Genomic DNA, 131,918 nt, shown 5'->3' with positions numbered 1-131,918 from the left:
TTAATATATTTGTACGCCACGCTCCTCTCTGGTCTCTGCTGTTTGGGGCCCAGCCGATGCCACTTCGACACACTCCAGATGCAGAGACTTAAAGATTGCACGTGGCGCAGAATGGCTTGATCAAATCTTCTTTGACCAATTTGGGTTTAACTCGTCTGGAGTGAACGCTGCAGAGAGACACTCAAGAGGGGGACTGCATCTCACCCCCCATCCCCCCTCTGTGTCAGCTCTGCTGCTCATGTTCCTTCTTATATAACCGTCCCAGCAGAGTAATTGAATCATCCGTGTACTGTACAAACGTCGCTGGCCAATAAGCTCTGACATGATTTCCAGTGTTAAGGGCCTGCTAAGTGTTTGGTCGTCCTTCTGTAACCACTGTCACTTATTGAGGTACAACTGATTACTCTTGAGTGTGTTGCTGGAACAAACGGTACTTCCCCCACCACACAATTAGTTTACAATATGTGGTGAATTGCTACCAGTGAGTGGTGGATATTCCCCTACAAGGTCACAGTAAAGAGGTGAATTCAAAGAGCTCAGTCTGATTGGTTTAAAGCATGAGAGCAGTTTAAAGGAAGCGAATGAAGAGGATGCAGTAAATCTCGTGGTTGCTACTGGAGATGATGGTTTAAAATAAAAAACACAGTCTGTCATAAGTCAGTTTTACTAACCAGTAAGTTGGGAAACATTTTTCAATTGAGATTAATGAGACTTAATTTTTCTCCATAGGATGTTAGGGGCCACAAAAGTGTATTTCATCATACTAATCAATCATACTCGGCTGTTACGGTTGCCATTTGTTTCCATTTTTGGGGGGATTTTTAGTATCTAACAACTGACAAGTATTTAAACTTTTTCGTCTTTCCATCTTGGAAGAGGGATCCCTTCGGTGTTGTTCTTCCAAAAGTGTTGTAGAGTTTTGTCTTACTTGTATCAAGGGTTTAATAGATAGTTTCATATATTTAACAGAGTAACTCCCTCTGAGGCAAATTTTCAGATTCTGTGCTATATAGATCAAACTAGCTTGACTTGTCTAAAACCAAATCTATGCAGGAAGGTTTATTGATGAAACTGTAGATCCCATTATACCCTGATGAAAAGCTCATATTAGTATCAATATTTGGGAGTTTTAAATATCTCTTAACAATGTATCGGCCAATGCTTTTTTTTCCTTAACACAAGCAGGTTCACTCACTAGTCACTCCCGGCCCTCTGCCTATCTTTATTGGATCATATCGAGTAAGGGGTTATTGACACTTCGGTTCTAAATGAGACCAAACTTTTCGATGGATGTCAGTTTTTGAGCCACGACAAAGGCCAACATGTTGTCAGATAGTCAGAAATTTATTTTGCGAGTGAAATGGTAATTGATCACTTGTGGCCAATAACCATAAAAAAAGTTTTTGGAAAATTGTCAATAACCTTGAGCATATATTCATAAATGAGCACACAAAAAAAAATCAGTGTCCAGAAGTATGTGAGATCAGCTGCGGACAGACAGACAGATACGCACACACGACGGAACACATCATCCTCCCCTGATTTATGGCTGGCGGGGATTACAATCCTGATACGATCATTTAGTTTAATTTTCTCTTTTAACTGTGACCAACTAACATCCTGATGGGGCCATTTCACTCATCAACCTATTTCAAATCCAATTTAGCTTGTTTCAAGAATCTTCGAGATTAAAGTGTAATTTTTGTAGCAGAGAAGTGCCCTCTTCTGTCCTCTTTCACTATTTGGCAGATTTTGGTTTTACTGAATAGAAAAGATTAAAGATATAAAGATTTTTTTCGTAACAGTGAACAAAACATGCCGGTGCTTCTGAAGGGTTGAATATTTAAAATAAATATGGGTCTGCAGGAAAGACAACTGTGGGAAAGTTTAAAGACATCTTGTTATAGAATATTCAGACACCTTGCCGGTGTCCCAACAAATGTTCTCAAATCTCCTCCTTCTTTCTCTCAGAGGAATGCCCTTGTTTATACGCCGACAATGGGCTTCTGCAACTCCTGCTTTCCCCAGCGCCCAGGGATTCCTCAGATAAGACAGTTGGTTATTCTTCTGAACAATGCCAAGTTTGTCCTGGCGTCCTCTGGGCCCCACACTGTTCGTCTGGCCACCGAGGGAGGAATTGTTCCACTGCGTGCATTCCCCGGAGAGAGCAGCTTTCTTCTAGTCTTGTTTTATAGACACAGGTGGAAGTGGGTCACCGCAGTGCGTGTGACAGTTTTTTATTATCGAGAAAATATTGATGCATCTGCAAGGGGGATGTTAATCCGCACGTGGCGGGTTAGTTTGACTGCAGCAAGTCAAAGAGAGTGTTTTGTATTTGGGCCAAGATGGTGCTCTGTTTTAGCTGAGTGCTTCTTATTTGGGTCACTGCCTTCTGGTTCTGACATGAATGCATAGTTTTGCATAAACAGAGACAACGCTGCCCCCAAGAGTTCCCGAAGCAAGAGTTCTCTTTGACGTCAAAGCATTATATGCCATTACCGCGCTGGGATCAACCCAACTGGTGCTTAATTTAATCCGGGCATTCCTCCACCCTCTCATTGACAGTGTCACAGCCTGTCAATGCCATTTAAAAATAGCACTGTGTCATCGGTTTTGACGCAGGAGGAGAAAACAGAGTCGATCATCGCGCCTCGCCCAGCTGGTTGTTGATGCTGCTGTGCAGAACAAAGGAAAAGCATGTGGGAGAAAGTAGTGGGCATGTTGTCACTGCTATAAAACTCCAGGCTTTATGCATAGATTCAAAATAACTGATCACATGCTTTTTAGGTCAGGCCTTAATATTCTCAGCCACTCTAAAGTTTATCTGCAGACCTGAGCTGAGCTGATTGAATCAAGTCACAATAATCTTTTTCCAGTTGGAACTCAACTCCTGCACAAAGACCACACTGGTAATATCAAATATCCTGTTTGTAGACAGGTGAGTGAAAGTGTACACAAGCAGAAGTTTTTTTCTGGAATCAGACCTAATGTTTATGGCCAGCATTTTGTTATTATCTCTCTATAGGAGTCCACCATTCTTTTGCTTGATTCAAATTGCCAACTTAAGTATGTATCCATCAATCTGTCCGTCTATATTTTAATTTACTTCTAATACAAAATGAATATTCCCTGGCAACTGGCAAAACGGCGGCGGCGGGCTGGCTGCTGCTGGAGGCCGTGCTGGAGCCTGAGCTGGAGGAGTTCCTGGTGAACCTGCATGATTTCATCTGATTCCTTGATTCTGATGGAAACCATTCAGAATAAACGGCAGAGAAGCAGCAAATCTTGTTGCTGATGGTCACTTTCCCTTATGGAGTGAATGTCACCATTAACAGCATAGAGAGGCATCAGTATTAAACTGTTTCATAACCCATTAAAAGTTTCTCACAGTAACTTGAACTCATACAAAATTGAAATAGGTTCTCACTTTTAAGTTTGCAATTAGGAGTAAAGTATGTAAAGTAGTATATACAATTTCTGAGCTAATGTCTCATTAAAATCACACAGCGCGGTGACAAACCCTCCAAACTAAATAAACTCAGCTGATTAATACACTTTTCTTGACTCATATATACTTTTCGAAGCGATCCTGCCTCCATCACCCTCACCCTGATAGTAGCAGCTATTCTCCTTCAACCTGAGAAGGAAATGTAGATGCAACTGGCTACTCCTTGTAGCTTGGTAGAAAGCAGCTGGTTAATTTAACCAGATCAGAGATCAAAGCGCTGTCCTCGGCTTTCACAGCCACCTCATGCTCCACAGCCTTTGAAGTTTTACTGTGTGCAGCCTCAGTTCGGGATAAAAGGGCATCCTGCATCTTTTACAAGTACTTCCATAATCACTGCTGCATCGCTAGTGGGTGTCCCTATGTCAGCCCGATACAAGAGTACAGGAGTGTGTTTATGCAAAAGAGGAAGATGAGAGGTTCATGTAACTGTCCTATATCCAAGGAGACTCCAAACATAGCTCAGCTTCTACAGGCAGCACATTACCCAGCGATGTGAACAGTGTGAAATACCAGAGCGCCGAAGGCACCTGTGCCACACAACCAACTTCAAAGTGTCAACATCATTGCAGACTCTCTGAGTGCATTGGAAATGTTTACCAGGACACTGTTATACCTGGAATAATTAGAGCAGATTCATGTCTGCTGTGAATCATGCAGTCATGAATGTTTAAATGGGAGGTAGAGCTTCTACTTCCAGACAAGCTTAACAAATACATTTTATAGGTGCTTTACAAGATTGGGAGCATTTCTATGAAGTGGTACAGGATTGTTTTAGCCAACCCTGGAAGTTAGCAATGGTTTCCCCTACAAAAATTGTAAATGTAATTTTCTTACATAAGATTTTGGATTATTGCAGAAATTAAGCTTTGTGGCAAACAAAAGTTAATGATACTCACATGTTTTGATTATCTTAACAAATAAACATCACCATTCATGATTTTTGAAGCGCGAATGCCATCATCGGTAGTAAAAAGCTAACGTTAGGCGATAAACGAGCAACACTACGGTCACATGAACGCCAGTCTACACAACGAGGCTGTGAAGGCTTGTTGTGTAGACTTTGATGTAACCAGCAGCAATGGTTTGTTTTAAGTTGTTATGGTTCCAGTTTGCAGTTATTATTGCCAAGTGGGAGACATTGTAGCGGTTGGAATTTCCCATAACTCTCCAACAAATAAAACTAGGTGGATGACGTCAGTTCTATTTTACTACTTGTATTTATGGCTCTTTTGAACGTGTGAACATGAACACAACATCACAGCAGTCTTTTCTGTGGCGTACCAGGGTGTACAGTATCTATCAACTCTCGCTCTGTGATTCGCTTTGACGAGATGGGTGTATTCCTATATAAAAAACAAAAACCTGTGACGTCTTATGATGAAAGTTTTTATTTAAATATTTAGTGTAAAACACGAGTGAACAATCACAGAAGCCTGCGTGCCTTTAAGCAGGCCGCTCAACAGTCTGATCATGAGAGTGGAGGATCGCTGAGCTGAATCATGGGAACCAGAGGCTGATCACTCGTGAACCGTCTCGGCTCCTTATCTCACAAAATCATATGACAGAAGCAGAGACACGAGAGGTTTACACTTTTACAGCATTCCTGACCTAGTGTATACACACACACACACACACACACACACACACACACACACACACACACACACACACACACACACACACACACACACACACACACACACACACACACATTTTTCAACTGATGTTTCTGCTCATAAGAACGTTTAATCGAGTGCATTCCTGCACAGAGCCACATGAGTGGAATTAGGGTAATATCCGATGGGGAGTTATATAATGCCGTTCTACAGTCGCCCGTTCTGTAACCTTTATTTGCTTTATTTACTCTCATGCAGACACAGGTAAACGTTAAGGGGACGGAAATGAAAGCTGTCTGTTTTCTTTAGATTGAATCCCCTCATGTTTTCAATGTCAAAGTGTGTTGTTTTCACATAGTTTCACAGACATCATTACAGGATGTTATTTAAAGCTTTGGTAAACCAACAGTTTGGTTCAGACTGAAATATCTCTACAGCTTCGGGATCAGTTTCCATTTGTTACTGATATGCATTGTCCTCAGAGGATGACTCCAACTGACTTTTGTGACCCTCTGACTTTGTCAAATGTGAAAACTTTCAAAACTAGTGATATTCTCATCTGCCTTAGTTGTACTTTGTTTAATATTAATAAGTTAGTGCGTAAAAGTGATATTAGGTACATTTTTCAGGGCTGACATGTTTAGAACAAGGTCAATGGTAGACAATATTATGTCTTATCTTTTTATTAGACTATTTGCATAAAGAAAAATAACAGATCTTCAGTATTTCCAAATCATTTCTGTCCTTGTCTCTGTGGAAAAAACCTTTGTAACAAAACTTCACAGGACACTAAAACCTAAGGTAAATCAAATGGAAAAATACATTTCACTGCACATTATGTACCTGTAGTCAGGGAGCAAAATCCTACATGACAACAACTACTTCTCTCTCAACAGCTGGGAGTTGGTGCTGGTTGGATTATACATCCTCCGTGTGCGTTATTGGGATTAGCTGGACCTCTATGCATAATTCTGCACTATAATCTCGATTAAAAAAAAAGTCATTCGGAAAAAAATGCTGCAACTCCTTTTAACCACAAGGATTAGATAGCAAATGCGGAGTGGGAATGTGAGGGGGACTTGTGAGAAAATGCACGGAGGGATTTCACTTAATCTGACTTCATGAATGAATAAGTGGATGAATGGGTGAAGCGGGGGATGGACAGGAGGAGCCAGCAGGTTTATTCACTGTGTGTGTGTGTTTGTGTGTGAGACAGAGTGTGTCATTATAAAAACATCCAATGTTCCAGACAGGTACAGGAAAATTGTTTATTAGGTTAGCACACTTGAATGACGGGAACCATTATTCAGTAAACTAGAGGGCATCAGCGACATACATACAAACACAACTACCCTTCATTATTCTTTCTTTCAGCAGATAATGACCAAGGGCACTTGAAAGATCTAGTTATAATGCAAAAATAAGTAAATAGATAAAAAATACAGCATTAGATATTTCAAATGAAAGTTAAAAAGAGAAATAATTAAATAGATGGAAACAGAGTGATGTAGGAGAGAGTTGAGGATGTAAAGCACTAGGTGGTTTTTCTTGGTGTTGTATTGAGTACAGTATCTTTAAATATGTGACCAACGCGTAAAGAATAGAGACTGAGGATGTAGTGGTCAGTATAGTACATGGTTCTGCAGTAAAGAGCCCTCTCCCAACATAATCTAGTTTCAAGTCTCAGTTGCAAGTTCTCTGAAAAAAAAATGTTTTACAGCCTGCTCTCCTCCCGACGAAGTAGTCTCATATCAGTGATGAGTGAGGCAGAGGTTGAGGCAGAAGTTGACGCAGCGATGCCGCTGGCCACCAGATCCATGTTGAACTCGTTTTTTTGCAACGAGTGTAGCATAAACGCATTTTGGAATTAGTAAGGTAGCTAGCAAACTAGCCATCTGTTAAATGAGTAAAGATTAACACCTTAATGCTTTGTTGTCACAGTGTAGGAAAGTTTATTGCTATCGCTGGATAAATGACAACGACTCCATGAGGAACTGTGGCAGCTGGGCAGCTCTTTCAGCCATCGGCTGATTCTACCAAAGAGCAGGACGGAGCGCTTCAGACGCTCATTTGTGCCCACTGCCATCAGACTGTATAACAACAGCGGAGACCACAGTCTGTCAACATGCTGACCAGCCCCCATGTGGATATACTGTACATTTTTATTTTTATTTTTATTCTTATTTCTGTTCTATCTTTATTTTGTTGTATAGTATGTGTATTTATTGTCTGTGTCTGTGTAGTTGAGCTGCTGCAACACTCGAATTTCCCCCATGGGGATCAATAACGAATAATTTGGACCTTTTTCTGTAATCAGTAATCCATAAAAGCATGGCGAAATTAGCAAACTGGCTAAAACGCAAGCCCTCCGCTAGTTAGCTTGCGAACTTCACCATGCTTTCATGCTACATTGGTCACAGAAAATAAGCTCATCAGCGTGCCATCTCTTCTTCTTTCTAATAGTTTAGACTATTAGCAATATTTCTCTCCATTTCTGTAATAATGCAGCCTAAGCTAAACTATTAGCAACATTTTCTTTCAATCTCTAAAATGCCTCTGCCAATATTGTAGCTCGCTAAAGCCTCGAATCACAGTTTATCCTCTCAAATGTATGTGATATCGATTCAGGCAACCAACAACCCAGCAAGAAGACATTTTACTCCGAGGTGATTATTTCCTTTGTTTTACCTCTAGCTATCACCTTGAGGTAAGCATGAAGCTGTAAAAGGGTCTACATTTATGTCATTTTATGCCTTTGTTGAAGAGCGGACTGTAGCGAGCTGACAGGAAATAACAAAGGAATAGTTTACAATTTTGTCTTTTATGTGACATAACAGCAACCTTTGTATGGATTGAACATCACAGGTTTAGCAAATGTACCTTTGAACAGAGCCAGGCTAGCTGCTAACCCCTGTTTTCTGTCTTGGTGCTAGGCTATCTAAGCTAACTGGCTGCTGCCAGTAGCTTCGTCTTTATCATACAAACATGAGTGAAATTGATGGTCTCATCTATCTTAAAGAAAGCGCATAAGGGTATTTTCTATAAAGTTGAAATGCTGCTTTGATAGTCGGTGCCCTGAACCCCTCAGTTAGCCTGTTGTTTGTCTGCCAACCAATGAGCATATTTGGTTATAAATGGTTTACCTAATTTACCTGTATTGCTGCTCTGCTCTTATTGCGTCTATTTATAAAGTTTAACCCCAATACATCTAATTTGCCAAAGTTTCTTAATTAAATGAAACATCTGTATTCTTGTTTCGCTGATGGCGTCTTACTGGCAAATAATAATTTTAGGCTTTTTAAGATGTAGTTTTAACTTCACTAAATACAGAATCAGGCACTGGATTCATAGTCAGTCTTTGTTTATGAAATACTAATTTACTTTTATCTCACAGATGACCTCAACCTCTAATAATATAATGGACTGCATCAACTTCTCTCCCACACGTTCATACCAGCTGTTGTCTATGTACAACTGAGTGAACTCTACACCATCACCACATCTCAACAGCAGCTGGAGGCCAGGGTACAAAAACAAGCTGAAATCAGGGAAAATAAAACCCAGAGATATAAAACTTAAAGAGATTAAAGCGCTGATTTGGACCACCTGTACTGAGAGAACTGACACAGTCTGTACTGATGGTGCAGAATATAAGCTCTTTGCAGCACAGAAAGGCTTAATGCAGAAAAAAAGAGCCACAATTGAGGTTGTCATTTAAAATTAGGCTGTTTTGGGGAGAGACTTTAGGGCCTGGGTGTGTTTTTATCAGTGGGTTACGGCCCCTGAGGGGCCCAGCGAGTGTTTTTATGTCACAAGTGTTTCCTGCATAAACATCCAAAGTGAGCCGAGGGCTTCCCATCAGCACTGTGGATGACTCTGAATTCGCCTCCTGCAGATATGCTCTTTCCCATACTCTGACTCAAGTATGTCCGGCTAATTATAGCAGCTCGCCGCCCAGGACTGCTTCACACATCTGGTGTTATGTGCTTTTGTCACTCCTCCGTTTCTGACGGGATCCCACTGAACAAAGTTCACGAAGAACTCCTTGTTTTTTGTTATTTAATCAGGGCTCTCTGCTGTTTTTGCAGTGGAATGTGGCAGAGGGTCAGGCAGCTTACACTCAATTTATTGCTGTGTAATGAAAAACCCATCATATCTCTAAGCTGTCGAAATTTGTAGGAGTGGATTGTGTGTTCTAGTGCTCAAACACCTTTCGTTTTTTTGATGATTGCTCCATTGTTTAGAGGAACACAGATTTTACAAATGAAGCTCAGCTTTTGAGTTGCATTATGGGAGATCCAGTGTTTTGGAGTTTAAAAGTCATGAAAGTTTGCTGTGTGTGGAGTGTGTTTTGCATTTACATTTACAACATTTTGCTGATGCTTGCAGGTGATCTGGGGCAATTAAATAAGAGTCAAACAGCAAAATAGGCTTAGATTTCCATATCAAAAGCAGAAGTTTACGCAAAAACAGATAGAAGGTTAGCATTTGGTCAGAGCCTATTGGGTAAAGACTAAAAAACACCAAAACTGTGCATATGAGGCTTGTAGCAGAGCAGGTTGGTGGTGTTCGATGACGAAGGGGGCTGCAGTTCAGCTCTGGCCAGCAGACAGATCCTGTTGGATTCTGGCTACAGATAATAGTCTTAAGGACAGATCCCTGCAGCCTTGCCACTCTTTTTTTCCTCAATGAGAGCTGTAATCACCAAACCCGCTGACGTGGCAACCTGCCAGGAGATCAGAGTTTGTTAGCGTGCCCGACTGTGATGGTCTCATTGAGCCGCTGCTGTCAGCTGATTAGTGCGTGGTGGAAAATTCTAGCCAGCGTTTCCACACAGCAGTTTGAAATACGACCCATACAATCACAACACCCAACATCACATGAAACACTTAATGTAATATTATAGTTTATTTGATTTACCTCATGATGACTGACGATGAGGAGGCCACACAATGACACGTTACCATGGTTACCGGCTGTTCACCTGGCCTTGGTCTCACACTGCTTTTGCCCTTTTGGTTAGAAGTCAAGAATAACAGGATTGACTCAGTGAAGAAAACAAAGGGATGGGGGAGAGTTCGCTGTCAGTAAGAGGTGTTTGTTTATCCTCAGTTGATCAATTACAACATTTCTCAGATTGTAGAGAAATAAACTGTGAAATGAAATCCATCAAGGTTAAAATGTGGGCAAACTACATTTCAGCCCTCCACCAACTGAGAAAATGATTAAGTAGTAAATCTCAAAAATGGCTCCTGCTTTTTGGCATGCAGTCTGAAGGCTCAGTCAAACCAGCATTTAGCTAATTTTTATACCATAATCAATTAATTTGAAAGTTAATTAAAGCAGTGCTTTCACAGAGTGTCTGACCGGGAACCTCATAAGTCTTGTACATATCTTTTATTGGGGGTTGGTGAGATAAATGAATGTGAATACCTATATTTACTATATATATATATATATAATACTAATAATATATGCTGAATGAAAGGCACCAAATGAAACTAGACACAATTAAATGGAAGCCACTGCAAAACCAACAAGTAGTCCCCATTTTTTCAACCTAATTCCTAATGACATGCGAATGAGTCAGCAGTATCCTCAGCAGCTCATTTACAGTAAGAAGGGCTCAGTCAGGACTTTTTTTCATCCGAGAGGTAGAAAAACGAGGTAAGATGATCTGGTAAAGTCACTGATGCATTCAGTCATGTAGAGAGCTGCTGGAAACATCCCTCCTCCCCACAACTCACTAAAACTTGTAAATGGATTAAATCCATCAGAGGAAGGAAAATAAAAATCTCTGTTGCCATTAGCCGCCGTTAATTGATTTTAACGGCGGCTATACAACATGTGGCCGAACCCACCCACAGGTAGGCCGGGAAACAAACCAGCAGTTATGAGCTGCAGATCAGAATGTTCTGTCTCCGGACCTCCTCCTCTCTAACCTGACGTGATCTCAAGCTGTTCATGCTCAACCCCCCCATCTGCCTCCTCGCATCTACTTCACAATTACTGGCTGTCTGGTGGAGCGATAATCACTGCAGCAATCAAATCAGGCTCCAGATATGCTCCTGTGTTTCTGCTCCAGTATCTGGAAGGGCTGCTGCTGCTCTGATGAGTGGCACGAGATCTGAACGGGATGTTAAAATGTGTTTAAAGGGGCTTCATCCCTCTCCTCCTCCCTCTGCTGCTCTGTCGCTCAGGACACAGCAGAAAAACACCACTGGAGAAGGTTCAAGGCCCGTCCACACTGCTGCGCAAATCTGCAGAAGTATTCAAATCAAAGAACAGAAATATTAAAGTACGTGTAAAATGTTACTTAATATCACTACATCACCATTATTATTGATGCATTAACATGATAGCAGAACTTTAATGCCGTAGCTGTTTCAGGCGAAGCTATTGAACTTCTTGGTAGTTATATCCATAACGCAGCATCATGTTTTTTAGAAACTGATCACATGTTTTGTTCATAAAATCATGATAGGATATAACAATAGTAGCGGAGTAGAAATATAAGTAGTGACATCAAATGAAAATACCACTCAGTAGGTGTGGCAAATAAAGAATTAGGTTTGATGAAGCCTTCTCCTTTCACACCAGCCGCAACTCCAATCGAGCCAGGGGAGTAACGTTAGGGGGCCAATTGCCCCTTCCCCACCTCCTATCCCCTACATCAGGCACCTTTGCTCAATAAAGTTTGGTAACTGCATCTTGCACCGTGTGGAAAATACTGCGATGACAAAATCTGTCCATTGTCAGAAATAAAAAAGGCCCACACTTAGACTCAAAAGGTGAAAACAATACCTGAGTATTAAACCTGTCCACATAAATACCAACCACAAACTGTACAAGTACAAGGCGAGGAAAAGCTCTTTTTCCAGCGTGTATCTAAGTAATTTTACATCAGCTGAGGTGCAATCTTAAAATGATTACTGTGAAGGAAAGAAAACCCATGAAATCTTATTTGTCCTGCAGAATAAACAGCTTGGCTCTCAAAGTGGGAAAAAAAACAAAGGTGATAACTAACACACATCATAAATTCTTCATGTGTGCTTCATGAGTTTGTACTTCACGGCTCAAACCGGAGTCGCAATAAAAATGTTACCACAAAACAATCATCTCCTTCCGTTTGGGGAAGGAGCCTGTTGCCAAACATGTTTGAGTAGGCCACAATATAACTCCTGTTGCCGATCATAAAAATGCTCTTATCGCTAATGCCGTTGCTGAAATACCTATTTCTTGCTTCGTTGGCTCAAGAACAAAACACTTTGATCCACTTGTGCTGAGAAGCGCTCATGAGTAATGCTGCTCGGAACACCAAGACTCTGAGATAAGAGTTGGTTTATCTAGACTCCCTAAAATAAGAACACTGGGTTTCATGTTATTCACTCATGATGTGGATTTTCCCCGGAGCTAACGTGGAGATGAGAGAGAGTGTTTTGCAAAGTCATGACACCGGGACACTGTGTCATGTGATAAGGCTATTAGAGAGGGATCTGGCCTCCCGGAATAATCTGGACGTAATCCCCGGTGCCACTGAGTGTGAAAGAGACATGCAAGGCCTGGGGGAGGGGGGGCAGGGGGACCTGAGGTCGCTCTGTTCAAGTGTCCATACGTGCCGTTGTTCTTAGTGTCCATTGTCATTCCAGGTTGCTGTTTCCGGTGGTGGAGGAAGTACTCACATGTACTTTTACTTAAGTAAAAGTTGTAAAACCGTTCTGTGAAAATATTCCGCTACCAGTAAGAGTCCTGAATTCAGAATCAAGAAGTATTTTCAGCAGAATGTACAACCGTTATCTTACACCGTTATCTTACAACACTATCCGCGTTGTACTGCAACTGCACAGCAGTTTTTCCTCTGGATAAATACAGTTTTATCAAAAGTAAAAGTCCTCATTATGCAGAATGACTCTTCCCTAGGAGTTATGTTAGCTAGATAGAATATTATATTATTCTGCTCTTATCAGGAACAAACATAGGTATGAACCATAATAATGTGAGTTCTCAATGTCGACCCACTTTAAGATATTTTTGTATACTACTGGGTAGATTAGTGGTATAGTAATGCTTCCTATCATATACATGTTTTTTATGTATATCGGAAGTATAATTGTCACATACGTTTTTCCTTCACTTTTTAGTAGAAAATGTTTTATTTGCAACTGACATGTATAAAGGAAATCATCAAGTATAGTACAACTATTTCACAATTGCGGTTAAGTGCAGTACTTTAGTAAATGTACTTACTTACTTATAGATTTTAACCTCCTAAACTCTAGTTATGTTCAAAATAGCATACTTTTTCTTTTTTTTTAGTACATACTGCAACTGCCCTTACAAAGTATGTGCTACTGCATTCAGTATGCATTTATTTTGGACATACTACTTCCTTGAACGTTGACCCCCATGCTCGTATAACTGCTGCACAAAGGATTGTGGGTCAGAAAATCCAGAAAAGCGTGTTGGTTAGCATACTGCAAAACGCCACGTATACAGTAGGACATCCTGGTATTTTTGGCGTACTTCATTAGACATATATGTATTGGGACGTACTAAATCTTTTTCAGCCATACTAAATAGTAAGGTAGTATAAGTATTGGAACGCACAGTATGTCAGAAGATCTGGTGGATCCAATGTTCACAAACAAATGTTCAGCAGATCTTCATCTTAGTTTGTAGCAGCTGCTTATTTACACAGAGGATCAGTATTATTCAAATTGGAGTCGTGAAGATATTTAGAGATGACATTTAAGTGGCAAGCATCAAAATGTAAAGAGATAACTTAAACTCTGACTGATACTGCATTTACTACAGGGCTGAAAGAAGTACTAATATTACGTAAAAATAGAAATACGTCCTACATTGTAGAAATACTCAAGTTACACTCCTGTAGTTAAGTTCTTACTCAAAAGAACCAAAAATATTCTGAAAGTAGAAGTACTTATTCTGCAGAATTAGAATCATTATTCAGAATCATGTATATTATATTAGTGGATTATAATTAGTGAAGCATTAATACAATTATTTTATTGTTGCAGCTGCTTCATGACTTTATTATCCTACTTTTCCTCTACCACGTGTATGAAGTATTTCACCTTTCGGGGATCAGGGATCAGGTGAAAAGGATTACGAGCTCATTAAAACCCCCAAAGTCCAAATCAAACCCTCAATTATCCTCAAACCGCGAACTGCACAAAGCCTCTCGGGCCGCCGCACGGTTTTGTAAGAGAGGCCGCCAGCTCCCGAACCAGCTGGAGCCTCAGCTGCACCTCAGCTCTGCTTGTGTTCCTGCAACCTGACGTGGCATCAGGATCAGACTGAACTGATGGGGTCCCCTTCAGACCGCCCCGGCACACAGACTCACACAGAAGGGGCCCTGCCAGATAACATTAACGTCAACACAGAGTCAGAGCCTGCACGTTATTACATTAGTAGACAAGGCATCAATTTGTATTTTTATAGTTCAACTTTTCTTACAAGTTAACAAATACATATTTTAATGAAATAGAAACACAAATTGTGTCTATGTTTGATGATTGTTTAATAGTTTAAGTAACTTATCAAGCAGATATAGCAAACATTTGCAAGTTCTAGCTTCTGAAATGTGAATTTTTTCTCTGTGTTTTCTCTATTGTAATTCAATGGTTTGTTGTTTTGGTTGGTAAATTGGACAAAAAAAAGCTAATTGAAAACTTCCTCCAGGGGGTCTGGGGACTTTCTTTCTATTTTCTCACATTTTCCCCCCTAAATAGTTAATCATTAATGAGAAAATAACTAACTATTAACTACAGCATCTCTTAGATGAGGTGGCATCTCCTGGAGCTCGGCAATGTCAGTCAGCTGAAACACACACACACACTCACAGACACACAAAGGCATTATTCACATGCCGACTCAGTGTGATCTAATGCTGCTTACATAACTAATGCTCTAAGTCTTAACCAACCCCTCTTGTTACACGGAATAAAAGTTAATTACATGAGGGTAAACTCTCTCTCTCTCTCCCTCTCAAGGCACCTTGATGCAGATCAGAGAGCAGTGATAATGCTTTCACCACGCCCTTTAGGTAGATCACAGATCTGGTTTGTCAATGTGGAGAAGCGTCAGCGATCATTGGGCCGATCCTCTGACGTCTGACACTCGTTTGATTCAGCCCGATATGATTGACCTCTGTGTCGCCCTTCAGTAATGCCTCTAGTTATGCTGCACTATTGTTCCAAATCGGACACACTTTCACATTGTGCAGCTATTTGATCAATTATTCATGTAAACACATTGATAGATGCAGCTTTTACTTAGTTGGCCTCGAGATTCAGAATTTTAAAATACTGAATTAGATCACGGTTTCACTCCTTGTGTTGTTTCTAAAAAAACTCAAATACCCTCCCATATTACAGATGGCATGATGTCAGTGTCCTCAGTAGGAGCTTCTTCAGCCCTGCCTTGTTATGACATAACTAATATGAAAGTCATCTAATTTTTGGAGAAGCTTTTTGGTCATTGAGCTATTGTAAGATTCTGCCCAGAGGTGAGATGTGATTGTGCGGTTGATATGAATGTTCAAGCTTGTTTTCTGTAGGCCACTGTTTCTATTGTTGTTGGTAGTGCACAGAGATGTCAGGATAAATCCAGCGACATGGTGGAAATAGTTATTGAAATAGATTAAATCATAATGGCACACTGTTTGCGTTAAAGAATACCCAGCCTTTTCTTATTTATAGCTTCAACAGAGCCGAGATCTGCGGTGGCGCCACTTTTCTTTTTATAAGATACACAGACTTTCCTGTAAAAGTCTGAGGAGAAGCAGCAGAAAACAAGGGGAGCAGCTGAAACGGTTCATGTTTGGGTCCAAACACAGATTCAGATTGTGCATTCTCTTCATCAGCATGCAAAACACACGTCAGCTGGGCATGACTGCAAGCAAACAAAGCTGAAATTCATCGGCGGATGTCTGCCGATGGTGTGGGCCACGACGGGCGGCCTTAGCAGGAGTCTGGTACTCTATGGTTTGTATTGTTGTACGGCAACGCGGTTTGAGTCATCCACCACGAGCACCCTCCTCGTGGACGCGACCCAGCCGCCGACTCCCACCAGCATCAGCTGTCCACCAGGTTATAGAAGCCCTCCTACGTTCAGCAGAGATGGTCTGTGTCGGTGGCTTCAAACCACTTTATATACACTATGTAGATAGTTTTATTTTAAAATACTGTTTAAACAATTATGGAAAATGTTGCTAAATTAAACCTGTAAACAAAATTTGAAAAACACAAGAACTTTGTCCCCCCATAAATCCATATTTTATAAGAAAATATCCTATAAATATGCTACAGTTTGCCAAAGCAGTCATGTTATCAGTCATCATGGGGAAATGGAAAGTCATATTTAAACCATGTGATCAGAATATATGGAACTTCCATTCTGTCTCTTATCTTGTACTTCGTGTTAAAGGTGAAGATTTATTTTTCCATTTGTTCTCAATGTGAAAAGTCCAGTATGAAGAAGTGAATTAGACTGTTTCAAATTATTTTGTTTTTAAGTTCAACTTTTCTTACTAGATTCTTAAACAAATCTGGCTCCTGCATTGAAAAAAGCAGACAACTATTATGTCTAGCCAAAGCTCAGACGGATCTTCTCCGCAACATCAAAGATGTAAAATTGAGACGCAGACACCCTACCGCCATCTTCAGTATTTTATTGCCCCCTGCTGGGAGACCCCGTGGACTGCCGTAAAACCTCAGAGAAAACGAAGAAGAAACCTCGCGCATAGACATGAAATACGTCACATCCGGATCTGTGCAGTCAGTTCAGTTGAGCATACAGCGACCGTAAGGAAAGGTAATATTCGTGAACATTATCTCTCTCCATCTAACCTTAATTTTAACATGTACAAAGTTTCTGACCTCTTGAAATGTTTTTTGATTCGTTAAGTTGTGATGAAATGGCAGTATTGTTGATGAAATTTAGTTTTTAACCGTATAACGTTGGGGAAATGTGGGCGCTGCAGTTCTGTTAGCTGTATCAGAAACGACCCTTTTTAACAGCCTTTATTCATTTTGTATTTTATTAACAGACTGGATACATGAGTGTAACGTCCAACATCAAGATGTCAAGGAAAACAAATGTATATATTTTCGACCACTTTGGCAGTAGAAATGCAGCCCATAGGAATGCGTTGAGTTTTGATAAGCTCTGCATGTTAGCTCACACAGGAAGCAACATGCAGACAGTTAAAGTTCTAAACTTTTTAGTTTTTTTTCTGTATAAAGTTAACTGCAGACCTATCCAGCGAGGCTCAGCCTGCAGTGGTTCCGTCCTTTCCTGTAGTGTCTGCTAGAGAGATATGAGGCTGTTTGAGGCCCTGCTGTGGCTCCTCATGGCAGGGTTATAGGTAAACCTCAGACATGCTGAAAAGTGTTTTATCAAAAAGCATAATTTATTGTTTAACGTGAACTATTACATGGTTGAGCCTGTTCTAATTCTGTTTACTGTCTTATTTTAGTTGTGAACACTTTGATGGGGAAAACTATGAACCAGCATGGAGACCATGTGCCACGAAGAGAAAAGTCTGCAGGTATTCACGTTTGCCAAGGATTGTATCAGCAGATTTCACTACTTTTATCTGTTTGCAGTTGCAACTTTATTGGGGCAAAATAAACTTATTTAGAAGGCATATTGACATTTGCAACCATCTGCTTTAGCATGGGAATACAATCTCCTCTTAAGAAATCACAATAAAGCTTTAATTTTCAATAATTACATTAATCAAGATCAGAATTTTAATGTACTTGCTGGATGTGAGTTTATTCTATATCTTGTCAAGTACACAATACATAATTTGAACAGCAAGACATTCCCAATGTTTGTCATTTGATAAATTTGCTTTTTTCCTTCAGTTTAACACAATTTTGTCAGCAACATAGATTGCTTTATACTATCAACACAAATTACAAGTTTGTGTACCACGTTATGCTCATTATTACCATACATAGGCCGTTAACGTCAAATCACTTCATGGCACAGAATGCTTGATGTGACCTTTTTTTTAAGTGTACATTTTGTAACAATGCCCAGTACTAAAATATTTTATTTTATTTTACAAGACTGCAGAGATGAAGCCCTGCCCCCACGCTCAGACCTCCTGACGTGACATCTGGTGCTCAAGTATGACTTGGAGCTTAAAAAAAGTAAGTTTAGTTTTTTATGATGTAAAGACAACACATGGCCTGGAAATAGCTGTTTTATCACATTGTGTACTCTCTATGCCGCTACATTGCCTTGGACGTGTGCAGACCTTTTCCAGCGAGGCTCAGCCTGCAGTGGCTCCGTTCTTTCCTTTAGTGTCTGCTAGAGAGATATGAGGTTGTTTGAGGCCCTGCTGTGGCTCCTCATGGCAGGGTTATAGGTAAACTTCAGACATGCTGCTAAATGTTTACAAAAAGCATAATTTATTGTTTAATGTGAACTTTTACTACACGTTTGAGCCTGTCCTAATTCTGTTTACTGGTTTCTTTTAGGTATGAAAGCTTGGATGTGGGAAACCATGAACCATCGAGGAGACCACGTGCCACAAAGACGAGTCTGCAGGTATTCACGTTTGCTAAGATTGTACCAGCAGATTTCACTACTTTACCTGTTCCAACTTTTGGTGGGGAAAAAATAAATGGCACAATATTTAGAAGGCATATTGACATTTGCAACCATTTGTTTTAGGATGAAAATCAATATCCTGTTAAGAAGTCAAAATAAAGCAGGGCATTTTCAGCTGCCTGGCACTGATTTATTAAATATCGATTGCATTTATCATGATCAGAATTTTAATAAAGTTTTACATTGGTATATTTCATAATGTTTATTTGTTAAATCGGCTTTGTTTGACAGTTTAACACAGTTCTATCAGCGACTGATGCTTTACACTTTCAAGACAAACTACAGATTTGTATCGCATTCTGCTCATTATTACCATACATAGGCTGTTAAAGTCTCATCACTTCATGGCACATAATGCTGGATTTGACCCTTTTTTAGTGTACATTTTGTAACGATACCAGTAAGATTATTTCTATTTTACAGGACTACAGAGATGAAGCCCTGCCCCCCTCAGACCTCCTGAGGAGGTGCTCAAGTATGACTGAGTTGAAAAGTAAGTTTTTTTTTTTATTTTTTTTTTTTTTTTTTATTTTTTATGTAAAGATAACGCATGGCCTGGAAATGGCTGTTTATCATGTTGCGTACCGGCAATGCCGCTCTATTGCCTTGGACGCAGACCTTCCAGCGAGGCTCAGCCTGCAGTGGCTCTGATCTTTCCTATAGTGTCTGCTAGAGAGACGTGAGGTTGTTTGAGGCCCTGCCGTGACTCTTCACGGCAGGGTTATAGGTAAACTTCCAACATTTGTCTTCTTTGGTTTCGAGTCAGACGACGTGCTTGGTGTGCTTCTCCTTTGTCCTCTATTGACTCTAATTAAATCCCTTTCTTTGCTTTACAGGAGTGGAAGATTCAGCGTGACTCTCCGAGGTGTTTGGCTGCAGATGAGTGCAAAAGTTAGTCAAGTGGTACGTTGACCTGAAATTCTGTTTTTTGTTTTTTCTACCAGTTGATGTGAAAATTGATCATAGAACATAAACCTGCTCTGTCAGAATCCAGTTTCTTTTGTCATTAAGTTTATTAACTAAAATCTATATTTTGATATTTAAACATATTTCATAGTTTCCCTTATTTACTCGTCCCTACTCATTATATACAGCTCAGTCAAGTTGTTGGATGACATCTCCTTGTATGAACATGCATGTGCCAAAAAACCTCTAAATGTATCATCTGAGACATTTGGTTTATTTATTTTGCTCATCTTTTCCAGAGCTTTACTGCTTCCAGTCGACCTCCATTGAGAAGCGTTTACCAGTAACCTTGTGGATCCTTGTTGTGGCTCCTCGAACCTGCAAACTAAAGAGCTTTCACAAACATGACAGCACTTTGAAGCAGGTGAGGATGCAGCATTCCTCCCAACAAGCTGATTGCTTTTGTTTTTTACAACGATGAATTTATTAGAATGTTTTCTTTATTTTGCAGATTTCATCTGAGAGTTGAAGAACCAGTTCATCTGCTGAAGAAAAACAAAAGTTAATTTCTGTACTACTAAAAAAAAATAAAGGAATATATTTTCAGAATGGTGCACCTGGTCTTTCATGAAAGTTGGATTTTTTTTTTTTTTTTCCCGATGGTATGAGAGCAAGACGACCAGGTAACAGGCCCTGTTCTCGCCACATAGCACAGTTTAACTTGGCACATGAACACCAGAACCAACTTGGTCTTGAAGGCGGGTACTCTCCACATACGAGAGCAGGTTTACGCTGATGTTGGGAGATCCCATGGAGGGCAGTGTGCTGGCTGAAACATTGTAGAAGCTGAAGGGTATAGTGGAGGTTCTGTCATAGTTTGGGCAGAAGTAATGTGGGGTGGTCCCACAGACCTACACGTGTTACAGAGGTCTGATAGAAGGGACAGCATTCTCCAGCTATATTCAGAACCGTACTAATGTCTGTGTTCTTTATGGGTTAAGTTTTGACTAGTTTCTTGACTACTGCCTCAAATACAACCATTCACTGTTATTTTGGCCATGCCATTTTTGATAATCAAAATGTATAGAATTTGTCTATTCTGTTTAATCAAATGAGATCAAATTCAATTATGAAACTGGAAAAAGGTTTAGTCACAAGACTGAAACGTCAAGAAAAGATGTTTGACAGTCAACAATTGCATTCATATTTTAATTTGTGGAATTAATATGTAATCGCATCAAATCGGATAATGTACTGACCCCTATAGATCCTGTAACTCAATTTAAAAACATAAACATTTTGTTTAAAATATCGAGTTTAGATCATACTGAAATTGAAGTTGTTCAGTTAGAAATCCACGTGAGGGCGATATTGCACCATGTGTGAACTGTAGACCAGATCACTTAAGGTAAACTGAGAATATTCTGTATATTCATAGTTTTGTTTTCGGCTTATTGGTTGTTACAAACCTCGAAGGGACGAAAATAAAGAAACATAACTATAAGCTCAATAATCAAAGTTGAATGAACAGCTTCATGACTGCCGATCAGAAACTTGTGCGTAAAGGTAAAAATGACAGCTGAGCTGCTGCGTTGAATCGCATTAGATTATACAGGTTCACTAAGTGAAGATCAAGTCTGGCCTTAATACATGGTTTCTTCAGGCAGCTTAAATATACATTAAATTAGTTGAAGAAATCTCTTAATTGGATTTAATTTATTACATTTGAACTAAAAAAGATGTCAACAAGGCATTTTATTTTATTTTGAAATGCCGAAACTAAACTACGGAGCGGAAATGACATGACTTTCAGTTTCATCCGCACTGATACAAAATATGGTGAAGTCATGGAAGTTGACAAGAATGAACTGTGAAGTAAGTTACGAATGTAACGGAGACCTTCAGTGTGTTGGTTCATTTAGCATTAACGGCATTATGTTCACCTGTAATGGAAATATTAGCCAGTGAAGTTCACTCTCTGGGTTTGTACTTTTGCTTTGCAAAGAATATGACTACTTATATTTTATCAAACGTTACTTTTATCTGCGTAGTCACCGTTTTTACAGGCAGTGAACTTTTTAAATGTACAGAAGTTTAGTTAGAAGCTGCAGCAGCCAACGAACCATAGTTGACCTGCAACAGAGTCACTTTCACTTTTGATGAAACGCCCCAACATGAAAGTTTCATGTAGCCTTGAAATATGATCCTGTAGCCTTTAGCTAGCATAAACAAACTTGACAATATGAAGAATAAAAGTGTTTAACCTTTGCTGTCACAGTGTGTCTTCCGTGTTTCCTAACGGCTGAATACAGACAAGGAGCCAGAGAGTAAAGTCATAGTGAGGCATATAAAGTGATTATAAGGGGGCCAAACAGCCATTTAAACAACAAGAGTATTCATGAAAATTTCAATCTACATACTAAATTAATGTATTCTTCAAAGTAGGCAAATATGTGGTGTTTAATGCCATCTACTGAGCATTAGTGGGAGTTGCAATAGTGTTAATAGTGGTACCATAGACTCTATATAGAGAGTCTTAGTGTACTGGCTCATTTTAGTAGGTAAGTAGTGCACCACAGTGAACTATAATTAATTCTTCTTGTTAATGTTTCATGTTTCCTCCAGCTTCATTCTACCAAGTAAAACCAAGATGTTTTTTGTTTTTTTCTGTTTTGTTTTTTTTACCAATCATTAAAATGAATTTCAGCATGAAACATGTTGAATAGAGTAAGTGAGCAGTTTCAAAGAAAAATTGTGTTGCTGTAATGCCTTTTATCATTATCATTGATAATATAACCAATGTAGTACTATATAGCTCCTGTACTCCAAAACAAACGCAACAAGGAGAAAATAAAACGTATAGTCAGTCTTAAGTTAAAAAACAAGGACAGATCCAATCATGTGTTTCTCTCCACAGTTGCGACTCGAGTCTTGCGAAAGAGCTCCCATGCGTTGGAGGTGAATCATCAACAATAGCATTTAAAAGCTCACAAGAGTGTTGAGGTAACTGAGCTCACACATCACGTCAGATTAATCCTTTGTTTATTCAGAATTGTTTGTCTGCAGACTCTTCATGCACCACCCTGTTGACATGTTTTTCTCCACCTCTTGTTTTCAGATGGATTTACCAGTGGAGGCAACGGTGCGTTTGGACGTTTTCTCCGATCAGGCACAGGCGAAAGAAATCCTCCAGTTGCATGGCTTTGCGTTGATGTATCTGAGTAGCGATCAGGTGAGAGTGAAGGGGTCCTTTTTGAAACTCAAGTCCGTGAAGACCCATTTGGAGCTGCTTCTTCGCCCACAAACCCAGACTGTGGTCCCTAAAGCTTCCTCTGGAGCCATTTCCAAACGCCACGCCGGCAACAGCTCAGTGTCAGATGGTAACAGAGGCCGAGACAAGCCTCCGCGTGCCTCTCCGTCTTCACCCAACGCCTCCTCGTCTTGGGCATCTTCACCCGACAAACATCCATCCTCTCCAGAGCACAATGCTTCGTTTTCTCCACCACCAGACCAGCGTGGCTCCTTCGGGCCTGAAAGAGAGTCCTTTGTAGTCGATGTAGAGGTGTTGATGTACGCAGAGCAGCTCCGGCAAAAGGACATCAAAGGCATTCTGGTCAGCCATGATGTGAATATGGACGTGTGTGACGTCGGTGAAAGCTGTGACATCACTTTGCAGGGGAAGAGCGCGAGAGTAGCTGCTGGTAAACTGCAGAGCCTCATGAATGAACTCAGCAAATCACTGCGCACACAGGAAGTTCCACTGAAGGACATGGGTCGGGAAGGCCATGACCTTTTAAAGAGGATTAATAAAGAGAGAAACGTTTCCCATTCAGTGGTTGTACGGCAGATGAACGACAAGCTTCTCCTAATAGGACCGTCCGCTGCCAGCTATGAGTTAAAGCAGAGGCTGCTAGGGAGGCCGTCGGAGAGAAACCCCAAGAGGAGGAGCAGGAACACCGACAGAGATAGCGGCACCATCGCCTCGCAGTCTCCTGTCGTGGCTGCAGGTTACTCGTCGTCGACGTACCAGGGCGATTATCTGGAAAATTCTGCTTGTTTTGTTCAAGGCGGAGCTGTGAGGGAAAGAAGCCGGTCCGAGTCCCGTGAAAACACCCGGGCAGAAGGCGCTAATATGCAAAAGATGAAAATAAAACGTCCGTCTCCTAAATCAACAAAGAACTTCTTCATGCAATTAGGAAAAAAGTTCAAATTTTGGAGGAAATGAAAAATGAGCAGTAAAGTTCTATTAATGAAGGTAGAGATAGCACTGAACACTCTCTTCTTTGGTCTCAGTTTATATTTTTAGTACTATTTTTTGACCATGACATGTATCTAAATACCTGTTATTAGTCTTATTGAGTATCAGGTCTGAGTATGCAGTCACATGGTTTTGAATAGTAGTGCCTGATTGATACTGGATCCTTGAGGACAACAGCAATAGTAATATTTGAGCGTCAAAGGAAAAATTTGACTTTTAGGAATTAGCAGTTTATTGCTCTCTTGCCAAGAGTTACAAGAGAAAATAGACACTACTCATACGTCTGTACAGTAAATATGTAGCTATTGTCAGCAGCTGGTTAGCTTAGCTTAGCACAAAGACTGGATCAGGGGGTAACAGCTGGTCTGGCTTTGTCCACACTTTGCCCCGCCAGCACCATCTAAAGCTTCACCATGTTATATCTTGAGGGCAAGGTTAGCTGTGTTTATTGGTTTATTGGTACACAGATACAGCACCCATATACTGTATCTGTGATAAACTAAAGTTAGCCGATGATATCAGCCATGCACATACATCGATTGGGCTGTGATGTTTAGCGTTGACGCTTTATAATCAGCTCTTTTAAATGATTATTGTGTAAAACTTTAATTGTTCAGTCAGATTGATGTTGTTATGCAGTGCAATATACTGATATAGACTCTGACAGATTGTATTCTTCTGATATCAAACTTTTTATTCTAATCGAGCAACAATAACCTGTGCACAACTTTATTCAACTTATTCTGTTCTGATAACAGTCAGTTATTTTGAGCCTTTGACTGACATCTCTCGTACAATTGTTTTTTATTATTGTTAGATACTTACACTGTAAATGTAAATTGAATGGCTAAAATTTAATTTACGTATATTGGAAAAACTGAAGAATAAATATGGCAATGAATTAAACAAATGGGAATAGAAAACACTAACGTAAACAATAAAGTAGCGTGGTTGATTTGAAAGGTCTTTGGGTGTTAATTACAGGTGATAATGACATTTATGTGTTGGAGCTCTACTATAGTTACATTGAGCATCAGGGGCTGTGGTCACAGTGTGCGTTTCTGTTAATGTTATTATCTCTGCCAGGAGCGTGTGTGCACCCTTCTTTGAGTGAATGCATGAGTGAGTCTGTGAATGAGTAAGTGGGCTGCATTCTTCTGCAGCAAACTGCATAATATTCTTTGGCTGGCCACTTACGGCTGCATGCTCAAGGACCCCTTGTGGTTGCGGTGACCAAATTTTCTGAAAAACACCTTTTATTGCACTTTTGATACTGCCATTAACTTCCTACTGACTTTTGACTCACTACACTATAATTGGTCCCCGTCAGGTAGGGTCCTCTAATGATAACACAGCTGAGTATATCTCCAACCCCCCTTTCAGTGTGCCAGTATACATATTGCTGAGTACCTCACTGCCACTGCTCTGCGGCTCACTTTTATTGTGTCGCCTCAATTCAGCGGCTGCTACGCGGGCAGACAGGTCGTTGCAGACCTGGCACCTGGCAGGAACCTGCACTCTTACTGAGTGCAACTTTCTAGTTTGTCACTGTAACACCTGAACGCATCATCTAGATGCAGACACAAACAGACGTGAAAGGGAAGCGTGACCAGGAAGTGAAACGGTCCCTGACAGACTACTGAACTCATGCAGAGAGAGGAAGTACTTATGGCAGACGAGGATCTAACACCCAAGTGTAATCACAGCAAGAAAAACTGCATGTTGGACTGGATATTGTTGCCTTTATTCAATATAAACAAAATTTTGGATTAGTGTCAGAATAACAACAGACTGTCAAGACATAGACGCTCTCCAGTAGGTAGGTGTTATGTATTTCTGACAAATCTAAATGTTTCAGTTTGATGGTAAAGTCCCTTTACTTTTTTACTTTTTTCCCCCAACTAATGCTTGTATCAAGTCTGCATTTAAGACACCATTCTAACGTGGCTGAACTGGTGACTGTAACTATGACTCAGAGGCCTTTCTGTTAACTGTAATAACTAAAACACAAATAGGTCTGATGAGAAATCTGTCCACCCCCATAGAGCTCAGTGCTGTGGGTTTCCCCTATTAGTGTTTGTTTGTCTGTTGCCATTGTATCTCAAAAACGTAACCTGTCCAGCATTTGATTTATTTATACAAGTTATTTGGACCTTGGATTTCAAAGTGTAATGTTGACTATAAATTGTAGATTTAAAAAACAACTCAGGTTCCAATTTCAAACTTTTTCTGCAGCATTTACCCTCATCACTGTATGGAGTTTGCTCAGTTGGCATGGAGATTGATCGCACGCAAGCTCAGTATGTACTTCTCATTTTTTTTCTTTACTTCCAATTGTCCAATTAATGAATCAGTTAAATGTACTAGTAGGTGACTGGCAAGCTTGGTTACCAGGTAACAAATAAACAATCACAAAACTCTAATTATAAAAACGGGATAGAGGAACAATGGCATTTGGGGAGAAGATTAAAGATGAATGTCAATATTGACAAAATGGTGGATGTAACAATTCTGTTTCCCTCCTCCCTTCCCATGTGTTTTTGGATAGATGCCTGAAATAAGGTCTGTCATTAACACGAGTTTAACAGATTTGGTTTAACCTTTTGTTCAACAGTATAAAATACGAATTTGAAGCTTTTATGTTTCTTAAAAAAACTAATAAGTGGCTAAATGAGACTTCAGGATGTCATAACGCCAAACGGTATTCAGGCCTTTTGCTTAGTGCTGGTGATGTGAAGTGATGTGACCACGGCAAGTTTGTTTATCGCCTTGCGCTTGCTTTTTACTTCTGCCGATTGCATTCATGCTTCTAAAACCATAAAAGTGGTGTTCATTTGTGAAGAAACAAAACGTGTTAACATCATACTTGTTTGCCACAGAGCATATTTTCTGCAATATTCCTAAATCCAATGGAAAAACCCCATTGGCATTTTGTTGAGAAATGCTAACTTTTGAGTTGGCCCACAAAAGATACGTCATCCCTGCAGCACTCACTCTATAGCAACAGAATGTTCAATGTTCAAACAACTGTTGGCGGCAGAATACAACCTCTATACCAGTGGTTCACAATCTTTTTAAACTTAGTGACCTCTTAATGTGAAGTAATGTCTACCTACAAACCTTAACCAAAGAATAGAATAACTTAACGTTGTCTTATTTCCCACCCCAGTAGTTGTCTTGTGACTCAGGTAGGCCTACTTGTCAGGAGCTCAGAATTTGAACAGTGTTCCTCGGGGGGGAAAAAGGAGATTCTTGTAAAGTTCAAGAAAGCATTAGTCAGCCTCTGAACTTAATCACACCCTCCTACACCCTAACATTGGTCTTACATGATAAACAATACAGCTTAACCATTTGGCTCCAACATCCCAAAGAAAAAAAAATGTTTCTCACGCTGCAGCTTGACTCTGGGAGTTGGGAACCCTAAGGGACACGTTGTTCTGCCAATGCAGTCAGGAAAGGAAATACCACGATCCCTCCCAGGAGATAAAGGTCATTTTCTACCCCCCAATTTTGCAAGGTTAACCGCTGCTTGTCTGGCAGTAAGCCTGTGTCAGATGCGGGTTCCTGTTTCCGGGGGGAGAAAAGATACACAAAATTCATCACAAAAGCAAGCGAGTGGAGCCTCGTAGTGAGAGCTGACGGTCTGTTTAGAAACTTGAAGGCCTTGTGGCAGGAAGAGAGAGAAGGATGCAGAAGTGGTATGAGCTCTTAAAGATAGCCTCCAGCTATTTATATAGATCTGCATGAGGGCAGGGGCTGACTGACAGGGTGACGTGCTACAGCTTGTAGACCACAGCTCTCTAGCACACCCTCAAACCCCAGAGAGCTTGCCACGCCCACAGTGCACACACACACACACACACACACACACACACACACACACACACACACACACACACACACACACACACACACTACCGGGGCCCCAGAAGTCGACCATACTTCTCTTTCTTCCTCCTTTAGCGGCTTTCTGTTCCTCTGCGTGTCGTCCGTCTTGTATTTTCATTTTATTTTGAGTGTGTTTGGTGAAGACGGACAGGGATGGCGGAGCTGGAGGGCCTGGAGTTTGGGAAGTCAGACTTTGTGCTGCTGGATGAGGTGACGATGGAGCAGTTCATGGAGAATCTGAAGCTGAGGTAAGAGGCCTGAGATACTGTTAGAGAGGAGGAAGGGAGGGGAAGCCGCCGGGTGTCAGAGGGAACGCTTCACACATACCTCATATATGAAGGAATAACGGTCTTTAAAATGAGATTAAACATAAGTATTATACATGTGTATATTTTTTTATACTTACTGTCTCTGACTTCAGCAAAATTTGTGGCAATAGCACTAAACTGCCAAGTTGAAATCATCTAGAAGACTACTAACAGAGAGGACATAAAGATGAGACATAAAGGGGAAAATGGACGAGCAAGAGTCCCTTCTAGCTTTCCCGCTCACCACCTTTAGGAGTTAAACTTGTGGTTAATGCGATCATCACCGCACTACACAGCAACTGGCTGTCATGTGAAGTCAATGGAGCACATGGGCAAACCTCACACAGCTACTCTCACCGAACCCGGTTCAGTAATGAGTAAATGTCACTTTTCGTCTGTCTTTTTTTGTGACCTTTCTATTCTCTCTTTCTCTGTGTAATGCTTCGGGGACTTTACACTTGTCTGTCTCTGAGTCCAGACAGTGTCCAGTCTCACTTCCTTCGTGTCTTTCTCAGGGGCATCATGTCCTCGATTCAACTGTCAGAAATCACACATCTGAGGATGAACTCCAACATGTCAAACTATATCAAATAAGCTCTAGTCTTAGAACAGTTGCCCTCGCTTGGTGTGTGTCTTCCAGTGTTGGCTGGCCAATAATGTATGAAGCTTAGTTTCATCACACAGCTTGATCAGACTTGTCAGCCGGCACTGAAATTTTCTGCTGATGTGTGTTGGCTTTAATGATTTACGCTGCGTTTCCATTTCTACCTGCAAGTTCAGGTGTATTTTTGCATTTGCGCTGTTTTACTTGTTAGTATAAAGCTGGTAATCACCACTACTATTTTTGTCCCATGTTGGACCCTCTGTCAGGAGGTTATCTCCAAAATTTGAGGCTTGGTTGACGGAGAATTCTCACTGGTGATTTGTTGCCTGAACTCACAGAGATCAAGACTTGATTGGTACACTTAAAATGTTTTTGTTTACAGGATTTAAGTGGTAGAATTGAAACTTATATGAAACAGTAAATTGTAAAAAGAAAAAGCAACAGAGGATTTGTGCTCTTTGATTTTGATCTAACTCATATCAGATGTAGTCTCACATGTAGTCAGCCACCTGTTACTCTATTGGTCAATAGATTACCAGGAAGGAGACGGGAGTGACTTCTCTATTTTTGTTTGGCACCAAACCCAATTATGACTTAGAGGAAAACATTTTTGTTGTGCCATCGGTAGAGCAATTTCTGCTTTCAGGGCTGATATTAACCATTTGTAAAAAAAAAATGTAGTACAGAGGTGATTTATATATAAGTTATATATAAGTACTCATTATGGAACCTGGTCTCTTACAGAGGGTTAATTCTAAGTTAACATACAAACACCAACTACTTAACATACTTTACGTTAAGTGTGAGCAACACCACGCATCCTATTTTCAGCCCTGTCTCCTAGAAATGATGCTCCCATTCAAAGACACAACTGTATTGTCAGTTACGCTATGAGTGAAACATTTTTTGTCGTGGATTACGTTTGCTTATGACAAAAAGTTTCAACTGAGTCCGCCAAAGGAGGTCAAGGTATAAAAACTATGGATGGGTCAAAAACGACTTTCATCCAGGAGACTGGTGAATGTCCCGTGGATAGCAAATACCTTGGTGGTCGAAACATAGCATGGTAGTTTTGTTTTGTTACAATTTAGTAGTAATTTTAAGCCAAACCTTGTTTTTCATTACTAAACCTAACCAAGTAGTTTGATAGCTTTTTTTCTCTCTAGATAACGATTCTGTGGTTGCTTCATATTTCTTAACTCTGCTGGCTAAGAACAACCACATAAATGATCCAGTAAATGTTGACCATTACACTGGTTGTGTTCTCTGAAGGTTCCAGCTTTGTTCCATTATGATGAATTGGGTCTATAAATCTTAACATTTAGAGGATTGGCCCCTGAACTGGGACAGAGCTCATATGTCCGGTCCCGGATCCCCATAACGCAAAAGTAAAACAGTATTTCATTTAGCTCCACTAGCCCATGTGACACGTCAGTTTTACCTCTCCCAGCTCAACAGAGCCACACGAGGTGACACAAGGCTGTGACGCCCTTTGAACCGCAAGTTCCATTTCCTGCTCTCGGTGTACAAACGCTTGTGTCACTTCCTGTCAGGAAGTTATGTGTCACATAAAGGTGCATGATCTCTTTTGGGACTCTTGGGTTTTTTTCATGGGTGGTGTGAAAATGTCATGAGGCTCTACGCCTCTTTCCCACTTCAATTAATGATTGAATAATGAAAATAGTTAAATACATACTATCCTACATATATAGAGATGTACTCTGTACTAACAGCATCTTGTTTATAAATCTAGTATATCTATATGATACCTCTACATGTATGTGAAGTATGTAACAGTATGTATTTTCTCTTGTTTTGACAGGTTTGAGAAGGGCCGTATCTACACCTACATTGGAGAAGTAGTCGTCTCTGTTAACCCGTATAGACAGATGGACATTTACGGCAAAGACAACATAGATGCGTACCGGGGCCGGGAGCTGTATGAAAACCCTCCTCACCTGTACGCTGTGTCTGATGCTGCCTACAAGGCCATGAAGAGACGGGCCAAAGATACCTGCATCGTCATATCAGGTCTGTCTCTTTCACACTCTTAAGCTTCCAATTTATGAGCCACAGGCCAAGTGTGAACTCTCTGCTGTGAAGGAGGCTGCTGGACAGTTTTCAACACAGGACCTCCCACACTTTCAATTCAAACATGATCGCATGCAATATAATCTTGGTTCTTTTGTTTGTGGAACGATTTCTTGTGGGTTTATGTTTGTTGTGATGTATTCGTCCTGTGAAATTGATGCTGATAACACAAGGGAAGAGAGATAACTCTTAGATGGTTAAAGAGTTACAATTATTCTTTTATCAGTAACTCTGTTGATCACCAGGTTTGGCCTGTGTGTGGCGCCAGATGAAAAGCTATGTTGTTACCTATAGACTTGTCTCAGCAACCATCTGTCTAGGGCTGCATTTAAAGGTTTTTTAAATTATCAATTTATCTATTTTCTTGATTTGCCAATAAATCGTGCATTCTGATACCTTGAGCCCAAGGTGACATCTTTAAATGTCATGTTTTTACTGTCAAAAACTCAAAGGGAATATTGAGTGTGCCTTTATAGAAGACAAACACACATTTTAGAAATTTTAGAAGCTGGAAGTTAAAGCATTTTTACTTCAAAATGTACACCTGCCTGAGGAACTGATGCTTGTAAAATCTTTTTAATAATTGATCAAAACATTTTATAAATATCTTTTTTTTTACATTTTTAATTCATTCATTTCATTAAATTATTGGTTTTAATCCTGATTCATTCATGTAAAGCACTTTGTAAATTCATTTTGAAATGTCAAGTATCTTTATTTTTATATTCAATCAATCAATCAATCAATCAATCTCTTGCCAGGCCTATATCAGTTTTAACTGTCCTCTCTTGGAGCCTGTAAATTAGTTAGTCTCCTATTAACCATTCATAACTGCTAACAGTGCTAATGCTTAGCAACATTGATAATGTTACGTTAGCGTTAGGCTAATCTCAAAGTTAGCGCGCATCCTTTTGTTGTTGAGCTGAGCTTTATTACAGTAGGAGTAATCTTCTGGGAAGCTGAATGTTTGTGACATTGCCAAACAACTGAGCCAAGCTAGTTGTCGACTAGCTTATTTTATATCCACAATAGCCATTAAGATTGATTAATGCTTAATGATTGATTAAAGATATTAGCATAATACCTCTTAAATACTGTACAGGTAACGTTAGCATTATCTATCTGAGTGCTCAGGTTGCTCTCTGAATGTTTAACATTAGCCATTTTGATGTATATGTGCTGTTTTTGACACGTTATTCGGGTTAGCAGTTCGCTCTTATCATTATTGGGCTTTTTTTAGCTAACCTAAATGTAGTTATTAAAGAACGTTACTGCTAACGTTGTGTGGAAAATGTTATTTCTTTGGATATTTTGTATATTCACCTAACATTACGTTCACTATCACATTTTCTGCTTTGCTTTTTGTAAATAAATAATTTAGTAGGGGTAATATTACTTTGGCTAATGCCTCCTAATCAATAACAGGTGTGGCACACTCACCATAAAACAACTGCTAACGCTAAAATACATTTTCAGTTTGAGTTTTTGGTTTCCATGATAGTCCAAATACTATTTCACCCTGCCAGGAATAAAATGTAGGGAAAAATACAAAATATTTTTACACTTAAATCATCAAATTGACATAATAACAAATGTCTTCTTAGTCACTAGTAACTAATAATTTTCTATGTTTAATCGGCATATATGGTAATTGGAGTCAGGTGCTCAAAGTTCAGATACTACCTTCACATTCTTGGCAAAATAAATAAAACCACAAGTTACTGCCCTGTCAAGCTACACAGACAAAGAGCATATAGACACGTCTTTAAATTAGAAAAGAATACAATGAAATAAAATAAAACTATATACAGTATATAGCTACTTATATACAAATCCTTACCTAGATAGACTTTGGTTTAGTAGTAATGAGGGTTGTTCAAGAGGTAGTGGCATGGTAATGTGCAAAAGCATCACAAGAGAAAGTTCCATGTAATTTATTTATGGTGGAGGATGAATCTGTTCTGTAGTCTGTTGGCACAGCTGCAGATACTTCTGTATCTCCTGCCAGGTAGAAGCAGGGTGAACAGGCCGTGGCTGAGAATGGCTTTTAATATCCTTTGGGCTGTTCGCAGGCACCTCTTGTCACCAATATCACTGATGCTCTGTAGATGGGTACCAATTATGTTCTAGGCGGTTTAAATCACCCGCTGCAGAGTCCCCCTGTCCTGGGCTGTTCAAATCTCTTGTCAGTTTGTAATGTTTCCAGTCGGGGTGCTTTCTATTGCTCCTCTATAAAAGTTAACAAGAACTTGTCACTGGAAGTTTGCTTTCTAACGTTTAATAAATAAATACAGCCATTTATGAGTAAAGAGATATTGAGCAAAATATTGTTACATTTTGCAGCTAAACTGATCTTTTCATCATTTTTGTGAAACCTGTGTGTGTTTTGTATTACAGGTGAAAGTGGGGCAGGAAAAACAGAAGCTAGTAAATATATCATGCAGTACATTGCAGCCATCACAAACCCGAGCCAGAGGGCGGAGGTTGAGAGGTGAGTGTTGCTTACAGGTTAAGAGAACTATAATATAAACTCATTAGGGCAGTGCTGTAATTGGACATGTTTATATCCAGACTGGTTTTATCCTTAAATCAAACTCAAATAAATAATTGGATCACAAGAATGTAATAATTCCCATTAATCATCTCCCTCTTTTCTTTTCCTCTGACTCAATTTTCACCTCCCTGATGGCTGTGTCGCATATGTTCCCCATCAACGGTTACCACTTTATGACAAATCAGTGTGAAGAACGTGCTGCTCAAATCCAACTGTGTGCTGGAGGCCTTCGGGAACGCCAAGACGAATCGCAACGACAACTCCAGCCGCTTCGGCAAGTACATGGACATCAACTTCAACTTCAATGGGGAACCCACTGGAGGACACATCAACAACTACCTGCTGGAGAAGGTGGGCGGGCAGGGTGATAGAGGGGCTTTGACTGCAGACAGGGGACCCTTCACAGGTCCAAGAAACACAAAAACAAACTAGTTATATGTTGTCGGGACATAATGATCCCACCTCTGAAGGCAAGTACAGAAAAGTTCTGCTCATTTAGTTTCTTAATTACGTCTTCTCTCCGGAACATGAAATTTTCATGAGGTGATGACAAAGAGGTGAGAGGGAACATCCACGAATAGATGTATCTGTGAAGCCGATGTGCTGCTGCTCTTCCGTGTTAATGAATGGTTGCCGGGGGGTACTGATGCTGCTGTATTTATCCGCTCTGTTAAAGAACCGTCTGGCACTCAGAGCTGGTGTGAATGATGGTGTGAATTGAGGTGCCATGCTTTATTTTCAGAGACACTGTTTTGATGCTGTGTTTCTGCAGAAGGTAGTCAAAGTGGTACTGCTGTGGTCACACAACTGGTTATAAATCTGGTTTTGAGTGTTTGTCCTGAAAAAAAACTATACTTGAAACGCTGATGGAAAGCCAATGGTAGTGATTTTTTGTCGCTTACACTGGGTGAGCCAGCCTTGACTGGGTGAAGTTAATTTCCGACATTTTGAGTGTTGTTATTGCGGAGATTGGATGCATTTTCAGCTGTCAAAAACACCAGCGCCATATGTAAGGTTTTGGTGTCAATTCCTCAAAATCGAAGACCTTTTTAGATGTAAGGTTGGTAAACAATGTTACTTCCACATTTTCATTTGGACAAGAAAACTTGCTTTCACCCTTTTAAGAGATCACATTATTTGTCTATATTTACCTCAGAAACTCACACATATGATTGCTGTCATCTGCTGCTTACTGGTATTATTCAACTTAATATAAATTCAGTTTCAGTTAGTAAATGATTTGCTCTACCTTTATATGTAAACTGAGAGAGTTCGTCTTGGGGTTGAGACAAAAACTAAAGTAAGAACAGACAACACAGAACCTGTTACAGCAAACAACACCTATGACAGTGTAACAGTGTGTAAGGAGGATGGATGTCTGGTTTACTGAAATAATCTGTTCTCCTGTTTAAGTCCAGGGTGGTCCATCAGCAAAACGGGGAAAGGAACTTCCACTCATTCTACCAGGTAAACTCTAATCTTTGCTGCAAAACATAACACTGATGATAAAAAAAAAAAAATCTAATCAAAGATATTGTGGATTGCCGCTCCAGAAGTTCCTGCACGATGAACTTTTATGAATTTGTTAAAGTGGATCTGAACTTGTCTGTTTGGTGGGTGTTTATCACAGTTACTGCGTGGAGGCTCAGATGAGATGCTGGAGTCGTTGCATCTACAGAATGATCCCGCTGCTTATATTTATACCAAAGAGGGAGCTGCAACTGCCGTGAGTTTGTCAGGTTTACACTTTTAGCTGCAGACTAAACGAGCTATTTGAGAAACGACACATTTGAAATAAGCCATTGGCAAAAATTGCTAAAATCCATCCTGATTGCCCCCTCTGAACTGAAGCTCATATTCTTTTGACTGATGATGATGATAATCTCAAATCCTTTTTTCTTGCTGAAGACCTCCAACAATGATCGCTCAAGCCACAAAGCGGTGATGAGTGCCCTGGAAGTGATCGGCTTCTCAGCAGAGGAGATTAACTCAATTTATCAGATCCTGGCCTCCATTCTTTTGTTGGTTAGTAACAGCATGGATTGTTAAAAATAGGATTAAAATTATATGAAAATATAATGTGTATATTTTAGATTTTGCCTTCCTGGTTCTTGAAATCACCAACAATAAAAGCATCCATTAGTGATAAGATCATGTCTCTATAATGAACTGTCATGGTCTGTTTCTCAGGGTGATGTGCAGTTTGAGAGCGATGGCGAGAGCGTTCAGATCCTGGGACTCGAAGCCATCAGCCACATCTCTGAGCTGACGGCCACGGAGGTGGACAGCGTCTGTAAGAGCCTGCTGTTCCGCACTGTGGCCACCGGGGGCGGCGAGGTCATCGAGAAGGGACACACGGAGAAGGACGCCTGCTTTGGACGGGACGCTTTCGTTAAGGTGCTGTGGTACAGATCATACAGCAGATTTTATTTTGACAAAGCAGCTAAAGAGGATGAGATTTCTGCTTGAACACAGATTAAAAGTTTTACAGCTTCTATAGGAATAGAAAATGATGTCAACATCATCTCTGTGACACGCTTTCCTTTTATCCAATTTTCACAGTTGTCACATTATTTCTAACTCTGTCTAACACTCTCTGATTCCCCCGCTCTAGGCTCTATACGAGAGACTCTTCGGCTGGATTGTGAGCCGCATCAACAGCGTCATTGAGGTCAAAGACTACGACCCAGTGCTTCATGGGAAGAACACAGTCATTGGTGTGCTGGATATCTACGGCTTTGAGATCTTTGACAACAACAGGTTGGTGCTGCTGCTGCATTGTGAAATCTGACGTATCTATTTGTCACTAAGTGGAAAGAAACTGCTGATGCTGTTGCTCAGGTGTTTGTTCCTCTGCTGTCGGCCAGTTTTGAACAGTTCTGCATCAACTACTGCAACGAGAAGCTGCAGCAGCTGTTCATCGAGCTGATCCTCAAACAGGAGCAAGGCGAATACCAGAGAGAGGGCATCACCTGGCAACACGTAAGAAGCACACACAAATGCACAGAAAAACACACAATTGCAGATTGGTTGATGCTCAGCTGTTATACATTTGCAGTTGACATTCAGCAGCTGTGCAGGACAAAGTCTTATGTTCATACAGTGTAGTGATACATAACTGTGTTAAGGTTAAGGTAGTGAATTAATGAAAGTTTTCCCTAACATCATTCAAGTGTTTTTAGTGTCCTCACACACTTGCATATAAGACAATAAATACCAAAAAAATCTTAAGAAAATTGCCAGGAACAATATACGCATTTGCCTCCTAAAATGTAGAGGGATTTGTCTCCTTGCCTCTAATTGACAAATTGTACATCATCAGTACAGTTTTATGTTATATGTATACATATGTCGTCATATTTTAACTTAAACATTTACATGTACATGACTTAAAAACACTCACAAGCCTTATATAAATTAGCTAATCGTCAACTTAACATTTTAAAATGGAAATGTGTTGCAAAAGAATCTCAGCTTATTTGTGTGAATCTTTTCAAGACTGTTCACTGCGCTGTTGAGTCTCCCATACTATTCACAGATAAAAAGGAAGGACCAGTGCTCTCCAGATGCTGGCGCTAATGCAACATTTATGTATGAAAACCACTGTTAAACTAAACAGAAGAAAGATAAGAGCATTTGCCACATACAAATGTGTCACTCTAATCCATGCATACTTCCTGATCCTATTAGGCCCACAGGGTTTTCCCTGTCTTCAAGCAACAAGTCACATGACACAATAACAAACAGAGCGGATGAAGCACTGTTTCTCTGTAGGGTTCTTTCCATAATGTCAGAAACTTATAACAACAATCTGAGCCTGTCTGCGGCAAAAACAAGCACTTTAAGTGGACGTACATTGATAGTAAGGCGTTGCTCAAAAGATCATACATCTCAGCCCGTTTAGCAGTCCCTAAATACTGGACCAAAATAATGTCCCCATTAGTCAATTAGACACAAAAACATGGTAAAATATGGTCCAGGTTGAAAAATACCAAAGTTACCCTTTCATTTCTGGTATTGTGTACATGTTTTTAGCACCTTACTGATAATATGAATTGTTCTTTGAGCGGTATTTATGTACTACATATATATATATATATGTATATATAGATGTGACACAAAAGTAACTTTGTAAGTGAACAAGCATGCACTTGGATTAAAACCGACACACGCAGCACATGCACTAGCATGACTCGTAAACATCACCACATTTCCCTCTTGCTTAAAAACCATTCCGTTTACACGCAGATCGACTACTTCAACAACCAGATCATTGTGGACCTGGTGGAGCAGCCCCACAAGGGCATCATCTCCATCCTGGACGAAGCATGCCTCACTGTTGGCAAAGTCACCGACACGGTCTGCCTGGAGAGCATGGACACCAAGCTGGCCCAGCACCCCCACTATACCTCCCGCAAGGTTAGAACAGATAAAAAACATGACACAAGTGCTTCAGGCTTCATCTCTCCCTCTCATGTGGACATTCAGAAGACTCCCTACCCACCTAGTTAGGCTGCTGCTCAACATGAAACTGAAACGCTGCTTAAAAAGGGATCTCTGAAAACGTGGTTGTAACTTAGTAAGTAGGAAGTGGGCGACATATTGTTGATATGTTCTCCTCAGACTTTACTCTGAAAAATAAAAAACTTTCCGCACAAGTTGCAAGATAGAAACAAAGTATTTTAGTATTTCTTGTGTGTTTTGTTTTGAGTTTTGATTTGAAAATAACAAGCAAGAACAAAGGGACTCCATACTACAGTGTGACTTTTAAATGTACAATAACGCAGGTGTGGTTCTGTGTTGCTGTCAGTAGGGAGTTTTGCCTTATGAGACATCATGAGATCATTTTTCAAACAGCCGGGGCCCAAAAAGCAGCAGTCATTCATCTGTAAACAGCAAATGTGTATAATATGTTTGTAATATTTGCACTCACAGCATCTCATTTTCATTTCCAGCTCAGCCCCACCGACAAAACCATGGACTTTCAGAAACATTTCCGTATCCTCCACTACGCTGGAGACGTCACGTGAGTCGCTGGCACATTTACGCGCTTTGTCAATAATAATGAATAAGTGACTGTGCAGAATTCAGAAGTGGAAGGCAAACAATCCTATTAAGAGAGGTCAGCAGTGGGTGAATTCATAGAGGCATTCCAGTCAGCTTTACGGATCAGAAGTTATCCACATTTAGTCCACATTTTTAAGTATTCAAACAGGAAGTGTAGTCACTGAATATTGGCCACCTATTCAAATAAGTGTCAGATGTCCTCCTCATGCGTACATGTGAGTTGTGAGCTACTGTATAAATCTATTCATGTGAAAACACAATAAAGAAAAATCCTCAGCCGCACACAAACAGTAAAGTGCATTCACTAACCTGCACATTCAGGCACGAAGACACAACCAAAGACACGTACAGGAGAGGAGATGCTCTTGACTGCACAGAATCAGAGGTCGCAAATGTTAAAAAAGAGCAGCCCTGATTTGTAACTTCTGGTGAAACCTTTGAGTATTTTCCAACAGGTGTCACAAATATTAAGTTGTGTTGCACATGCACGTTTTGCACCACATGCAATAAAATTAGAATAAGCACGTTGATGTATAGGAAAGATCTGATCTGGAATGCAAATAAAGGAATAGTTTCTGATGTTCTCAACAACAGCATGAACATGTGTTATGGTCACTTGTTAGGGCTTTAAATGTGTAGTTTAAACCATCTTATATTAGTCTTAATTTATTATGATCCTTCTGAATAATTATTTTGCCTTTGGAAAATTTGGTGACTTGCAAAAAGTCAACCGACCACATTCAAACACAAGATGATCCAAGCTTTTATAGGATTAATTCTCACATGTAAAGCTATAAAGCAGATATGTGCATATTAAGACTTTTTAGCCTTTATCCTATTCCAAGAGCACAGTTGTTTTTGTTTAAGTCAGTGGCCGTTTGGTCATTCACAGACTAGAGGGGGTTTGTTGGGTTTCCTTCTCCATCACTGCTCCACTTCTTTAATGTGCTCACCGGATTTAAACGTCATAGTGGTCAGATGAGGCCCCTGGCCAGCAAGTCACTCGACGGGGCTTTGGTTTCAGAAAGATCCCCGCTGCTCATGTGTACTGCCCTCAATCTAGAGAGGGGAAGGACATCAATATGTCAAGGGAGCAGCAAAGGAGGAGGAGGAGGAGGAGGAGGAGGAGGAGGAGGAGGAGGAAGAGGGCAGGGGGGACGGAGCCAGCTGATGAGACAATTTTGAGATGTGGCAGCAGCAGTAATCAAGGAGAAATGGAGGAGGGTTTATTGAAGGTCCTTGACACGGGGAAATCCAGGCTAACAGGATGTCAAACACACACCGAAACACAGAGCAATTTCATCTCTGGAGCTCAAGACAGCTCTCACAGACATTTACTGCACCGTGCCCTTTTCTCCCTAACCGCCCTCTTGTCAATGTTCAGCAGTAGTCAGAGCCTTCACTTAAGTAAAAGTACCAAGATAAGTACTTAATGTGGAAAATGACCTTCGTTAGGGTTATACTATTATACGTTATGTCATGACATTGCTGAGGTATTAATGTGGAAGCAGCATTTAACTGTTGTAGTTGGTTGAGGTGGAGTTGTTTATCTCTGCCAGGAGAGTATGATAATAATAATGATAATAATAATTTTATTTATGCAGCACTTTTTATAGCTTAAACACAAAGTGCTTTCCAGATTAAAAGATTTACAGAATAAAAATTACCCCCCGGATGACATACAAAAATGAGAGCACATCAAGCAGCACTGAGCCCAAACATAAACAGATGGAGGGGCATGTGCAAAATAAAAATCACTGATTCATGTAAGTAAGATGTGGATAAGGGGAAAAAGCTCATGTACAACAGGTAAAGTTTACAAAATAGGAACAACCACATATATGGACAAATAAGATGCAAATATCAGAGCAAATAAAAATTTAAATTTAAATATGTAATGACAATAAAAATAAAACACTATAAATGGTACTATAAATAGCGACTATGAAGTGATGTGATAATAGAAAACATTACTGGGGGTACGCCATCTTGTAAAAGTGCAGACACACCTGGCAGAGATCTGCACTCTTCTGAGTTCACTCTTCTTGTTTGTCACTAGTTTACATAGAGCTGTAACTGTAGTAATTTCATTATGGGTTATTCTGCTAATTTCTGTCCATTAATTGTTTGTAAATCAGAAATTAGTGAGAAATGCCCATCACAATTACCCTAACCTCAGAGGATCCAGATCCAACATTTTAAACCATGAAATAAATTATAGGATTGATGAATTATGAGTAACGTTAAACTGCAAGAGGAACTTTCATTTTGTGTTGATTTTGGCGCTCCCTGTGGACATAAGCAGTAGTGTTTCCGAGCAGCCCAGCAATTAGGCCTTTTCTCCCAGTGGAGCTGCCAGGAGAAGCTTCTGGAACTCCAACTACAGGGGAAAGGCGGCAGCAAAGATGAGTCAGGGTCTGTCTGCTGTGGGCCTGTCTCTGCTGGAGGCCCTGCTGGAGTCTGAGCTAAGGGATTTTCTGGTGAACCTGCAGGATTTCATCTGATTTCACTAGAATCTGACCCGATGGCACAGATGAGAAGCATTAAGAATAATTAAATAGAAATGGACAATCTACTCCTTCATGGTCTTGTTTACTTATGTAGGTCATATAGGGGCATCAGGATTAAACTTTGACTGTTTCAAAACCACTTAAAAATTCCTCACAGTCACTTTAGGTAAAGTTGATGAATTATTTTCCAATGATCAACTTACCACTTTAGCTCTTCATGTTTTTTTATATGTAAAATCAGTGTGTAAAAACACTTCTACCATGATTTAATGATGGACATTTAATGTGATAAAAAATACATACATATAAGTAAAGTCCTAGAGTAAATGCACTCTACTGCCGGCGTTAACAAGGCGGGCTGGATAAAGAGCCTGCGTGACAGACCTGCAGCGGTGATGACAGATGGCTGTCCCTGTCACTGCGTGTCCCCGTCACACCGCCTCATGCCGGGGCCGGGCTCGCTGAGCTGTCACCTCTGGTATATTGCTCCCTGGTGTCTCACTGGACCCCTCATCATCCCCTGTCCCACCCCACCACATCTGAGTCTAAATTGGCTAAATATACCCTCATCCTTGTCCCCCCCCCCCCCACCACCACAACCACTCTCAGCGCACCACCACTATCACAAGCTTTGACCTACTTCGCTCCCTCCTCCTCCTCCTCTTTCCTGTTTCCTCTTTTCTTTTTCTCCTCCCTCTGTACTGCAAAGCTCACCTGACTCTCTTTGCCATCCACATTTTTATTCCCTGCGGTATTTCCGCCTGCACATGCAGCACTTTGAGCAGCCATAAGATATATATCATATTCCCCACTGCATGACTTGACAGTGCAAGAAATCTCACATCTTTGTCGTCGTGGCGCTCTCAGCATGTGCTCCCTTAACCTTTTACATCACGGCCCTCTCCTTGCACCAGCCTTGACCTTCATACTTTGATATACTTCCCTCTAAATCATCCTCACGTCTCTGGAGGGATCGCTGCCTTTATCTCTGCATGTCCTCTCCTGTCCGTCCTCTCCCAGCACCGTCCTGTCCTGTCCTTGTAAATGAGTGTTTGTGGCCTGTTATTTTGTCCTGCTGACTGCTCGCTCTCTCTCTTTTTTCCTCTCGCACTCCCATCTCTCTCCGGTGAGCTTTCCCGGGATTTGGTCAGGTGGTTTTGGCGCCTGTGATCCAAGGGGACACATCTGTCATAGCCAGCCTCCGCTTCTTTGCCTCCAGATGTGACATTCTAGGACACAGTCGCGGACAGGGCCATGCAGGCGACATGTGACATGCTGTGTGTGTCCGTGGTTTTGTTTGTGTGTGTGTGTGGATGTGTGTGTTTGTTTGTTTGAGAGGGAGGGATGCAGGGAGAATGTGTGGGAAAAATGTGTGTGTGACAGAGGGTGTGAACTACTGCAGTGGTGGATGTCCTTTTACTCAAGTGCTGTAGGGGGATCGACCCCTAGATTATATTTAAAAAAGTAAAAACTAGCCTCACCTTGACCAGCTACAACAGTAACTACGCTACTTACAGGACAAATTACAAGTACCTTTACTGTAATATTTGTAGTACACTCTGCTGCTATACGTCTGTACGTTTTCTCAAGTAGAATTTGTCATGCAGGATGCATGCTTGGGATGGAGTACTTTTACAATGCTGTACTTTTACTTTAGTAAAGGATCTGAATACTTCATCCACTACTGATATAATGTAAGCTGTTTTGTTCTTCAGGCTTTTTGGCATATGATCTCTGTATGAGTGTTTCCTCCTTTAAACACATCCCATGGTTAAATAACTGTTTGAGCCCTAAAGAGGTTATATTTCACAAAAAGATTATAGAGAAGTCACAAAAAACAAAACTGTGTTGCAAAACTTTGTTTTTGCTTCTTTGCTCTACCATTAATCATCTCACCACTCCCAAATGTATCTTCACTCTAGTGGGGGCAGGACCCCAAGTTTGGGAACCACTGGATTAAACTACCTGACTGTATACACTAGTTAAAAGTAAAAATATTGAATAATACATCAATCACATTGGCAATTGTACATTTTAAGCACATTAAGCTGATAATACTTCAGTACAAAGTAGGGTTTTGAATGCAGGATGCATTTTTTTAGGAAAACATCCACACTGTGTAATTTATTGTTACATTATGAAGGAGAGAGGAGAGGGAGAGGTTTATTTGAGGCAACGCTTACACTACTCCCCTACCCCCGGGCTTGACGGCTTATGTAACTGTACAACCGTGACCTCCTGCTGATGCCTTACCAAACCCAACTGAGCAGTTTAAAAAAAAGGCAGACAGATTAGTTTGTAGACAGTTTTTTCTCTTCTTCTTTAAAACGTGAGCTGCGGGGATAATTGGACCACGTTCCTAACTTGTAAATCGTCTAATCCTCCAGCATGAAGACTGTGAATCAATGGAAGTAGAGTGGAGTCCGTTAACATAGTGATAGTTACCCTTTTAGTGACAGACACCTACTGTTTAAACTGTGACTTCCTTGTAATTTTAACATCTTTTTTTTGACACACCACTTCACTACAAGGGCTCTTTAGTGGGACAACCTTCCTTCTTTGGAGCTACTTCAATGATCTAATTTTCTCCTTCTACATCCATCACAGATATTCCGTCGAGGGCTTTTTGGACAAAAACAAGGACCTGCTTTTCCAAGATTTCAAGCGTCTCATGTACAACAGGTGCCAAATATCATGATGCTCTTGACAGTTCAGAAACTGGGTTAAGTGTTAAATTAGTTCTTTTCACATCACTCCTCTGCTAACCCAGTTAATTACATCCTCTATTGCGCCCCTCTCTCCCTTATAGTGCAAACCCAGCCATGAAGGAGATGTGGCCAGATGGTCAGCTGAGCATCACGGAGGTCACTAAGCGACCTCTGACTGCGGCCACCCTCTTCAAAAACTCCATTGTGGCCTTGGTGGATAAACTGGGGTGCAAGGTCTGTGGTTTCAGTTTAAGATTGACTTCCTGTTCCCTTTAACCCCTTCGGGGAAGCTGTGGTTTGCGGCTTAAAAACTGATTAAAGATAAATGATTCTGACAAATATATAGTAAAGCCAAGCTACAAAGGCAGAGAGCAGTTACTAAGGACACTCTGATATCTTCAGGCTGGCCAGAAAACTGTGTTACAGATGAAAAGGTTGCACTGCCTTCATTTTCTAACTTTTCACTAATTATTTTATTTGTATATATTTTTACATTATTTTTAACTCCAAAATCATTGCCATAGATCGCCCATAATAGATAAATAATCTAGTAAAAAATGGTGTTCTTTCTCCTTTTGTGTCCATTTAAACTACTTTATTTAAGAAACAATGTAGGCAATATAGTTCAGAGGAGTTAATTATATTTCTGTTTTGATAGGTGATTGTCTTCTGCCTATTATTAAATATCAAAATTAGTTAGTAAATTTGTATTAATTATTATAAGTTTACAATGAAAACATTTAGATATGTTATTCAAGATAGCTTGACCAAGCTAGCTGAGATGGTAGTGCACCAAGAGTGCTGCTAAGCTAGTTCGATACAGCTCTCTTGCTTTAGCTGTCTAGTTAGCTACACAGTTAGTGAGTGAGTTCTGCTAAGCTAGCTAACTTGAAAAGGAGTTTGTTTTTTATCTATCAGGAAATGATTTGCCTAGCTGCCTTATTTAGTTTTGTGGAATAAGAAAGTGAAGATTCAGCAAAATTTCTATTCTTTTGAATTACAGGAAAATCAATAAGTAAATGTTTTTAAGCTTTAGGCTAGCCGTGGCTATCACAGCTAAAGCTGTCTTGCTTTGAGTTGGCTACGCAACCAGTTAATGTGGTTTGACTAAATACCTTTCTATGGCATAATCATTTTCATATGGTAATACAGATGCCAAAATGTCAGTACATTTTGACCCCAAATTAGGTTCTGTGTGTGGGTTTGTAGGGCAGAAATTGTCTGATTTTGTGATCATATTTTCATGTTGGAGTTGGAGTATTTAGCACAGATGTAGATCTTCTCCCTAGTTTACGTTGCTGCCATCATCAGTAAGATGCTCTGCACCAGTTTGCCTGTTCTGGTCCCTGTAAAGCCTCAATGAGTCACAGGCTATTCTGAGGCTGCCAGTGTACGTGTGCGATGTCTCTTTTGGGAGGACGGCTCGTCACCATGCATGACAAAAACGTGGAACGAGATGCAGCATCCAGCAGGGAACAAACATACATAGCAATGTCCTGTTTTCGGTGTCAGAGAATAAAAAAATTTGTAGGTCGCTTGTCCTCATCCCGACTGACTGCGTGTGGAGTTGATAGGGGCGGTGAAGGGGGAGGTGGTGCTGGACCACTAAATGTGCTGCACACCTCTCCTGGCCTCATCTCGCCGACTGAAGTCTGACATTTCCTGCTGTTATTTTGGGACGGCCTGCTGTCAGGCCGTTGTAGCATCTTGTCTCGGTGTGGCTGAGGTAAAATGAAAGGCAGCTCCCCTGGCAACCTTCAGGTCACAATGAAAGAGCGAATGTTTTTCTTCTACTGCCGAACAGGAGCACCTGTGCCCATTCTGCCACTCTTGTTTGCTCCCAAACCCACCATTAACTGAACTTAAATTGAAACTGGGGGCTCACAGCGCACATGCATCATTGATATAATGGATGACAGTGTTGGGGAGCAGAAAGTGTTCACTTTGTTCCACCATCTCTCACAGACAGAGAGTGAGAGACAGTTAAAACACGGCCGTCCCTGTTCTGTGACAGGACAGCGCGTCCCCTCAGAGATCACTGTCAAGGTACGGGCGTCCAGCTGTTACTCCACACAGGAGGCTTTAACGCCTTCACAGATGTGATGTTCAGTTAAACGCGCTGTTAATAAGTAGATGTGTTAGGAGGATCAGCTGCTCACTGTAGCGTCTGTTGAAAGTGTGATTAAGGTCAGTGAACTTGTTTTTGTCAGCGTTGCGGCTTGGCTTTCATAGTTTACAATAGTAGTTTATTTACACGCACAGTGATGGACACAGCAGTGATGAAAACGATGATGAAAAACATGCAAAAATCAAAGACAAGCACAAGTTTGTGCAGGTGATAAAACAAGAGTGTTATGAAAAAACATCGCCTCAATCATACAAACACTAAAAAGTGTTGGAAGTATGTGTACACTGTGTCCTGCTATGGCAGCACTTTTATTGTGGTTCATCGTGTCCTTAATTTAATTCCTTCAGTATTGAAGTATATATTTCTGTAAAACTATACATTTTTATTATGATTAATTGATACACAATATAGTTGCAGCGATGTGACGATGTGATATTTCATGGAGCCCAGCTGGGAAATAACAAAAAATAGGCATTTGGTGTCCTCTTATTGAAAGATGATCTCTCTACTCGCCTCTCAGAGGATTAGCAGCATCTCTTTTGTCTTGTCTTTCAGGAGCCTTACTACGTGCGGTGCATAAAGCCCAACGAGATGAAGTCTCCTGTGCTGTTTGACGATGCTCGCTGCCAGCATCAGGTGGCCTACCTCGGCCTGATGGAGAATGTGATGGTGCGCAGAGCTGGCTTTGCCTACAGGCAGCATTACGCTCGGGTCCTGCAGCGGTAAGACAACACAATGCTCCGTCAAGCAAGGCTTCTGCAGCATCCTCCTTTGTGAGGAAATTGTCTTTTCGTATTACAGCAGCTCAGTATTACACGAGCGGTGTAAAATGTACCCACTCTGCAGTAAAACAACTACCATAACAGTTATCTTACTTAAAATTAATGGAAATCTCCAAACTACATTAAACAGTTGAGAACAATGATGCATGCTTTTTTCCCCCATTTAACTCTAAAACGCAGACCGAAAGAGTTCTAGAAAATTGACAAAATTAGGTAAAACCAGAGTATTTTTTTGTTCTCCATTTGAGACTGAAGCTGTCTTTGTGGATGGCTGAGGAAAATTCAAAATTTTCTGATAACTCCAGGGATTTTAGATGATTTGATGCAGTAGAGGCAGAGTTTTCCAGGCATTTAGTTCCTTACCTGAATTAAGACCCACTAGATCCTACACTTCCCATTGTGCAACTTGATAGCTTCTTTCTCCTTTTGTTCATCACCCACATCTTTAATAATCATCAGATGTCAATTTAATAATTTTCTTAGACTAAACAAATTTCCAAACCAAAGAAATTATACAAAAGTATACAAATACAGGCTGAGTAGTTATTCCCATGACTAGTACATGGGAATGTACTAGTGCCCCTTTAAATACAACCACTGACTAAAAACACTTTTCCAGTTAATCATTAGAGCACCTGTTTCCACTTTAGTAGATACTGAACAGCACTCTTGTTGTACATGAATGTCTGCAGGTATAAAATGACGTGTGAGTACACCTGGCCGAACCACCTGATGGGCTCGGACAGAGAGGCCGTGGAGGCCATCGTCACCCAGCACGGTTTCCAGGACGATGTGGCGTACGGACACACCAAACTGTTTGTCCGAACGCCGCGGTCTCTCTTCACCCTTGAGCAAGAGAGAGCCGCCCTCATCCCCATCCTGGTGCTCTTCCTGCAGAAGGTTAGCCATATTAGTATCACTATTGCTATATTATTTGTCATCATAGTTGTTTGTGTTATCCATCCACAGCCTCAGCAAGACTGGAAATTGGAAATGTCTGATCTCCACGGATGTTTTTAAAGGCTGTGATTGCACTTTTATAAGGATGTATTGATCCAACAGTACAACTAATTGACACAGAGAACTAATTTAATTTCACGAGCAGCTCCGATCATGCGATCTCAGTTAATCCCGGCAATGTTATCTTCCACGGTTCCAAACACGGGCCTCTGGGTTTCAGAGTGGAGATCGCAGTTTGCCTCAGCCTCATGAATACGTGGCTGCTGGTTATGTTTAACTGAAATTTATCTGCCAGCTTGAATCCTAATTTCCTGAAACAATAATTGGGATAATTAATGAGATCCAGAGCTACAGTTACATTTCAGTCAATTACTTCACTCGCTCAACGAAACACACTTCTCCCTTTCTCTCTCCCCTGACCTACTTTGATGACTCTGCAGAGAAGTCTGGTTCTTTAACTGGAGCACGAGTTCGTCTGCAGCTCAGTGGGACTCTCTCATCGATCTTTCTGTCTTCAACACGTCCCTCTTTTTCCCCAAAGGTGTGGCGCGGGGCTTTGGCTCGTAAGAGGTGCCGGCGAATGAGGGCCATCTACGCCATCATGGGCTGCTATAAGCGCTACAAGGTGAAGGCCCACTTCTGGGAGGTGGAGAGGAGGTTCGCTAATGTGCGAACCATGGCCGACTACGGAAAGAGTGTGGAGTGGCCGACCCCGCCTGCAGCTCTGTCCCAGTTTCACAACAACACAGTCATGCTGCATCGCAGGTCAGATCCCACAGAACGAAACTCATGCATCATAAAAAACTTTAAAAACACAATAAAATATTTCTGTACAATATTGAGTCTTAAACAAACGATATTTAACTTCCAACAAACGTCAGCGAAGTAAGTAGTCCACTTGTATCAAAAGTAAGCACTGAAGTAAATATATAGGTCCTAAATGCATTAAAGGAATAGTTTGACATGCAATACGATAAATACGAAACTGTTGACTACAGTCAGCAGCCGGTTAGCTTAGCTTAGCATAAAGACTGCAAACAATAATAACAGTTAGCCTCAATCTGTCCAAAGCTTAACCCTGAGACTCCAGGCGGTTACCACACTCGGCCATGAACAAGCTGTTTTTACACTTTGGTTTAAAAAAATGCTGTTTGTGCAGGTGATAAAACGAAAGTGTTATGAGTGTTTTGAAAAAATAGCCTCAATCATACAAACACTGAATCAGTCCAAGTGTTGGAAGTACATGTACATTGTGCCGTGCTAATGCAGTACTTTTATTGTTTTTCATTGCGTCCTTACTCTAATTTCCTTCAGTATTACTGTATATGTTTCACTGTAAAATTATGCACAAGCCAAACAAACCAACAAATATCCTCTCTTGGCTGTAGCTTCATATTGAACACACAGATGTTAGAGTGACATCAATCCTCTCATTTAGCTCTAAAAAACTAATTTGCATTGAGGTTTTTTTTCAGTTTTAAATAATTCTCATCAACTGCAGAATAACTTGAATGATTCTCTGGGTGTGTGAGTTTTGGGTCAGCACGGATATGTTTTGGTACTGCAGATAGAGTTTATTTTTATCCTTCACAGACCTAATCTTGAAGCCGTTCCTCCTACTGTATTGTTTTTTTGTTGTTGTTGTGCCTTTGATCTTTTATTTCGCCCACGTGACGTGCTGCCTTGTTCCCATCCCTTGTTGTCAGGTGGTGGGCGAGGCAGATCGTGAAGAACATCCCTCCGTCTGACATGCTGGAGGTTCGGGCCAAAGTGGCGGCTCTGACTGCTCTGAGCGGAGAGAGGAAGGACTGGGGAGTCAGCAGGGCCTGGGAGAGGGACTACCTGGCCAATGTAAGAAGATTCATATAAAACTAATTCCAGTTAACCATAAAGATTCATTCTGGACCTTGGGAAAACATATGCAGCATTTTTGATTTTTTTAGTTATTCAGGGCAACTATGATTTAGTGCTAACCAATGAATGGTATTTTTTTCATGATTATATCTTTTTTTTAATTGCAAGACAAAAGACAATACAAAAACAGAACAAGAGGAGGAGTCCTGTACCACCTGACCAAAGCAAAATACAAACATAACCTTCAAGGTAGAAGGAGGAGGATTTTCCTAAATACAGTATATAGACTCCTACAAAAATAATCCTTCTCAATCAAAACTTTTGACCCGAAGAAATGTGTTGCGGTGTCTATATCTTCAGAGACCCCACAAAACCGTAGCGACCACTTGTCAGATCTTAGGCATGCATCCAAGAGGATGCTACAAAAGTGGTAGACACACTGCCCAAAATACTCAAATATAGCAGGACGAAACAACAAGCAAAAAAAAGCTGTGCCTTCATAGTATTTAAAGGTTTATAATGAGGAAAAACAGCTTTTTACGTATGTACACATCCAGGGTTTCATTTGTAGTTGTTGCGGGAGATTTGTTTTGCTTTGAAGCGAGAGCAATAATAAATGAACTTTGCCGTGTTGACACTTCTATTTTGAATAGCTTTTACTTAGAAGTGTAGTGTTTTCTCCTTATTTACAGAAAACATTCTGCAAGCACTCGTCCTAAGAGGACCTCAACGGTTCACTGTGACACAAGAAAAAGCTTATTCCTTTTATGAAAATAACTGGAAAAAATCCATTGGATTTTTTTCACTTGAATTCATCACAGCAAACAAGACTTGAATGACCAGCAGTGTGTTGGATGAAATCATCTGTGGTTGTGGATGTATATGGCGCATGTGACAACGAGTATAACAGCATGACCAAAGGAGGATGGTGCTTGTGAACACAGCCCTCCTTTAATGAATCCCACAGTCAGCTCATTTAACGGCTAATCTGAGCCCATTTGGTGGCCGAAGGCTTGAGAGACGCCTTCAGGGAGCCGAGAGCATGACTGAGTCACTCCCCTCGTTAGTTTGTCAGACGGCCCGTGACTCGCCGCCCTCCTTCAGGGCTCCAGCTCCACGATCTTGTTGTTAATTCCACAAAGACCTATAGACAACGGCAGGAAATGCGGAATGCGGTCAGCATGAAACGTGACTTGTATGTTAGCTTTAGATCAAATGTCTGGGAACATGAAACGGCAAAGGCAGACCAACTAGTTTATGTTATGTACTCTCAGAAACCTTCAACGAGAGATCAACTTTCAGCAAGTTTGCTTCATTATTTGGATTTCAAGCTTTTCTGAGAAATCAAATTCGCTCATCAGGACAAAAGGGAAGAGAGAAAACATTAATTTCCATCACACGCAACCTATTTCCTGTAGCCATTTACACCCATCAACCATTATTTTATCCCCTTAATGTGTGCGGCGGGGAGCTAACAGAAAGTAGCATGGCTCCAGAGGAAGTCTCAAACGATCATGATCTGAACAAGCTCAGCAAGAGAAGGACTACTGGGCATGCTTAAACTCAGAAATGTGAGGGAACCAAACCTTTTTCAGAGGAGTAGCCCTAAGAGCAAGGCCATCTGTGAACGTTGTATAAAACTCCATAGCGGGGAAGTTGCAGATTGCAACAAATTGAATACCCCTGTCTCAATCCCCCCTTTCCAAGAACGTGAGCTGCCGAGTGAAAAACGTGGTTACGTTGTTCGCCTCACTTAGAAGACATCCGTTAGATATTAAAACTACTTTAGGAGCAACAGAACTCAGACAGCGGTTGGCAGTATCACAGTTTTTCACTCAATGTCTCACGTTTACGCAGTTTCACGATAGTGTTGCTGAACTACGGTTGCCTTCAGGTAACGTAAAAGCACAAAAGGATCTTGCCAGAGCTTAAGAAAACATAACAACTCTTAGTTTCACATTACTATACACTAATGAAAACATATATATTATATTTAATTTCTGCTAATAGATCCCCAAGAAATGCTACACACATACATCCATGATATTGGGTTTAACATCTAGTTCAAAAACCATTAACATTTGTCTTTAAAAACTTCCACTCCCTCCTCACAAGATTTGAGAAACTTCAGAGATTTGATCTCGTTCAGCCAAAAGAGCATTTATGGTGAAGAGGCCTGGCTTGTCCAAGTTCATTCTAATGGTGTTGGATATGGCTCAGCCAGTCCAGTTCTTCCACATCAAACTGGGAAATCTGTTTCTTTATGGAGCTGGTTTATGTTGCCCAAATTTAGAAGCACACTAAAATATCATCATATGCTCTAGCGTAAGATATCCCCTCACTGGCACTAGGGGACATATCAACACATCAAAGGGATGTTCTCATATGTTTGGCCACATGCTTTGGCTTAGTCAGTATGAACACATCCTTAGAAAATATTTCAAGGGAACATTGCAGTGCAATTTTGCGTAAAAACAAACATTAAGTCACTGCAATATGTTAGAAACAGAGCCGCAAAGTAAAGACATCATTGTGACGGCTCCACGCTATAGGAGGGAGACTGTGACACGGATCGAGATTAATGTCCCCCGACTGCATTTCTCATCAGGCAGTTTAGCTCCAGTATCAGCCTTGCTGCTCCCCCTCCAACGGCACGTCAAACACCGTGTCTGGTAACAGCGACCCGAGGCCACGAGCTTTGATCTGCTGCTTATGGAATTAAAGCGATAAAAAGAGGCTGAAAGAGGTCGCCCAGAGTTTTACGACTAAAGGGGAGATACACTCCCACACCGCCGCACTGTAGCTGTCGAATTCTTTGTGATAACACAGGGTCTTTCATTTCTGCAGGTGAGAGACTGTCCTCAGACCAGCTCCAGCTTCATCCGTGTTTCTAAGGAGCTGAGGAACAGAAACGAGTACAGTCAGGTCCTCTTCTCTGGCTTCTGTAGGAAGGTACGTAGGGGGAGAAAAACAAACACGCTGACATGAATATATCTGTTTTGTACAAGGAGTTTCTGTCTTTTGTTGCTTCCTTTTAGCCTTGGGAATTTTTTTTTTTTCTCACTTGCTGTGTTCTCTGTTCCACCCCCTCACAGTCTCTCTTCTTTTGGCTCATCTTTCGAGATTACAGAAAGGAATAAAAAGAAGTTAGATAAAAATAATCAGAGGATCAATCCTTAAAGATTTCCTTAACCTTTAAGATGTCTTTTTCATTTTTAAAGTTTGCCTGTTGTGTCTCCACTAAATGGGGTCAGCTGAGGCCCTGCTTATTATTTCACCTCATGATTAACTCTTATCATCTCCCTGTGGATAATAATGGCCACTTTTCCTTATCAGCCAATGCAGAGAGAGGGCTTCCACTAAATTCGTCAGCTTTAGCTAAAGTACATATGAAGATATGCAGGCTTTGATGAAGTGAAATAAAACAACCTCCAACACTGACAAACCCACCAGAGCCTTTGTCTTTTTACCTGAACTTGCCTTTTGTTTTGTTTTGTTTCATGAGTGTTGCTCACTCGCAGCTCCACAAGGGAAACCTGTTTTGAATTGAGAGTAGTGATAACCCAAAAGATCCTACAAGATGCACAAAAAGGGTTCTAAAGCAAAAGAAGTACGAACGTGGAGATTCATCCTTCTCTCTTTTCCCTCCTCTACTCTCTCAGGTGAATAGATTCAACAAAAGCACCGACCGAGGACTGCTCATCACAGACAAGTGCATCTACAAATTGGAGCCAAAGAAGCAGTACAAGGTTTTGAAGAAACTTCCCTTAGATACTGTAAGTACTCACATGGGAGATGCACGCACGCTCTGACAATTTGACACACAGATGCACAACGTTAACCTAAAACCATAGCGCTCCTCAGTCCTGGATAATCCTGGATAAGAAAACACATACAGTATACAACCTATGCTGTGAATTATGGTGACATTTTCCTTCAGGATTTCAAGATAATTACTTAACACTATAGTGCACATTTTGTATGTACCTGTGTTGCACAACGTGATTGGTTGAAAAATTGACCTAGTTCTGAAAAAAAAAGCTTTATCGTCACGTAAGGTTTGCGTTCTGCATGAACATTTTCAAGACAAAATCAACAGTCAGAAAAAGTATACTGATATGCAAATTCATCGCACAGACAACAAGCCACCGGTGTGTTAAGGCCTTAAAAGTGAATAAGTAAGATAAAGATAAAATAATGCCAGCTGTATCCATACTCCTTACACTAATATTAAAGGAATACTTCAAATTCTGCAAGTGACAAATAAAAAAAAAAGATAAAAAAATGGTCAGAGTCAAAACACCAGAGGCCGAGACATGTCTTTACTTTTGGTCTCTAATGTAGTTCAGCCCCCAAAGCAATGGATCTTACATTTCCCTCTTTTCATCTTATTTTGATTGTGTTTGTTGTCCTGCCTAATAAAAAAACATTTCTTTCAAACTCTATCACTTTCCACCTCATGAACTTCACCAGGGGACCAAGAACATTTTGAGGAACTTATGAACTAAACCTGCGTTTTCATTGGAGGAATGGAGGACAACATGTTGTTCTTGTAAGATAGTTCCAGGCTGCTCTGTGGAATGTTCAGGATATTTAAGGCCAGAGTTTGTGGGTCTAAAAGTTGCTGTTTGGTCAAATTTTGACCTTTGGTGACAGCACTTGTGTACTGCTTTATTCACGATACATAGCAAGACTTTTGGACTGATATAAGGAAGAGGGTCATACATTTGTTATTATTTCCTATAACTAAAATGTTTTCATTCTAAGAAAGATTGGAGAGAGATTGGAGAGAGTATGTTGAACCCCTCTACCGGCAACATGCCGAGGTGTCCTTGAGCAAGACACCTAACCCCAAGTTGCTCCCCGGGCGCTTCATTGCAGCCCACTGCTCCTCCGGGATGGGTTAAATGCAGAGAAATAATTTCCCCATTGTGGGACTAATAAAGGCTTAATTATTATTATTATTATTGGTCGGTCACTGTGTGTGTCTGTTAGGGGTTGTGTCTGCTGTGTGAGGCCGTGGTGGCGCTATGACATACAGCGGGTAAAATAAGTCACCATTTTTCTCAGTAAATATATTTCTAAAGGTGCTATTGACATGAAATTTTCACCAGATGTTGGTAACAACCCAAGTAATCCATACATACAAAAACCAAACAAATAAGTTCAGAAATTAAGTTTTGTGTAATAAAACGGAATGACATAGGGAAAAAGTATTAAACACGCTTACTGAAATTTATTTAATACTTCATACAAAAGCCTTTGTTGGTAATGACAGCTTCAAGACGCCTCCTGTATGGAGAAACTAGTCGCATGCATTGCTCAGGTGTGATTTTGGCCCATTCTTCCACATAAACGTGTTCAAATCTTGAAGGTTCCGTGGGCCTCTTCTATGAACTCTGATCTTTAGTTCTTTCCATAGATTTTCTATTGGATTCAAGTCAGGTGATTGGCTGGGCCATTCTAGCAGCTTTATTTTCTTTCTCTGAAACCAATTGAGAGTTTCCTTGGCTGTGTGTTGGGATCATTGTCTTGCTTAAATGTCCACCCTCGTTTCATCTTCATCATCCTGGTAGATGGCAGCAGATTTTTATCAAGAATGTCTCTGTACATTTTTCCATTCATCCTTCCTTCAATTATATGAAGTTTGCCAGTGCCGTATGCTGAAAAACAGCCCCACACCATGATGTTCCCACCTCCAAACTTCACTATTGGTTTGGTGTTTTTGGGGTGATGTTCAGTGCCATTTGACTTTCAAACATGGTGTGTATTATTGCATCCAAAGAGTTCAATTTTGGTCTCATCTGACCAGACTTTAGTCTCCCAGTGTTTCACAGGCTTGTCTAAATGTTGTGCAGCAAACTTTAAACGAGCTTCAACATGCTTTTTCTTCAGCAATGGAGTCTTGCATGGTGAGCGTGCATACAGGCCACGGCGGTTGAGTGCATTACTTATTGTTTTCTTTGAAACAATTGTACCTGCTAATTCCAGGTCTTTCTGAAGCTCTCCACAAGTGGTCCTTGGCTCTTGGACAACTAACTAACTTACTAACTTAATTTGCACTGACAAGGGGCAGGATTGCTTTCTAATTACTGATAGATTTCAGATGGTGTCTTGGCTTTCCATGCCTTTTTGCACCTCCCTTTCTTCATGCGTTCAATACTTTTTCCCTGTGTCATTCCATTTTATTACACAAAACTTAATTTCTGAACTTATTTGTTTGGTTTTCTTTGTATGTATGGATTACTTGTGTTGTTACCGACATCTGGTGAAAATGTCATGTCAATAGCACCTTTAGAAATATATTTACTGAGAAAAATGGTGACGTGTTCAATACTTATTTTACCCGCTGTATATGCTTAGCTTTAGAGTTTCCTCGTCTCGGGCAAACCTGGCTCATTTTGTCGCCTGATCTGAGAAAGTGGATCAGTGATCTCTCAGGGCCGTTAGCTCTAAAAGTGAAAAGAGAGGAGATGACAGCTTTATTTAATCTGATGCTCTGGGTTCCTTGAAATAGCTTTAAGAGCCGAATTTATTTTCCATGGTTTGATGTATTTCTGAATGAAATGAAATGTTGGACCTTATAGACAGCTGGGATTGGATTGAAGCGTGTAAGATCTGACCAGAATTTGATTTTGAAACTAATAACTTTAATAAACTTCATCAACAGAATGTGAAGAGGTTACAGTGTCGACATTGCGTCAAAGACGTCTATGTTTTCTGTTGCTGGGATCTACTGAAATGAGCATGCTAACCAGCTAGCCCCGCCCAGTCCTGTCTTGTTGAACCACTTTTACCTCTAGAAGCGATAGTGAGTCACTGCAGCCGTCTGTCCTCAGTCCAACATAAGAGGACAAGAAGTAGAGCTACCAGAGTGCTAAACGATCACGTTGGAGGTACAGGGTCCGTGTACGTTTGTTTATTCGATTCAATACAAAGTGGTTGAAACGAGACAAAGACTCGTATTTTAGTTTCGGCGCCGCCACACATTAGTGAGCTCCCTGATCTTGCATGGCATATATGAAGTTTACAATAAAGGTGGCGGACTTCAGTCTCGGTTCAAATTGCAAGATGTCAGAAACAGATTTTCTCATTATCTAATTACCTAATGCTAGCACTTTAGTTGGCTGAAAACTGTAGCTGGTCTTTGAATGTTTCTGGGTATACATATATGCAAAAACAAAAAATGTGATGGCTACATACACAATATAGTGCTAAAAGACTGATGCTAAATCGACATGATCCAGACAAAAAGTCAGCATCTTATGATCCATGTAGCAAACATGGAATTAGCATTGTTTGGGCATTGCAGGGTAGAGCCGGTTTATTCAGAATATTATATTTACTTAAGATAAAAGTGTAATTCAAATGTAATTTCTTATTGTGGGGTAAGGTTTTAGGGATAGTTTATGGATGTACTGTACACCATAACTAGACATGTGCTATTGTCTACTTTATGATATGCCCATGTCATTTGTTGTCATTTTTGTCATATTTAGATATCTATATCACGATACCTAGATGTCAAAATCCATTGTTGACTGCACTATGTACAATGTAAATTCACTGAAGGTTTGTGTAAAGACCAACAACATGTACTTAGCACACAGTGAGTCAGCACAGCTGGACGTCCAGAGGTGGTTTCAGATAGATAGAGAGAGAGAGAGAGAGAGAGAGAGAGAGAGCTCAAAACATGCCAGAGGGTTAAAAACCATCATTATGCAGCAGCGGAGCAGCTAAAGATAGCCGATGCCATTAAGCTCTGCTGCTCAGAGTAAAGGATATGAGTCTTATCCAGGTCAGGAACAGAGAGTAGTGAAGAAGCTGTGCAGCGCATTGTGTCACTAAACCCTTTGGAGTCCTCGAGTTTGACCTTCAGTGCTGAAAGGTCACAAACTAATGATTAAAATGTGACAAAGCAACAGTCTCATGCTTAACTCTGACAGTTTTTCAGTATTTTCCCTGAATCGATTGGACTTGCCACAAACAAAGTCACACTAATCAACTGAACTCAGTGACACTGTGCTTTTTACATGACGTCTGTGTAAGAAGCAACAAATACTAACAACAGCTATTGGGAAAGTATTTAGTTGTAAAATTGATCAATAGAAAGTGGATAAAATTAAATGAACTTACTTTCTGATTCCGAGACAGTTTGTTCCCAACTGCAACAAATTCCACTACCGCTTTTGTCTGCACATCTGACTGACATTCTAGAAACTAGTCTGGCTACATGGTGGTCCAACCTGAAACAACACTTAAGGCCTTCACACACTGGGGGCATGACGAATAAACGACGACAAAAATGTAAAATACACACCTCCCAAAATTAGTTGTGTACATTCTGAACATGTCCGTTCCACACAACTTGATTGGTTGATGAAAAATCATTCTGTTCATCACATGTTTACAATAAATGGCTGAACACTGAAGGGACAGGTTGTACCAGAGTCTGGCCTCAATGGTGTCGGGAAACACTGTCGTCTCCGCTAACCTGTGTGCGTGTGTGTGTGCGGTGTGTGTGTGTGTGTGTGTGTGTGTGTGTGTGTGTGTGTGTGTGTGTGTGCTGGGGTCTCTAAGAGGCTTAATCCCCTCCGTCTCAAACCTCACTTTCTCTTTCTCTCTGTCTTTATACATCTAAAACAGACTAGTCTTCTGTTTCTTCTATATTTACTGAAGTAATGTGCTTAGAAACAATTACAAGGTACTTTACTTGACTATCTCCATTTTATGCTACTTTATACTTCTATTCCACTACGTTTTGAAGGCAAATATTTTTTTTATACTTTTTACTCCACTTTATTTATTTGACAGCTTTAGATACTTTGCAGATTCAGTTTCTTAAAACAAAAATATAAATGAACTAGATAAAGCTACCTAGCAGTATGTTAAATAATTAAAACTAGCTCCACCTTTTACCAATAATTTATGATTTATTCAAATCTAATACATCTATATAGATCTTGAATGCAGGACTTCTATTTGCAACAGAATATTTTCTATTGATTACTACTTTTCCTCCAGTGAAATATCTGAATACTCACACAGTAAGTCTTTACATTATTCCAACTGGGTCACACCTCATGACTTTGCCTTCACTGCACCTACATCACACGTGCACCGCGGGCAGATTTTCTCTCACCGTACGAGCTGAGCAGAAATAATCCGCTGGGTTCATTCACGGTGTCATTTTTGATCCTGGATATACTGTGCCACACTGTATTAAATTGACAGGTATTGTACATTGATGTTATAATCCTGACATTTTTATACAAATGAATTCCCAGTGCTCTTGTGTGTGACATTGAACGTCACGGTCAGTCACCTCAGCAGCATTCAGGTTCCTTATTATTTCCTAAAGTAGAAACGCAAGATTTAAACAACACTTTCTTCTCGGCATGAAGTAAAAGTATAGATGTATTATTAGTAGAATGTACTTAACTTATCACAAGTAAATATATTTGTTTTGCATATAATGTTATGTTGATATTATATTTTATTAGAATTGTTACTGATGGACTAATGTGCAAGCAGCATTTTACTGATTTAGATGAATCAAGGTGTTAGAAATATAAGAAGCCCTCAAACTGAATGTAGTTTTACCTGCATGCAGACTGGAGGATGGTAAACAGTGCCTCTCTGATCACATCCTTTACTGTGGCCCTACACCTAGGTTGTCGTCGTGTCTCAGTCTGACTTTGTGGTGTTTGTGTCTCTCTACAGTTGACGGGGCTGAGCGTGACCAGCGGGGTCGACCAGATGGTGGCGCTGCACACGTCCTCCCAGGACGACGTCCTGCTGTGTCTGCAGCGTGGGGAGCTGTGCACCAACCAGGATCGAGTGGGCGAGCTGGTGGGCGCGTTGGTGGACCACTTCACACGGTCAGTTCACACAGTCAGACCTTTTTTGCAATGGGCAAACCTCGCCGACGTTATCCCGCTGCGTCCGCAAACAGAGAAGAAAACGAGTACTTTTAGTGGCTGTACATTGGAGTGGCCCCCCACAATTACATTACAGCCGGTTTAGCCGCTGCAGTCTGCAGCTTTCTCTATCAATACTGGCCAATATCATGTTCCCATTAGTCATATAGGCACAATCATGGGAAAATAAAGTCCAGGTTAAAAAAATCCGTAAGTTACCCTTTAAGTTACAAGACTATAAATGAATATTCAACTTTCATTTATTCTATTTCTCACTCAAGCTCATTAACAAACAATTCTTCCAAATCCTATCAAGAGATATTAGTAGCAATTTGATTTGGCACAATCTATATTGAAACAAGTTTAAACTGTAACATGAATGTAGTCATACGAACGTATTCAAGTTGTGCATGCACTGTAATGCCACCTGTTTTTATTAGGCGTTGTGTCATGAGTAAAAATATTTGAAGAACACACATGTGGATGGAAGGAATGATGTGCTTTGAGACATGTTTTGGGTTCTGGGCACACAGCTTGGTATCCAAAAATACTTGTTGGATTGTTAAAAAAATGAAACTAAAAAGATACTAAATTATAACTCCTAATATTACAATTTATATAACATTTTTTCATTACCATTTCTAATAGAAAGAACCAAACAAATTGCTACACACTCTTGACCACTTGTACTAACTCGTCAGGTTAAGTTTGACCTGTTAATTATTCAAAGCTGTTTAATTGATATTGGAAAGAAAACAGAACAGAAATAAACAATGCAACATTAAATTGAACTTGCACATTTTGCACCTTACCCATGTCAAAAAGTAACAGCACACAAAACTTCAAACTATTTCTACAAAACATTTGTCCATTACACATTTTCTTAAATTAACAAAGCGCTCTACACTAGTTACAAAATCTCACCCCTTAACTAAAATACAACAGATTATTGTACGTTCGCCCTGAACCTTTGTTTCTTAAACATACATATTCCTTTGAAATCCTCATGACTTTCTTTAATTTTTGATAACTATTGGATGTATACAAGTTGTATTAGATTCTTGGTAGTTCATTAAGGCACATGGCAGGATTTTTTTATACGGACCAAGCAAACATCAATTAATTTTATTTAATTAATATATTTCATTAGAACCAAACACTACAGCAGCGGATTACTCTCATTAGAAAACGTTCAACAATGAGGATGAATGAATAAGTTATTGTGTGTAGAGACAAACATGCAGCCTTTTTGGGTCTCGGATTGGCACGAATAAACAGCTCAGCATCAGACTGACGAAGTCGCTGGTCAAAGACCCCCGGCTAAAGCGAAGTCTATTAATGCAGCATAACAATTACGCAAATCATACTCTTGGCATTTATCACTGTCATAGTTGTCGGTGTCGGCGCCCCGCTCTGAATGACTGCTGCGAAATGAATCAGTCACACTGACATTTATCACATTTATCACTCGGACCCTGATTTGTCATCTCTGTTTATAAACCTGATTCACATCCACCCACATTCATCTCTGCCAGACTTCATTTGAATGGCACAAGTTTTCACACAGAGCAGACTGTTTTGGTTGTATAGTGTGTGTGTGTGTGTGTGTGTGTGTGTGTGTGTGTGTGTGTGTGTGTGTGTGTGTGTGTGTGTGTGTGTGTGTGTGTGTGTGTGTGTGTGTGTGTGTGTGTGTGCATTTGTGTGTTTTTATTAGTACGGCCTGCTGAGACAGCACCCAGTCTGCGGTGATTGGTCTCCCTAAGTATTAATCCTGCCAGTACCACAGTGATGACGTACATATACTAACAAACACACACTGGAGCTCATCTGGTGATGGAGATGATGCCAAAATCCACCAAAGACTTCGACCTCTTTATAGTTCAGACTGATTATTTTTGAGGTTTTATCCTTGAAAAAGTAGTTTGAAGGTTCATCCTATAAAACAAGGTCCAATGACTTGGGGTTTTCTATGATTTCTGCTACCATTACAAAGTATTATTAGTATTATTATAACATAGAATTACAGGGTAAGGTCAGATGATAACAAAAATCTTTATTTGTTTCTTCGGATCTCCTTTGACTCAAGGCCTGTCTCCCAGGAGTCCATATTAAGATCAGTAAAGCAAACATACAAATACAAACTGACTGCAATCATACACATTGACTGAGCTGATGAAGACCATTAGCTGTGGCTGAAAGCTTTGGAAACCCCAAGAGATTGGGAAGGATAGTCTGGGTAGACTAAGTGATAAGAGATAACATGTCAAATGAGCTGTCAGCTCACTCATATCACTGTGGCGTTTCTCATGAGGCCGGGCAGACGGCAGTACCACCTGGTGTGTTTCCACTTTTATGAGTCTTTTTGTGTGTTTGTTCAGCTAGCTGATCCCAGATCCACAGTGAGGCTTTTGTTGGTTTGAGTTTTTACGAGTCTTTGGCAAGGGTTGGATCAACAAGGATTTTTTAAATCTACGATTACGTTCTAATCAGAGTTTAGCAAAACTAGGTTTAAAATGAGCAAACTCAGGTTTTAAATAAAGCAGAGCTCTGTTGCACAGTTAAAAAAACAAATCTCAGTTTAGTAAATCCAAGTTGAATGGATTTGAATCAATTTGAATATAATTGATTGAATCAATATGGATATAATTGCTTACGTAAATTAGAATAATTTAATTAGCTTGCAGTCAGGACCCAGTTAGTTGTCTATAAAAGAGGGGGGCAGCTTTGTATTCATTAACTAAATGTTACATTGTTTGCTAGCTAGCTAAAAGTCAATAAGTTAGCCTAACGTTACTCATGATGCCTAGGCAGAGAAGCTTTGCTTTCTCCTCCTCTGAGAAAAACCTGTCGGCCGAATTAATGGAGCAGTAGGCCTATAGCCAAAAAAGAAAAGCTAAAAAAGAAAACGGACAACAGTGCAGTAAGGAGAGAAATTCAGCAGCAGCATCATTAAACTCAACTGGGTCTGTCCCTTAACTTCCTTTGAGGAAGTTGAGTTAATCTTGGATCACAGTTTAAATTGAAATTTTAAGTTTTGATACAACAGAATTAAATTTAATCTAGGTCAACAGTGAAACTGACGTTTAAAGAGAGGTGTAGATTGTGTCTTACTTTTAAGCTAGTTTTAAAGGTTGCATCATTATTTAAAATAAACCATGATTCAATTAGGTCTATAGCCTTAGACGTTTGGTGGGGGTTTAGTGGGGGTTTGGTGGGGGGCGGGGGCTCCTTGCAGCAGCTGGATGTCTCTGTTTGGGGTGCGGCGGGCATCACAGAGGAAAGTCGACCATGGGGAGTCAGCTCCAGCTCTCCGCCTGTCTTTATGCCACCATCTGCGGTGAATGGAGGGGTCGCGACCTCTACTCGTGAGACAGAGTCAGGGGTGAGCTGCGTAAGTGTGTGAGCATGTGCGAGGGGGGAGAGGAGGAAAGAGGAGGAGGAGGAGGATGACAACACACGAACACACTCCTCTTGTGCTTCCTTCTGTCAGGAAATGAGATCCAAAACTTTGGGAGTCACGTGCACGTCATTTTTAGTTTGTGAGGTTTGGAGATTGGTCAGGGGAGGAAACAGTCAATGGAGCGATTGTGTTCTGTTTTTTTGTCTCATCTCTGGAAATCAAACATGAGAGAGTGAGTTTGTGAGTCTGTGAGTGCTGGGTGGCACAGCGAGTTGTACAAAAACTGGGTCAGCGAAGGTAGCGTTAGAGGCACAAGGTAAAATCAGACTTCAAAGCCGCGCTGCGTCGTCGGCGACGATGAGCCAAGACAAGCTGTCTGGTTTTCTGTCATGTCACATCCGTCTCTTGTTCCCGCGGCGGTGCACGTTCCTCCACCCTCCCTCGCTTTCCTGTATGTATTCCCCCGTCCCTCTCCCGCTTTCCCTTCCTGTTACCTGAGTCTGAGATGTCTGCTTGATCATGGCGCGTGTGCTGGTATGTCTCTGTGTACTGTGTAAGTGTGTGTGTGTGTGTTTTGGAAGGGGGGTTGGACTCGTGGACCATCTGCTGGGACAGCTGGGGGGGAGTATGAGTGGACTAAAGGCAGGATTTAGGGTGTGATCCGCCCCGGCCTTAAAAGATTGAGGAGGATTCTTTACTTAAAAGGCAATTTGGGGATTTTATTATCTTTATTGACCACGGCCAAAGACTGTTTTCTGGATAGAAGTTTCGGTAACAGCTGTGAGGATGCGGAACCAAAATCGGCAGCAGTTTTATATTAACAAAACAAATGCATCTCTTTTCTGCTGTCCCTGTATTCAGTGCTTAGATATTTCTTTGCCAAGTCAGATACATGTAAAAAAAAAAAAAAAGGCATTTTTGAGTATTTCTTCGCTTCATCAAATCGTATTACTCTTCTATGCAGCCCACATAACCCGTTACTAACTTATATTGTAGACCGATGTTGTTGTGTTTAATTTGTAGTGTCTCCGCTGCACTACAGAAGCTAACAAAGTCAACAAACAACCTCATCTTTATTTACAATTCTGCCATCTGTCGAATCCATCTTTAATCACAAGGTTGGCGGTTTGCTCCTCGGCTCTTACTGTCCTCATGTCAAAGTGTCCTCGATTGAGACACTGAAACCCATGTAGCTCCTTCAGCATTTCACAGCAGCCCGCTGCTCCTAAAATGCTAATGATGGGTGAAATGCAGAGGTGAAATATCACCAGGTTGTGCATTTTTTGTGTTTAAAAAAAGCTTTCTGATATCACTTCTCAGAGAGTTTTGTGCTTATGATTGTTTGTTCAGCACAGCTGCTATATTTGCTCCATTTTACATTAGTGAAGACGACAACAACAACAGCCTAGTTTACTAACAGGGCTTCAAGGCATGCAGTGGGTCAGACGGTGCATTTCACAAATGTTCTCTCCATGCTCCCACAATAATAGATTAAAAGTGACGCCTCAATTATATGTATCAAAACTCTTATTTTCTCTTCCTGTTAAGTATTTTGGTTGAATCACCCGGCCCTTGAGGCTGCATACATGAACTCATCCAAACAAATGTGATTCTGGGTGACCAGCTCACACATCACATTTTATGAAATGACACTTCATTAGCTCTTGGGCAAATTATCCCCTCCTCTATGCCTTTATTCATTTTCTCTCATCTCGTCCTCTCCCAGCTTCTCTCTCCCTCTCCAGCATCGTTTAAATCAGCACTTTCTTGTTATGAATATGGAAAGACCTGGGACGGTGTTGCATTAATAGCAATCTTCTGGGTCACCCCCCACCTCCCTTTTCCCAGGGAAGTAGCCAGAAAACAGCCTGATTTCATTAACCTCAAAGCGTATGCGCGTGGTCTTGTGATGTGACTTTAAAGGCCTGTTACGGATGTCGAAAAGGACTTGTTGACTTTCTCGTTTGACCTCGTTGGACGTCAACAGTTTGTCGGTTAGTGAAGGCTGTCTCTATACTAAATGCACTATTTAGGTCGTAAAAGGCGTCATCTGAAGCCTGAAATAGTTTCCTCTGCTTCTCTGCCTCCCCTCTTCCTTTCTCTCCCTCAGTGGCTGTCCTCAATGTGTTCGTCTCTCGGCCGGAGCAACAGGAGAGGCAGCTTGTGCTCCGAACTCTCCTCGGTCAGCTCGTCCTCTCCTCTCACTTCCTGTCCCACTGTTTGTCTTCTTTTTTAAAAAGTTTTTATTTTTCCCCTCCTCACAGCTTATTATTAGTTCTAGTTTTGGTTTCATACACGGCTCAGGATCGGTGCTCACGCAGTGTTTAGTGTTGATCATATGGAGAGTAACAAGTGGTGGAATGTAACACTCAGGTACCATAGGCTAGTTAATACTTAGATATTCTCTTAATCCTACTACATTTCAGAAGGACATATTGTCATTTTTTTTTTACTTCACTACAGTCATCTGATAGCTTTAGTGACTAGTTACGTTAGAAAATTTACATTTTCTCACATGAAACATATGAAAATGTACATCTGAAACGATGACCAACTCGTTTCTCACGCAAAAACATTTCACGGTTCCATCTTCACAAATGTGAACGTTTGCAGCTTCGCCTTTTGATGATTGTAATAGTTTTGAGCTTTGTGCTGTTGGTTGATCAAAACAAACATTGTGAAGGTGTTACTTTGGTCTGTAAAGAAATCAGAAAATAGTTACCCAGAGCCTAAACAGTCGATCAATTAATGGAGAAACCAACTACAACAGTATTATTGTATAGGTATAATAATATAATATTGTAGGAGTGCAGGGATGACAAAGTCAGCAAAGTCTGTTTGGCTGCACACCTCTGTCGCCATTTAATACACACACTATCAACCAGCCATTACTGTGAACTCACCTCACCTTTAACCCCCAAATGACCCTGCATCACCATGGTTACCTTAGTTCACTTAAAGGGAACATGTCACCTTTACCTTTGTTATATCCCAGTGCTTCTACCTTGACATTACACATGGTGAATTATGTGCTTGCCCACATGACAAGTCCACTACAATATTATAATATAATAGTATAACAGTCACAGGGGACAATTCTTATAATAGTGTTAATTACAGTGCCGTATTAGTACTTTGATTAAGTAAATTATCTGAAAACTTCCTCCACCACTGAGAGTAACTATGGCAACAGCTTTTAAGCCAGGTGGACGTCAATGGTGTATATTATCACTGACCCATTTCCTTTCTCAGCTCTCATACAGCTGGCAGGTCATGTGGCTCAGTGATTTTAGCCTCACAGTGTATTCGGAATCAGTTGATTACAGCCAGTCTTTAGCAGGAATTTCCATGACATAAAAGCACATTAGGAGTTCAGTATCTATCAGTAGAGCTGGCACCAAATTTAATTTCAGTGTTTAAATGTCTGCTTCTTTCATGTCGTGACCAAATGCTCTTATTAATGTAAGATTATGCACAGTTTTTCGTGTCTACATGAATAATGCTTTGGTCACATAAGGTCTGACATATTAAAGAAGCTTTATATTTATGTAAATAAGTAAGTAGTTCAACTAAAATACTATGTATCTCAATGCAATCAACTTGAGTTAAATTTTTACCACATGAATCTAAATAATTCATTTAATATTATTCTTCTATATTTATGAGCCTCCAAAACCTGTAAGTTTTCTAGTCTCAAACGCAGTAGTTAAGTGGAAACAAAATACCTTTTATAGTCACATGATCAATATAATGTCTAGTCAAAAATGTCCACATCATGTCTAACACTAGACGGTCCAAATAAGCTTTTATTTCTTGTTCATTCTTCAAATACCAACACAAAGTGCTGCTACACTGCTGCCTGTGGATGTATAAGCGATTTACAAAAGCCTCATTCTCACGGGATTAATATTAGAGAGGGAAGTGGGTAGTGAGATAATAAAAGACGTCCTTCAAGATGTCATTTTATCCGCTGGCAAATTACTGTGCTGGAAAACCATGTGACCTTCATAAGAGTACAATACTTATCATTGTATTTAATAATTAGTTTTATAATTCGGTAATTGTTTAGCTGTAATTTTATCCTCAACACAAACAGTTAAAATCAACTAAAATATCTTACTGAATGTGGATTTAATCTTAATACAATCAATGAATACTAGTACAATTTATTCATTGAAAACATTGTCCTTCATATAGTATCCTGTACTAGTACTAGTCGTTCATTCAAACATCATCCTCTTCAGCTCCTGCAGAAGGCTAAACTATCAGAGGGATGGAGAGAAAACATTGCTAACAGTTTAGCATTCATCTAAAGCCCCAGCCGTGACCAGAGGGCTTCATTTTAAGCAACATTTTTCTCTCCATCTCAAAAACACTATGCTGATATTGTCACACTTTCTTTTCTTGGTGCTTCCTCATTTATGTTGCTTTGCAGCGCAAGCAGTTGTTGGAATATAAACTTTTGCAGTAGGATATTCAGCTGTCAAATCGGGCTTTACCATCTAAAGGGACGTACACACACATCTGAATTTGTAGAACAGCCAATAGGAACGGTCTCTCTCTCTGAAATGACCTCTGATTGGCCAAAGTCTTCTGTCACGTGCTAGAATTCTAAATCCTAAAACCGGAGCCAATAGGAGGTTCAAAAATCTAGTTTTCACTTCTACCACTTGAATTATAATATGCTATAAGGTTGTTATGGAATTTTTGCCCGATGACGCAATAAACATCAATAAAGCGCCTACACTGGCTTGAACAAGAAATCTGTCGGGTTAGCAAGTGTAGCGAGTTGATGAAACTCACAAACAGTAGATGCAGCTCTTTGTATAATGATTCAATGACAACACTTTTAAATACAAAGTGACTCTGTGGATTGGATTTAAGTTTCAGGAGGACAACTGAGTTAGTTTCAAAGATGTATCAATAATAGTCAAGTCAAATTCACCTGCTCCCACTGTCCTGTTGAGGGATTATTGTGAAGCTACATAATGCTCAGCTGCAATTTGAACTTGTATTCGAGCAAAAAAGCCATCACACTACATGTTTTTATACACATAATGCAACTTTAACAGGAATGATGATGTTTTTCCAGAAAGAAACCTTTTAAATATGCCAGTGAACATGATTTTCTGTATTTTCTGTTTAACCACACGTTTGAAGTAGAGCAAAAAAGATGATTGGATGGGTGATGTGAAGCGCACAACTACACAGACAGTGAAGACTTCACATCCTATTCTCCCGATGAGCTCATTCCCACACGTTTTACATCAAAGACACTCCGGAGAAGCAGATTTCATAAAGACATCCTGACTGGTGCCTCGCTTGTTAAATCTCGGGGACTTTCTTGTTGGAGCGTCTCTAAAGCCTCCTGGGCGCACTCACGGAGTCGGCAACTGACCTCGAAACGGCACCGGCATCAAAAGGCAGTCTCACCATAATGTTGAGCACTACACAGCTATTCACCAGTAAAAAAGGATCGTATCTCTATCTCTCTGGCGTTGGAACTCAGCTGGTGTTTGGGCTGATGTGATGAGTTCAAAAGCCGTCACTAACGACATGTCCAATGCTCCTGCTGCATAAAACCACCCTGACAGCCATCGATCGTCCCCCCTCATTGATAATCAATTTGTTGAGACGCTCTATCTCCCTCTGTGAGCTCCCTCACTGGTAAACTGATTTTGCTGTTATCTCAGAAACATGTTGGCGGTCCATGAATCAGCGCTGAGGAAATGATTGAAGCCAGTGCTATTAGTACATCACACTTGATGACAAACATCTATGATTCAAATCATGTGCGTGTACAGGACTACAGTGTTGCATCTTAAAGCATATTTGCACTGTTAATAGAATTCTCTCTTGATGCGTTAGCTCTGCTGTTGTTACAGTATGACTAATTTTTTTCCCAGAATGCCCCCCTGAGGAGAATCAAGGCGCAGGGTGTAGCTGGTTGAGATAGGCTCACTGTCTTTGATGATGGTGATGGTAATTTTAATGGATGTTGAATGCTATGATGCAAAAGCAGACCCCTGTGATGGTCCAATCGCCCCGAAAACTTGAGTGGCCTCAGCCCACGTTGCCCCCGCTGGCCGGCGCAACGCAGAGATGGTTGCCAGGCAGCTGGGAAAAGTGCTAATTAAGATTGCGAGGGGGAAATTGCAGGCTTGTGTTGAGGAGTGGGTGTCTAGTCGGATGGGATGGAAGAATATGGGGGGCTGGGGGATGGAGGGGAGGGGCTCCGATGGATGGAAAGCTGCTGGTGTGAAACGTCCTTTTTTTTTGCTAAATGTATTTATGTATTTACATTGTAGGAAATATGCTTATTAGATGAGAAAATGTATACCACTTTTGTTTCTGTTCTTTCAATATAAAACTCCAGTAAGCAGCTGATTAGCTTAGCTTAGCATAAAGGTCTTTAGCTAGCCTGGTTCTGTCAGAGACTGTAAGAAAATCCGTTCCGGGGTCATGTTCGGACAACAAAATAGAGTGTGAGCCTTGAATAACATGCTATGTTTCTGGGGAAAAAAGCACTATATGAACAGTTTTTAGTTTACACATCTTGTGATAGCCTAGAACTACTTTTGCAACCAAATGTGTGAATTGAAACACAAAGAAACCTTATATACTGACAATTAGCTTTAAAGCAAAGCAGTCAGTATTCAGATCCTTTATTTAAAAGGTTTGTATACTTCAGACCAAGATCCATTTTTTAGAGAAATACCTGACAAAACAGAACTTGTGAAAAGTGACAATTTAAAATCCCCCAATGTAAATAAAAGAATCACGCTTTATAATTGCTTGCAGTTCAACCAGAGAAAAATTAAAAAATGCTGTTAAAAGCTGTGAAGAAAAGACAGTGATTTATTATAAAAGGTTAAAATTACCAATTTCTCTCATCTTTTCTCTGAAGACTGGTCTCCTACAGGAAATAGAAGAACCAACAAGTCCTCTTACCTAAATGAAAAACACATGTCAGTTGTGAGTGCCGTGTTTACGTGATCCACCTCAAAGGTCAATGTTCGTAGTAGTTTGTAGCACTTATTATATTCGTATTAGTCTGTTGCAATTATTGTTCTCGTAGTAATTTGCCTCTGCACTATACTTTTGCTCTGGCTTATGCTTTAAGATGCTTGTTTAAGAAAGGAGATGCACTTATGACTTCTGGTGACTAGTAGTTCTCTTGAATACCTATGTTGAATACACTTCCTGTAAGTCGCTTTGGATAAAAGCGTCTGCTAAATGACTGTAATGTAATGTAATGTAATGTAATGTTGGGTTACTGTAAGTTTAGTCTACTAAAAGGACTTGGTTCAGGTCAGGGAACGATGGTTGCATAGCTAAAAGAAACCATGGTGTTGGTGGTTGGTGATGGGATTCAACCCTCCCCTCCTCCCCGAGAGGTTTGGCAGAACTTCAACATCAAGCTTCCATCCTTGTCTCTGAGATTTGCACCATCAGTATGTCAGTATTTAACCGTTGCCTTGGACGATCTCCACGTTCACCGTCCTTGGGGCACAGCCGGAGGCCTTACTCGGCACACTCTGCCGGTGTCGGGTTCCTCTTGTGGTAGCCGGTATGATGAGCTCCGTATCCCACACAAAATCAAAACACAGCAGAGGTCAGTGGGTTTCTGTGTTGGGACTTGTCCCTGCTGCAGGAGGGCAGGACAGCTGGTTTAGGGGGGTTCAGCCAGGCGGTGTTTGAGGCTGACGGGGGGCCAAGCGGAAAATGAACAAGGCCACACCTGTTGGAGTGACAATGATGAACAGTGACACGGATTTGGAAACCTGCAGCGACTTGAGTTCAAGTTCTTTTTGCACCAGGAAAGAACTTGAACTTCCTAAACACAAACTGATGTTTTGGTAATTTGTCAAGAATATTGTTATTAAACCCATCGGATGTTTTATCACACAGACTTACTGTGTCTCTTTCTGAACCAGCCGGGTCCTGACAAACTTTCCTGCAAAGATTCATTCGGATTTACCGACATGGCAAACGAGAGAGACGTTGAGAGGGACCTCCCTTCCTTTTGAAGAGGTCAAAAATTCTGAATGTGTCCATTCCTCGCTTTATTTCTAATTTTTGTCCATAAGGGTCCCTGATCCAAAGAATCTGAATATTATTTCTGAGAAATGATTGTGATTATGTCAAGTAAAGTCCACTGTTAACTGTAGGCTAATTTTATTCGTCAAACGTAGACCACATCTACTGACATAAACCATATTCTCTGTTCCTCCTGCACCTTGTTGTTGGGTACGCTTGTTTTTGTTACCCCGCTGGCTACAAAAACAAGGTGTCCCCACCTTTCTCTGTTTAGCTTTCACCCTTTTCACCTGTTGCTGACGGGCAGGTGGGTTTAAAGAGAATATAAGGGATGTGTTCGGGGGGCCATAAAAACAGCGTTAACTGTCACATTCATACTGGTTTAAATAATCAATTTGTTTCATTTCCCAAGTTTGTTGAGCAATAGTTTTGTGTAAAAGGAATTAAGGGCCGGTCCAAAGCCAAAAAAATCCCGGGATATTAATTGCAGTTTTATGGTATTAGCTGTTTTCATTATTCAGAATATATTCAATATGTTTAAAATGTTAGTCCTGTCTCTTTTTTCAGACTTGCGTCCTTCCGATGCTCTCATCCGGTGTAGGTCTCTACCTCATAATCATATTGCCAGCAATGTTGCATAACAGTGAAAACATATGTAATCTGCTTAAATGAAGTTCACCTTTCAAAAGTGGGACATCGTGTGATCTTCATCCATTGTTTTTGAAGATGACCAGTCTGTCTGAGGAAAATTGGCCACTAGCAGTTTGAAGCGGTACACTTGGTCGTTCTTACCAAAGGAGGCGGACGGTTGCCAAAGGTGGTCCTGTATGCATGAGCCAGCTCTGCTGTCACATCATCAACATTCAGAAGTGTCCTCAAATAGCTGCTTGGCAAATATTGTTCTGCGTCTGCTTTTGTAAAGCCGCCAAATTGAGTTAAAACAAAGTGCCTCCACGGAGAGACAATCAACAAATTTGAGTACATCCACAAAAGAATTGGGAACATCAAACCACTCAAAGTCTCCTGGGCCTCCTGTGACGTAGATGGATCCGGTATAAGGCTCTTTGTATGCAGACTGCAGAGACTGAGCCTTGTGCCGGGGCCAGCCTGTGTTTGTGGGGTCACCAAGGCTGAGGCTGAGGCTGAGGCTGCAGGATCCCAGAGGGCCGAGGGGAAGCAGCGACTTCACAGTGGATCATCTTCAGCTGACTGTGCAGAGACCGGCCTGTCGAGCAAGCAGAGCAACGCTTCCCTGTCCCAGCTGTCAGCAGAGGGGTGGGGGGGCAAGCACCTTCACTCTGGACGTGACTGTGGTCAGTCGAAATCATCACACAGCACGGGTGAAGCGTGAAGTGATCAATAACAAACTCACTGACATCTATGATTCAAATCATGTGCGTGTACAGGACTACAGTGTTGCATCTTAAAGCATATTTGCACTGTTTATAGAATTCTCTCTTGATGCGTTAGCTCTGCTGTTGTTACAGTATGACTCAAAAAAATTGACCAGTTAAATAGCTCCATGGGGAAATGTTTCAAGGTTAAAGACGGGTGAAGGCATTCAAACACCCCTGTCAGATTTAATTGATAATATGTTTTGAACCTTGATACTGTGGATACGCAACACAACATATGATTGAAGCAGTGAACCATACAACTTCTTGTTGGGATATCGAGTAGATATTGGGAAATTTGGTTGCCTGAGGAAACACAACTGTTCCAGTTTGGCAGCACTTTGGTTCAGTGTTAAGCTTCTCTGTAAACAGCTGCATTAGGGAAATAAAACACTTTTTTTTCATTTTTAGACCTACAGATGAGTATATATGTTGTAATGTTTTTTTGTTATATATATCCATATCTAACTGTAATATATATTATTTTGCCTGAAAACACCTACATGAAATGCTTAGTTTTGCATAAAATACTCAATATTCTTCTATGGTTCTAATATTAATTTAAAAGTAGGAAACACGGTTTTATCCTTTATTTCTTAGTGGGTGAATTTCCCCAAAAATGTTCATAACATATCACAAATTCTCTTGAATGGGGCCTTTAGTGTTGATTCAGGATTAGGAAACAAGGTTAGGATCACTGTACAAGGAAAGGAAAGGCATGCAGTTCAGAGGTTGTGGGAATACACTTTTTTTTAATCATGATTAGTAATATAAAAATGTGTGTTTTGTCTTTCTATCTTTCAGAGTACGAAAAGTCGACTTTCCAGTGAAGGTTAGCCGTTTAGCCGTGCAGCTTCACATGCGGGGAAAACCAAAGAGCGTCACCGTAGAAACCAAACCGGGCCAGACCAGCGCCGACTTCAAGAAGAGTCGAGATGGTTTCGTCCTGCTTGTCCCCGCTAACTAACAGCTTGACCTCGGCACCTCGACTAGACTATTGCAGCTCTGCGTTTGGGGACGTTGCTTTGAAAAGCAACAGTTTATCAACAAAGATTGTTTTAATATTTTATGTCAACGCAGAACAGAGGCTGTTTTCTTACTCCTGAGCTGCAGGAGGACAATGTTCACTGGACAGTTACAAAAGTGTTGAATAGAGAAATGATGTTGCTGTAAAGAATTGGGACGAAGCTCTCGTTGCTTTTAATGTTGCAAAACATATTTGAAGGTATTTTTTTGTCCAAGACAAGATAGAAAGAAAACAGATGTAAATGCACTTTTTGAATGACAAATTGTACATCACAAGGCATAAAAACAATCAAGAGAAAACCTTCTAGATATATATTTGTATATTGAGTTGAACGTCAATGAAACAAGAACAGTTTTTTGTGTGCCTTGTCTCATGCTGTTGCCTTAAAAAAAAGACTGTGACAATTATTTCACGTCAGAAGTAGTAAAAAGGGAAATGAGAAACAAGAGGAAAGAAAATAAATTATTCAAGATTTACTTAAGCAAGCTCTCTGTGTGTTAATTTCTCCCTAATGCTTTGCCACACGAATAGACAACATGCTGCAAGTCTACATTATACACACTGATTTAATTTAGTTTTTCTCAAATGTGCTTTGGGCCTTTAAATGAAAACTAAAGACATGAAAATATGAATGAAAGAGGTCAGGAGCCTTTGTGTTCTGCTAAAGCTCCTGTGATTGTATGATTGTATGTTACGTCTCTCCACCCTGCAGGAGGGGCTGTCCAATCCAAAGCCGTCCTCTAAGCAGCAACTGGACTCAGTGACGTAAAAAAGCTGTTTCCTCTCGTGTCCCTTTGGTGTCCTCTGGATCAGATCAGCTGAGTTGATAAACACACACAGACGCCGCAGACATCATTTTACAGGATTTACGGGGACTTAAGTCGCTGTCATTAGGACAGGGTGATGTCAAATGTGGTTTTAGTCTAACAGAATGCCAAAGAAATGTTGAAGTGTTAACATTTGCTTAATTATCTATTGTGGTGTCTAGCATGCAGATAGATTAGTTTTTGGTTTTTTTCCTTGGTTTTTGAGACATCTGTCTGTAAGATTTCAGCCTCAACACAAATGAGGTGGTAACAATGTTGGTTGTGTTCAAAACATTGAAAGATTATATTAAGACCAGAGCCACATATCAGTTTATACGTGTGAACTTTTTTTGTTAGAAAGTGTTAGCTAGCATGCTTACTGACAGCTAGCTTGGATAGCTGTTTCAGTAGTGTTTGGAGGCTAATGTTAGCAAACTAAAAGGTGAATATTGTTGTATAATGGATAATTGTCAGTCCCCGACTTATTTACCTTTTTCCAGTTGTTACTGCTTTTAATATAGCAAAAGTGCTAAACAGTTTAGCAATTAGCACTATCCCATAATTGTCCACTGTTCACACAAGGTCCTTGAATTTTGAGGAAAAAAAGATGGCAAACCTAGTTTTGCAAAAACTCTCACTTTCTTTTAATTGCGAGACTCACTGCTATATGACCTACAGCAACTTTGACCATTTGAGGTCAATGCCTAACCTCAAACATCTTGCGAGAGTTTTGCAAATTGAGAGTCTCTTCCAAGACATGACCGAGATTCAAGTGTGTTATGCTAGTAAAAGCTAATGTAGCCTCGATGCTGCTAGCGGGCTACAGAGGTCTGGTAAACCTCCAATTTTTATTTTATTTTACAAACTTGTAGTCTTCAACTGACAATGACGCTAATGACATCACTTCAGGCAATTTATCTAACTTTAAAGAGCTCCCTCGAGACGTCATATGCAGTCGGACACCTGTAAACACACTTCAATGTGTAAACCGATGGAGAGCCCCTGTTTCAAGGCAAAAGCTTGATTTTAAACGCAGACAATATCCACCATTATGTATCGATGAAGCTATTGGTATAGTTAATGAGCACCAGCAATATGTTTTTTTTTAAATGGTTGATATTCCAGTTTGGACTGAAACTCTTCTTATCTAAATTAACAGTTCAGTCTGACAGCTTAATTCTGTCGTCCCCTGCCAGTTTTCATCCCATCTCTCTGCACGGTGACCTGTTAGTGCGACTTAGCGACGGCTGGCCCTCACTGGGACTTGGCTCTCTGACACACTGTGATTCCCCAAACCTCTGTGGGACTGCGTGGGCAGATGTGTGTCTTAATTTTTGATGTGTGTGATTAGCATAACGGGTAAACAGACCGTAGTGTTGTGAATGTAACTCTGAGAGACAGTGCTATGTTTACGAACAGTGCATTCACACCTATGAGCGTCAATTTAACACTTCCAAACAGCCCTGCACCTCTTCAATCAACACTCTGAAACCTAAAATAACTGTACCTGCAAGAAATAAATGTGCATCGTGTTATCACAGCGTGGTATGCGAGTATGGATACGTGCAAATGTTGAAACTGGTTTCTGTCTTGGAGTTATTGGCTTGGTTTTCTGTCTGCATATATGCAAATATTCTGTGTCAAAATCATGTTTTGGGACAATGTACTGGCACTGGCTCAGTTTGATCTGTTTTAAATTTGTGATCAATGTATGAACTTAAAACGTTAGATTTTGCTCCTAATTTACCAGTTGAAAAATACAACATTAAGAACTGTTTAAAACCAGCTAAAACTATTCATATGCAAATTTAAACACAGCTTCCTTTCTGTCCTTTGAAGTGGCCGTGGTACTGTCTGAGCACAATGATACGCTCAATTTAGCGTGTGAGCGTCACCCAGATTGGGGGCCCGAATGAGGTTCTCACACCAATCCACACCTTTTTATTCCTGTAACTCTTAACGATTCTCACATGGCTGCAATGTGACCGTGGTCGCTAACAGGTGACATCGACATGTGAACAACCTGGAGGAAGTTAAAGGGCCTGGTTGTGTGAACAGGGAACCTGTCTTCTAATCAAGTTGAAGTTGGACATAGTACTTGGAGAAACTGTGAAGCAGCTGTCCCATTTGGAAGCAAAATAAAGAAGGGATATAAAACTGAACCCAAACCCCTTAAACCTGGATTGCATTTTATCAATGATAGACATTACTGGGGAAACTCGAAACAAAAGTTTAGAGAATTACATACATAGTCAAGAAGAGTTAACTACATGATTGGAGCTAAAGACACACCTGTGCACATGGCAAAGAATGATCAGAAATCGAAATACACACAGTGTTTCCATGGCAAATAATGTTTTGTATTGAAACATTCCAGTTCCCAATTTGGAGGAAAAGACCTGATCGAAGCTTCTGAAACAAAAATTTAAATGGACAATCCAAAACAATGTCAATGAAAAGTGCCCTGCATTACCCACAATGCCCTTTGCCTTCAGGTCCTAGTAACTAGGTGACCCAAGTCAGCGGCTGTTCAGCAACACATTCATTCTCCAGCACTTTTTTGTGGTTTTCCCACTTATTTTGAGCTCTCATTAGTCAGGGCAAAGTGCAAGTAAACATCCAGCAGAAATAACCGTCATCGGCCCCTTTTGCTCTCGTGCCCCATTTTGACAACGAGTCGTGTTTAGTGGCAAAAAGTTTAAAGTCGTGGGGGTGGGGGGGCTGGAATCGCCACGGCTGCAGAGGGAACTCATGCTCAACCAAATGACTGGGATTTGTTTATTTAAATGCCACGGACAATGTCTGATCCTCGGCCTCTTTATCTGTCCCCTGTGGAGGCTCTGCAGAGACCTTCAGCTGCTCCATGATAAACTGGACTCCAAAGCTCCATTCCCACTTACAGCTCCGCCAATGTGGTCTGATGGCTCGACATATATCAATCAGAAATGGAGAGTTTTTCTGTAATCCTTTAATCGCTGATGTAAAAGATATGATTTAAAATTCAGTGCGAGATGGATGCAAATTCAAGCATATCCTCTCCATCCTTGATCATTTGATACACACACATGCTAGTCGGATCAAAAGAGGACATTTGGATTCGCCAAAGCAGAATCTTTTTCAAAGACAAGATGTATTCATCATTCTCTTTTTTTTTCTCTGATGGGTTTAGTTTGATGGCAGTTTATGCAACAATTATTCCCCCAATTGTTTCCTCGTCACATCCACAGCAGCTTCCCCACTGCCAGGTTTTTTCTCCCACATAATGCTTCCCAATCATTTTGTTCTCTGACAGTTCTGATCACATCCCCTCCTCACTGCGAGAGGCCTGTGAATAAAAGAGCCGACTGACATGCAGACGTAAATATTGCAATCAGTCGAGTAGTCAGAATGTAGACGCATGTGAATCAGTTCTTTTCATCCGACGTCTGTTATTGTGATGAAGTTTCTCTGTTTCTCCTCACAGCACTGTATAAGCAGGATTCTTCTACTTCTAATCTGATTCGGCTAGGCCGGCAATTGTTGATGCAATCACTTAAAGCGGCGCGCAATTCCATTACAAAAAACGACTGGCACCTGGTCGGCCTCTCATTGGGATTAGCAACCCTGCAGCGAAGATTTGGTAATGAGTTGGAGAGGATTTACCAGTGGGAATATAATATGTGTCCCAGAGCTGCTGTGTTGTTTTTCCCTCTAAATCCTTTCAGGGGCAAACCGGCCACTGGTTTGGTGAGCGCCGCAGGTTTTCCCAGCATCCCTCCGTCATCAGGCCGTGGGGAGGTCACATGCTGGAGATTACAGTAACATGAGGGGGGAGATTGGTTTTTGCTTTGGCTTGCTCTGAATCAACATGCCATCAGTCCTGAATGCTTACTAATCTAGAAATATTTGAGAAACCAGAGCACTCACACTTGAAATTTTTTGTGCATGGTAAACTACTTTCAAGCATTCAAACGATGCATGTTTTATATTGTGTTAGTTGGCAGTGGTGGAACAAGTACTCAGACTATTTACTTGAGTAGCAATACCACAATCTAAAAGTATGCTATTACAAGTAAACGTCCTCCACTCAAAGTGTAACTTTACATCAATAGTTCAACATTTTGGAAAGTACACTTCTTCACTTTCTTGCTGACAGTTATATGAGAAGATTGATACCACTATTAAACAAACAGACTCATGTCTGTATGCTAAATATGAAGCCACAGCTCGCAGATGGTTAGCTTAGCTTATCATGAAAATTGGAAACAGCTAGCCAGGCCCTTTCCAAAGCTAAATAAATTAGCACCTCTAAAGCTCACTGATTAACATATATTCTTTTTTAAATTTGTACAAAAAATGAAGGGTAAAAAGGGCATGTTGTTGTTTTTCAACTGTTTCCAGTTTGTGTGCTAAACTAAGCTAACGTCTCATGGCTGTAGCTTCATTTTCAGCATACAGGGACAGGTGTCAACCTTCGTATGTATCTTTGTGCAATAAATAAATAAAACATAACCCAAAATGTTTCCTTTTAGTGGAGGAACAACATCACTGAAGTTGCAAGTTGCAACAGAAGGTTTGCATTCTTAGGTTTCTCTGTATGAGTGTTGTAGCCCTGAGTGTCTACCCCTATTTATTGTAAAAGCCTTACAGTATTGTTAATGTGAAAATACATATGAAACCTGATGTAACGTTGTTAAGTACTGGCAATTTTAGTACTGGCAATTTTATGTACTATGTAATAAGTACTTTAATATTGTTGCTGGTCAACACTTTTGGGTACTTACTTTTTATAACAATGCATTATTTACTTGTCATATGATTGTATCTAAAATCCACTCTGGATAGTTGTAGAAGACATATTGGAGGGGTAAAGGAGAAAAGAAGTAGAAGTATAAAGTGAGATAAAATGGAAATCCTCAAGTAGCCTAAAGTCCAAGTGGCTCAACATTTTACTTAAGTAGCCGACAGTAATTTCTAAAGTACTGCATTAATAACATTGACTATCGGTGTCACTTTATGAGGCTCTAATGGGACCTCTGATTGCCCTTCTCAGAATTCGTCATCCCTGTAGAGTCTTTGGAGTCCCCTCCGGCGGTGTCCTTCGCCCAGTACTTATGGGTGCATGGCTGAGTGAACCATCTGCTCACTCAGTCAGGATGTGCCAGCAGGCTACTGCTCTCCATGGTCCTAAAACTGTACCATCGATCTGTAAAGAATCTCACAGTGCAGCCTTACCCCGATATCCAATGATTTTAATCCTTTCAAAGAAACAGAAAAGTGGAGTAATGTCTACCTGAGCAGAGAATGAAATCAATCTTAGACTTTTTGTGTGTTGTTATCCAACCTTCTTTGTGCTTTGTTGACATAGTCGGGCCCGCCATGAGTGCTCATTAGTGCATTTATTATTAGCACCCAACTTTTGATGCCCACTCAGGTATACACTGTTAGTTCTTACAGTACTGTTGCATTTTTTGCATTGTTAGCATTGTTAGCTGCATGCCGCCAACTAAAGCTTTGTTTATAGATTCACTTGGAGTCGTAGCATGAGCCTCTGCAGACGGCGCGCGAGCTCAGACGTCGTGTGGAGGCAATAGATATGCTCTGAATTTTACTTTTAGCATGAAAATTTTAAGATTTTGCTGCCAAATATCATTGTTTTTAATATGTTTTTAAACGTATAGCTGACATACACAGTAAATGGTGAGATTGAATAGTTCTATCTAACCAGAAAAGTGATTTTCGACAGCTTGAATTGAAAATGTCTCTGGATGCCAGGAAGCATTGACAGAGATTTTGTTTTTTTGAAGCTCCCAGAGGGCTGATAAAAGGCAGCGAACAGCAGCCGAGGCTTTCAGAAAGCCACTGGGAACACTCTGAACCAGTATAAAAGTGTGACACTGGGAGGCAGAGAGTCGGGTGATTTGTGTCCTCAGAGGACAGGAGAAAAGCTGGAGAGAGCTAAGTCAGGCCGCGGCAGCCATCTGCAGCGATGCATCTTCCTCTCATTTAATCAAAGCATCCCGAGGCCTCACCTCCCTCACCTCTCTGCCCTCTGAGGAGTCCCCAGCCACCACCACTGACCCCGGCTCCGACCAGCGCCATATGTTTTTTACCCGGCTGTCCTCTCGCTCCGGCATTGTGAACAGATTATAAATGGCATTTAAATAATCATTTTCCAATGCCATCAGACAGAGAGACCAGACAGACGCATTGCGCCTCGCCAAATAAGCTGCTTTGACTGAAAAGTCCTTTTTGAGTCTAAGTTTTATGGCAGACATCTGTTATATGATAAAAGCTAAATGTGTCTGTTAAAACTGAAAAGCCCCGTGTTTTTATTCTAGGGCGTTTGTGGTATTTTACAGGCTTGTGACCTGTATATTAGACTATTCATGTGCAGCCTACGGCTTTTTTCATTTGCTTTAGCACATTTTCCCTTAAAACCTTCTGAAAACATGAATATAATCACCATTTCAGTCAGAGCAGCACAACCAGCATTTGTTCTGCAAAAGACTCAAAATACGAAAAACTTTTATGAAAAGTAAATAAATGCATCGGGTCTGTGTTTAAAGACATTCTTGCTGAAATTACATACATATTGTTACTTAAGGTCAAATATACTTTAGTACTCATTATACAGACTTTCGAAATAGTACACATTACAATACTGGATTGGAATTAGTCATGCCTTAATGTGTTCATCACTTTAATGTTGCAGCTGGTAAAGTTGGGGGTCAGTTTAATTCATTTATATGCAACTGGGTAGCTTAATACATAATAATACATCATGATTTATTAGTTGATTCATATGTTATATAAGCATTCTGAATCTGCGAAGCAATGTCAAATAAATGTAGTGTATAAAAAGTACAATATTGCCAAAATGTAGTAAAGTATATCTATAAAGTAGCAAAACGAAAAACTTGAGTACATGTACTTTGTTGCATTCCACCACTGGCAGTGTGAAAACTGTTGTGAAAAAAGAGCTTAGCTTAAGCAAGTGAGAAAAACCAGGAGCACAGTTGAGATACACAACTGTTTATGGGTATAAATGTGATAACAGTCAGTGACAGCCGGAGGCAGACGCCACTAAATGTGCACATAAAACCAGCTTACCTCTCAGAGAGACTGTTGCTGAGCAGAAGGCAGCATCACAGTATTTCCACCTGTGGTCGGGGCAGAGAGAGGGTGGTGATTGACTGCAGAGACATGCTCAGATGGAGCGCAACCCCCCCCTCTGACAGGAAGCCAAAGGGCCATCTGCAGTGCCCGGGCTATTGTGTGGCTGTGCATTAAGCTATTTTATGTCCCACATGGATTTACTGCCAGTCTTAAATTAGCGGGATTGCAGGCGGAGAGTAATTCAAGTGTTGAAAACAAAGGCAGTTTTCGTTAAGCGTGCGAGAGCTCACAGATGACAAAGACAAAAGCTGCGCGTGTTTGAAAAGAGAGAACCGCTAGATCTGAATTTCAACTCAATACTTTATTAAATAATCAACATAGTAAACAACATCATGATGAAAAAGGAAAACAAACAAAAACAAAATAAATGAAACAGTCACATTTGTTTTTCTTCAAGTTTTGCCCATCAAAGGTAATTAACTTGTAGCTACACACACACACACACACACATTTTAGTGGCTTTACAAAAGTCACTCGAGCTGATGTGCTTCTTCATTTTGGTGTGACAGTTACAATGATGGCTGAGGAAGGTAACTATGGAAACTCGGGCGGAGGAGGTGATGATGGACACCAGACAGTTATATATTTATCTCTGTATTAACATCGGTCCCATGTTGACGCAACACGGACGAGGCGTTGTGATGAATGCGGAGTTGTGAAATTTTGAAAAGCTTTTTGCAATGAGAGGCGAAGCTACAATCAGAGAGGACGCAGGCTGAACTGGAGCTGCCTGCGGCGAACGCTACAAGAAACAATGGCTGCCTCTGTGTCACCAGCTGGTGCATTGATGAGAAAGGCCATTGATAGCCACTAGCATGATCGGTTCTATATCTATACTGTACTCTGGGCGGTGATATTCTGGTTTGCGGTGGATGACACACCACGGCCGCATCTTATTTAGCAAATTAGCAAATGAAGTCATGTGTAAGACAGAGTCTAAAATAAAAGAATGTTTAGTTATAACTTCATGTCATAGCTCGTATGAATTCACATGCTTTGCTATTTCAGGACCGGGCCTGAGAAAAATGAGAGGCGACCATTTACTTAGTTTTCTGTCTCTATTGTTTCTAAACATGAACAGACCACCATAATAATGTCATAGTTACACCTGCTGTCATAAGAGAGACTTTAATACTGTTGACATGTTTCCTATAAAGGAACACTCGAATGAGATTCAGTTTTAAGTTACCGAATAAATAATCGTTCATTTAAAACATCACATTATAAAAATGAATCAAAAGCAGACTTAGAAAAAAAGAAAAGAAAACATTTCTAAACTACCTGGCTTGCATGCATGCTACTACACAGAAAGACTATTTCCATTTTGTTCATTTTCCATTCTTAACAGCTCTTTTTGATACACACCCACATATTTACATCATCAGCTGACGGTGTGCCATTGAAATTAATCTCACACCAACCTCCAGCAGCAGCAGCATACTGATATAACTTAACACAACTCACAGAGCTGTGGCGACCTAAAGGAAAAGTATTGTGATATTTCTTATTTCTTATCGTCAGCAGAACAAATGAGAAGAACACAACTTACATTATCAGTGTGTTCAAAGCCTGATAAATCTTAATTCTCTGTGCCATACAACTGGATTTTTGTCCTAAATGTATTCAAAACACATCAAAGAGCCACACTGTTGTGCTGACACGTTCCTTTGCTACGATGAATGTGGGCACTTTGGCTTTTTTTTCTCAAAAATACAGTGCCCACCTTTTTTAGGAAAGCACTTGGCCCTTTTTAAAAAGTATACATTCAGGATTTGTTTTTAAAACGTTTGTCTTCAGTGAGAACAAATGGGTTTGTGGCCGAAAACACTACACGTGGGCAGAGAAGTCTGAAAGTACAAAAATACCGTCTAATGCATGTTGACAATAAGAAAAATAAAATAACACCATACTTATCCATTAAATCTTTTATCACATTGTTCACACAAACCTAAAAGTCCTAAAACAGAGCCGGTCGAAGGCCCATCTGACATATTCTGTAAAGCAGAGTTGAAGTCCAAAATGAAGGTCCCATCTACTGAGAAAGGTTCAGTTTGCACTAAAAGTCTTGTTTGATCTTATTCAAATAGGTCGAGTCAGTCAGTAACAAGAGGCATATATCATCCACAGAGATGTCACAGGCATCATGTGTCTGTCAGTCAGGTAGATAGAGCTCGGGATTCAAGCCGAGGGGTTTGATTGGGTGAACAGAATTAGAGCTCCAGTTGGAACACAAGTTAATTGACTTGGAAGCCGCTCCGGTATCTGTGTGAAACGATTGGAGGAACAGCTTTCGTGATTGGACAGAAGTACCGAACTGAGGGGACAGTCGCATTCTTTGTGAAGACCAGATTACGTCTCATTTGATAAATGGCGTTACAGCTCAATCAGGCCTTAATGAACATGGTTCCTCGGAGTCTGTGCCATTAAGGAGCATGAAGAATGAGCCACAAGAGTTGTTTTTCATTAGAAGGGTCACAGCATGCTGCTGAAGGAAACCTGCTGTGGATTTATTGATCACCGATGTGAGGGCAGAATTTAATATGAGCAGCGCTTGAACAAGCCGTACTGTATCTTCTGATTCAATTAAACGTCCAGGTCTACAGGAGGCACGTGGTGGAGGCAGATGTTGCCCTTAACTTTGACCCACACTCTCACGCAAACACAACCGACACAGTGCCAACAAATGATCCCATTCTGCCCTTCCTCGTCCTGACAATGGCCGGCGGGTGTGGGGTGTCAAATCTAATGAAACAGGCCAGGAACAACAGCTGAGTGTGTGTGTGGAGACGGGGGGTGGAAAGAGGACGGAGGGAGGGAGGGAGGGGGGTGAGTCAAGACACAAGTGTCCTTGTCAAAGCTGGGGCCAGAGAGAGAGAGAGAGAGAGAGAGAGAGAGAGAGAGAGCGCCGCACAGACCACAACAACCAACCCAAAATGGCTGCCAGTCAAAGCTCCAGAAAAGGAGACTCTCTGAGCGTAAATCACCACCATCACTCCTCTCTGGTTGACTGACTGGAGCTAATGCCAGATCCCTCAGGAGTGAGGGAGGCAGGCCAGCTGAAGTGGGGCAGCGGGGTTGAGCTTTGGGGTTTCCGAAGGCCTTCAGTTTGGTTGAGCAGGAATTGAAGGGCTGCTGTGGAAGTGTGACACTTAAATCTCATCGGATCCCGAACCGTTTACTTATTTCCTCATGTTTTCATGCCTCGCTCCCTCTCTCTATTTGATTGGGTCGGAGGATTAGGACTGGATTACCCATGGAAGGGGATGTGGAGCGGAGAGCGGTCGTTTGCACACATGTGTAAAGGTCGGATTTTATGGGTATGTTCGTCCATCATATGACCTTGTGGGGGAGTGTGTACTGTAGCATTGTGTGCGAGTGACACAATGAGATTAGGGCTTTGCCACATCCTATTGTGGGCACGAAGCAGCTTCCTCAACCAACAGCTTCCTACTGTAAACCAGTGGTTCCTAAACTGGGTGTAGGAATATGCAACAGGGGTCACAGGGAATAATCTGAGGGGTTTGACGTTTTTTTTGTCTTTAATTGACTGGTTAATTTAAACTTTTCCATTGGAAGCAATCAATCTTTGGATAAACCAGTAACTTCTAGTAGAAGTATGCAGCCATCAATTAGGGGTTGCAGGTGGTCATAGTTTCATTTTAAGGGGCCACAAGCCAAAATGGTTGGCACCGACTGGTAGGGCTCTCTTTCTTTGTATACAATCTATACGTTTATTCATGTTTAATTAAAATAACAAGGTAAAAATAAACGACAGCACATTCCCCTTGCAGTTTAGCTGTTTATCATCTTTTAAGGCCGATCTGGCCCATAATTAGCTGCTTATAAGTGTTTTTCTTTCTACTCTCTCCGAGCTCATAGCCTCATAAGATGAACTGTAAACTTTGGTGACCTCTGGCAGAAGGAATCAACTTTTGGACGGCTGGGCCCATAAAATCCAGCTGAAAATCTGCTCAAAAGAAAAGAAAATCCATAAAGATGAAGCACAGGCTCAACTGTGACCACCTCTGACAACGCACATTAAAAACACACGGGAAATGGATCATTAAAGGCATTCAGGCACAAATGCCAATGGTTCATTCAAGGGAGTAATTCAGCATGAGGCAGGAGTTGAGGGAGGGATGAGAGAGAAAACGGGTCTCTTGATGGCAGATGAGGAAACGCAGCTGCTTCATGAGAAAGTGGGACAAACTCAGAAGTGACAACGACAAAACCCCCATCGACCAAGCAACTCGGACCCTGAGCTACACACGTTTGTCACACGCCGTTTTATTCATGCACCAAGGAGAATAAAGCACACGCGACAAGGTATTTAAATGTGTGAGTGTTTGTGTGTTTACGGTCCAGCACGGTCCAGCCTGGCCTGGATTAGCTCGGCAGGGCTGCCGAGTGGAGAAGAAGGGGGGGGCAGAGGTTGAGGGAGGGGAGGGGCCGCGGTAATCTGCTAATCTCATTAATACCACAGCCTGTGGGTGCCCTGTCAACAAGACGCAGGGGAACAAAGGATGGAGTAAACAGCTGATGACCCTGGCTGCCGTCCACTGCACAATGCCTTCACACACATACACACACACACACAAACCACGTCAATCAGAAATTCTGCTTCCACCAGGAAACACTCCTGAGATAAAATAGTGAGACATAGAGGCAGATTTAAGTGAGTCAAGATAAAAAAAAACAGCAACTGTCCCCTCAGGCCAGACGACCCCCTAAAAAAGGCTCCACAAAGCACTGCCTGTTCGTTTTGCTTTACTGATTACACAGCGCACAGCAGGACCAGCAGGACCTAACATGGACCTCTCAGCTGTCCCCATCAGTCTGAGTCACTTTTCACTGCTGGCACATGGGGAGGGGGGGCTTAGCCAGCAGCGGATGTCAACATGTCTCCTTGTGTCGTCCTGGAAAATGTAACTTGGCCTTGGTGGATTATATTGTCTGCTTTATTCTCCTGTGCTTCCGCTCGGACGCTTTAGAACAAAAAAAACAGTTGTCGGAGCGACAATGGCGTCTTATTGTCCCGTGCACAAGGATTGATCACAATCCATAGGGGTGGGTGAGGATGCTGGGAGGCCTGGATCCAGAGGGGGCAAATGGGACGACTGGGACCAGACACAGAAGGGGGTCAGAAGGGACAGGTGGACCAAATGGTTCCTCAATTCAAGTAAATTCAGGTGGATATTCCAGGGCAAAGAAAAACACAGCTGTGAGCTTCTGTTAGTCAATTATCTTGGGGTGAAATAAAACTCCTTATTTCTCTCTGTTGATGGACGGGACAATGGCAACAAAACACAGGAATGATTCAATATGTCTACATAACTCGGTCAAAATAGGCCTTCATTGCTCCTGCAGAATAACGGGTCTGAAATCTGTATGAGACAAGTGTACCTGCAAGTATTCGTGTGCATCAATGAACAAAAAGGCATGCGGTCAGCCAAACACCCTCTCACCGATCCAGCACCCGGCTGTAGTCCTGAGGGCCGCAGCCGCCCTCGCTCTTCAGTTCGGCAAATATTTGTGTGAAAAAGTGCGGGTCGGCGTTGATGCGCAGCATCTTGGCGCTGGTGGCGTCGATGATGGCGAGGCAGCGGTCCCAGAAGGCCTCCTTGCCCGCCTCCACCAGGAAGGGCTTGAGCGGGTACGAGATCTCGTTGCCCATGTAGGAGTAGGACAGGTAGAGGCAGGTGAGCAGGATGGCCTGCAGCTCGTGTTCCGACGCCACCAGGTCGCCGTCGACGACATCGCGGCACAGCATGTAGACGAAGACCACGTTAGCCGGTGTGACGAAGGCCTGGTCCTGCCAGCCCTGCAGCAGCAGCGAGCGGTCCACGGCCCGCAGCCACAGCACCGGGTCTGCCGGAGACAGGTGCTTCAGCCGATAGCACCGGCAGCACAGGAACTCCCCCAGGCAGCGCAGAAGCTCGCTGGTGGAGGCCTGGACGATGACGCGCTTTGGGGATGATGAGGTCAACATCCCTTGAGGGACCTTTTTCACAGAGGAGAGCTGTTGGGGCTTGCCGTAGCCACACCCATGGCCCTGGCCCATGCCCATGCCGTAGCCGAGCCCCAGACCCAGGCCCAGTCCCGCCGGGCCCTCGTAGCTGGACAGGTTGGCGCACGACAGCGACTTCTTCACATTCTCGTGGTTGAGGTGCAACAGGGGGTCCTTCTGGTAGATGTTGATGTTGTTGTTGTTGTTAAGAGGGTCCCCAAGGCCTGCTGGAACACCTTTCTTGGAGTTGCCCTTCTTCTTCGTCGAGGCTACCAGCCGCTTCCACGTGAGCGCCGGGAGGAAGATGGACTGGCCCCTCTTCAGCCCGCGGTCCTTCTGGCTGTTGAGGGAGCGGCTGCTGATGCTCGGGTAGTGGCTGAGCGAGCCCGGCCGGTTGTCATAGTAGCCCGACTTCCGAGAGCCGGGGGACAGCGATAGTACAGTGCCCATGGTGAAACGGAGCTCCGTAGATTATACCGCCTTACTGCTGCTGTGTGGAGAAGGGACGCCGTTGAAGCAAAGCTCTGTTTTTATTTCTTAATATCCAGCAGATGTGAACTCTCGAACGAGGAAACAGCGTGAAGAAAATATGAGTGCCGACATGTCAACGAGACCTGCAACGTTAAAAAACACAGGAGGAGATCATTTAAATGGGCAGCAAAATAATAACATGTAATCTAATTTTAAATGCAAATGGATCACATATTAACCCCTCCACTGCCGCACCCAGCCTTTACAAGCTCATGCTGTCCAGCCAAACATGATTAAAAACCCACTTAACTTTATTTCAAATTCTAGAGGAGATCCCAGCAATTCCAAAGATACCAAACACATCAGACTGAATATTTGGGCATATGTGTATAAATAAAATGATGTAAAAGCAACTCCATTTAAATGCAGTCTGGTGTTTGAGACAGAATACATGTGTGATACTGTCAGACAGTGGGGTAAGACGATTTGTTTAGACCTTTAAGGGGAAATAAACACGTAAAGCTGGGTTTTAAGAGGTTGATCAACAGCCCGATTTAATCTAGGCGCTGCTATTCTCTGAAACCTGTGGTCCAGATTCCTGGATTTAAAACTATTAAAAGGACTCTTTCGACTAAATACAGTCTGAGCCAAGGTGGTAAATAGTGCGCAAACAACACATTTTTACGCATTTTACGCACATTATTCCTTGTTAGATGTCACACAAAAAAACAGACAACAAACATCCTTATTTTATCTTACAACACTTAATCTCCATCACAGTCCTCCTCGGAGCTGCCCTGATGCTCACCTGTGTGTACGAGATATCCGGGAACGAAATTATTTATTTTTTTACCGCAGTCCACGGTGGTGCAAAGATATAAGGGAGCGCAAAAAGAAACGCGCTGTTCCTGCAGCCACAGCCGTTATACCCAGAGGTGACAGCGAGCAGGATGGTGATCTGTTATTGCAGAATTAGAGGCAAAAAAAAGTCACGCTTGCAGAAGATCTGACCTACTCTTCTTCAAAGAGATGTGGAAGTGTGGAACGACGCGTCGGTCCTCGCGCGGCGGGGTGCAGGTGTCATCCTCCGCTGCACCACGAACCCTCAGGCGAGACTAATGGCTGTTGTTGCGATTAGTTGGCTTTTTGTTTGTGTCCCCATGTCCGAGGTGCAAACTTTCACTGCGTCGGAGTCCTTTCAATGCATTCCATCGTCTCAAGATCCGAGCGTTAGGTCTCCATAACTTCCCCCGGGTTTGTTCTCGGTCTCCGGTTCTGCTGTGTGTGCCCGCACGCTGAGCTCTACAGTCGCCAACTGACCGGTAATCGGTCTCGGCAGTCCGACCTCTGAACGGGCTCTCCTCACGTTAGAAGCTGAGCAGCCAGTGAGCGCGCAGAGCGGCTCCACACACACACACACACACACACACACACACACACACACACACACACACACACACACACACACACACACACACACACACACACACACACACACACCGCCTCCCCGCGACACTGACTCCTCCTAACGGGGGCTCAGCTGCCTGCTGACACACACACACACACACACACACACACACACACACACACACACACACACACACACACACAAACTCACACGCTAACACGCACATAAACATAAACAAACAGTACACTGAACTCTAACCAACAGATAAGACATTATTTGCATTCGTCATCATCTTTAACAACATTGTTTTTACACATCATTAACATTGCAATAGGTACAGCAGCAGTATTAGCAGTATTACTTGGAGTATTGATATTACTACTAGCAGTTGTTTTAGCTTTTTAGCTTATAATACATTTTATCTTAAAACATACATATATATATATATGTAAAGAGAGAGAGAAGAGAGAGAGAGAGAGAGAGAAAAAATAATTTAGGGTAAGATGTAAGACCTTCGATCACATCACATTATCTTCAACAGCCCGGTTGTCATTGAACTGAAATTTAAATTTCTTTTTCAGCACCTCAAGGACTCCAGTGTGAAACATCTTCTCATCTGCTGAGACAAGCTACTAAACACTGTTTCCTCAACTGCGGTCTCTAAGCTCTTGATTGAACTTTTAACCTTAAAATAAAAGAAAACAAATAACCTTTTTTCACAAATGTTGACAGAGACATTAGCACACTGCTAGTGTTACTAGCAATCATTGAAACTATCGGTCTAACAGCTCTTAATTGAGAGGTAGAGACTCTTTTTAAAAATAGTCTTAACAACATTTCTATCATAAACATGAAGAGTTAACACTTGCCTGGTAGCCCGTCCTCCAGAGGTCTGCACACACTGTACTATCAATGTGTAAAAATGCAGACATTACTCTTATCCTCCCCGGAAAAAAACCCTGCTCTAAAGAATATAATGATTGCAGAGTGGTTGCTTTGACCCATGTGGTGATGAAATGTATGGAAAGAACTATGGTGAGCAGACTGAGGAAGGCCCACAGTTAGACCAGTACCGATTTGCATACAGACACCACAGAGGCAGTGATGATGCAATAAATAGTATAGAGCACTAAGACTGTGATTTGTTCATTTCAGTCCTGCATTTAACACCTAGCAGCCCGACATGTTACTTAACACACCGAATCAACTCAACGTCACCTTATTTATCATTAAGTGTTGCTAATAGTGAACAGAACCGTGTAACACCACATAGGCACGCATATGTGAAGCCCTATCGGTCCTTTTGTCACAGATCACTATTATATATCCTACATCATGTGCACTTTTTCCTAATGAAGATGGACATGTGTATTGATGGATGACATGTTGACGTTTTGTAGTGATTTTTGCAAACACTGTGATTATCAAGGCAAACTTCCCACTGGGACAATAACATCTACCTTATCTTATCTCAGTACTGGCTGTAGGTGTCTTAGTAGCAACAGCAGAAGTGCAGCGGCAGCAGTTTAGTATTTTGTTGTTTAGTAGGTAAAATGTTGCACAAATTTTTACGCTAGCTCTGCACAAAGTAGCACTTGTCTGATAAACGCTCTCAGCTACAGAAACTGCACATTGTGCAGAATGCATGCGGCACAATGACGGCGTGATGGCCTGAAAGAAGCTGTGCAATATTGTCGAAGAAGCACACGGGGGTGGAACCAAGCTTCACGTTGATTTATAGGAACATTAACACACAAGTGTTACATTAAATGTCCTGTAAGACTCACAAGCTGCACATACACCTCCCTGAGATCTTTATTATACTCACTGTGGCTTAGCTGTTGTATGGTAAAGTAAGCAGCATGCTTTTGTGTCTGTAACACCAGTAAGGGACTAATAAAACTTAATGAATCAAATCCAATTGAAAAGGGAATATCTGATCATGAGGAAGTGATGGTGAGTGACCCACACCTGGGAGGGTTTCACTGGAGCGTGGCGTGAGTGAGCCTCCGTCACGTGGGTCTTATTATACAACTGCCATTACAGCTTAATAAAGAGTCAGTGATTGATTTTGTAATGCTTCATAGATAATTAATAGGACACCTAATAATAAGAAGAACTTTTGAGTTCCCAGATGAAAAATCCCATTGATTGGTTGGACTGCTACTTGGACCAAAATTCAATTATGTCCAACTTTGCGACAACTTTACTTCATACTTACATTTATTGCTGAATTATTGCCAAATAGAAAGAACCAACCTCATAACTGATCATTACAAAGACTCCATGGTCTTCACTGGCACTTGGACTGTCTGGGAAAAGAGGAAGACCTGTTAGATTGCATCTCAAGAATTCCCCAAAGATGGGAAATTGTGGGGAAACCAGAGAATAAACACAGAGAACAGACGGATGAGATAAAAAAGGGTGGTGGTGCGCAGTAAATGGCAAACAAAAGACATAAACATATGGAAATAAATAACTAAATATGTAGTGTAAATAAGTGTGTGAATTTCATTTTTTACAAAGTAAGTATTTCCAAAAACACTAGCATATTGTCTTGAGCAGAGCACGTCAATTGATGGGTCCAGTCAATACTGACTCACCTTTGACTCTTGATTTGGTTCTTCTTTCAGGAAACAAGATAATCAGAGTAGTCTTTTCGTTGCACTCACAGGTCAAAAAGAACTCCAGTTAATTTAGCCACAGAGATCGTGGTATCATCCATCTAAAGGCAAACAGACTGTAAACCTGTGCAAATACACCAGAAACTGTTTATCTTGTTTGTGAAAGATCAGCCAGCAGAGTCCAGAAGAAACCTTACAAAAGATCTCAGACATTCAAACCTGTCATAGAGTCTAAGTGTGACTCTGTGTTATACACTTCACATAGAAACGTGAAGGACAGAAACCCCCCTGAGACAGAAAAGGATGGAAGATGTACTCAACATGCCTTTCTGGATCTCTCTATGCAGTAAACTCCAAAAGAGTTCAACAAGTGAATGATTTCCAAAATGAAATAATTGATAAGAATCACAACAAAGGACTTCTCAAGACTGTCTTCATCAGGAGCCTTTTGAATTAAAACCAATCATCTGGTTGATTTTAAATCACTATAGCCTTACAGAACATGTCTAAAAGCTTGATTGGCTGCCTCACAGCAAAGCTGTCCCCTTCATTCGTTATCACAGAGTCATCCTCCAGCAAAGACAATGGGAGGGGAGCATAATAACAACAACAACAACAACAACAACAACAACAACAACAACAACAACCATAAGCAATAAGCAATAAGTATGACAAATAAATTCAGGGAGTTGAGAGAATCTAAGTAGTAAAAATGATGAGATATCATTAAAGGCCATATCACTAAAACTCACAAACGAAAGGGAAAAATGAACCAACTACTAAAATCGAAGTTCATCAATGAAGAAGAAGAAAACCACAAAAAACTCTATTAGGAAGCATAGCGTTATATACATAATTACAAGCTTTGCTCAACTATAAGTTCTTAACCTTAATTTAAAGTTTGTGTTGTGATGAGGAAAATTGTGTTTGTATGACAGTTGCTCTAAATCTTGTGAAATGCAATTGATTTGTCGGTCTGGTGTGGATTACTCCAGTGACATGCAATCAGATGTTTAAACTCTCTTGTTTGAACCCAAATAAAACACAGAATGACTAGTTTCAGTCTGAGTTGAGAAGATGCAGACGTAACAAGCTGAGGCAGTCTTCTTCTTTAAATAAACCCATCTTTGTTTCTCTCCTCTGTTTAGGTTTTTTTACGCCAGTGTGAGCTAGCCGATTGGCCGGTCGAGCTGTATAGGGGAGATCTCCTCATTCAACACACACACACACACACACACACACACACACACACACACACACACACACACACACACACACACACACACACACACACACACACACACACACACACACACACACACACACACTTCTATTTGGCCTCCATCCTCATTTTCTCTGCTGGTCTTCCCACCAACAGCTGCAGGACTCCCAGCATCTCCTGCACAGCTGACCCGGATCCACTGACGGCTATGAAAAGAGCTGTTGTAGTCCACTTGAGTCAACTGATATTTAAAGCTGCTTTTGTCAAAAAATTCTGGACTGATGGACAGACACAGAGAGCAACTCTAACTCATGCACACACGACAAATCTCATTATCTCCCAGCGGACATAAGAATAATAATAATCCAATGATACTATATGATATATAATAGTCACTTTACTTTAGTAACGCATCTGAATACTTTGGCCACAACTTCTGGTCTGTAGTTCCTAATTTTTGGTCATAAATCTTTTTTCTGGTATTGTTTGCTGTTGTTTGACCTAGTTGCATTATGTAATTGCAATTTGTACCGTCATGTCCCAAATTCAGCAGCAGAGGAGATGAGTGGTGCAGTCGATAAAACAAATTGTTTCCTGCTTGTTTTTGTTTGTTTTCTAACCAGGGCTTACAAATGAGGCCCGGCAGCTGTATTTCCTTTTTTTTTCTCTCTTTCTGCTCTCATCACTGATACTTTTATCAAACGCACAGCGGATCCGTCTTGCCTCTCTGTCACACACCCACGGCTCTTATTTCATTTCTTATTTTCTTTTATATTTTTTTAAACAGAGCAGCATGAAGCACTGAAATGAAAGAAGGAGCTCCTGATTCCTCAGTTGATTCATTTTGTTTTTTTCTATGGTGTAATCATGGCTTCTATTTTTAATGCCTTTTTATGAATATGCAGTAGCTGCTGTCATGGAGCTGTACTTGTCTTGCTTACCTTAAATTAAACAGTTTATAAAGTCATACAGTGTCGGTAGCCCTGTAACTGGCTCTGGCTCCATTCCTCTTCTCCATCTACACATCGGACTTCACATACAACTCTGCAAACTGCCACCTGCAAAAGTTCTCTGATGACTCTGCAATAGTCGGCCTCATCTCCGCCGATGACGACAGGGAATACAGAGAACTGAACCAGGACTTCATAGGATGGTGCCAGCGGAACCGCCTCCAGATCAACTCTGGTAAAACCAAAGAGCTGGTGGTGGACTTCCGCCGGGGTAAACACTGTCCTCCGGAACCAGTGAACATCCAGGGACTGGACATTGAGATTGTGAAATCTTACAAGTACCTGGGTGTTCACTTAAACAATAAACTGGACTGGACTGATCACACTAACGCACTTTACAAAAAGGGTCAGAGCAGACTGTATCTGCTGAGGAGACTGAGGTCCTTTGGAGTGCAGGGAGCACTCCTGAAGACCTTCTTTGACTCTGTGGTGGCATCAGCCATTTTTTATGCAGTGGTCTGCTGGAGCAGCAGCATCTCGACAGCCGACAGGAAGAGAATAAATAAACTTGTCAAGAAAGCCAGTAGTGTGCTGGGGTGTCCACTGGATACGGTGGAGGTGGTGGGAGACAGGAGGATGATGGCCAAGCTGTCATCCCTGATGAACAATACCTCCCACCCCATGCGGGACACCCTGGCAGCTCTGTACAGCTCCTTCAGCCACCGGCTGCTTCACCCCCGGTGTGTGAAGGAGAGGTACTGCAGGTCCTTCCTTCCTGCTGCTGTCAGGCTGCACAACCAGCTCTGCTCCCAGCAGACCACATGACACTAATACTCTAATACACTAATACATTAATACACTGTGCAATACAACATTTATAATAATTTCTGTCTGTTTATATATTTTTACTGTGGATCTCTACTGTTCTTACTGTTTTTTACTGCTCATTTGCTTATTTATAATACTTATTTTGATCTTGTTTTTTATTTTTATTTACTATGTCTCTTGTTTTGCACTATCCTCTTTGCTGTTGTAATCCTGTAAATTTCCCCGCTGCGGGATTAATAAAGGATTATCTTATTTTATTTTAACACTGAAACATCCACAAATTTTAGATTATATATTTACAGTTTAGAATAATTCAGAATGTTTCTGACATTTTTAACATGTACCTATCATCCTGACATGTGTACACGCTTATACTGTTCATGACCAGCTTCATATATCCATTCAATACTTGTTTCTTTGAACTATTTGTTCACAATTTATAGAATCACTTGACTAGCATATGGACATTGTTGCTTTATGTACATATATATTATATATAAGATGAGCCTTCATTGATCCTCAGTGGGGATATTCAGATGCTGCAGCAGCCCAATGAGAGACATAGATAGATATATTTTTAGATAGATATTTTTTTATTTCCGTGCCTAACCCTCATGGGTTTACAAGACACCAACAGTACAGCTGCAGTGGATCCACATCTCATCAGGTCACATTTGATTACAAAATAACATGTTGCTTCACCGCTCCATCTTAAACAAAACATTCTGCCTTCTCCCCCTACATACGTACAGATAGACAGAACAAATAAATAAATACAAAATACAAATAAACAAATAAGAAGTATATACAACCCGTATGCGAAAAGACAAAATATGAATCAGACAAGAGCCATTTACATTAATGTTATGCACCATTCACCAAGCCAAATTCCTTGTATGTGTAACTTACTTGGCAATAAACCATTTTTTGATTCTGATTCTGAAAACAAAATAACCAGGTAAAGTGACAGTGGTGTGGTTAATTGAAGCATCAAAACAAAAATGATGAACAGCATCAAGAAGATGGCAAGAAAAGAGAGCAAGAAACAGGATGTCAGACATCAGAGATGAGAGACAACCAGGGCAGAGACTTCACAGGAATAAAAAAAGAGAGGCCTTGGTGAAACGAGGACTCAGACAGAGAGGGGAATAGAGATGCAGGGAGGAGAGAAATGGCGAGGAAAAGGGGAACAAGAGAGATGAGAGACAATATCGAGGCCACAGGACGGGGCGGGGTGGGGAGGGACAATAAGCTCAGCTGTGGCTGCTGCTGGAGTCAGACAGGTTCACCTGATGACACATCTGTCTGTCTGACTCACCCAGACTCTCTAATCTCACTCTCAAAGACCTGCAGAGACGACACAGAGGGGAAAGACAACGCATGCCACCATGGGATTACATGGCAATAATTCAGGCCAGTTTCAGGTTTTTATTAGATATGGAATAATTACAGATTTATTGTCCACTGCTGACATGACAATCTTTCCTGATGCACTGACCATCACTGTTGCAGGGATTGGTGACTCATTTGACTATCAGATGTTTGTCCAGACAATTACATTTGAATGGGTAATACAGTTTAAAAGCACAGACATAGAAGTATACATACATAGAAGTATACAATTTACAAAAATGAGATCACAAGTGCACACATTTATGAATGATTGAAGACTGGCTGTTTCTATTTGAATGAATTAGAACTGCTGGCCTAATATTGTTCTGCATACATGTGGCAATACTGCCCTCTAGTGGACAAGTGGACAGTCTGAAAGAATTACTATAACTTCACCATATTGCGATTATTATTTACCTTTTCGGGGATGGTCGTGTACAGCATTGCATTGAACAATAAGACGTTCGACAATACGTAGGCTACTGAAAAATAAAAACAAATATTTGTATGTATATGTGTGACATTGCAGAACCTCGTTGATGAAACAATACTAAAAACGAAGCGTAGTAATGCAGGTCCACCTTCGCTGGACGGATGCGCGCTCCACGGCTAGGCGTGCATACAGAGGGAAATTCATTTAGCGCGAGACCCGTGTGTTTAGCAAGGTGCAACGTGCTAACTGACAAACAAACATGGCGGAATAAAAACATAACCGCTTCGTTGCAAAGTTAGTTAATTAAAGCAACCCACAGCAAAACGGAAGAGCTTGAAGACGTGATATTGAGTTAATTAATCATTCGTCGGGCCCCACCTGTTGCTCGCAGGAGGAAGGAGTGCCATCCAGGTAGCATTGCTTTTAGCTAGCCTTGCTAACTGTTAATGCTAGATTAATTGGTTTACTTATTTCACTTGACCATTAAAAACATTTAAATGTGTGTATATATATATGTATATGTATGTATGTATATATATGTATGTATATATGTATATATATATATATATATATGTATATATATATATTTATGTCAATATACGTTGTATATATATGCTATATATATATATATGTACGTATGTATATTTTATATATAGTATATATAATATATATATGTATATATATATATATAGTAGAAACATCTCTGTGTATATTATATTTGAAAGAAGGCGATTGATGTAGGTATACTTACCCTTCTTGAAAATGTTATATATATGTCAAATTTGGCACTATATACAAAGACGCTATGATTGTTTACAAACTGTCAAACGTATCGCAAATATAACCACTCGAAGCCGCGAGGACCAAAGCTTATTATAGAGTAATGAATGGGGAAATAAGCGTGAGAAATGGCAATATGGGTATTGCGTGACTGTACTCAAAGCGTGTATGTACGTATATATATATGTATATATATGTACGTATGTATATGTATATATATGTGTATGTATATATATATATATATATGTACGTATGTATGTATATATATATGTGTATATATATATGTATATCGTATGTATATATATATATGTATGTATGTATATATATATATATATATATATATGTACGTATGTATATATATATGTATGTACGTATGTATATATATATGTATGTATATATGTATATATATATGTATATATATATAAAGTTTAGTCACATGTCTTAAACTTTAAAATGCGTTTCAGTAAACTACTCGAACATTTGTCTGTTCTGGTTAAAAGTCGCCACTCGGACTTTTCAAAACACTAAATTTAAGTCATTACAATGTTTAATATGGGTGATTTTGGTGTGTAGGATACATTTAAATTCAACTCGTGCACCCCTAATAGTCCAACTGTGAACTGCAGCCATCTAACTACCTGTTGTTACTTTATGGTATTGTAGCCTATTATACTAATGACCAGAAACTAAATGTATATATGTGTTATATCCTTGCTCAAGATCATAACAGGAATGTGCTGTTTTGATAGTACATAAAAGATCAGAGACAGAGTAGCTACCATTGAGGTTGCGCTGCAGCTGGAACTTAATTAATTGATTAATTGAACGACTCAAGCTCAATGGGCAACTTTTTTGCCATGTTATAATGGCATAATTTATTTTTCGAACATTTGATGGTTCCAGCTTCTCAAATTTAACAATTTGCCACTTTCTAGTGTCTTAACACTAAATTAAACTGGATGTCTTTGGTTGTTGAACTGTTGGTCAGTCAAAACAAGACACTTACATTTTGATGTGCATTTCCCACTTTTTTCTGATGATTTATAGATCAAAAAATTATTTGATGAATCCAGATATTAATCCGCAGATTAACGAATTGTGAAAGTAATGGTCCTGGTGTTTTTACCGTACTTTGGAGGTTTCTGCAACATTCTGCAATTGTAAACTAACATCACTTGATGGATAATATATAGATTGATTGCTGTATTCCAGGTGGTGCTGGCTGAGGAGGTAGAGCGTGTCTTCCTCAAATTGGAAAATCATCAGATTGGTTCCCAGCTCCTCCAGTCGGCATGTCGAAGTGTCTTAGGGCAAGATGCTGATCCCCAAATTGCTCTCGAAGGCTTTGCATAGATATGTGAGTGAGCATTAGATAAGATCATCCTGATGGTGCAGTTTGAACCTTGTATGAATGTCCGTTCGATTTTGGACGGGCTTTAAAGCAGCATATTATTACATTGTTTTAATTAAAGTTAAAAATAACAGTTAACTTATTAGGATGTAGAATTTTCTTAAAGGCTTTATAAAGCTGAAATGTGGAGAATTTGGCTGCATGGCTCACTCTGAACACCTGATGTCTTTGACAGTCCCCTCCAATAGAGGGCAGTAGATACACGTGATTGTGTTGTATTCCCGTGGCTGCAATCCTTTGCTTCTCTGCATATTGACTAATGTTAAATTCTTGACTGACAGTTTAGTTAGGACCTAACCTGTATTGGCACGGTGCTAAATGCCTTTTTGACTTGGCAGCAGTAGTAAAACTCAATTGAATGTCCCTAATTGGGACATTAGTGTCGGCCTATCATTACGGGCTTCACTGTAAAGGTCAACACTGGATGAGCTGGTTGTAAATACATTTTACAGTTGGGATCAGAAATGAGCAAGAGTAGAGGCCACATACATTCCCACAAATCACGGGAAGTGATTGGCCAGTTATTTGAGTCATATATTTGTCTGCAGTGTATCTATACTGTGAACTGTTTTATTTAAGTTCACAATAAGTCAGATAAACAGTTTTATCAAAGGACGGTCCTTCCTCAAGCTCAAACAATTAGTTGATTCATCGATTGACGGAAACAAATCAGCAACTTTTTGGATAATGCATTACTAATTAAAGTTATTTTTTGGCAATTATGCCTTAACTTTTATTACTCTAGCCCAAACCAATTGCTCTTTTCTTATATGTCATTAATGTCAATACATTTGACTTTTGGACTGTTAGTGGGACAAACTGAATATGTCACCTTTGGTTCTGGGAAATTGTAATTAACATTTTCACTTATTCTGACATTTTAAAGACCAACCATTTAATAAATAATTAAGAAAATAACCGTTAGAATAACACTGACATGCTAATGTGGTGGAATATGTTTGCCTGCATCGTTGTCTTTCCATCTGTTAGCTTTTTTTATGATTTCACTACAAATCACTCTGGATTACCCAAACTGACATTTTTGGTACATTTTGTTCCAGATTAAACAATTGAGATATATCATGTTAAGAATTTAAGAGGTGCTGGTAGACAGATTTATATGTTTTTTTACCTTTGAAAGAGCCAGGCTAGCTGTTTCCCCATGCTTTTTTTGATAAGCTAGCTGGCTGCTGGCTGTCTCTTCATAGTTACTGCTTTTTCAACCCATTGTAAATAGAATATTTGTTGAATTGTGGACTTTTGGCAATGAAAAACATGTGAATATTTCGCTTTGGGTTCTAGGAAAGTGTGATGGACATTTGACACTATTTCAGAGATTTTATAGACTTTCCAAGATTATTTATCAAAATATTCAAATACAAAAATCATCGTTTGTTGTTTTCATGGTCATAAGGGTGACCCAAAAACTCTGAATACATTGTACAACGGGGGTCTTTCGCCCAACATTTCTCTTTGTAGTACAGCTAAATTTTCTTCCCTCCTGGCATCTTGTATGTTTGTGTGTTGGCCAACCTGTCTGTCTTTGACCATCATGCCTTGGAGGGGAGGGGAGAGGGGCGGGGGGTGCGGGGTCAAACCTGTTAACCTCTCCATTGAGGAACACATCATCAGCGGGGGACGATGTGCAGCAACTACACCTTTAGGCACACAAACAGACACCCTGATCCCACAGGCAGAACGTAGCTTTCAGCACCGAGCAAACATTTGATCCGACAGCGGATCAGCACACTAACCCTCACCCCCCCATTAGCTCGGTGTGTTTCACTCCATTGCTTGTTTTTTATGGTGTGCAGATTGAGCAGTTGCAATAGAGTAGATACCAACATGGAAGTGAGATTTATCTTCTGAAAGATGACACACACACACAGCCACAACAACACCGCTTCAGAAGAGACATTCATGGTGCTGACTTCGGTGTTGAAATTGAGATATTAGCTGTGTGTTTAGGGTGCGACGGGATTTATAGGACCAGAAAGTGAAGCCTTTCAGCCCCTGGTTTGGGATTTTGGGACTACTTGTTTGTTGTCGGAGCGCAGCCTGTGGTGTTAACCCATGACCTCACTGACCTCTGACCTTTGGGACGACAGCTCCATCCACGCGTCTGGGAGAGGGGCTGTCACAACGGAAACATCCAGGGCACGGGCAGGGCTGACGGGGAGAGGGGGGACAATTAGGGGTTGATGTGGCTCACGCAGGATCAAAACCGCCGCGCAAGCTACAAGTGTCAGGCTTCCGGATACATAATCTGTCCGCAGGAAAAAGTGTAAAAAGATGCCACAGGCCGGAAAGGAGAGTCAGGATTAAGAGCTCAGCTTTGTTTAAAGGTTTCTCCCACCAAGTGATGTGTGCAGTGAGCGGAATGAATGACTGATTCAATTCGAAGTGCAGAGCAAAGGTAGTTATGTACACATCCACAGAAGCTCACTGGGTCAAGTGCTGAATAAAAAAATGAATAAAGCTTGCAGTTTTGTTTTATGCCACCTGCAATATGTCTAAAAGTTGGCATTAATAGTCTTAAGTCAAGTTTATTTATATGGCACATTTAAAACAGGGGCTGCACGGTGGTGTAGTGGTTAGCACTGTCGCCTCACAGCAAGAGGGGCCCGGGTTCAATTCCCGGGCTGGACAACCTTCTGTGTGGAGTTTGCATGTTCTCCCCGTGTCAGCGTGGGTTCTCTCCGGGTTCTCCGGCTTCCTCCCACAGTCCAAAGACATGCAACTAAGGTTCATTGAAGACTCTAAATTGCCCGTAGGTGTGGATGTGAGTGTGAGTGGTTGTTTGTCTCTATATGTCAGCCCTGCGACAGACTGGCGACCTGTCCAGGGTGTACCCTGCCTTCACCCATTGACAGCTGAGATCGGCTCCAGCACCCTGCGACCCTTAACTGGATAAGCAGGTTACGGAAAATGGATGGATGGATTTAAAACAGGAGTTGACCCAAAGTGCTTTCCAGTCGTGGCTGATGGGTAAGGATTCAATAAAATAAAAGCCCTAAATCTTGGGAGCCAAGTAATGGCCCCTTTTTCATATTTTTGTAAGCAGAACATCTTTTGATTTGGAGCATTTCAAGACATCACCTCGGACTGTTGCAAATATTTCACATTTCAAGTTTTGTAAACCAAGCAATATTTTTTAGCTTTTTGGACTACCGTTTTGAAGGCCTGAGTTTTTTCATTTTGGCTGTCGCCTGCATTGTGTACTTTTTGATTCTAAATGGGACCATCATTCACTAAATGAACATCATGCCGTATTGAAGAAGACTTGTACCTAGCCAATGAGACCATAAACTCATGTTTACAATTTTGACTGAGGTAATAAATCATGTCAGAAGTAGGTTCATTTTCTCAGACTTCTGCAACCAGAAGATTCGCCCCCTGATGGCCAGCAGAGAGAATGCAATTGTAAGGGCCCTTTAGCATTGGCTTCACTCTTTAGACCTTTTCTCAACCTAAAGCTTAACAGTACACTAAAATCTAAGATATTCATATTGCAGACTTTCTAGAGATGCCAAATATATTGCACTGAATTACTGAAAATATTTATGAAATAATGCACAATACAGTCATAAAAAATGGTGTCTTGGATGGAATGTTTTAAGCAGTTTAAGCTTGCAGTACATTTAATTCAAGTTCAAGACATGAGGTGATTATTTTGCTATTTTTCCTGGATCTGTTTTGGAGAAACATTGCATGTTAAATGTTTCCTTTGAGCGTATAAAACATATATGGAAAGAACGTTCCGGCCAAAGCTCACGCTGCTTCAGGGGAACATTGGGGTTCAAGTGGTCAAGGTTCCTGCTTTACATTGCTGTTTATTTTATCTGGAACTCTGCATCCACCAGCTTTTGATGGCTCACTGAATTTATCACTGTGTTTGCTGATAACCACCTTCCATGGAGGTTATAAGGTCCACATTTGTCATCTAATTTTTTTTCAGGTAACAAGCTTCCCATATACCTTGCTGATGTGACCAAACGTCTCCAGTCCACCGCCTGAATAACTGCTGAGGGCGTCTTTTTCTTCCCGTCTGTGAGACCTTCAGGCCGCCGGAGGAGAAAGTCGAGGTGGGTGACCACAAACATCCGTGTGCCAGCACAGTGCCACACATGTATCACACAGGGTCACGTTATCTTCAAAGCCTGTCTCCTCCAACATGTGATACGGCTCAGACCTCAAAAAGAAAAATAGAAAAATAAATAAAAAGGCAGACATCTTGCATTCCTGAGCCCATTCCACAAAGTACAATAACTTCCTTGAATTCTTCAACCCTCGACGGCGGAGCCAGGGCACATCCTGTTGTCCTCGCGGCACTTCCTGCTCACGCGGCTTAATCAGTCATTCCGCGTTGCCATGGCCACTGGAAAACACTGCTCGTGCTTAGCTGGCACGCTAGCAGGTAATGCTTTGATAATTGTCGAGTAAAGAGATGTGGCATCAGTTGGGTCATGTTGGCATTAGTTTGCAATTTGGTTGTAATGTGGGTAATTTAAAGTATGGTACATATTTGCATGATAATTTCAGTCTTTGTGAATGTGAGTCAGAGCACTAATAGATGTTCTAGTTTGTGTTTTTTCGAACTCCCTAAAATCTGTTTTCTTTGTTTGATTCCCTTTACTATTTTACAGTTGTTAAATTAATATATATATATATATATCTCAACTGAGTTTATAAGAGTCAGGTTTGTCTGCATGGATACAGAGAAATAGAAAAGCGCCATTCCCCAGTTTTCGTTACAGTTTTTGGGAAAATAAGTTTTTCAGTATAATTGTAAATCGTCTTTAGCATATGTGTGCTGTGCCTGTGAATACTGTACACAATACGATTGTGTATCCGTGGACTCTCTGTATAGTACCTTTGCGTAGTGTTTGGTTGTGATGTGAACTTCCAAGAACATCTTTGTCGTGCTGCTTAGCTGTAAACACTGAACTCAGAGGAGGAAAAATACAGTAGTAGACCTATACCTGGCAAATTTGACAAAAATTCTGCATGCCTGCAATAACACAGAAGCATTTTGCCCCTAGCAGCCTTAATGAGGGCTCATGTTCACTATTATAAAGCATGTAAAAGCTGCTTACTGTATGTTTAATTTTTGCATGAGAGCTTGGTTTGTTTCATAACCACATTCTTGCTGCCAGAAAGGCATTCATTTGTCAGCTTCCAGCACGACAGTCCTGGCCAGACTTTCATCCTGCTTTGTTAGAAAGAGAGAGAAAGAAGGAAAGCCAGCAGGCTCTCCTGGGTATAGACTGACCCTGAAGGGATGCATTCAATTCTGCTTCCTGTACTCCCTCCAAATCACACTGGCTATAGTCCTTTAAAGGGAAGTTTAGCAGGTCAAAGGACTTGTTTTGTTTAGGCTAGAATTTGTGTTTTTCCATCATATTTAGATGATTGCTTTGCCTTTTTTTTTTTTTAAATCGTCTCTTCACATAAACCCCAGCTGTAAATATCTTGACACCTAACTTTAGCTTTGAAAGCAGAGGAGGGATGTTACAAGCCCTCATACCCTGATGGGATGAGGATGAGCGGCCGGTTAGAGACGACAGAGACAGCGGACTGAAATGGCGGTCCATGACATCATGCGTCAGGAGACCTCACCCGCCCGTATGCCTCACCCGCCCGTATGCCAGCCTTCTAAACGCCACCCCTCGGTCTGCTGCCTGTAAACATGGTGGCTGACGCCGGCTCTCTGTGCATTAGTACAGGGATGTGCAGAATGTATTTTATCAAGCAGATAGCTGGGATTAAGGAATTAACTTTTACTTCTTACAGTTCATTTTTTGCTCCCTCGTGTCACACAGTTGATTCTTCTGTTATGTCACCAAACTGCTGATGTTTTAGTGGAGCAGATCTTGATATTTGGCGGACAAAGCTTTAACATTCCGGCGACAATGAGGGTATTCGTGACTGTGTACTTTCCTCATGATTCATCCCCGTATCTCGTCATGCCGAGGAGTTTTCACGCCTTTTGGATTAGCCGTATCAGATGACATACCGGATGCGCGCCTCTTGACGAGGGCGAAGTTACGCTCGGATATTCTCGGGATCAGGTTGTTATCTGAAATGCCCCTACACAACGGATGCCAAACATTCACAAACAACATTTTAATGCAGCAAAAGGAATGTATCGATGTCCCGCTCTCTGCCGATATGCTCGAGTACCAAACAACAAAAACAAACATAGCAATTAGGATTTTAGACAACTGTCATTACAAATTCCAAGTAAACTTTTGATATAAATGAGTTCTCTATTTTGGAAAAATCAACGCAATTATACATAAAGTTAGTACAAACACCAAATCACATACAGCATCACTTTCAATGGTTCCCACATCCTTGTTTAACTCATAAGCTTTCTTCATGCATGCTTCAGTGTATTGAAGAATACTATATATACTGTTGATAGAATGAATCAGGACAAGGTGTGCATCGGGCTGCACTTTTGATGTGAAGCAGGCTTGACCCATCACCTTTGCAGGCTCTCTATTGGCTGCTTCAGTGTATGAGTTTTTTTTTAGCAGACATAATTGTAGTCCAGTCATGAGTCACTTTGCTAAAAGTTATTACTAAGCTATTGAAGAATCAGAATCAGAAAGGGATCAGTTTATAGCTAGGTATGTTCACAAATACAAAGGATAAGACTTAATGATTTGTCCAGAACAATAAACACAGAACATAATTTAAAATGAAATTATGAACATTTTCCATAGAGTTCAAAGCTATTAAAGAGTATTTAAATTGTACTAGCTACAAGTACCTTTTGATAGGAATCTTTTGAGTGCGGGGCCATTCTCACAATGAAAAACATGTCTGGCACGCCTCCATTGTAGTCAGAAGTATTATTACCTTGACATACCTTTTAATTTCAGCAATTAGACATGAGTCAAGCTGCTGTAAAATTAGATGGAATAATGCCAGAGGAGGAAAACTAACTGAAAACCAGGTTGACATGTTGTAACAGATGAAAAATATGAATGTTTTTGATGTTAAAGCATTATATATATTTATGTTATTTAATGTGCTCCACACTGGAGCGAACCGATCACTGTTTATTGGCTCTAACATGATAAGTAAAATCCCCTCTAAACCTCTTCCCCCTCAGTGCTGCACGCTCATCAAACTTCACACAAATATGTTATGATCTTCTAACTGCTTTCCACCAACAGGGCAGCATGTAAGGAATGCTGCTTAATGTCACCGTCTGTCAGTCCGACTTAACGCCAGCCGCTCTGTAACACTGCGATATGTTAAACCCTGTGATGTCATGGCGTGAGAGTTGGGGAAAGGAAAACTGCCGGCACGCGATGTTGTTAATAGAGCGACGTGCGTGTGCATGTGTACTGCATGTGAGATGTGAGGAGGAGACATGGAACAGATTTGTCTGAGAGCTCCCAAAGGTGTTTTATTGGAGGTGCAGATGTGTGTTAGAGATCAATGCAGATTTAGAAGCGTATGTAAGAACTCATGAAGGAATCTTCTCTTGTTGCTGTCGGTACTGATTTTTTAAATGTGCTTTGGTTTGTGGCCAGTTTGGTTTTCAAATGATCCTGAACTTAAAATCAATGTGAGATTCAGAGTTTATTCTTGACTTCCAGCAATTTACAAAATAATCTTCTCACAAGGTCCCTTTTGTACCTTTTTTCTGGAGCTGTCAGTCATATCACACAATCTTAGTCAGAAAAATATTTTTATTTTATCAGATTATTTTGCCAGCACCTGTTTCCAAAATGAGGAATGAAATTTGAAACTCAACTTTTAAGCCTATGTGGACGAAAAGTCCTTAAAGTGCACATTGGAACATCTGCCATTCCATTAGCAAGCTCGGTCTGCTCATGAAGATCATGTAATATGATTGAAAGATTCATAACAACTACTAAATGGACCTTGTGGTGAGATGTTTTTTTGTCGAATAAAATGAAGTTGAATTATCAACGATTACTGTAACGTCACATCTCAAGCGTCATTCCCAATCATAACTACATGCTCTACAATTCTTTCTAGAAAGTCAAAGTCTATAAAGTAAGATAAGAGATAAGCATTAATTAATTAGGCTGTTAATTCTGGTTGTTGCACTTGGAACAGAAAAACTTGATGAGGCACTTATGTAGTTAGCAATGATACATTATTATATACAGTATTAGGACTTTAACACACTGCAAACTTTGAATTAAGGAGTCAGTTTACACCAGGCTACTATCGCTGTTTTAAATGTGCACATACTTTGTCATCTGGTCAGTAAACAGCATAGGCCTACATGTGGACATGGAGTTACGAGGGGATATCTGATAACAGCTGCTCATTGGGTGATCACCTCGATGAAGATGGCTCCACCAGGTATTGTGGGCTTTGTCTTTATGGATTTTACATGATCTGCAAGCTTCTTCAGGTCAAAGATGCAACAAAATATGCAAAAAGTCGATTAGAGAAGAAGACTTGTAAGAGATGGACTAATATTGTTATCAAGGTTCAAAAACTTTATCAGTTAACATTTAAAATAAAACTGCATATATTTGTAGTGCATGTTTTATAAAGTATATACGACATATCAATATAGGTAAGGTTAATGTATAGTTTTCCACAGGAGTGATCTCCAGATATTAAATGTAGGGTTTTCTATTTACAACTTTATATGAATTAATAATAATCAAAATTAATTTAAACAGTTAAATTCAGATGTATTTACTGCTGTTAGTAGGATTGGGGTTTAAAAGCATTTTATCAAATCAAAAATTAAATGTTGAGTCTGCTTGACAAATACAAATACCACTCTCAGTATTGAGTTTTAGCTTTCAATATTTGAAGCCGCAAAACAATCAGTAAACTGTAATATATATAAATATTGATGTTTAGAGAACTAAAGCTAAAGTTTCAGCAGATAAAATACTTATTTGCTATTTAGCAAAATGATTACCTGCATGATTTGGACATCTGCATTTGCTAATAAAAAAGAAATGGGCACTTTCATTGCACTCAAGCTTATACATATGTATTTTTAAAGCATTGTAAAGCAAACTGGCAAGATGAAATACATGCAGTATTGCAGGGAAAAATGTATCAAAGTCTAACCTTTTTGTGGGAAAATTCCTTAGGTTCAAAGCATTTAGACAACCGATGGACCACCAAGTCTACATTCTCGCTTTGAGGTTGATCTTAAGCGACGAGTTAACCGTTGAATCGCACCTGAGCTTAGACTGGGACGGAACTTGAACGAGACCATAGTTACTCAGCTACAGCATTAAGAGGGAGTGTTTTGTTGTGAAAACCTTTTCGCCCATACCAACACATTTTCACCCAATCCAAATGAGAAATACGGTAGCAGTCAGATCAAAGGCTGTATAATTATAAACTTCAAACATAACAGAACCTGTCTGCCAATCATAATAACCCGGCCTCCTTATTGCAGAGTCCACGATGAGGAACTCGTGCGAGTGTTCCAGTCGAACCTGAATAACCATTGAACGGCAAAACGGCAGCAAAGCCAGAGAGTGAGAGCAGGGCAGCAGGAAAGTGGTGGAAATGCTCATTGTTTTTGAGTGTTCGGAAGAGCTTTGTGTTTCTCTGAGTCATTGAATGGTTGGGTCTTTCGTGCCTACATTTATATATTTTTTTAACCTTATTTCTTCTAAGACCCTTGATTTGAAGCCCTCTTTCTTCTGAGCACATTAGCTTGTTTTGCATGGTTGGGAACTCCTCCATGAGGAGTGGTGAGAATGTGGCTCCGGCTTGAATGCCAAACTCCTCAGGGCATCCATAGTTCAGAGAAATTCTCACCAACTTAATGATTGACTGGCTTTGTTCAGTATCAAAATGGAGGCCTCGGTGGAATCTCATGGAGGAGTTTAAATTACAGTCAGTCACATTCTTTTATTCCACATCTCCACAACCTTTTATATATAGGCCACAACACTCAAATTAAGATGTACTGAATTAACATGTTGCAACATGCTGACCAACATTGTTCAGGACAAAAAGTCTCCTCTTTGGATACTGTTCAAGAGGAAATTACATTAAAGTTGCCACAGTTTTGTGGCAGTTTAGTCTCAACCCTGTTTCCTAGAAATGATGTTTATACTTACACAGATCATTTGCAGCAAATATGTTTTGAGGGAAATGTAATGCTGCCAGGATTAAGGAAGAGATAGTAAAGACGCATCAATCAATCGGCCAGTGTTCATTTTCACCTGTGTTCTGCGTGATAGTTTTACGTAGGTACCGTATTTTCCGCACTATAGGGCGCACTGGATTATAAGGCGCACTGTCAATGAATGGTCTATTTTCGATCTTTTTTCATATATAAGGCGCACCGGACTATAAGGCGCATTAAGCGAAACAAAACAGTCAGTCAGTCAAACTTCCTCCACTTCCGTACCATTGATTCATTAATGTTGAATTCTCTCGCAGCTGCTCTATTCCCATGTTCTACTGCGTGACTGACAGCCTTGAGTTTGAAGTCCGCGTCGTAAGCGTGTCTCTTGACAGGAGCCATGTTGGGTCCTTATACACACACACACTGTAATATTATGGTGAAGCACAGTATGTATTACTCCGCGACGCTCCTGACTACGGTGGCCGTGATGCTGCTGCGGTGCGGCTTTGTACTTTACTAAGTCGTACTAAAACATTTTGACAGAGCGCCGTGTACCACACAAAATCGCTTCGAGGTCAGTAATCACAACCAGAATTAATCCATATATAAGGCGCTCCGGATTATAAGGCGCACTGTCGTTTTTTGAGAAAATTAAAGGCTTTTAAGTGCGCCTTATAGTGCGGAAAATACGGTACTCAACGGCACAGACACAGACGCACACAAAAACATGTCTTTGGAGACAAAGTTCTTCAGGGTTAAGTGAAAAAGACATTAGTTTTGCAAATTGTAGCACCAGCATGTCCAAAATAAGCCGTGGAGGAACAACCTTAAAACATTTGGAACAACTAACATAAACAGACACTTGCATTCATTCCCACGCATGCTGCTCAAAGTAATCACAGAAACCGTCTCGTCCGCTGGTTGTTTGTAGAACAAAACATGATTCAAGTTCTTATAGTCGTTGATGGAATTATTCAACGTGATGGAAATAATGCTTATTCACTTTTTTTCCCCAGGAATGAGATGACAAAATTGAAACCACTCCCGGGTTTGTGCGCTAGTGCAGTTTCTATGCAAATCCAGGGGGCTGTTAGCCTAGCTTAGCATTAAGACTGGTTTCTGATGTTAAAAAAAATATGGCTACTAACACCTTCAAAGCTCATTAATATTTACATTGTATCTTGTTTGTTTAATCGGTACACAAACTGAAACCAAAACGACAAGTTGTTTTTAGTCACATGATTTCTTGGTGAACAGTGGCCGGTTGCAGCATGCAGACTGTGGATTAGATAAATACAACATTTTGATAAATTAAGAGGACATAGGTGGCGACTTTTAGGCGTTTATGCGTTTAGACAAGGCTAGGCTTGCCAATTCCCCCTGCTTCCCGTTTTATACTAAGCTAACAGGCACTGCACTGTGGCACCCAGAAACTCAGTTTATTTGCACGTTTTGTCTTGACGTCTTTCTGTTTTGTCTTCTATTATTGTTCACCGCTGACACTTTGTTCAAGCATCAGACTACAAATGGAACACGTGCGTACATGGGGATTAGTGTTATTGTTTCGAGTAATTACGAGCTGCAACAGCAATGCTGGCATTGTTTTCACATTGTGTCTGGGTCATCATGGGAGAATGTGGTCCTGGAGACACCTACTGTAGCAGGAACTACTGTTCTCTAACGATCTGTAAAACTGGGTTTCTTCACAAAGATTTACACAAAAGCACAACTTTAAATGTTTTGTTTACCTACCATAAGTTTCTTGGAAATAAATCATTCAGCATGAAATAACAGCATGAAAAATCTTCGTCATCTACGACCAAAACAACCGAATAGTCGACTAATCGACTAAGAGGGGTAGCACCATTGTTCTTTCCTTTGGAGTCTCTGTGTGTGTCCGTCTCTCGAGGTTGAGTTTGAAGATGGATGTGGTCTGAGAAAAGCCCCCCTACATGCTTTATTCCCCTTGCCCGATTTGCAATCACAGGTGGTGTGATCGCATCGCGAGATTCTCTCCATTTATTGCTTGTGCCCAATGTTGCAAGTGTACCAGCTTGCAAATCAGATTCATGCTTACATTACAGACCTCCTGCAACACAACAACTGTTATTCTAGATATCAGAATCAGACCGACGCAAACATCTCCGCGGAGATTACAAGTACGATATTTATATGATGGTTATTGAATATTTCTATTTCTAAATGTTCTGCACCAGTCGTGAGAGAGTCAGGGAGGACAATTGGCTTAACCAAAGGGTCCATCAATCAGCTGTTCATTAAAAATCAGAGTGCCTTCAAACAGCACTGTGACAGCGCTTGTCTCATAGCTTAAAGGGGTTTACAACGTGACAAAAAACAACAACTTTCCAAAGCCGTCAATTTGCTGGATTAACAGATTTACAGAATTCTCTAAAAGCCCCTAATTTGAACTGTGCTGTACCACATATAACCCCTTTGGGGTCATTTCAGTTTTCAAAATCTAAGATAACTGCTTTAATGCACACACATGAGAGTGGTTAATCCTATAATCTCACTCTTTGCAAATAAAAAAATGTAAAAGAATATTTCCAAAAAATGTCAAAAGTATAACTTTTGGGAATAAAGCGGCAACAGGTCATATTTATCTTTTTAAAATACGTAACCAAAAACACAGTAGTTTCCTATTTCCCCATACAGTTTGGGGTGTGCATTAACAGAGATTTTGTTTTAGCCTAATGCATGAAATTAAAGGATTATTTTTGGAAAACGGTAAATAACTTCTGTTGAATTAAACAGTATAGACTGTGACTCAGTTGAGAGTGTATTAAACAATGTAACTAACTCAAGAGTGTATTTAACCACAACAGGGCAACCTGACATTGCAAAAGACTGGTGAAAATGTTGTCAGTCAACATAATCCAGGGAGCAATTACATTTCCTTCAAAATGTTTAAAGCAAAATCATTTAGTAACATATAATTGTAATTTCCAGCAGAGAAGGCTTTTTAGTCCATATCTCCACAATTTTAGCATGTAGACCACAAATCTCAAACTCAGCTGCGATGATGTGTTAATTGATGTTTACATTTAATTTCCAGCAATTTCCAGATATACCTGCTGTATACTCATTTTTTTTTCTGTCATGTTATTTTTATTCAGCAAGAAGAGGCTTTTATGCAAGAGCCTATATCTGTATTTAAGATGATTAATCTTAAGCGCCAGATGATTGCGAGGCCTTGCAACGCAAGTCGGTGCAAACCGCAGGCTTGTTTATGACAAGTATATCCTTCAAAGGAACAGGTTCATTTTGCTTCCCATAATCACAGTGTGTGGTGTCTACATGCAGCTCTGCAGTTTGTGAGCAGGAGCACGCCCAGAGCATACCAACTTGTATAATCTGGTAAACAAGATATTCAATAAATGCGACGCCATGACCTCGTTTCAACAACAAACAAAAAAAGTTTCTTTATTAGAATTACATAACACAGCGGGAGGCTCTTTCCTCGGGCCTCCTCCGCTCGCTGATGATATAAGATGATAAGAGTGTTTGTTTTTGAGATACTGGTTAGTATTTTCATAATATTTTTTTCCCGGAGAGACCAAACGCCAAGACATTTGACATTCATTAGAAGTCGTCCTGGATTCCCGTCCTAAACAGCGTACACAGCCAAATCGACGTGGCTTTTTTACATTTATAACGACTTCCTGTTGCGAGTTTGAGAGGGCGTAGAGGCAAGAAAAGGATTTAAAGTGAGCAGCATTCCAGGAGTGGCTTTACATTTTCCATTACATCAGAGCCGACTAAAGGGCATAAAGGGCTTAGCACTTAGCATGACAAATGCATCTCAGTAATCATCAGCCCTGACATTGTCTTTCAAAGAACAAGCAGTGATTCCATGATGCACACAGAACGGCGGTAGAGGCCGGCATACCGATGTGACATGTAACATTTTGTCGTCCGGGCAGCATATAGTCTCAAATGGCTGAATATTTTCCACATAAATCGTTTAATTAGTGGAACCTATTTTAACGAGGCAGCTCTAGTGGCCTCAGACCCTCCGTCGGCGTGGCTCTTATCTGCAGCGCTGCAGGAGCCACTCTGTGGTTCCTGTTATTGCGATCCCGCGGTGTGCAGGCAGACACTTGCACCCAAATCTGGCTGCGGCCGGAGAGCGTTCGCCTTTTCCACCGCCCGACAATTCGGATTGTACAAAAGCAGAAAATAAGGATTGTTTGTTATCACAATGCCAGTCTACAGTGGCTTGAGCGTGCGTTGTTTTGACTCTGAGAACAATCAACTGTTGCAATAAAAGAGCCTCCCTCCCTCCCCGCGCAGCTCACCTCCTCCCCTCTAACCCCCCCTTCCCGTCCCTGTTTATTTACAGCATGGATTGCTCTAAAAATGTCACCGTCCTTATTCTTTACCCTTCTTTGGAATGAAACAGAGAAGGAGTTCCATCTTGTGTTGACAGCTGTCAACAGTAGGTCTTAATTCATTAGATAATGATTTAAAGGTGTTTTATGTAAGCCTGGAATGAAGGCATCATAAAACCACAAGTGTGTTAAGTAGGAATGTCCTGGAAGTTTATCATGCAGATGGAACTCTCAACACGTCATTCATTTGATGTAATTGTATTGTAGTTGACTGTCCACATTCGGTGCCCACTTCTTAAATCTCCCTTCAACGACGGTTGTCTAAGCTCTGCCCCTTTTGGTTGCTGTACCACACTTTGCAAGCTTTGTATTGTGCATGGACAGCACGTATGCATCATCCAAAGATAGCTGTGGCAGATTATCCATGCAAATTCATGGTGGTTTTCTAAACAATGATTCTTTGATTTCAGACAGAAGTAAACAGGAGACGACTGCTTATTTGTAGCCGTTGGCCGTTAATTTGCTGGCTGAAATGACAGCTGTTGCTGGCAAATGTAGCTCTAGCTAGCTTTTACTTTTTAATAATTGATATAAATGAGGGTAGGCTAAATTACAGGGAAGTCTCAAACTGCAGCCTCTAAAATGGTCATACAGTTGAATCACAACCTCAACTGCAGATTATAACCCTCCTGAAGGTAGAGTGTTTAGCTGTACTGTTGAACTAGACCGCATCAGTCACGGCTAAACATTGGTGTGCGTGTGAAACTGCGCCCTGTGTTCTTCCTCGAGACTCACACTCTTTTTACATTCCGGTAATTCAAAATGAAGAGAACTATTGAAGTGTCTTTGTCAAGAAAAATGCTATGGTGCCTGTTTCCCCTGTCCCTAAAAGGCCCAGTCAAGCCCAGACATCATGATCCCTGTCCCCGGTAAGATGCCTTATCCTGACCAGAGGTCCCGGATTCAATTCAAGACAACTTTACCGCCAATTTCCTCCCTGCTTCGATCGATCGATCGCCAAACAGCTGATCTGCTCTCAAAGTAATATGTAAACATGTGATGTGCACTTAAACCTGACCTTTGACATTTTTCACAGTCGTATTGCGAGCATCAAAGCTTGAGCATGGCGTGGCAATTATAATTATTTTGTTTCCTTCGTCTACTCTCGTTCTCAATGCTGAGCAGGGTTGTAAAATGGGGGGGCAATGGCCCCATGGACCCACCAGTTCCAGCACCCTTTTAACTCAACATCTTCGGCGGAGAAGGCCTCTTCTTACTCAAGATACATTTAAGTGCATCTTCATTCCAGTTTACGACCATTTACATATGTGTTAAGAAATTACCAATGTGTTTTGGAACTGACAGAAAGATATCCCTTACATTGTATTATTGCGGCGGCAAAAGACGTAGTGAAACATTTTGGGTGCAACTAAATGATGTACTGGGGCAGCTACACTTCTAGAAACGATATGTGTAAGCTCTAAAAATACATAAAACTGCGGTTGATATAACTGTTGGGGTGCATGGTATGAAAACATTGATACCATCACCTCACAATGTACTGTACCTTTAAAAACTAACTGTTTCATTGGGGTTAACACCACTTGATCGTAGGAAAGTCTGGAGCGAACAACAGGAAGCTGAGCTGCATGTTTATGGAACAGGTAGCTTACAGATGTAACAGAGCTTTTTTGTCACACAAAAGCTGTGAACTCAATCACTCCGCAGAGAAACAGTCTAAAATGGAAAACTACTTACTGATGCAGACTTTGAAAGCTTTTCAGCTTTCCTCTCCAGACTTTCCATCCTTTTCTTATGAAACTGAAGTGTGTGTGTGTGTGTGTGTGTGTGTGTGTGTGTGTGTGTGTGTGTGTGTGTGTGTGTGTGTGTGTGTGTGTGTGTGTGTGTGTGTGTGTGTGTGTGTGTGTGTGTGTGTGATGGATGGGGGGCTGTAGGTGGACGGTGGAAAGATGGGAGTCTCCCCTTTCAAAAGGGCCGAGAACAAAACAGGAAACCATCCCGTTGTTTTGGCTCGTGGTCGCTACAAGTGTTTGGAATTTCGCGGAGGTGAATTCACATGTTGTGTTCACGTCCCTGCTCAGGTCAGAGCATGCACACACGCAAACACAAACACATCCACGATCGCACACAGTGGAGGGGAATGTCTGGCATGCCTCAATAAGCAAGACCCACAAAGACTATGACCCCCCCCCCAACCACCGACGCCCCCCTTCCATGGATGTTATGAAGAGCGGTTGCTGAATAGACTAAATACCCGCTGAGATGGTTCTGTGACCTTGGTTCGAATCTGGACTCGTGTTCTTTGAGAGCCAAAGTGCTGCCTGCGTCTTCATGATTTTGGCTAACAAAGAAAAAAGAAAACATCATGACCTCTACCATAAACTTAACACAAGTCCTGGAGTTGTGTTAAGTTTATGCAGTTATGTGTGTTAATCGGGAAGTTTCTACCACCGAGGTTAGCTGGCATCCTCCACACCCTGACAACAGAGCGACCAAACAAAGTGACACCTATTCTTCTCTGCTCATGTGAGGGGGGAACCTCCCCTGCAGATGCCTTCCTGTAGCTGTCAGCTTCTTTTCTCCTGCCCTCGTGATAAACAACGTCTGAAGAGATGACTCTCCTGATATTCAAGCTTTTTAATGCTTCCTATTATTGTGTCAAAGAATTCAGTTACATCAAGGTCAAAGCTACAAAAATAAAAAAGAAGGTAATTGATACATCGATTGTTTCGGTTCATGTAAAAGCCATCAATCAAGCTTCTTATTTTCTCTGTCACAATATTCCAACTGCAAGGTTTGAATGGAACGTATCATGTTGTTTTTAAAAGCGGCAAATGTATCAATTTATATATCCCATGACACCTGGCTACTGTGAAAAATGTTGGCCTTAATCATAATCTTTCAGTGGAATCCCATCGCAAAAAAGTGAATCCAAAATTAGGTTTGGACTATATTAATCTGCCAATTTGTATTTACTTGTTTTTAGTTTGTAAGATGTCAAAGAAAATGAGGAAAAGATGGCTACGTTATCAGCACAAGCCTTAGTGCTCAATTCTGATTTATTGCTCAGATCTGATTCTTTTTTTTTTGTTTGGCTGTTTACATAATTTAGAAAATGTAGCCATTATCAGATTCCAGTGTCAACTGGTCACGGTCCTGTACCGTCCCCCATGCTCAAAAGATCAATAACAATGGCCGTGGTTACACTTGTCTTTTCAATCTGACTTTGTCATCTGGTCATGACCGGACACATTAACTGTCAAGTCTGTCCGCTCCAAGATCAGATCTTGCTCGCATTCTGATCCGATTGGCAAGACCACATCCTGAGGTGGCCTGGCTCACATTAAGTACGGTTTTCAGCGAGACCTGCTGTATGTGTGCTGTTAAATTACTGCTCCTCAACTCCTCCGGTTGCAAAATGAAGTCCGAATGTATAGAAGTCTATGAGAAAATGACCCTACTTCTCACTTGATTTATTACCTTGGTAAACATTGTACACATCTTCAATACAGCCTGATGTTCATTTCGTAAATTTAATTTACTAAATTTAATAATGGTCCATTTAGATTGCTTTAGGGCGGGGGCTACCTTGTGATTGACAGGTCGCTGCTGCTTACAGAGTCGTATAGGGCATCTATAGGACACTCCTCTGCATTCCAAATATTGTAACTTCTGCTCATTTCATGCAAAAAGCCAAGATGGTGACGGACGTAATCCAAAATGGCGACGGCCGGATCGCCGAACTCAAGGCTTTAAAAGGTCATCCCACAAACAAATGGGTCACTATGACAACGTTCACTTCTCATATACAGTCCGTCACACGTAAAGTAAATTTGCAGTGGAAGCCAGCGAAGTCTTACCCCAAATACTTATGAAGTTTAACAACTCACCTTCTGTCCACTGATTACCTCCATCGCAGCTAACTTCTATGGTTTTTTTTCCAGAGTGACTCCTGTCAGCACAGAATTGTGACGAATCTGTGACGTAAAAGTCATGTGAATTCCGATATTACTGTTCAGACTGAGGTTGCATTACAAAAAAATCTGACGTGTCTGATTTAGATTCACATGTGAAAGTGGCCCAGATCAGATTCAATGTGATTTGCAGTTTCACATATAGTAAAAAAAAAAAAAAGATTTAGGCCACTTTTACCTGCAGTCTGCAAAAACATTCTGAAAGAGTAATGTAGCAGAGAAAGACTACATTTTCCTTTTTGTTCCTGTGAACCTTAACATTTCTCTCATTACGCTCAGTGTTTCTTTGTTTACGTATGGATGTTGTCACTCAGGGTTCAATAGCATGGACCTTTGACCCCGCAGAAGTACTTCCAGGTGGGCCCTCTCTGGTCTCGCCCCGACACCGAGCGCAGACCTCCTGCAGCTACACACAGATATTTTAACTCTAAACAAACAGTGATCTGACCGCTCAGAAATGTCGCGTGATCTCTGTGAACATGCCAGCTCAGTCACGAAAAGACTGACATGCCAGAAAAATTTAAATAGAACCCTGTGAATGAGGCTGATCATACAATTTTTTACTTTTAGAACTTTTAAGACATATTACTTTTCTAATTTAGATAAATATGTAGCGATTGGATTATCATTAGCCCTAATCCAGTTCTATTAGTCATGTCCTAAGTAGCAGATGTCCTCTGTTGTACCATGCATAATGCATCCTCCAGAGGCTTCTGCTTCGGTCTGAGACCATGCAGCCATGAAGGATATGTGGTATGACGTTTGTGCATTGCTGAGTCAGTGTAAAAGAGCTATTTATAATATCCCTTCTGGATCAATCTTGCCAAATATGCACAGCAGGCTTTTGAAAGGACTCCCTGTAAAGAAGAAAAAATCATATTCTGCTGCCAAAGATTTGAAGTCTTTCCCTTGAATGTTTTTACAAGGAATTCATGTCATGTGCTATATGAGGAAAAGTATGTTGATGTGGATATTTTTAAGCTCAGCGAATTACCATAAATGATTATGGTCATTGCATCAGTACTATTCCATCCATTCAACTTTTCTATACGAGGTTATCCTGTGCTATAGTTCATCCCAGGGCGAGAGGCGGGGTGCAACCTGGAGTTAAAAAACAGACAGACATGGGGTTTCCTTTGTGACAGAGTTTGATTTCCGGCTGTGGAAGGGTATTTTTTATCTATTTGTCTACACTGTCAAATAATACAAAAAGACAAGACGTTTGCATCTCTGGGCGATTTAGGTCTTTGTCAGCTTATCTGTGGACTGTTTGATAAAACCCTGCAGACTCTAAAGTCTCCACATGTTAAAAGCTGCAGCCAGCCAGACCTTTTTTGCCGTGACATGCCCGTACCGCCCCGCAGCTCATTTGTATCATACACGACAAAGAAGCTGATCAAAGTAAGCTCTGCGTGATGCTTCAGTTGATTTAAGCTTTTTTTTTCCATCACAAACTGCGCCGCTCGTGGCTGCAGAATATTGACAGTGTATCAACCTGCCTCTTGACATGCAACACTCGCCCGTGGCTCCGAGCATCAGCTGTCAGGCCGTCGCTCAGCCAAATCTGCTCCATGTGTCAGAGGAATGTGTGCAGCACAAAGGCTGTGGCTTGTTGCATTAGCAAAGCTGGAAAGAAATTATCATTCCTTCCTCCAGTGCCTCAGGAATGCTGGTTGTGTGAACTGAGGGGTCACTGCGGAGCACGCAAAACATGAACGTGAGGAATTTATTTTTCCAAAATCCTTAGCAGGTGCCTGCAAGAACACTTACTGTACATGTAATCCTGCCTGAGGGGACCGTAGCGCCCCAGATATCACGCAAGTCTCCGTGTGACTTCTTAGTCACATCATTCTCTGTCTGCTCTACCTGCGTGCAAAACATTAAATCACCGGACAACTCTGTCTTATGTTTAACTCTCCAGGCGCGACCTGGGAGTCCTAAAATATGGAAAAACAGCTCAGCCATTACATCCAACTGCTGTGTGGAAAATGATCCAGAGGAGCTTTTTAGGGACTGAAGCTGAAGCATAAAATGTTCACAACGCTTGATTTGACACTTTAAAAAGATTGATGGCGAGCAAAGCCATCCACATTTTTCAGCTGATTTCACTCAGCCAGAACACGTCAGTTCATGGAAAGTTTGCAGAGCTGCAGGGAGGTCTGTCAGCTGTCAGACCAGCTAACAAACAAACTGGGATGCATTAAGATGATGCTGAGAGAGGCGGCAGTGCTGAGGCAGGGGATGCTGCTCACAGTGTGGTGGTGAATGAATGATGCCAGGTGCCACCTGCACTGGACAGACCCCACAAGTTTTCCCACTCTTTTCTGTCCTCACATTCAGCTTGTTTATGTGACTGAGTTCCAGTCAGTTGGCCAGACATTACTGCCACAGTTCCTGTTGTTTAATGGCACCTCTCTCTCCGCCCCCTCCTGTTTCTCTTCCTCTTGTTCTGCCAACTTTTCTGTGGGCTCAGTAAAGGGAGTTTGATTTAGTCAAAGGTGGACTAAAGTCCTGCTTCAATCAAAATAGACTGAATGGTGACCATAACCATTTATTTCTAAAGCTGTATTAACAGTGTTTTCTACTTTTCTGAGTCTCTTCAGTGTGTGCAGCTGTCATATATATTGCTTAATTATTCAACTTGGCCAAAACTGTGAGGGTTCAATGTTTTTGCTTTCAAGTCCAGTCTCAGAGCAGTTAAAGGTGTCTGGTGTCTAATGGTGCAATAAAAACATCACACAGGTTCATCGCATGTCACACTGTGGGAGATGGGTTTAACAAAATCCAGCTCATTTTGTGTCAGATTATATGATATCAGACCACATCCAGGACCACCTTTTTTTCTTTTTTTTCTTTTTTTTTTTTTACAACCAAAGATTTCATCTGGACGGAAATGGACAAATTGGATAAGGGCAGGCCTGAAGTGAAGTCTTAAGTCCTCAAGTCCGACTCGAGTCCATAATGACAATTTATCAAAGCCTTAGTTTGTTTTTAATCAAAGTTTGACTTATGAGTGGATAGTTTTCATATCAGTCACATTACGTTATGCTCTGCCTAATGTTGAGCATTGCTTTCAACACTTTTTCTGTAGCGGATTAAAAAAAATCTGTTCTCAGATGTGCTTAATAAATTAAGATTTATCATACATACATACATACATACATACATACATACATACATACATACATACATACATACATACATACATACAGAGCTGGGTAAAACTTGTCAGAAGCTCAGTGTCAGTCCCTCCTGCTCCCTCTGGGCATCACTGGTGCCTTTTAACTTCTTTCACCCTAAACCTCCCCCCCACAGGCCTGCACGCCCCTCGTCTCATTTACCCCCTCATCCCCCTGAACCCACTGCAGGATTAGGCCAGTGAGAAGCTGTCTGTCGACGCCGGCGGCCTGTGGCGGGGAGGTAATGGAGCAGTTAAGAGGCGTGTATCTGTCAGGCGGCGCGGGATGCTGCAGGCCCATGGCTCTGGGATTAGCGTGACAGAGGAGGGAAGGGGCTGTTTCCTCATATTTGAGTTGACTGGGTGACCTCATTGTCTGCATAAGACATACTGCATACCATTTGCCTTCCCGATCGCCGCAGCAACACTAGAAAATATCTCACGGTTTGGCCAGAGAGCAAGACACTGTTAAGTTTATTGCATTTGTTTGTGTAGCCATTGTTTCCGCTGCGTCTTTGATGGCTTAATCAGCCTACCGGGGGCCTGAACCCTGTGACCTCTGGGGTCCAGCTTTGATCAATGGTGTTGTTGCCCGGGCTCTCTGAGGGACAGGTCAGGAATTAGGAGAGAGTCAGGCTCCTTCTACAAACAGGCGGCGTCACCAGCACTTTGCCAAAATATTTCACGCTTCGCCTGGCTTTCCCCGAAGCTCATTACCTAAGTAAGGCAACTAGGAGAGGGAGGAGGAAGATGAAGAATGTGGATAATGCTGTTTGTGAGGATCTGCCTGCAAAAGGAATTTAACATAACCCATTGCCCAAATGGAGTCATCAGGAGTTATTAAGTCTTTCAGCAGGTATTAACAGGGATTTGCTGATTTATCCTGAAGTCCAACAATAACAACACACAGACATAACGACGCTGTCGGGTGAAAACATTTTAATCCCAGGCATCAATATTTTATATATTTCTGTTTATAATTGTTTTTATAACAGAGAATTATGAGGAAATATGAACAAGAATCATATTTTATCAACATGCTATGTTCTACTTGAAAACTATCTCAACTCAAGGTCCCTGTAGTAGATGATCTGGAGCTTACAGACTTAATTCATCTGGTGGGAAATTGTTGTGTAGCAGAGGGCATTACAAAGTAGTCAGAGGTACAAATATAAAATATAAATCCACAATTCCAAAAATACAAACAAAGGATCAAGACCATTAGTTGCTCAAATCTCAATTTGCTTCTTGGTGAGTTGCATATAGATCTGAGGGCTATGTACAATATCAAATTTCAATTACAGTTAAGTGTATATGGTTAAGAGTGCGTTCAAAAATAGTCACTCTGAGTTCAGTTTTCAGAGCACCACACTCTCTAGACCAGGGGTCTCAAACTCGCGGCCCGCGGGCCAATTGCGGCCCGCTAGACGATATTTTGTGGCCCCCACCTTAATATGAAAGTTTAATGTTAGTGCGGCCCGCGAGTTTTATATGAATGGCACTTTACAGTGTTGTGTGCGGAGCTGAACGAACCTACCAATCACGGTGGGGTATATGGCTCTCGGGGCGGGACATCGACCGGGCTTGATGTAAGCAGAGAAACATTCTCAATGAGTGACAGTGACAGCAGCGTTGCCATGGAGAGTTTTCTTCCGTGCCTGGCTGGCTGCCTCGTTTCTATGAGGCAAACGCGGACATTCGTCCCAGCGCGCTGCGTTCACAACACCTCCAAAAAAAAGTTTTTTAAGTTGCTGCCCAGCGGGACATTATACGTATATATGTCTCTCTCTGACAAAATAAATCAAAGTGATGCGTACGCGACGAGATAAAAGAAAAGTAAGAAAATAATGTAGCCTAATGTGGTCTGCAGTCACATACCGACACCTGTCCGTCGGCAATAACAGCCCCCGATAAAGCAGAAGAGCTGCTGAGTTTGTGTCCAATGCACGGCCGCACCACAGCCAAGGATATATTTCAGGAGCTGTGCGAACAGACTGGTGGGCATTACCACGGATGGAGCCCCGTCTATGACCGACTGGTAGCGCTGGTTCAAAGAAAGTTAGAGGAAAATGCAGATCCAGCAGTCGTTCTGCACTGCATCGTACACCAACAGGCACTGTGCAGCATGTCATGTCTGTTGTCCTGAGATGTATCAGTTACATCAGGTCCAGGAGTTTACAGCACCGCCAGTTCAGGGCCTTTTTACAACATATGGTGATGTACTTTACTTTAGTAAAAGTACATCATTTAGTAGTGTCCTGAAGAGATTTTTTGACTTAAGAGCAGAAGTGAAGAAATTCATGGAAGATGACAGAATGGATGTTCCTGAACCTGATGATCCAGGGTGGGTTATGGACCTTGCATTCCTAGTGGACTTAACACAGGAGCTGAACATCCTTAACCTGAAGCTCCAGGGCCCTGGTCAGCTTATCACTGCAGCTTATGAAAATGTGAAAGCCTTCTCCGCTAAACTGAAATTGTGGAAAACTCAGCTTTCTGTAAAATATCTCAGCCATTTCACAACATGCAGGTCTCTCGTGGAGGAGGGCACAGCCTTCAGTGGTGGTGAATATGCCTGTGCTAGTGAAAACCTTCTGCAGGAGTTTGATCAGCGTTTTGCTGACTTCAAGGCACGCTGTGACCCTTTCCAGCTGTTTGCTGACCCCTTCTCAGCTGATGTGGAGAGTGTCCCAAGTATGTTGCAAATGGAACTTATTGACTTGCAGTGCAACAGTGATCTAAAAGCTAAATTCAGAGAGGCACAGGGAAAAGCAGACATGACTGGACAATTCATGAGAGAATTACTTCCATCCTTCCCTGAGCTGTCAAAAATGTTCAGTCGGGTAATGTGCCTTTTTGGAAGCACGTATCTGTGTGAAAAACTTTTCTTGACTATGAACTTTAATAAATGCAAGTACTTAGTGATGCCCATGTTGAAGCTGTACTCAGAGTTTCTACTGTAACCTTGATCAGGGCAAATGTTGCTCAGCTGTGTGAGCAGAAGCGCTGCCAGGTCTCTGGCAAGAAATAGAATAAAGCACAAATGTATTCAGGGATTGTATGTGTTGGTTCAGTGCAATGTTTCAATAAGTTATTAAAAACATGGAAATAAAAAGTAAATTTTCAAAAATATTGCGCTTTCTTGTAGTGCTTGAACGTTGAAGTGGCCCTCCTATGAGACGACAATACCAGCAGTGGCCCCAAGCCAAATTGAGTTTGAGACCCCTGCTCTAGACTGTTCCCAAATACTCTGGCTCAAAACCCCATGTAAAAAGCAATGTGTTGTTTTAACTCTTCCATTTTTGTACAGATTAAACAAACTAGATATAACATCAATAACTATTGAGCTTTAGAGGTGCTGATAGACAAATGTCACCTTTGGACAGAGCCAGGCTAGCTGTCTCCTTCTGTTTCAAGTCTTTGTGCTAAGCTAAGCTAATCAACTACTGGCTGTAGCTTTATGTTTTGTGAACAGACATTAAAGTGTTATCAATCTTGTTATCTTACTCTCAGCAAGAAAATATGTTCCAAAATGTTGAAGTAATCCATAAAGGAAGTGCGTTTAAAAAAGTTATTTCTGATGTCTGTTCAGTGCATCCTCATTTTCTTGTAAAATAACCTGATGAAGGTCTACGTACCGAAACGTTGTTACTGAAATATATTTATATGCAAGTGAAGAAGACGGTGTGCGGGAGTTTTTTGTTCTATATTGTCTACCTAAGGTATTCTTCTACGCACCTGTCGTCCTACTGGAGTGCAAAAGTTTTGCTCTTTTGATGTCTGTTCAGTAAAAAACTTTCCAGTATCTAATAAACAAAACGAGTCACTAGTGGCGTTAGCAACAGAACTGTTCTGAGCATCCACAGTTGAATTGAATTGAACAAACACTGCATCAGCTTCTATTCAACAAATCAAATGAGCTGGAAGAGGTGAAGCTCAGTGACTCAAATAAGTTGGATTAGCTCTCTATTTTCATTTTCAGTGAAGGTTGCATCACTGCGATGAGTGTGGCATGAAAGGAATGTCTGTTACTCATGTTTATTTTAAATGTGTTTTCTGTAGGTGTTACACCCTGAAAAGGGGAGAAATCAATAAAGGTGCTCGGACACGATGCTTTCTCTGTGGCAGCTTCATTGAGAATGTGTATTGTTTTCAACGTATTCACATAGGTACAAAAGTAAACACACAAACGCATTAGTATTAAATCATACACATACTTCAACTGTCATACTTTGAATGCGTGTCTTACTGAGCTAAAACTCAATCAAAATGCGCGCAATATGCTGGTCACATGCCGCTCCGTGGCGGCCACTGACGAAGCAGAGTTTAGCTAGCTACTTAGCAGTATACAAATGAACAGTCTTAAAATTACAATAACGCTGCCAAAAACACTCAACATTCAGTCAGCATGTCAACTAGGGCTGTAAAGTCCTAGTCGACTGGTCGACTTATTGGTCGATACGTTCTGGGTCGACCAAAATTCTGATTGGTCGATTTTTTGCCGTGTTAATTTCATAAAGTCGTCATCAGGAGGAAAGTACCAAGTGCTAATGGGGGTGTTTTCAGAGCCCTGTTTCACAGAAAACAGCCTGTCTTCAGAGAACACCCCCCTTGTTTTCACTATTTTGGATTAGCCCAACCCACTAGAGACAGGTAGACTGAAGAAGGTCCATGTTATTCAACGTCCGCTGGTTTAATTGCTGAATATTAATTTTTATTTTGAGCGTTTCATTTAAGTTTCATTTGAGTCCTCCTCCTCTACATCCATGTCACAGACATCGGCAGTGTGGCAGAATTTTTCCAAAATAGATGGCGGGAAAAAAGTCGAATGTAAAATTTGCAAACAACAGTTTGCAAATCACAGCTCGACTACAAACATGGCGTATCATCTAAAAACGGTAATATTTCAATATTATAGCCTATTAATATCATATTAAACATATTTCAATATTTTAGTCTAATAATCGTTTATTCGTTTTATAACTGCAGGCGGATCCCTCCGATACACCCAGACCACGCTGGATGTTAAGCCTCCTCTATCATCCAAACGCAAACATGATTTGTGTTTAATTGCCTTCTTGTGCTGATATCAGTATATATTTTCGGTAATCATGGGCTATTATATTGCGCAGATGCACGTGATGCCCCCCCCCCCATTAGTCGATTTTTAGTCGAAATTTCAGGGTTTCAGTCGACCAAGAATTTCTTTGGTTGATTACAGCCCTAATGTCAACAAAACAACTTATATACTATTACATATTACAAAGTTCCAGAGCAGAAATACTCATTTCGCACCTGAAAAGGGGAGCAATCAATAAAGGTGCTCGGACACGATGCTTTCTCTGTGGCAGCTTCATTGAGAATGAGGCATCGTGGCCGTGAGCTCCCCCTTCCGGCCGCTGCAGGCATGACTAATCAATCCCCCAGTGTCCTCTCTCAAAAAGGCTCAACAAGTCGATCATAGATTAACTACTAAATTTACCCTGTCAACCTTTTTAACATTTTCTAATAAAATCAATCTATCACATAGGCGTGTTTGGATGAAAACAGAATTCAAGAACTTTAACTTTAGCCCGTCTCAGATTGACCATCTTGTTGATAGTGCTGCATGCTCACTGCGAATGACACTAGAATCTATAGCTCCTCTAAAAAAGAAGCTAATAAAAGAAAGGAGGTTTGCTCCATGGTATAATCCTCAAACCTGCGAATTAAAGCAAATATCGCGAAAACTTGAAAGGATATGGCGTTCCACCAATGTGGATGAAGCGCTGTTAGTCTGGCGAGACAGTCTTAAAATATATAAGAAGGCACTCCGTAATGCTAGAGCAGCCTATTATTCAGCATTAATAGTGAAAAATAAGAACAACCCCAGGGTTCTCTGTACTGTAGCCAGGCTGACAGAGTCACAGCTCTGTTGAGCCGTGTATTCCTATAAACCTCAGTAGTAGTGACTTCATGAACTTCTTTAATGATAAGATTCTAACTATTAGAGAAAAAATGTATAATCTACTGCCGTCAACCAGTACCGATCGATCCACAGCTGTAGAACCTGAAATATATTTAGATGGCTTTTCGCCCATCGACCTTCAACAATTGACTTTAACTATTTCTAAGTCTAAACCTTCCACCTGTCTCTTAGACCCGATTCCGACTAGGCTGCTTAAGGAAGTTTTACCTTTAATGAGCAATTCTTTATTAGAAATTATCAATCTGTCTTTACTAACGGGCCATGTACCACAGGCCTTCAAACTAGCTGTAATTAAACCTCTTCTTAAGAAACCTACTCTTGATCCAGAGGTGTTGGCTAACTATAGACCTATATCTAACCTTCCGTTCCTCTCTAAGATCCTTGAGAAAGCAGTAGCAAATCAGCTGTGTGACTTTATGCATAACAATAGTTTATTTGAGGATTTTCAGTCAGGATTTAGAGTGAATCATAGCACAGAGACGGCACTGGTGAAAATGACCAATGACCTTCTAATAGCTTCAGACAAAGGACTTGTCTCTGTACTTGTATTGCTAGACCTTAGTGCTGCATTTGATACCATTGACCATCAAATCCTATTACAGAGATTGGAACATCTAATAGGCATTAAAGGAACTGCACTTAGCTGGTTTAAGTCGTATTTATCAGACCGATCTCAGTTTGTATATGTAAACCTCTTCTGTGGAACCAGGTTCCAGTTTCAGTCCGGGGGGCAGACACACTCACCACTTTTAAGAGCAGGCTTAAGACCTTCCTTTTTGATAGCGCTTATAGTTAGGGCTGGCTCAGGTTCGCCTTGGCCCAGCCCCTAGATATGCTGCTATATGCCTAGACAGCCGGGGGACTACCTAGGATACACTGAGCTCCTCTCTCCTCTTCTCTCCCTCCATCTTTATGTATTAATCTCCTATTTATGCACATTACTGATTTTGCTTCTTCCCGGAGTTCTTGTGCTTTCTCGCCTCGCAGGTTCCCAGGAATCGGGGTTATATTTGGACTGTCATCGTGCCACCTGCTGAGGCCCTGCTGACACCCACTACTACTACCACTATCATTATTAGTCACATTACTATTATTATTGCCTGTACTATTACGCTTATTGACTTGCTTCTACCCTGGAGTCTTTTTGCTTTCTCGCTCTGCAGGTTTCCATGAATCGTTGTGGTACCTGGACCGTAGTCGTGCCTCCTGCTGTGAGCCGACTGACACCCACTGCAACTTCGATTATTATTATTAATCACATTACTATCCCTATTTTCATAATTATAATTCTACTATAATAATTGCTGCTTTTATTATAAGTAGTCTTATTATATGAATCATTTATGTCATATGAATGTGTTGTATCTCTGTTATGCTGTTCATTCTGTGCACATGACATCTATTGCATTCTGTCCATCCTGGGAGAAGGATCCCTCCTCTGTTGCTCTCCCATAGGTTTCTTCCTTTTTTCTCCCTGTTAAAGGGGTTTTTTAGGGGAGTTTTTCCTGTGCCGATGTGAGGGAAGGACAGAGGATGTAACGTGTACAGATTGTAAAGCCCTCTGAGGCAAATTTGTAATTTGTGATTCTGGGCTATACAAAATAAACTGAATTGAATTGAATTGAAGATAACTGCTTCATCTGATACTATCTCAATCTTCTCGTCTCTATCGCCCCTATTTGTCATTTGCTACGATTTCAGTGAATACAAAGGCATTTGAGTATCTCGTGATCAGGTGGGACCTCACTCTGGTTTATCGTAAGCAATAGCGATAACATCAACATGGTGAAATGTGCTCAAAAAACAACAACAGGACACTGGTGTGATCTTACCACAGCCAAGGAGAAAGTAGTCAAGGTAATTAAAAAGTGAAGCATTTTAAACTCACACCACAGCATGCACTCTGTAAATTCACTAATAATTAGCAATATGTAGGTGAACTGCATATTAAGACGCTGTAGTTCTGCTCTAAGCCAACAGTCTACTTTACCCCATGTCGCCACTTTGCGCTCTGTCCTCCCTGGACAAGTTTTTTTTCCTTCTTTTCTTCATTCATCTCTTCCTTTCAGCCTTTTGTCTCTGACTCTTGTCTTCCTCTGGCCTTTTAGGAGAGCGTGCTCGTTTCAGGTTCAGTGACCAACAAGCATTCCACACAATAGTTTGGAGTCTGAGAAATCTGGCTCAACTTGGCTCCTGTGCAGAGCAACCCAGTTCTTTCCAGTTTGGAAATGACAGAAAATAGAGACATTGTTTTCTTAAAAGCGTTTAATAATGTCATTATTGTGGCAATCCAGTTATTAAGGGATAAGTCTGGTGTTATCCTGCGTTGTTCCTATTGTCAATCATTTCCATGAAGAGACCAAAGCCTACAATGATTTGATCCACCTGACAATTATTGCCTGTGCAGGTAAAGCTTATTTATCTGTGCCATAGGGCTCCATTGTTCTCCAAAAACACATGAATGTGCCATACCGTTGCACTGGGTGACAGGCTCCTTTAATACAATGAACAATTACCAAAGTAGTTTATTTTTAGTCAATCCCAAATACACCGCCCTTCTGCTGGAAATACTCACTAATCCATGTCTGAAAATAGTCCCCAACAAATACTCTGTTTAAGTACTCTGTTACTCTCTTTGAGTAAAATTTGCTATAGTGCTAGATAGTAGTAGATAATAGTTAGTATATAAACTATAGTACCAAGGTGTTTTATGAGTCTATTTTTTAAAAGTCAATTTAGAATATATAGTTGTGAACACAATGTAGTTGCGCCCTAAAGCATGCCCTGCTTTATTGTTTATTGTAACCTAAACAGGACCATGATTTGCTTTGATTACGGCCGTTGCCATCTTGGCTTTTGGCAACCAATGAACAGAAGTGACCATATTTGGAATGCAGAGGAGAGGCTATAGACGCTGTATACAGCTCGATTTGGGGGCGCGACCTGTCAATCACAGTAAGCCCGTCCTAAAGTATACTTCTCTTTATGGTATATTTTACTCCAAATGGGACCATCATTTACTGAATGAACATCTTGCTGTATTTAAGAAAACTTGAAAATACAGATTGAGGCTCATTTTCTCATAGACTTCTATACAATCTGACTACTTTTACAACCAGATGGGCCAGGCTAGGTCAGCTTTATTCTAACCCACATTTCCTCAAACTTGGCACAAACGTTCACTTAGACTCAAGGATGAACTTAATAGATTTTCGGCAGTCAAAGGTTAAGATCACTTTGACCTCACTGGCCATATCTAAAGAATGAATATGCTAATTATGACAATTTCACGCAAACGTCTATAAGATACAATACTGAAAAGTGCTGATATTTTGAACAGACACGGATGTAAACTGCAACCTGGATGGATTAAACCACTATGTATAATGTGAAAGGGCTCTCTTGATGTACCTGCATATAAGTGGTTTAGGGTCTTTCAGTTTATTGTTTTGGCTTTATGGATCGCAACTTTACTGTTTTGATTGACTCTCACGGCTCTCATGAACCTTGTTTCTATGCTCAGCATAGAAAGCAGACAGCTAACCCCAAAAATCCACCGTACAGTATAGTGCTGACCGATGAATCATATTTTCATTGTCATCACCATATGAACATGCACGATTAACACATCATCACACATTTCCGTCATCATATGCAAATTATCCTTTTCTGCTGGATGGCTTACTTTTTAAACCCTAACAGGGGTCGTAGATAGTAAAGAAATTATAGTCAAAAAGCCGCAGCCCCTCCTCCTTCTAGCAATAAAACCTGCAGGCCGTAAATTAGTAGAGGGAGGACAGAGGACAGGAGGAATGACTGACACTGATTGATGTTTGTGTTTCTCATTCTTTATAAAGTTTACTCAGGAATGTTGTTTATTTTTTTGACATTTTAAATTTGTTTCCAGTGGCATATACAGTATTTAGAGTGTATACAGTGACTTTGCTTTAAACAATACTTTTGCTGCTCTAAAAGCAACATTTTGGCTTGCTATAATTACATTTTTATTCAAATCTGATTCTGAATTTAAAATGTAATGTATAGCTAATATGTACTAGTGCATATCGTTGACTTATCGCAAGTCATATTGTCATCGCAATATTGATCAATGTTAACCCCATTCCAATTTTTGGGCCCCATGAAAGATATCACATTAAGCCCCGCCCAACAGCCCACACCAACCCCACCGATTGCCGTAACAAAACCTCCAGAACCCAGTCCACCTATTCAGAGATCTACTTTTGCAGGCTTGCTTCTCTCTTTAAGTCCAAAACGTATTTTATGTCTTATGTGTGTTAACCACAGACCTTATGTCAGGCATATTACTAAAGAGCCATCAAATATATTGACTTCAAAACGAGGTAACCGGAAGTGCAAAAATGCGGACTCATTTTAGGACTCATTTCTGCGGTGCTCTATAGACCTGCCCGGTTCCAAACGACCCAATCCCTAGCCGAATCTTTGATGTCACTAGCTATTGCTTGTTAAAGCTTAAACAGTAAAGAAAACCTTCCTCTTGCAACAAGAAATTCTTGTAACAAAATAAAGTCAAGAAATGTCTGGCTAAATGGACTATTTGTTACAAAATAGCAGTTTGTCAGATTAGCAAGCTAATATAGGCCGTTTCTTTTTTTTTTTTTTTACACAATTTCTCTCTGGGAAGCAGCCACAGGGCAGACAGATATAGAGCGCTTTGGTGACATTAAGGGGCTAAAGCCCTTCCACTAAACCACCAGTCCTTCTTTGCTCCCAAAACATCAGTCATCTTTCACTTCCCGCCTCTCCAAAAATAACACAAGTCACTCAGGTGAGGCGAGAAGCCGGCTTGCAGCAGCAGATCTCCAAGCAGTTCCTTTGAAAAGTGGCTGTTTGGATTTCTGGCGGGGAAATTGCTCCTATCTACAAAGGGACATTATTTTTTACTCAGTCGTCCCTAAATGCCTTGTTAAGAATAACAAACAAGCTGCCAAGATAAATCATGCCATGTTTATTAAAGGCTGCCATTTCATCCTGCTGCTGTCATCCTCTCAGTGCTTTTCTTGAAGTAGATAAAGAGTCAAAAGACTTAAGAGGGTGTAGAAAGCAATCTATCTTTCTGCTTTATTCCCTACACACAAACACACGCCCAGTTTGCCTCCTCCTGTCTGTGGCTTTTGGCAAGTGAGCTAGAAAGGGAAATTTACATTGATTCATCCGGATGTCTGCATCGCACCGGCCAGAACGTTGATATCAGGTGCTTTTACTGAGGAGATAAAAGAGCCGGACCAGCGGCCACACAACAACACTGAAGGGGCAGCATCTGCCAGGATACACTCTGCTGAACAAATATGACCTGCACATTGATAAATGTGTCACAGAGCTATTATCACTTTCGCTCACTCAACATTTACATTTTTACATTCTCAGCGCGCCAAACAACGGCATTGAAGGGCCATTCCGCAGTTTATGTATGTTCTGGGCTATTGATGACACATTTTAAATTTACCTCAGACAAATGTCAGTTTTTAATAGATCAAAGCATTTAATTCAGTCAAACAAGCAGAATGTACGCTAACCTTTCATTTTAGATTAATTGTTATAAGTAGGTTACAATTATTACCAACTTTTAAGCTTTCTCATTTGGCTCAAAGGTGTACTGCAGAAATAAATGTTTAATA

At 40.9% G+C, this 131,918-nt stretch overlaps 3 protein-coding genes, 1 long non-coding RNA gene and 3 other non-coding genes across 11 annotated transcripts; 6 read left to right on the top strand and 1 right to left on the bottom strand.

Moving 5' to 3' along the window:
* Positions 1 to 16,863: 16,863 nt before the first annotated feature.
* LOC129097535 (uncharacterized) lies at positions 16,864 to 20,273 on the top strand. 4 transcript variants are annotated; one of them, XR_008531520.1, is made up of 9 exons: positions 16,864 to 16,959; positions 17,391 to 17,512; positions 17,624 to 17,695; positions 18,225 to 18,308; positions 18,639 to 18,708; positions 19,195 to 19,264; positions 19,608 to 19,674; positions 19,977 to 20,101; positions 20,189 to 20,273. It is a non-coding gene; the product is annotated as an uncharacterized LOC129097535 (long non-coding RNA). The 4 variants fall into 4 exon arrangements; XR_008531518.1 differs by lacking the exon at positions 17,391 to 17,512; XR_008531521.1 differs by lacking the exons at positions 16,864 to 16,959; positions 17,391 to 17,512 and adding an exon at positions 16,966 to 17,245.
* On the top strand, positions 17,395 to 17,529 carry LOC129097817 (small nucleolar RNA SNORA9). Its single transcript, XR_008531546.1, has one exon. It is a non-coding gene; the product is annotated as a small nucleolar RNA SNORA9 (small nucleolar RNA).
* On the top strand, positions 18,408 to 18,543 carry LOC129097821 (small nucleolar RNA SNORA9). Its single transcript, XR_008531549.1, has one exon. It is a non-coding gene; the product is annotated as a small nucleolar RNA SNORA9 (small nucleolar RNA).
* On the top strand, positions 19,382 to 19,515 carry LOC129097819 (small nucleolar RNA SNORA9). The gene has a single exon (XR_008531548.1). It is a non-coding gene; the product is annotated as a small nucleolar RNA SNORA9 (small nucleolar RNA).
* Positions 20,274 to 21,496: 1,223 nt separating the features above from the next.
* LOC129097581 (uncharacterized) lies at positions 21,497 to 24,879 on the top strand. 2 transcript variants are annotated; one of them, XM_054606477.1, is made up of 3 exons: positions 21,497 to 21,552; positions 22,595 to 22,680; positions 22,796 to 24,879. In XM_054606477.1, exon 3 carries the CDS (start codon positions 22,796 to 22,798, stop codon positions 23,900 to 23,902), a length of 1,107 nt encoding a protein of 368 aa, XP_054462452.1. In that variant the 5' UTR covers positions 21,497 to 21,552; positions 22,595 to 22,680; the 3' UTR covers positions 23,903 to 24,879. The 2 variants fall into 2 exon arrangements, with proteins under 2 accessions (XP_054462452.1, XP_054462451.1); XM_054606476.1 differs by lacking the exon at positions 22,595 to 22,680 and having other exon boundaries at positions 21,515 to 21,552.
* A 2,979-nt stretch (positions 24,880 to 27,858) lies between these two features.
* myo1g (myosin IG) lies at positions 27,859 to 73,635 on the top strand. Its single transcript, XM_054606035.1, has 22 exons — positions 27,859 to 28,071; positions 30,558 to 30,766; positions 33,224 to 33,317; positions 33,566 to 33,731; positions 34,794 to 34,847; positions 35,011 to 35,106; positions 35,289 to 35,405; positions 35,571 to 35,777; positions 35,995 to 36,140; positions 36,248 to 36,362; positions 37,629 to 37,799; positions 38,336 to 38,406; positions 43,565 to 43,639; positions 43,767 to 43,899; positions 46,349 to 46,515; positions 47,268 to 47,475; positions 48,077 to 48,300; positions 49,242 to 49,386; positions 52,237 to 52,341; positions 53,052 to 53,165; positions 59,113 to 59,270; positions 72,948 to 73,635. Exons 1-22 carry the CDS (start codon positions 27,977 to 27,979, stop codon positions 73,108 to 73,110), a joined length of 3,033 nt encoding a protein of 1,010 aa, XP_054462010.1. The 5' UTR covers positions 27,859 to 27,976; the 3' UTR covers positions 73,111 to 73,635.
* A 12,960-nt stretch (positions 73,636 to 86,595) lies between these two features.
* si:dkeyp-92c9.2 (uncharacterized protein LOC571482 homolog) lies at positions 86,596 to 87,591 on the bottom strand. The gene has a single exon (XM_054606608.1). It carries the CDS (start codon positions 87,589 to 87,591, stop codon positions 86,596 to 86,598), a length of 996 nt encoding a protein of 331 aa, XP_054462583.1.
* Positions 87,592 to 131,918: the final 44,327 nt, after the last annotated feature.

The sequence above is a fragment of the Anoplopoma fimbria genome, chromosome 10 (genome assembly GCF_027596085.1).
Source record: "Anoplopoma fimbria isolate UVic2021 breed Golden Eagle Sablefish chromosome 10, Afim_UVic_2022, whole genome shotgun sequence".
NCBI classification, from domain to species: Eukaryota; Metazoa; Chordata; class Actinopteri; order Perciformes; family Anoplopomatidae; genus Anoplopoma; species Anoplopoma fimbria.
The sequence above is the reverse complement of the archived record's forward strand: the minus strand, read 5'-3'. Positions and strand labels throughout refer to the sequence as shown.

Bases quoted from the DNA above. Each gene is read 5' to 3' on its own strand.
- myo1g (XM_054606035.1), top strand. From the start codon at position 27,977: ATGGCGGAGCTGGAGGGCCTGGAGTTTGGGAAGTCAGACTTTGTGCTG. The intron at 33,318-33,565 runs GTGAGTGTTGCT...ATGACAAATCAG, and splicing joins CAGAGGGCGGAGGTTGAGAG to TGTGAAGAACGTGCTGCTCA. The intron at 46,516-47,267 runs GTAAGACAACAC...GAATGTCTGCAG, and splicing joins TACGCTCGGGTCCTGCAGCG to GTATAAAATGACGTGTGAGT.
- si:dkeyp-92c9.2 (XM_054606608.1), bottom strand. From the start codon at position 87,591: ATGGGCACTGTACTATCGCTGTCCCCCGGCTCTCGGAAGTCGGGCTAC.